The sequence below is a fragment of the Amblyomma americanum genome, chromosome 1, assembly GCF_052857255.1.
Source record: "Amblyomma americanum isolate KBUSLIRL-KWMA chromosome 1, ASM5285725v1, whole genome shotgun sequence".
In the NCBI taxonomy this organism is placed as follows: Eukaryota; Metazoa; Arthropoda; class Arachnida; order Ixodida; family Ixodidae; genus Amblyomma; species Amblyomma americanum.
The window spans coordinates 26,220,663-26,353,600 of NC_135497.1; the positions used below are offsets into that span (position 1 = coordinate 26,220,663).

General features: G+C 46.4%; 1 protein-coding gene and 1 pseudogene across 1 annotated transcript; both read left to right on the forward strand.

Moving 5' to 3' along the window:
- Nucleotides 1-54,769: 54,769 nt before the first annotated feature.
- LOC144131616 (uncharacterized) lies at nt 54,770-110,581 on the forward strand. The gene is made up of 7 exons (XM_077664459.1): nt 54,770-55,271; nt 56,555-56,764; nt 67,656-67,796; nt 85,196-85,360; nt 90,742-90,877; nt 94,386-94,489; nt 110,249-110,581. Exons 1-7 carry the CDS (start codon nt 54,813-54,815, stop codon nt 110,438-110,440), a joined length of 1,407 nt encoding a protein of 468 aa, XP_077520585.1. The 5' UTR covers nt 54,770-54,812; the 3' UTR covers nt 110,441-110,581.
- A 19,347-nt stretch (nt 110,582-129,928) lies between these two features.
- LOC144122975 (uncharacterized) overlaps nt 129,929-132,938 on the forward strand; it is a 6,982-nt pseudogene continuing 3,972 nt past the window's right edge.

Here is a 132,938-nt window from a genome sequence, read left to right on the forward strand (position 1 = left end):
AGGTAATCGTACTTAGTTTTGCAAGAAGCGTTGTCCTTTTTTTTAATAAAACGCAGAGTTTGCGATTTCCCCGAATTGCTTGTGTGGATCTCTACAGAACGTCAAATTAAATTTTGTGGGATCTGATTATTTTTTCGATAATTGTATGCAAACGTTTTTGTCGGAAGCAATGCGAAAATATTTTTCGGCTCCTATAATTTTGCAACAGCAAAATCGCGAACATGATGAATAAGTAAGGCATTCCAATTAGGGTAGTATTTAGGACGATAATGGGGCAACAAGGAGTAAGAACCTGGGGGTGCACTTTTTTTAGTATTAATGCGTTCTTTTTACAGTCGCACGACAAAATTTGTACTTCTATAAGAAGATGATTTTTAAGTAGATGTCGAAATCATCTACAATACGAAAAATTCGAATTCCGACATTTTGTGTGGTTAACCTGATCGCCGTCTCAACTTACCAGTCTCGAGTGACGCTGGTCCTGTTCGTGTTCTACAATCGTATTTATTTCGAACGCGCATGAAAACACCTTGAAGGAAAGTTTCTGATGCCAGGAATTACTTCAACTCAAGAGACAATCAACACACAGAGCGAACTTACGAAATAACTTATAATCTAAACGTATTCAAACGCAACGAGGCAACGCAGTTACCGGGCATAACTCTTTCTGCACGCGCGTAAAGTTTTTCTTCATCCCTCCATCCAAGTGATGAAAAATGTTCCCCAACAATAAACTCGCACGTGAAACAAGCTAAATATCGCGTGTACGGTACTATATATTGACGGTAGCCTGCCGCTGTCGCGTCGAAGGACGAGAATTTGCCAAAACGATTACCCCCGTCCATCTCATTCCTCGTGGCAGCACTTTCTTATATAATTCAGCGAGTCTAACTGGACGTTCTTGGAGAAACCGTCAAGGCTGCTCTTAGTTCCCGAGCTATTAGCATAAAATCGAGGTATGTAAGGTGGCTGGACCGGAATGAGCCTTCCATCGAACAGCCTAAGAATTATTGACATTTCAGAGCTTCTATTATCCGCGTGTTTGCTAATCCGTGATCTAACAATGTGAATACCCCGTCGCATTCTTTTGGCGGACAGCCAAAAAAAGCCCGATGTGCTGTATACATGATGAGAAACGGAACAGAAACAGAAGAGTTCAACAGCATTCGAGAGAATCGTTGCAGGGAACTAAACAAGCAAAAAGGAGAAAATGAGGAGAGAACATAGCTAACCTGAAGAAAGGACACTTTTTGTAGGAAGCAGTGAAAGCGGGACAATAATCCTGTCAACTGATTAAATCAGGATTTGTATTTCCTCCGGAAGAAAGAACACACAGAGAAATAAGGCCCGGGAATAAAATGTAGTCGGAGAAAATGCACGACATAGAACAGGGACAGCGGCTAATATTGTACGGCGTTCACGATGCGATTTAAGCGCCTTTTTTGCGCTGCGACGCTCATTTGAATTTAAAAGGAAGCTGAAGCACTTTTCGAAAAAAATTGAGTTCCCTGCGACATATTATAGTTTTAGCCCACTGAAAAAGAATATTTAATTCAAAAAGGGCGGAAATAAGCTCAAAGAGCTGCTTTTTAGAAGAAAACGCGCACCAGCGCCTCAGGACACCGAGCGAACGCCGCTGTTGCCCATGATTGGCCGGGACCGTCGTGACGTCATCCACGGGAATCTCCAGCCAGCATCGACGGCGTTCCTGCGTTGCGCGCTGCTTCAGCTGGCTTGAGAACTACGTTTAGAAAATTAAGGATAATTCAAACAGTGTTGAACAGTTTGGACTCTCAGCATACATATTCGAGCTATCAGCGGCTCCAGAAAACGCCGGAACCAACGACGCCGCGGAGTGCGCCGACTGCGAAAGTGAAGTCGCGACGTTTTCACGTGTAGGGAATTTCAACTGGTACGTATATTTTGCGTAGGTGCATGTGCAAGCGGCAATTAAAAAAAAAGAAATCGCGACGAAGCGCTGTTGTGTACTCTCTGCTGCATAAAAGCCGCACCATCAACTTCTTACAAATATAATCGAATTCAAATCGCCGGCATGCATACACGAGTCGCGTGATGTGAAGTATTTATTTATTTATTTATTTATTTATTTATTTATTTATTTATTTATTTATTTATTTATTTATAGTGAGGTGCCTACTTACACCCGAAGGTCTTTTAGAACTTCAAGAATGCCAAACTGGATTAGTTGGAGCGGGTTAACTGCTGGACTGTAGCGCGAATAGACGAGACGACGGAGGAAGCTTTCGTGTGTGCTATTCCTGTATGAGAGAGAGAGAGGGTTTATTGACTTGAAAGGCAGAGAGGTTGGCCTGAAAAATATCTGGCCTGCTACTCTGAACTGGGGAACGGGAAGAGGAGAAAAAAGAAGGTCACGATGGGGCGTGAGTATGATGGGAGGAGGCAGATGAAAAAACACATAAAAATAACAAATACAACCCCAGCAGCACAAGTAATTGGCCCAACATTGGAACTGTATTGGCAAAGTTGGCCCTACAAAGGACCAGGATGGGACCATCGCGTTGCAATATTGGGCCGATGACCTGTGCTGCTTGGGAAGGCACACTTTCTACCATCGCAAACGCGAGTCAAGGTCCGTGTCGCTTAAAAAGCGTGAGAGCGCTCGCGTTGCCTGTAAAGTTTTCAAACTATCTGACCAAGCGCCCAAGATCAAATCTTCCGAGATTCAATAGACTTCCATAGATGTCCATAGACTTCAAAACAGATGTAAGCATGAGTTTCACGAGTATATGCTGGACACACCACTAAAGCATGTTCTATAGTCTCTAGCACGCCACGTGTGGATACAGTGCGGGGAATCCGCTTGTCCTATTAAGTGCAAGTATTTGCGCGTGAAAGCGACGTTTCAACGTAATCTATGGATGATGCAGGCAATAGGGCGTGGTATTCCGCGAGGAACACAAAAGGTCATCACCGGATCCAGCCGTTTAAGGCGTACGTGTCGAGTGCCTGCTAGGGCCCAGCACCTAGACGTCGCACTCCTCATTGATTCCGAAAGGTGACAACTGGTGTCCGGTCTAGAGAACGGCACAGCTGTACGCAGGCCAGTGCTGAAGGCGCTCCTTGCTTCAGCATCAGCGGTCTCATTTCCGTCGAGTTCGCAGTGTCCAGGGATCCACTGAAACTTTATACGGTGGCTTTTTTCCTGAGCAAACGACAGGAGACTGATGATATCAAGAGCCAGAGCTTGGTAGGCGGTGTGGCGTAGGAACCATCCCAAAATTTGTAGCGCAGGTTTACAGTCAGTGAAAATGTACCACTCCTGAGGCGGTTCTCCGCAGACGTGGCGGATCGCTTCCCGAAGGCCCGCAAGCTCGGCAGCGGTTGAAGCAGACTTGCGTCCTAAAATAAGTCTGCGGGTCGTCTACTGAGCGGGGATTGCGAAAGCTGCGGTTGATGCCTTTGGTGACGCAGATCTATCCGTATATACGTGCACACAGTTTTGCTATTCTGACCAGATGTATGCAAGAGCAAGTTGCTTCAGTCTGCTAACCGGCATCACAGATTTCTGGATTATGCCAGGGACATGCAGGCATACCGAAGGCTGAGCCATCACCCATGGTGGCTGCAAGGGATGATGCGGCAGGGCATAGTCTGATGGCCATTCGGATCGATGGAAGCGCAGTGCACGCGCAAAACTGCTGCCCGGTCGCTCATCAAAAATCTCCGTCAGCGGGTGACAGCGGTGCCGTGTAAGCGCGCGTAAATATACACGAAATGGTTCGTGTGACAGATAGATAGATATTGGGCACGCACGAGATTCCTCAATCGTGCTTTTGTTCGAGGTACAACGTGGTAATCCGAGGCATATCTTGAGCGCCTGTGCTTGGACACTCATTATATGCCGGCAAGTACGAAATGCTCATGGTAGAGAGTACAGGAAGGCTGTAACGAATATAGCCTATACAGAGAGTAAAGTCTTAGCAAGGAGCGCTCCGTTGGGCCCCATTTAATGCCTGCTAAGAAGCGAAGAACATGGTAAAAAATAGCGAGTCTTTTTTTTAGCATATTTATATGCATCGACCATGACAGATCGCGGTCAATGATAATGCCCAAATATCTGTGGTGGGAGACGTATGGTCTTGCAACCCTTTGAAGTGTTACCGGGTAGCGACAGACAGACTTGCGCGTGAATGCGACCACAGCACATTTTTCAGTTGCTAAGTGCAAACCCTGACGTCGTAGGTACCTTGAAGTAGAGGACAGGGCACGTTGTAATTCCGCGCGCATTTGCGGTCGTGTCGAACCCGAAGCACAGATGCAGATATCATCAGCATAGGTACTGATGTAAATGTGAGTGGGAAATTCACTCATCAGTCCAATCAATGCCACGTTAATTGGGGTTGGGCTGAGAACTCGGCCCTGAGGAACTCTACGGTAAACCTGATGAAGGGTAGTCTCTCAATCAGGCGCAGACATGTAAACGGACCGGTCGTTGATACGTACGTATCAACCCACGAGTACGTCCGGCCGCCAACGCCTATGTCGTCAAGAGCATAAATGATGGCGTCATGAAGTACATTATCGTAGGCCCCTTTGATGTCCAAGAGGACAGCAGCGACGAGTCGGCGACTACGTTTTTCATGTTCCACTGTCGATATGAGGTCGATTACGCTGTCATTCGCAGAACGTCTCCGCCGGAACCCGGTCATCATGTCCGGATAGACAGCATTCTGCTCTAAAAACCATTCGAGCCGTGCCAGCACCGTTCGCTCCATAACCTTACCGACGCAGCTTTCTAGTACAACTGGCCGGTATGAGGTAAGCTCATAAGGAGGCTTTTTGATCTTAGGGCAGTCCTTAGTTGTGGTTTCATGGGCACCCAAGCAGTTGGCGCACTTTATAGTCTCCGTCGTGCAGGTGTCATGCTGGTGCATCCCGCCGCATCGACAGCAGGATACCTCATTTTTGCAAACAGCACTCACGTGACCTATCTTGTTGCACTTGTGACACTGAACAGGCCTTGGAGCATACAGGCGGACAGGATGCCTCACATAGCCCACCTTGACGTGGGATGGGAGAGCGTCAGTTTCAAAAACTAACTTGACACACTTGGAGTGGCCGAAACGATGAACATCAACTATCCGGGCAGTAGATTTAATCAGCGTCCAGATGCCCTTGTCACCTATCTCCGGGTCAACATCAGTGATAACTCCAGTGGTATTCCGCTTCACGTGAGCAACGTAGGAGCGGACCTCCATACCACCGAGGACACTAGTTTCTTTCAGCTTGTATACTGATGCCTGAGATTCAACATCTACTGTCAGGACATTATGTCATGCATTAATTGTGACTTCACAGACTTGTGGCGGAACCACCCGGTCGAAAAACTGTTTTAGCCGCTGTCTGTTAATGGTGTTCAGATTAGCCGTCTGCGTTGTAGTAACGAAGGCTACTGAGAAAACTCCTGGCTTGTCAACAGTCCTCATAGGCAACCCACCCGGTGTTGATGTCCGGCGCAACTTCATTTTCAGGCGCCGCGACTCAACAAGCACGAAGCTGCTACTGTCAGATTCCATCTCTGTCACCGTGGATTCACCAGACGAATCTGGAAGCTCCGCATCAGTGACGTTCGCGGCACTGGAGTTGCCAGCTGGTAGATCCGCAGCCTTCGACAGCGACGACGGGAGGACGCAGGGGGTGTACGCCTGCCATCAAGAAGGATGACGAGGGCACGGTTCGCGCACAAAAGAAAAAAATTGCAGTAAAGTGGAAGAGCTGCAAACAAGGGACGTTCTTCTTCTTCTTCGTCGTCGTCGTCGTCTTAAGGTACGGCAAAGGGACGTTTGGTACCACCACTTCTTCTTCTTCCTCAGTATGCCTTCCTATATGAGAACATGCACAAAGAACTGTGGTAATGAGATTATCGTGCCGACTGAAACACCTTTAGGGTTTGTCTGCGTTTTTCGGGATGTTTTCATTGCTTTCACATTTGCTTGGGATCCCGGGCAAAGTGTTGGCGGCCGCACCACAACTTGGAGGCTTTTATTAGCTGTTTCAGGAGTATTCTTTAAACCACCATCTGCCTCTGCCCCGCTGTCTGCTACAAGCTCTTCGCTTGGTGATGGTGGCGCTGATGCGGCACCTTCTTCCTCAGGAACTGTGTTTTCAAGCATCTCTGCAAAGACGTCAAAGAGCGTAAAATACTGAAAACCCAAATATCGGCTAATTACGAACAGATGCTCATGCATGAGAATGCATGAAAAAACAGACTAAAGCTTTTCTTTCTTCAGTATTGATAACCTCATTGTCTAAGACCACGTTCAAATATTACGAGCCTCAAAGAATTTACTATCCTAGGGCGTGCCCTATTGTAAACTCTGATCTTCTACATCGTCAAAGATGTAGTTGTTGCAACACTCTGTTCAAAAGAAGTCAGATTTATACGGGTTAACAGCACCGACATGAGTTTAACTTTAATAACGCAAATAGAAAGCTATTGCACCTATGTGGTGCGATTTAAAGCATTGGAACATGAACATTTTGACAGATATATGGTCAGAGGGTGAATCAGGGAGAAAACAAGGTAAAACGTAGACGCAAAAGGTCTGTGTGTACTGCACAGCTGACCCTCCGCGTTCTACAGTGCTGTTGGCATGTATTCCATACCAAAAAAAATGCCCACCACGGTGGCTCACTGGTTATGGCCTCGGATGCCAAATTAGAGGAAGGGGGATTTGACCAGGCCGCGGCAGCCGCATTTTAGTTCGCAGAAATGCAAAGGGTCCGAATGATGTCCGAAGTAAATACGGGTAGGCGAAATATATCCGGAGCCATTCGCTACTGCGTTTTGCATATAGCTCAGTTGGTTCGCTGAACGTACGTTAAACCACACAAGCAAGAAACCACTAAATGCACAAGCGTGCGTTAAAACACTTCATGACGCTTTCTTTTAGCGAAGTCTGGTCTCGAAGATGGCGAGGCGCTTCTGTTGTGCGGGAACATTGACGGAACGACTCCGGGCTTCAGTCGCGCTGGTTTAGTTGAAATTCTGAGTGCTCGAATTGTTCCCAAGCTTCAATAATAGCCATTGTCACGGAAATGGTTGTAGCACAACCCAGTTGATTTCGTAGGCACGGAATTTTTCCTTTTCACGGCACAGACCCACCCCGCTGAAAGTTTCCTATCCTTTGGGAACGTGTGGAACACCAAGCCGTCTAGGCCACTAGTATTCGCGCAACCGAACGCTGTGCAGAGCAAGGGCATGATGGGTAACTCGTCGCTGTACGCACTCAACGCAGAACGCCCGAGCCAGAGAAAGCAAACGGCACTGGCAGAAGATTGCGTTGATCCGGACGGCCGGCTGACTCTCTGAATGGCGTCACTTCCACCGGTTGACCCCTTTTGCCATCCCCCCACCCGGCGCTTGCGGAAGTGACGAGGCGTTGGCGGCGGGTTTTTAACAAGCGATTGCGTGTCTTGTTGCGGACAAAATCGAGAAAAATTTACAAACGCGATTTTGAGGGTCCCTTCTTCCCCACCACAGCATTTCATGAAATTTGAAAACCGTTTCAGTTTCCCTTTAAGCATCGGTGCGGCTTTGTTCCTGAGCCTAGCTCTTATAAAAATGGTCTTTAGACAGTCTATAGGCTTCTTATAGACTCTATTGCCTCCCTATAGATATTTCTTTCTGTCTATTCATTGTCTATAGACTGTCTATCGACAAGTCTTCTAAAGGTGTACGGCCAAAACTCTACAGATTGTGTATAGACTGTCTATAGGATTTGTATTGCCTTTAAACTTTCTATAGTGTTTATCCATAGAAAGTCTATACAATTTATAGACAGAAGTGTATGGACAGTCTATAGACTCTGAAAATGTTTTGTATGGGCTAGTTCTTCACACAGTAGTAATAAATGTGTGAAGAAGTGCGCGGTACACTGCGCCGTGCACTCTTTCCCTTCCCTTAGGAAGCAGCTACAGCATTTAAAGGGTGCCGCAGACTTCCACAATGGTCTTCGAGACTACAGACTGGATTATCGCGAGCGTATTGACAGCTCTCTTAAGGCATAAGCAGGATTTATAGCGCGGCAAAGAGGAAGCTGAATTTTTTCATTCCATTACCAGGTATTCTGCACTAGCGCTTCTCGTTCCCTTGGCTGCCACCAACGTGTCGCATAGTTTTGATCCTTCAAAAATAGCGCGTCGACAATATTCGTGACGTTAGAAAGAAAGAAAATGACTGAGCGACCTCAGAATCGAATGTCATTTATCGCTCTATGCTTAGAAGCACTGCCTGAGAGCTGTGCCGAATCGCTGGTAGCGTTCAGCACAGATTTTTGGCTGGAAGAATTTTTCAGGCACTGTTTTGTGACTATGCGTTGTTCTCAGTGCTATACCAAAGTCCCGTGATAAAAGCCTGCAGGAGCGGAAAACAATACGACACATGAATAGTGTGCATAGCACGTTATGATAGTTGTACCTTGCCAACACTCCTGTGTATTTGAGACTAACTAAAAGGTTCGAATTTAAGTTGAATGCAGCGCAGCAAGCCATCGAAAGCAAAAATTTGAGAGGAAATATCAAGAGAGAGGAAGGCAGCAGCGTGGGTTAGGGAACCAATCAGATTGAAGGATCTCCTAGCTCAGATGAAGGAGTGGAAGCGGACATAGACGTGACATGGGAGGCGGAGAACGATAAGCCACGTTCCGTTAAGGTTACGGAGTAATTTGAAAAAGAAACACCACAGGACAGGGAAGATTGTTGGGAAGATGAGATTAAGTAATTCACGGGGATAGAGTGGCTGCAGCCGGTGCAGGCTATAGCTAATTGGAGATCAAAGGGAGAGGTTTTTGTCGTGCCGTGGACGTAACTAGTATGGCAAAGTACATAAATAAAACTCGCAACGGGTAAGAGAATGCAACAATGGGTCCTTAATTAAATTCAGCCCTAACATTTGCGTGGCGCGAGAACTAGGTTGCATCCGCCATTACTTGACCTTATATTCGGGAGAGGAGTAGTACCGCCGGCGCTCCTTAAGCCAGTTTTTTTTTTAGCGTTTAGCTCCTTTTCTTGTTTGTATTATCTTTATGCCCGGTAAAGCGTTGCTGGTCCGGGCTGCCTCTCTCTTTCATTTATGTTTCTTTTCTTTTCTGAGAGGACCAATAAAATGGTAAAAAGGCTGTCACCGTCAATGTACAGCCGACATGCGCATCTGTTCCTTTCTACGGCATGCGGAGCGTGAGACGCGCACGGAGATAAGGTGTTTATGCCTACTGTACCAACCCCGTGCCGTACGTAATGCGTGGAACACCATCGTACGTGTCTTTACGTTTCCCGATTGCGAAACCATCTGCTGCAACGCTACGCGCCGCGCAACCCACATTCGAGCGCGTTCTCTGCTTTTAACGCGGAGGGTTCCGTTAGTACAAACGCGGATGCATTTCAGCGGACAAACCAGACGCACAAAGAAGGTGCAAAAAAGAAGAGATCGCGATATCCATTCCCGCCGAAAAGAAATAGCATAATGTTATGATTGAGGCGCGCCCTATCTGCAGGATGGTGAGGCAATGCGCGCACGGTCGGCAGATCCCAGTAAGGCTCGCAACGAAGATGAGTGCAGAAGGGCATGCACATATCGGGCACAGCAGCAATTAAGCTTCGAGCCACCTTTTCGAAAACCCGTCTGGAGCCAAAGTCCAACGACCACTCTGAATGCTCGTTTCCCATGCCATTCACACGTGCGCACAAGCTAGCGCAGACGTTGCCAAATGCTGCTTTGACGAGTGTCCGAAAAACGAAGAATGGCACCGACTGATGATAATTTCTGCTAAGTTGCCAGGCTTAGCTTTCTGTATGGTCTCTTGTGCATCGATATTATGTTTGTACAGTCTGCGTCATCCTTGAGTAGAGCGCTCGAGCGGTCCACTTTACTGCGTAAAAATCGACGTCACATCGCAGCTTGCAGCTTTTAAAGGCAATGCTCGCGCGGAAGTAGAGCAACACAGATCTGCGAGCAAGGTGGGCGCGCATTCCAGGGTTGCTGTCTAATTTCAGTTCTTATTGCGTGATGTATACTGCTCGAGTGCTCTACGCAAGGTTGACGCAGACAGTACAAGTGCCTGCAAGCGATAACGACAAACAAATTGAAACCTTACTGAAAGAGCAGAGCGTATGTGGAGAAATTCCCACAAGAACGGCCCTAAATAGAGGGAGTCAATTACGAGCTGAAAGATTATGTCTAATAATTTGGCTAGCCTCCTGAACTTACTGCGAAAAAAAAATCAACTTTTACAAAGGAAAACGCGAGATCTGCCTATAGTCACTTGTGAACTGGAAAGCGAGACCTGGCCAGTTGCAAGAGAGGCAGAATATAAAACGGGAAAATAGTGCTTGCAAAATAAGTCCCCGGCTCGCTCTGCTCGTCCGCCAAAGCTTGCCGTTCGCTTCTCTGCAGCTGCTTTTATTCGGCAGCGGAGGCGGTTTTTAGCTTTGAACTTTGTCTACAAGTCTCGTGTACACCCTATCTCGCCTTCAGGCCACCGTCACCACCATCCCGTCAGGACAAAGTCCTCTTCCACTCACCTTCAGCTAACCCTGTCCTGTTCCAGCTGCGACCACGCTACTCACGCGGACATTGCAATCTCACACCTGACTCTCTGCCTGCGCTTGCCTTCTCTTGGAGTGCCCTCTGTTTATACCCGCGGGTGACCATCGGTCATCTTCCTTTCGCATTACTATACGACCTGCCCATGCCCATTCCTTCTCCTTGACTTCCGCTTGGATACCACTAACTCGGCTTCGTTCCCTGACCCATTCTGCTCTCTTTCTGTCTCTTAACGTTGCACTCTACCACTTTCGATTACCGCATACCTCGCTGCGGTATACTCGATCCAATTTCAACACTTTACATTTGCCTCCACGTTTCTGCCTCGTAGTTGAGTACTGACAAGATTCAACTGTTATGCACTTTTCACTTGAGGGATACCGGTAACCCGCTATTCATCACCTGTGATGGGTGTCAAATGTGCTCAACCCAGTTCTTGTTCTAACTATTGCATATTAGGGTCCAGATCGCATTCACTGCTCGTCCTGGATAGACACCTTTCCTTACCACTGAATTCCAGTACTTATCTGCTCATCGTGAGCTGCTGCCCACTTCTCAATCTGTTGGTCGTCACTTTTGCATTTCTTCATGTTTCTGTTTCGTTCCACTGTTTTCCTCAATCAGGCAATGCAGCTCCTCTCCACGTGTAGGTGTCGCTAAATGCGCAGAAACGACGAGTGCACTAGCACAGATGATCGCCGCTCTGTTCGGAATAGCCGCCGCCCACCGCAACACCAGAACGTACGCAGCCGCTGCCAGCGGCGACACGCAACAGATTCTCCGCACCGGTTGGCCGCGGCACCCGCGCGCTTCGTTTACTGTCGCCGCCGAGCTTTCGCCGAAAAAGAGGCGACGGTCCAACGTTGCTGGCGACCCGGCGGAGTTCAGCGGCGCGGAGAGCGGGTCGCAGTTCTGCATGGCCGCACTTCTCGGACCCTGGTCGTCACAGCAACGCGTCTGGGGCTCCGCATGAAAACCCGGGCCGCGCCGCCAGGACCGCATGCGGCGACCGAGCCAGCCGCGCCCGAGCTGTTCGCGACCGAAGCTTCAGGTGAGTGGGCAGTCTTGCGCCGGTGCGACGGCGGGCGGTCGTGGAAATGTGTTTCGTGCTCCAGTCCTTCGTTTGCACGCGAAAGAGCGTGCGAATTGCAGCATTCACTTCCAATATCCTACGGGAAGACCCGAAGAGAGACCATTTATACTCTGTATTTGCACTCGAGAAAGCGGGATGCTTTGCATGCATTTCTGGGGCGAATTTTGATACCCCTTAATGTTCGGAAAGTGCCTGAGTCGAGCCTGAGTTTCCTGAGTCTTGGGCGTTCGGTAGTGACAATGTTTACTCCTGCTGAGGGCTCAAACTGGCCCAAAAGAACGAAGAGAACTACAGCCAACAATAGATGCCGCACGGGGAAGAACACACGCACACAGCCTCGTGTGAGTGTGTTCTTCCCTGTGTGGCGTCCATTGTTGGCTGTAGTTATCTTGGATCATGCACCAATTAGTTCAGAAACAAGTTCTTCTAAAGAGACAACTGGCGATCACTGTAACGCATAAAAGCAGGCAGCCGCACTCGGTCAGGGCGAGCAGCAAAGCGTCAGCTGCTGTCTTCTGCTGTCATTTAAACGCATAAGAAGGAACTTAAATAAGCGCGTGGCTCATTTGAAGAAGCTGTCAAGAAAAGCTGGCTTATAATAAACAAAAATGGTCCTTTGCTCACAGCGCCATCTTTTTAACGACAATAACGGATTCCGAATTCTTAACTCGGGCAGCGCTTCACCATCTGAAGTCGCGCTCGGCCTGATGCAACGCCTTGAAGGGAGGATTACGTCCGCTTATGACAGATGTATACATTAAACGCAGCTTCATGTCACCACGCGATAGCCCTGATGCTACTGACTCGTCTCACCAAGAGAAGTTTAAGATAAGTCCTGTTACGTGAAGTTCGCGCACGAGTAAAGACTGAGCTCCATGTACACGAAAAACAGAGCGACGCGACCAGGAGGCGCGGCGACGTCGCTCCGTCGCTTAGTGGGCAACCTCTATGCAAGCGAAGGCGGCAGGCGACGCGCACCTGCGACGTGCACAGCGGACTCCGTGCTTGAGCGCACGAGCTTGATAAACACGCCCATAACCTGTTATCTCTCTTAAAATTTGGTGACTGTGCCTCATAGCCAGGGCAAAAGAAATATTTCGTCTACGGCAGCGGTGTAGCGGCAGTGGAGAAAACCAACGGCGTGCTTGCGAAGACGAAGTCACATCACGGGTTCACGGGGGAGGTGTGCTTTCGTTCGGTGCCTGTGCACTCCGGCTCAGTAAAAACACTCCCATGAACTGCCACCGCAATCTGATTGTAAGTGAGCAAACTATAATTTACCAGTGAGAATGCGCGCCGCGAGTGTTTCTGCACAGTTTGAGCGCAGCGGCACGGTGGATCGAGCGCCGGTGCCAGCGGCTCGACACGCATCTCTCCCTGCAGTACGCCTGCTCCAAATGCTGTTAGCCCTTCGCAACCAAGAAGTAGATTGTTTTCATTATTTAAATCATGCGCGTCTGCCTCACAGCTACAGCAAAGCAAATATTTTCTCGACGTGGCGATGACCAAGACGACGCGCTTGTTGAGGCCACGGTGGTTGAGGTTATCTCGGATCTCGTAGGAGAAGCTGTGACAAACCAAGTACAAATCGGAAACGGCTGTGTGGGCCTCTGATTGGCCAATCGCGTGGGGGACTTCCGGGCGACAAGCGAAATTTTCTGTTGGTGCAAATCCGAGCGAAGAGACAAGCGACACGGCAAGAATGCTTCGCTTGCCGCCGTAGCCTTTGCGTTCGCGTGAGTTTTCGCGTACATGGAGTTCAGGCTTAGGAACGTTTAGTATACTAATTGAGGAGCGCAGAATATTTCTCAGAGTGATCTTAGCAAGGTGCAACATTAGCAGAGTGTCAGCACACGAACACGAAGCTAAGTGAGGTTTCCGAAAGACCGATAGGGGTTATAATCGTATGTGGTAGTTGATTTAACGTCCCGATGATCTATGAGAGCTGGACGTCGTAGTGGAGGGCTCCGGATTAATTATGATCGCCGGGGGTTCTTTAACATGCACTGACATTGCACAACACAAGGGCGTTTTTACATTTCGCCTCCACCGAAGTGCGGCCTCCGCGCCCGGGATTCCACCGCGTAACCTTGAGCTCAGCCGATGAATGCCGTAGCCATCAAGCTACCGCGGCGAGTAATTAATTAGAATAACTGAAGAAAAAATATGAACTACAACAGCAGCATGGCGCTTCTAGGAGACAACATTGGACAAAAAGCACTGGCCTGTTCACGTATCTATACGGGGCCATAATTTTCTTTAGAACATATGCTTTATACCGACTTCCATCGAGATGAAGCGAGCAACCAGATTAATGGGTGTGACATCGCTTGTATACACCAGTTAAAAGACAAAGCGCACGAAGTTTTGTTCCAACACCTTTCGTCCAGCTGTTCACTAAAACTGCAGTATAGAGCGTAGTAGTAGAAGTATCTGCCAGTGTGCAGGAACTACGCAGGCTAGACAAGCAAGCTTGAGTGGATGAAGCGCACAAAAGACACGGCACATAAGCAAAGACGGACACGACACAGGCGCTACTTGCAACTGTTTATTGGATACACGCACGGCTTATTTATAGCCAAGAGGTAGGGGTGATGGAAAAAAAACACAAGCAAAGGGTAAAAGATACTGGCGATGGTATGGATACTGCATTGTAGGGAACAAAAGTGACTCAAATCTTTCTAAACTTATCTAAAAATATACTCTCATTCTTATGTATGACTAGCGATGGGGTGCTGATGCAGGAACTCCCGCCTTTTTTAATCCGGTGGGCTTCTAGCAGTTCTCGGGCAGTCTTATCTTTACTTCTGCAAAGGATTTGAGTTCCCTGGAGCTTTGGTTGACAATTCTTCTTCTCTTCTTTGCCGCAGTCCTTGCAGTGATGCGGCAAATGTGACCCGGTACCAACTCTTAGTGATCGTTTGTGCTCGGTTAAACGTGCATTAATACATCGGCCTGTCTGGCCGATGTACACCTTTCCACAGGTCAGCGGGATGCTATAAACCACCCCCACAGCGCATTTCAGAAACGGGTTTACATGCTTAATTTCACATTCTGTTAATTTGGCATCATCATTTCCAATCTTTCGACACAGCGATTCAAGTTTTCTGGGTGCAGAAAAGACCACTGGTACTTTGTATTTTGCAGCAACACGCTTAAGATTATCAGCCACTTTGTGGGAGTATGGAATCACCACCGGTTTGATCTTTTTTCCGATACTTCACCATCTTCGCTCTTTCTTTCTCTTTCTTTTTTTACTTTTTTCAGTAATGCTTCCGTGACAAAACTAATCACCAGGGAAGGAAAGCCTGCCTGTCTAAGCTTTTGCATCTGTATATCAAAGCTTTCCTGTACTTTATGACAGCACGATTTTTTGAGAGATGTTTCTAGGCACATGATGGCAATGGCACGTTTCACAGTTTTGAGTGCGTCGAATCGTAGGGCAACAATTCTTTGCGGGCACGAGGTCGAATCGTAGGGCAACAATTCTTTGCGGGCACGAGGCCGCAAAGAAAGGCCAAAGCTTGAGTATGCTTCGGTTGTTTGGGACCCATTCACTAAACTTAACATATATAAATTAAAAAGGGTTCAAAGAAAAGCTGTTAGGTTTATCTATTCCAAATTTAAAATCACCGACTCCCCCACTGACCTCATGGCGGCTAACAATATTGAAACACTTGAAACGCGAAGAGGAAAATATCGCCTTGAGTTTCTTTATTCTTTACTTAACCATAAGTTTGCTTTGGATCCTTCACAGTACATATCCCCCTTAACCACACGTTATACCCGACATCATCACATTGACTCATTGACACCGTATTTTGCGAAAACTGACTGTTTTAAATATTCGTTTTTTCCGCGGACAATATCCGATTGGAACCATGTTATGACATCGTAATAGTTTGCAAAATTTGTCTCCTCATTTTTATGTATATTTCTTTTCATTGTGTTCTGTATCAGTTTTAAGAATATATGCCTGTCCTGCTTGGACCCTGAAAAGGGTCTGCAGTATGTACTAAATAAAAAATTGTTGCCCTACGATTCGACGCGCTTTAATACTGTGAAACGTGCCATTGCCATCATGTGCCTAGAAACACCTCTCAAAAAATCGTGCTGTCATAAAGTACAGGAAAGCTTTGATATACAGATACAAAAGCTTAGACAGGCAGGCTTTCCTTCCCTGGTGATTAGTTTTGTCACGGAAGCATTACTGAAAAAAGTAAAAAAAGAAAGAGAAAGAAAGAGCGAAGATGGTGAAGTATCGGAAAAAAGATCAAACCGGTGGTGATTCCATACTCCCACAAAGTGGCTGATAATCTTAAGCGTGTTGCTGCAAAATACAAAGTACCAGTGGTCTTTTCTGCACCCAGAAAACTTGAATCGCTGTGTCCAAAGATTGGAAATGATGATGCCAAATCAACAGAATGTGAAATTAAGCATGTAAACCCGTTTCTGAAATGCGCTGTGGGGGTGGTTTGTAGCATCCCGCTGACCTGTGGAAAGGTGTACATCGGCCAGACAGGCCGATGTATTAATGCACGTTTAACCGAGCACAAACGATCACTAAGAGTTGGTACCGGGTCACATTTGCCGCATCACTGCAAGGACTGCGGCAAAGAAGAGAAGAAGATTTGTCAACCAAAGCTCCAGGAAACTCAAATCCTTTGCAGAAGTAAAGATAAGACTGCCCGAGAACTGCTAGAAGCCCACCGGATTAAAAAAGGCGGGAGTTCCTGCATCAGCACCCCATCGCTAGTCATACATAAGAATGAGGGTATATTTTTAGATAAGTTTAGAAAGATTTGAGTCACTTTTGTTCCCTACAATGCAGTATCCATACCATCGCCAGTATCTTTTACCCTTTGCTTGTGTTTTTTTTTCCATCACCCCTACCTCTTGGCTATAAATAAGCCGTGCGTGTATCCAATAAACAGTTGCAAGTAGAGCCTGTGTCGTGTCCGTCTTTGCTTATGTGCCGTGTCTTTTGTGCGCTTCATCCACTCAAGCTATGAACCAACTTGCCCAAGAACGTGTTCTACTAAACAAGCAATCCATACATGTTATCTCTAATGGCGCGCGCACGAAAAAAAAAACGGCTGTAGCTCAAGTGCAAGGAAAACTGTTGTAGGTACGATGATAAATGAATGAACCAGCGAAACAATATCACGCCCCGTAGAGGAACAAACTACATCAGTGAATAGCTTCGTTTCACAGCTGATGAGGCGAACGTGTGGCCCGGGATTTGGAAACCGTCAAAGAAATTAAACGCGGCACGGCGCGCTAAGCACCCACTCATGTCCGGAAAACATCGATCACGGCAGTACATTCGAGCAACTTCGAACATGGCTCCATTAATGAGATGGTAGTCAAGGAACACTTTGGCACGGGTCTGATTACCAAGCACTCTAAAACTATTAGAACAGTACTCAAATTTTTTACAGACTGATTATTTTGAGCGCACAGTATGTGTTTCATTTATCGCATCGTGTTGAAAGATATTCGATTAGCAATTCTCATATTTTTAGTATTCGCACTTTCCTATATGCAACAGATGGAGCATGGCCAACGACGCCAGTTCAGAAATTGCCAAATGTGTACGCTCTGCTGCTTGAAACATTGTGCTTTGCTAATGGCTAAGACCTACTGTAAAGTCTAAGACGTATACACAGACCTTGCAGTTACCTGGGGCTATGGCATAACAATGGCGACTTGTGCATCGATGACACGTGATTTTCACGTGGCCGGATGTTGACAGACGCTGTGAATCCACCGGAGAGGGCTCTGTAAAACAGCTTTCACTGTAAAAATAATAAAAGAAAGGAATAACAGGTTCTCACAATTTTCAGACGTCTCACTTCACCGCGGAAATCAAGCGGGCAATGTTCACTTGGTGTTTCACGTATTTCTTTGTTATTTCTTACGATTTGCGCGCTGCTGCTTGCATTGTGCGCCTTGCATTTTCAGTTTCTTCGCTATTTAGTAATAACGCCTACAAAGGGAAGCTATTCAGCTTCCACGGAAAGTTCGTAGTTAAAGAAAAAGTTCCCCAGCATGGACTCTCTATTGACTCTCTTTCACATCCATTCTCTTCCCTCTCCCCGTGAAGCTGGCACGCGCTTCCAGCCTGTTGCTTTTTGCATTCACCATTGTTCTCTTGCCTTTGTTTTCAAACCAATTACGATAATTGCAATGAACGAGTGCTTTGAAAAGGGGTGAGAAGAGGGGGGGGGGGGGGGGGTGAGGGAGCTCCCTGCTTTCTGAACGTCGCTTAGGGAGCAAGAGGCAAAAGAGGGCGGCTGCGAAACCACGGGCACTTAGAAGAAAAGCGCCTCCGAGATTTCCACGCTTGCGTGCGAGGTGGGCGGTACGCAAAAAAACTGTTGTGTGAGCTCACGCACGTGCGCTGAAACAAAACACGCGAACAAGGGCTGAGGGAGGGCACAAGCACCTTGCGTTGTGCATGCTTTACGCTGTGCGTCGTCTCCGTTGCTCTGCACATAGATATATGTGACCAACTGCTCCAACAGCAGACCCAGCCTGCGATTCGTCCGGGTAATTAGCGCCGCGCTTGTATAAATGCGGAAACGCTTGTAAAGCGCGTGTTTTTTTTTTTTTCGACTCCTGCCCTGAATGCGCACTTTAGGTAAATTATTTCCCGCTGGAAAAGAAAGCGAAAGGAAATGACCAATGCGCGCAACACCGCAGCCGCTTCACGAGAGAGTAACAAGCAAAAGCACGCGTGATGCAAATGCAGACTTGTTGCAGGAAGCGATAGTGCCTCGGAGTTGATTGACGCTTCACTGCGTCAGGTGCCTAAAATTGGCACCAGACAATGTTTCCCTCAACCTCAAGAGGCGAATAAAGCAATCGATGGCAGCTACATTCTGAAACTAAATTATCTCTTGCAACTTGCAAAAAGTGCCACAGTCCATTTGGACAAGTACTGGCAATCCTGGGTTGTCAATGTTGACTTCCAGTGCAGAGGTTCTCCGAGGAGAAAAGCGAGTAGTTTGCATCTAGAAATACGGCACCGGCTACTCTCCAAAATGTCAAATGTGCGCGTAAATTTACTGGTTGATACTTCAATGTTCCGCGGGAAAGATGTGAGAATATTTTTTCCCAGGGAGAGGGAGAAAAACGAAAGCCTTGGTCAACAACAACTCCGTCTTTTTACGCTCACAGCAGTAAAAAGCGTCAAAGAAGGCCGCGCACAATAGAATCGTGACATTTTCAGTATGTTACCTACTTCAATAGGAAAACATCGATTCGTCTCCCCATTGCCGTCAGCTACCTTCGGGATTAATTTTTGAAGATCTCGCCAATGCAGTTGTTGAACACCTCTCTAGATTTGTATACTATCATACACATCACTGCCGCAAGGATCAAGCGGTCGGAAATTTATTGCAACCCTTGCCGACTGACTGCGTGTCTCCAAGTTGCTCAAGCCCGCCGTGGTGGCTTAGTAAATGGTTTTCGACTGCTGATCCCTTAGCCGCCAGTTCGAACCAGACTGCATCGGCCGAATGCGATAAAGGTGAAATGGAAGCGTGCTGGTGCAATAAATAAATAAATAAATAAATAAATAAATAAATAAATAAATAAATAAATAAATCAACCAACAAATCATAATGCGTCACAAGAGCATCGCAGACACATGAAAGGTCAGTAAACAAGCACCGTTAGCTCACCGTAAGTGTTTTAAATACCCCGCAGCTCGCACAATGTTAATACAAACTGCAAGTGCGCATCATGATACCATTGTGACAGTACTTGAAGTAGGGATGCGAGGAGGGAACTTGTGAAGCCTAGTGCCCATGCTCATTCATCCCACACTTGTCATACTCGCCTTGCACGCTTCAAGTCTAATCTGCCTTAAACCGAATCAGTGTGCAGCACAAAGCTTTACCGTCATCGCGCCTGATAAAGAAAAGGAAGAGATCATACAGACTTTACACGACAATGGCTTCCCCTCTCACCAGTCGTCAGCAGGAGCCTGGCAAACTGCCCTACTCTTCGTATAAAAAAGCATGAACGCAGCAGGGTCGCTACACCTACAGTAAGAAGAGGGCATTGACTCGCTGCAGTAAACGGTACTGCCCAAAGGTCAGCTGCAAAGCATTTTATGGGAACGAAGCGCCACTCTATGACTTTGGTTCAGTAACGCGCAATTCCGCTTCCGCTTTCGACACGCACTTGTTTACACCGTTCAAAGAAACATTCAAGGACCCAAGTTTTCATCGTCGCCTTTTCCACTTCCGGCACTTTCATTTTAAGGCCAGGGTGGCTGAACCGTAAACCTTTATCTTTTCTTCGGTTTCACGCAGGCCCTGAGGAGCACTAAACGTAAGCAGGCGGGAGATCGGTGGACATAGGTCAATGGCCTCGACGCCCCCCGTACGAAGAGGTCCTTTCTGCGAGTTCGATGCCCTTTCCCTGCGAGCTGCACTAAAAAAAATTGATTGGCGATTCTGTGAAAACCCTGGATGGAATTTTTCAAGCCTTGCGCGTTGTGCACAACTGCATGAACATGGCTGTCTGTATGAAGTTCATCTGAGCGCACTGCCCGTCCCAGCAAACGTAAAGGCTGCAGGCTTGCTCAGGAACAGACACTGTGGCATCTGCTTCGTTTGCTACACCAATAATAACCCGACGTGAACTAGAATAATTTTGTTTACAAAGTCCCTCGCATGGTGTCCAAATTAGGGCGCTTTGTTTCAAATACGCTGCGTGTTTGGGATGTCCTGTCTTAGCACGAAGACACACTATTACGGCAGAGCTAGCTTGAGTTCAGACAACCGGGTTCACCAATGTAGGAGGCAGCGGGCGAGTCTATTGTACGCATCTGCTTTAAAGGGGCTCTGAAACGCCTTCCGAGGAGAGCACACTTAATCACTGCACTGTGTCGCCGTGAAAACCAGAGCCAAATAATACTCTTCTACACGCATCAGAAGACCCACAAACACTCGTCAAAGCTGGCGATCCCTTCCAGGCCACTTTTTCATGCTCGCGCCCTCCTCTGTCCCCCGCATCTGCGTAGACAAGGTTAGAAGTGGCCATTGGATAGATTCTTTCAGACGTCAGGCAGCTACCGTGGCCGTGGCCAATAAGCCGCATAGCTCCGGAGGGTCGGGAAGCTCCGCTCCCAGGGGGGGGGGGGGGGGGGGGGGGGGGGGTGTCGGCGAAAGAGCGCCTACCTTCCAGCGTTCAAAAAGTGACGAGAGGAGAGGGAAATCGCGAAGACGCTGAAATTCAAATTTTAACTACAGATAACTCAGCTTCTACAAAGGGCATTTAAAAAATACTTGCTGGACACTATTCGTGAAGCGGCGTGCTTCAATATCCCAGGCATGCCGCAACTTTATTAGAGCCCCCTTCACAACCGCTTTAAGTCTTCGCTACTTTGCGCATTTCTGTGTTCTGTTGCCATCACACTTTGGCGAACTGGATTAGAAGAAGTGCTGAATAATTTTTTTTCGCGCACGACATTCACGCTACGATCGTTCTGTATATGCGGCCTCTACAGGAGTAAACTTTCGCATAGTGCGCTTATGCTGGTGTAGGATGATTTGTATGTAAATCCATAAAGAGTAGCCGCGCTCTTGAGGGTACCAAAATCTCGTGTAAAAGAAAGTCTTAAAAAAGTAATGAAGGTCGAATAATACAGTATAGCGTGCTCGAACACTGTGTTGTCGATGTATAATATTTTCTGCGCAGCTAAAAATTTTTGAGCGCCATACAGCAGTAATAAAAACCAAGCTCGGTTCTCCAAAAATGGGTACTGCAAACTGCCATTAGACCTGCCATTAGAACTTTGTATCTACGCCCCGAAGGTTTTCGACAACTGTGAAGCGACAGCCGTTTCGTTAAATGGGCGCATTGATTACAGGGCTGATACCCACGCAGTTACAATGATGAGGTGGGAAATACGCATGCTCGCATTTAGTGGTTAATGAACGTATGAGCCCCGTCCAGTAGTCCCCACTTCCACAACGGCCGTTTCTCAAGGCAGGACTGAAGAGCGACCGTGCATGCATGGCGTATCTATAGCCAGCCCAAGTATATGTTTAGCCTGTGTAGCACAAGTCTCAGTTCGCCATGTGCGCATGGTTCAGTGCGACACGCGTCTGTCACTAGCCATACATGTCGCTGTAACGCGAGACTGAATGCCATGAGAAAGTTATTCTATAGTGGTCAAATCCGCAAAGGTGAAAGTGGTCGCGGCCTAGGGGAATTTTCTGAGCAGCCATCATGGTGCGCATGATGCAGAAAATTAGAAAAAAAATATACCCAGAATTCAAAACGGGACGATTGCCTAAGTGGCAACATACGAGAGTTTGAGTGCAGTGGTGAGGCACTAGTGTGGACGTATACCCGACTACCGGATGCCTGCTGCGCACGCGCAGTGGCAGCTGAGTTGCCCGGCCTGGTGGGGCGCACAATTTCCACTGCGCGCGATCGCGAGGAGTCCCATCAAAACGTTGCGTTGTCCGGTAATCCTGTATACGCCTGCGCTGGTATGTATCCGGTGCTCTAAAACTCCCTATTGAGAGCCGTATTTCTTTAGGCACTGCCAAGTGCAATTCCAACTAGCCGCTTAGTGGTCAGCCGTGCACTGGAGCGTAACAAAGCGGGTTAAAATTCTTCGCATAATTGCTTTATAGTGTTCTGCAAAGAGACAGCGCGGTTCTGGTTATTATTTAATTACGCAATGCCCAACTTGCAGATCAAGTTCTGCGTAGCGGAAATCTCCTGCATGTTCTGTGACAAGTTAGCTACGCAAATTCTCTTCAGCTATAATATATTCCTCCACCGCAGTTGATATCGGTTCGTGCCCTAATATGATAGTGATGCATAGGTCAGAAATAACAGAATTGTCCTTGAGGCTGAAGAAATCATAGAGTTATCCAACTCTGTCTTTCGGACCTCCTCACCCTAACGGCATGTTCTGTTTCAAGTGTGTGTGTGTACGCTCATAGTTCGAAAACAGGACCTATTATCTTTCTTGCGGTATGAAAAGCGATCCTGTGAGAGTTAGGATGGCAATTATCATAGCATTCATACCAGCCGGGCTGGGCCTATATTTTAATCAAAAATGATATTCTCGCTTAAAATGTGACAACGAAGATTGCCAAGAAGCTGATGGTAATTAATTTTTATTTGTGGCCAAGGACTGACATTTCAAAAGGTTGTTTTCGTCTACTCAAGGTAGGGTCAGAGACCCCTTTGCCAAGCATTCCACCCTAGAGAAGCCGAGCACCAGTCCATGAGAAAGCATGTGCCCATTGTATCACCGGTTAGTACCGGGGTAACTGGGAATTGCACCCTGCCCCTCCCGCATGCGAGCTATTCCCAGGAACAGCTTTTAACGCAACAGCGCTAAAGGGCGCTGTGCGATCGTTTTTTTTTTCGCATGCGCACGCGTCCTTGCGACCATGCGACCATGCGCAGGGACGCGCAAGGGCGCGTTGCGGATGAGGTGCTGTACGATCAGGTTTGCAGCATGCGACCGAGCGGACGACTCCGGCGTTCTGATTGGCGCGCTCGTCAGTGCCGTCCGTGCGGCAGCACAGGCATCTGCCGTAGCAAAACACGAAGATATACCTTGCCGTACGAATATACACACATTAATATTGTGGCTCACCCGAGACATGTTTAGCTGTGAAATTTTTCGTAGCAGGTGAAACCCCGATCGGCAGTGATAGCCGTGGGTCTCGGCGCGGTCAATTCTGACGCCCGCGAAAGAAGTCATAACAAACTTTGCAACACCGGAGGTGAAGTTTTTAAAACAGGGTCGAAGGAAACGATTAACTTTTTGCGCTATTTCCATTTCAGAAAGTGAGAAAAGGCATCACACCGCGATCGTGACACAACTCGTTCGACCGCTAGTCGAATAGACTACGCTGAAGACCACCCATATATGCAACCGATCTAACTACGATCTAAGATTTTTGCCTCCTAATATTTGAGGAGTGCCCCATTGAAAGTTACGCTATACCCTAACATGCAACAACGATTTCAGAACGACGACGCGATTCGTATCGTGAATTCTCGGAGTCATGGATACAGGACTAGAACAAGCTATAGGTTAGCCGTAGTCATATTCGGTCGTTTGTAATTATAACAAAAAAATTCACATAACTGAGATCACGCACAGGTTAAATCATCATTTATTCAAACTAGCGCACTGCACTCTTTTTATATATATTTTAATAGCCTTTATTTTGTAGCTTTTTCATTAATCCATGCACAATTTAGTTATCATCTATAGACTTTGGTTGTCACTGTCAAGTAAACAGACCTCCTTGCTGTCTCCCCACTTAACTGTTATTGCAAAAGACACTTATCTATTAATTGATATGAGAAGTGTGTGCCTTAATTGAGCACGTATTTTTAATACATGCACAGTATCATATTCCATTCCATATTTTAACACACTGCTGTAGAATACGAACCCAAATACACGAGAAAATTATGACATTCCCAGTAATTTGAAATATGTAAAATCAGTCTTAACTGCAGCAGTTTTGCATTTCACAGAAGAGTGACTGTGCAGCAGTACTATGTACTTTCTTTCTGTAATGTTATTCAATTCGTTAGAAAAGCCAAAATTGAAATAGCACAGTGTGGTGACAATTAAAGGGGCCTAGCCATCTATCACTGCGCTGAAATGCAAAGCTTCGTTTTTTGAACGGTGACAGCGGGCGACTAGTTTTATTTTAGCAGTCATTCCTTAGCTCACAACAGATGAGAATTGCACAAGATAGAACGCAGCAGTGCAAACAAGCCAGGAGAGTTGTGCTAAGAGCCAGTCAATGATGACACATGCAGAAACAAGCTCGAATGTTGTCTATACAACTCCAAAAAATTCTTAAAGTGCCGATGTTAATAAAAACAAAGTTGTTTCTTAGTACGTAGTAAAAGGCTATACATGCATTTTACCTTCAGTGTAAACAAAACATGATGTGGGAGTTGGTAAACTGGCTTACATCTTGGTGGCTCCTGGATGAGGTTGGGAAAGAATACTTCAAATATTTAGAGAAACAGGATGCACTGACCATGCATAGTGGTGGTTATCTCAAGCAGAATTTGTAGAAATATATTTACAAGGTGAAAGCTGTGTTGTTGCAAAATGCAATGAAATATAAAATAACCATATAAGTGTGTGTACGGCATACATGCATATATCCTCTCATATAGCTTCACAGTAATGTTTAAGACTTGTTTCTGAGCAGAAAAAAAATGAGGGATCGTAACAGTGATCCTAGTTCCCAAAACAGCACATAAAAGTAAGCATTGTCTGCATCACTTGTCATGTATAAAATTTTGGAATGTGCTAGCTGTTGTTATTAGCAACATCTTCTGCAAAGTAAAGCTTACTTCATTGCCAGTTTGGTTTTCAAACTGCCAAAGTTCTCTTTAGGCATACCTTATGTTAAAATGATTTAGTTGTCAACCTAACTGCTTGAAGATCTTCACCTAGGTTATGCCTACTTTGCGGCTTCATACCGGGAGTGTATAAAAATTTAAACAGTCCTAGAAGGGCCGCATGTATTAGGCAAACAAATTTCTTTTTTTTGTGGCCTCCTTTTTCAAAATACTGCACCAAATTGATAATCATCCTCAGGGCCTTATACGAAAACTCGTGTTAATAATGTAAGGAAAAGAGCAACTCTATAAATAAATTAATATTGAGTACAAGTTTGTGCCTTTCCATGCTTTTCACTGCCGTCAATGTAAGAAAATCACATTCACACACAAAATTCACTGCAGCTGTAATCTGACTCTATTCATGACGACAGAACTGTACGTGAAATTTAGCTCTATTAGAGAGGAGAAGGAGGCACCATTTTATAAACAATGTAAATGCTGGCCCCATAACATACCTGGCTGGCCATTTCAGATGAAGATAAGAATAAAATGACACACGCACACAACAGTCACATGCGTAAACACACGAACCTAGCATTTTAATCACATCGCATAATGGAAGTCTCTTTGTTGCTTCGCTTGAAAAGAGGGTACGATGAAAGCACAAGGGAAATACTGACACATATCAGCTCGTAACGCAGACGGGTAGGGCTGGCAGTAAAAACTATTAATGCAGCCCTATTAACATTGCCAAATAGGCCATTCCCGAGCACAGAGACGGTTGTTCTGGAGTGTTGGAATGTTGATAGTGGGATGGCAGACCATATAGCAATCAATGAAGACTTGTTAAATGAAACAGTGAAAGGAACGAAGGTAGCAATGTGGGTTAGTTGGTTGTACGTTTGATGGGAATAACGCGCTACACACGGACAGAAACCGACAACTGAAACGACGGACACAGGACAAGCGCGCACTAACAACGAAAATTTATTCTGGTACGAGGGTACATAAACAGATTTCATGCACATGCTCAAAACAATCAATTCATTGCCACCGGCTGTGTCGCACGCTCCTTCGTTTCTTGATTAGTTCTAACTCCTCACTTGATAACAACACTGAGGGTGTGCTTGCGCACTCGTCTTCACCGGCCTCCCATATCTCAAAGGCGTCTTTTATTTTCTTTCTTGTCCCTTGCACGAGCTAACATTGTAGTCCGTTCAAAGTAAGGTGAACATTTGTGATTTGCACAATGGGGTGCTTGTCCTGTGTCTGTCGTTTCAGTTGCCGGTTTTTGTCCGTGTGTGGCGCGTTATTCCCATCAAGTGAAAGGAAGGTCATTAATGAATGTAAGAAAAAGGGAAGGGCCAAGTACGATACCTTCCGGGTCGCCCGAGATTCCAAAAAAATAAAGGCAGGATGAGCAAGAGTTAGCATGGGCCAACTGCTGTTAACTGGCTAGGATCACTTAAATCCCACTCAGAACAGTATGATGCCAAACATTATTTTATAAAGGATTTTATAGCATGCTTTCTCAAAGAGATTAAGGTGCAAGTGTATGTCACGAAGAACGAAAAGTTGGCTATAACAGATATGCTTTTCAAAAAGCGTACCGATTTGGAAGGAACAATTTAATGGGCCACAAGAATTTAGCAGTGTGAGAGTACTAAGCGTTTTTCACTAGGAACCCATGCTAGTCATGGAAATGGCGCAATCATTTGGTGCTTTCGACATTATCAGAACTAAAACAATTACCACATTCTGCTGTGCGCAGCCATGCCTCTTTAATATCCACCCTGTAATATGATGGCTTGAATTATGGACAGTTTTTTGGTGGATGAAACTTTATCAAAGCATGCATGCCTTAACATGTACACTTACTGTTTGGACAAATGACAGGGTTTAAATGCACAATTGAGACCCGAATATTTTCGTCGTGTACTATGGACCGCAATACGAACGTCTGGATTGTCGTAACCAGCTACTATAACGTAGTGCAAGGACTGACAGAAGTGTTTGGCGACAAATACAGACTGAATCATATGGCTATTGCACCGTGGAATTGCCCTTATACCACTTGCAGCATAGCCTTTTTGCTAAATATTGAACTTCCAGGCAGGCCGACTCTCTCCGCTTGCATTTTCTGCCTGACAAAGCACTTCTCTTTCTGGTGTCAAAATCACTGGCACTAAAAGGCTCGGCGACTCATTTCCTGGCGCACTTTGTTCACTGCATAAATAATTAATTAAGCCGCTCGCTGCCTGTATAACCTTTTTATTATAAACTAACAGATGTTTACTCGCAACACTAATTCAATGTTTTTTTTAAACAGAGCACACGGCAAGAAGAAAAAAACCACTCGAGTTAAAGCATGTCGGGCACGAGGATAATTTGACACAGGCGCAAAGCAGGGAATCTGCAAATACACTCCAAGCAGTAAGAAAATGGATTGAAATTAAATGTGATATCAACTTCGACAGGTCGATGGCTGCACCGGTACTGTAGGACTTTCAGAAACGGAAAAATCAAAATAAACCTTGTCAACGTGGTTTTGGCATTATACACAAATATGGCCCTGCCACGGCCAAACCACAAATGTGAAAAGATGTGTGTCCATAGAAACCTACATCTGAGCATTGTGGAAGGTGCAAACAAGCATCTACATTCAAGCAAACAAATTTAGAAATGCAGCAAATGCAAAGAAGGCGAAGGAATTCTTAGAACCAATCTACATTTATGACAAATGCATTTTCATAGGCCCACCATCGCCTTCATCCAGCAGGCAAATAATGTTCACTGCAGGCAGTCACACGTAAATAAACACAGTAGATGCAAGTGCATTGATGACATATGCTTCTAAAGGCTTCGAGAATGTCTCACACAAGCTGGTACAGCTTACTTAGGAAGCGCTACTTAACAACGGTTCGACACCAATAAAGTCAAGTGGTTGAGCACCTCGGCGACAGCAGTGTAGTGAAAGCAACAATAAATATGGGATCAGGTGCTTATTCAAAGAGTAAAGTTTCTACCCCGATTGTCATGGCTCACGGAGCACTTCGAGATCGCTGCATTTTACCAATATATCCATGACAACCATGATAATGAACTTAATTTCTACCCCGATTGTCATGGCTCACGGAGCACTTCGAGATCGCTGCATTTTACCAATATATCCATGGCAACCATGATAATGAACTTAATTTCTACCCCGATTGTCATGGCTCACGGAGCACTTCGAGATCGCTGCATTTTACCAATATATCCATGGCAACCATGATAATGAACTTAATTTCTACCCCGATTGTCATGGCTCACGGAGCACTTCGAGATCGCTGCATTTTACCAATATATCCATGGCAACCATGATAATGAACTTAATTTCTACCCCGATTGTCATGGCTCACGGAGCACTTCGAGATCGCTGCATTTTACCAATATATCCATGGCAACCATGATAATGAACTTAATTTCTACCCCGATTGTCATGGCTCACGGAGCACTTCGAGATCGCTGCATTTTACCAATATATCCATGGCAACCATGATAATGAACTTAATTTCTACCCCGATTGTCATGGCTCACGGAGCACTTCGAGATCGCTGCATTTTACCAATATATTCATGGCAACCATGATAATGAACTTAATTTCTACCCCGATTGTCATGGCTCACGGAGCACTTCGAGATCGCTGCATTTTACCAATATATCCATGGCAACCATGATAATGAACTTAATTTCTACCCCGATTGTCATGGCTCACGGAGCACTTCGAGATCGCTGCATTTTACCAATATATCCATGGCAACCATGATAATGAACTTAATTTCTACCCCGATTGTCATGGCTCACGGAGCACTTCGAGATCGCTGCATTTTGCCAATATATCCATGGCAACCATGATAATGAACTTAATTTCTACCCCGATTGTCATGGCTCACGGAGCACTTCGAGATCGCTGCATTTTACCAATATATCCATGGCAACCATGATAATGAACTTAATATTGCGAGAATTTGTCTAAAATGCAACTTCACTGCACGCTGCTATGGAAAAAATAAATTGTAATCACAGCAGTTTACTCAAAATGCTTTTCATTTTTAATCACGATTCACTGTTATGGAAAACTCTATGTACAGTTCTGATCCAGAACGAAAGTGTTCATATTAATAAGGCACCATTGTATATGAGTTACTTGCTTTGAGAAGCTTAAGCATCTGCTGTGGTCTTTTTTGGCATCAGATAAAATGAAATGCTCATGAAGAGGAGCTGCATTAGTGGGCCCATATTAGAGACTTCTGCATTGTGAAACACCGGCGAATGAGTTGCGACAATGGTTTTTGTTCGTACATAAGTGTTCCTGATCTGGTGATATGTTACAACCCAAATTTAACACTACTGCTTTGGCTGAGACCATGATCACATGCAGGGGAAGCTGGATTCATTCAATTTGTTACGCAAATATTTACTACAGATATGGGCCCGCGCAGCCAGCAGGAAATAAAAAAAGGCCCTCCATATGTGAAAGCTGCTAAGCACACCGATGTTTTCATACAGATTTCACAGTGCCGCCGGCATACCATCGTAATCCGGCCACTCATAGTCGCAAATTGCAATTTATGGAGCCCAATGCCGCAGAATGCTGGCGGCGCTTCTGTAGCCCCGGCAGAAAACAGCTCAACAGCCGTGCAGCAGAGGTCGTTTCGCATACGCAAAACACACATTTCAGAATGGTCTCGTTGCACTCACGGTGGTTGCCTAACACAGTACACACGAACTACGATCGATATCGGTGATGGCTACGCCGAAGCACAACGGCTTGTGCTCGAGATCACTGCAACCGCTGCAAAGAATGCGACTCCCTGCACAGCACGAAGTTCATTTCGTCACGTCGCACTCACGGCAGTTCTCAAACTCAGTACACACGCGTGCACCCGAACCAGGATCTACTATACAGCTCTAAATCCATTTCAGCACTCAGAAAACAAGGCTTGCGTAGTAGGCTTTTCAAACATAATTATACTTGCAGGCGATATCACTGACTGACGCAAAAGCACTTGTTTCGACTGCAATCACTTTTCCCACACTGATACTTATCACTGTGCTGCGAAGCTTGATGTATGCACAGGAGATTCACCCTGGGGAGCTGCTTCTCGCTGCTGTTCGTGAAGATCGTCGCGCGAATAAAGAACACTTGAAACTATCACAAACGGCTCCAGATAAACACATCGCGAAAACCGGCACTGTTACGTCTGGCGTACGCGCTCGGTCAACTTAGTGTATACGGCGACAAAACAACTTGGGGAAACTGCCGCTTGCCGCTGTTGCACACTGTGAAGCTCGAAGTCGCTGTCAACACTCGTAATAGTCACACGCGGCCAATATTATGTGTTTCTCGGCAGAGATACCACCTATTCATGGTAAAGCTTGCTCAGCTTTCCGTACTACCACCTACGAGGCCTGGTTTTTCACTCCGCTTCGCCGGCGGGCATCTTGCTGAGGAGGCGCGGCCTGGCGCCGGTGCGCTGTTACGTCACGGGACAGCAGCCAATAGCGTGATGCGACCATCCGCTCGTGCGGAAAAAAGTTGGAAGTTGAGCCAACTTGAGCGCACAGGCGGATGCGTTCATGCGCTCCATTTTTTGGCGCTTGCGCACTGTCGCAACGACACGTGCGCATGCGGGAAAAAAGTGATCGTACAGCGCCCTTAAGGCTCCCGTTCCGCATTAATTATCACAGCACAGTTGCCACATTCTTGTCTATGAACTCTTCGACACCGCAGTTCACACACATAATGTTACTCTAATTATATGTCATTAATTAGCATATCTCTAGTTCATTCCACTAATTTCAATTTTCAAATTATTAAGCTTCCAATTAACCTAACACCACGCACACACATCAACCCCCCCCCCCCCCCCCCCCCAACCTCCCCAAGCCGCCGCGGTGGCTCGGTTGTTATGGGGCTCGGCTGCTAGCCCGAAAGACGCGGGTTCGATCCCGTTTGCGGCGGTCGCATTTCGATGGCGACGAAATGCTAGAGGACCGTGTAATGTGCGATGTCAGTGCACGTTGTAGAACCCGAGACGGTCGAAATTATCCGGCGCCTTCTAATACGGCGTCCCTCATTGCCTGAGTCGCTTTGGAACGTTAAACCGCATGAAACCAAAGCCAAACATCACTCCCGCTTGTACCTCGCACAAGTCACCGGCCTGCATGGCCTAGGGAAACGTAAGCTCTATCTAGCCTAGCATGACTGCGCCCTTGGAAATGCGTATAATGACGTCTCATTCCCCCCTTTGCAAACTGGGCTACGTCTTGAAGTGAATACTTTTCAATGTTTTCTTTCAAGAAAACAGCCCTTTCGCTTTCGATAACCGCGGAGCCTGATCGGTCATCTGCATTGAGAACACAATTGAAATGTAAATAAAAATAAATTGAAATGCCCCAAAGATAAGTCTATTGCATTCGATGTACGCACACAGTTCTTGGAAGAACAAAACACGTTCACGCGATTTTTTTGGAGCATACGCACTCTCAAATTTTCCTCCCCGTACAACAGGTCACAGAGCACAATTCTGCCCCTCGTGCAACACAGGCCTACTTGTTCCTCGATACCAAGACAGTTCTTAATTAACAGAACACAGTCCGCTGATGTCACCACTGCATGACAAGCTCGCACGTTATAACGCGACTTGAACTGCGTAACCGTAGCGCAACCATTTTATGGAGTTAAGTCATTTGAGACATGTGCTGACCTTTAAATCACATTACAAGTCCTCTTTTGGATTATTTTCATTCCAGGCATACACGCGCGACGTCACGCGTGACGTGGGTTTTTCGACTCTAGAATGTCGCTGGGTCAACTCCGGGTTTTACGCTGAGGGAGCCTTAAAGCCTGTTTCGCGTGCAAGCGAAAACGATGGCGATTCTTGCCGCCGCGGCGCAAAAACCTCTTTCGAGTCGTCGCTGGGGCTCGAGCGGCCAGAGCGACGACGTTCCAACAAGCCGAAAATGTTGCGCCGCGACGCGCCGCTCAACACTCGATTCGCTCAGTGAACCAGCCTTAACGCTGTCGCGTTAAAAGTGGCGGTGCGTCCATAAACTTCCGCCTCTTAATTGCTTCACAGAGAAACGTAGTTTACGTGTTCAGTTTTATGGCGGATATGCAACTAAGGTTGTACTACACCACACAAAAGGTTGTATGAATCTGATTTTATAAAGAAGCATTCCTATTGCCTTTTCTCTTGTTGGCTCAGAGACTAGGTACTGTTCCCTAGAAGAAAATAATGGCTGGTTGTTTGCATCGCTACACACAAAATGTGCGAAAGTACAGTTTTTTGTCGGTGAACACCACCTTCACGTACTTGAAAGCACAACTGAGGTGTCCACAGACCCAGGGAACCAGTTATGCGCGTCTTCAACTTTTTCAACGCCCATGTATATTTACCCAATCTACGCTGGCGGCCTATGCTCCAGTGCTGCGTTTCTGCAGCAGTGTGGTCAACGCCAACACGTATTGCTTTAGTGCCGTGTCTCTGCCACAACGTTTTCCACACCAACGCAAGCAGGGCACATCTTTCTGTCATTACCGCCACATAGCTCAAAGCTCGAATATTAGTTTTATAGTTGCATTAATTGATGAAGAAGGCGATGTGCAACGCACAGCGCTAGCGTTGCGTTTGTATCAACAATGTACCCTGGCCAATCCCCCACCGTGGGTACGTGCCATTCAGCCAAAGGCCATCATCATCATTATCATCGAGTGTGCGTTGCGGTTTTACACAACACGAGGCGTGTTCTAGCGTGAAAGCACTATTCCGATGGGTAAACCCCCTGCAAGATCAAGATCTTGCAGGGGGTTTACTCCGGATCAGTAGTCGAGGTTAGGGCGCTCGACTACTGATCCGGAGTTCCCGGGTTCGAACCCGACCGCGACGGCTGCGTTTTGATGGAGGCGAAACGCAGAAGGCGCCCGTGTGCTGTGCGATGCCAGTGCGCGTTAAAGATCCCCAGGTGGTCGAAATTATTTCGGAGCCCTCCACTACGGCACCTCTTCTTCCTTTCTTCTTTCACTCCCTCCTTTATCTCTTCCCTTACGGCGCGGTTCAGGTGTCCAACGATATACGAGACAGATACTGCGCCATTTCCTTTCCCCAAAACCCAATTACAAATTATATAGGCGTGTTCGGCTGCGGCGAAAGCCAAGTGGTCTCGCGCAGTGGCCAGCGAAGCTGGTCTGTTCATCCCGCCGCGGATATTTATTTGAATCCTTTTTATTTATTTATTTCCCTTGTCACAAACCCACAAACGTCTCAAACGCACAAACATAGCAATACCTTGCTGGCGGTTTACACATCGTAATAGTGCTTTCACGCTGGAAGACATTCTGCTTTTAGCTGAGCAGTGTCGTATGTCGCCCTGCACGTCCCGTGCTTCGCTCTGTTTTAGCGTTTTCAGACATGGACCAACCAGTCCGAACAGGCAGCGTTGTTCATGTGAAAAGAGTAAATATTGTTTGCTTAGCTATAGAGTCAAATGGGGCTTAAAGGCTGCTTTAACCATTACATATTTCCTCTTGGAAGGAAATGCGACTGAAGCAATTCAGGAGAAGCAAAGTGAAAGCCGGAAGGAGACAAACTGTTTCCGCTAGTGCTTCTGCTGGCGACAGCTCGGCGGTGTACAAAAGCCGCGAGAGGCACCGACGGGATCGCCAGCGAGGATAAAGACGTCCAAAGGCACGTCGCCCACACGTCCTCACGGTGACGTTTGCCCTGGCTCCTCTTCGACATTTTGTGCCTTCTTCGACCCCATAAAGAGCTCGACCCAACCGCCTGCCACATGCAGCGGCAGCAATGGCCCAGAAAGAAAATGAGAGGAAGTAGGGAGAGAGTGGCTTTGCTGCATGCAGCGGTTCCCGGCCGGCAGGCTAGTTTCTCCGGCAGGAGTCAGCGAAAAGGTGCCCGCCAGCTATCACCAAGCCCCGTGCCTGAGCTGCACTGTATCTTTTTGTGAGTGTGCCTGTGTGCGTGGCTAAGCATCGTTGGTTTGCGCACTACCATAAACGGACACAAAGAGACAAAATAATGGCCTGCTTATGGTAGCTATTTCAAAAACTGTAACTTTGACGAACTTCAATGCAATAAGGCCTCGTTCTTTCGCATCTGACAAAACTGACGCACGTATTCAAATTGTTTAACAGTCAAAGAAACGTATAAACTGAGAAAGCGGCGAACAACGCGCCTTTATACACAACTTTTATTTTGTAAGAGGGCCCAAGAAATCACTCTCTCTATTTTCTTTTAATTTATGTTTGCACCTAAGCGTGAGTGAAAACCACTAGAATTCACACTTCATCGTTCACAAAGTACGCAAGCATGCTGGCTTGCCTTTTCTGATGGTAGACTTGGACTAATTTGAGAGAGAAAAGCGATCAAGTTTTCTGTTAATCAAAAGGCATGACAATGGCGCCTCCCCAGTTGCACTGGACTCTTTACTAGACCTCTTTTGTACTCGTCCATGCTTATATAGGTGAGTAATATCCATTTCACCGCCCCAATTTTTAAATATTTCGTAGCATTAGGTGCTGTGAACGCTTTTAACAGTTTCCTGGATGGTCTTGTTGGCACGGTAACTTTGTTTTAACCAAGTATTAAGCAAGTAAACAAACGTGACCTTTATGATCGGCGTCCAAAATAAAATCCCACAAGTTTCTTTTTCGTGACCACTGATCACGCTCAATATAAACACATTAGCCCACACACGCGTGCGCGCACGCATAGATCGATGTAACTTGCACGCACCCACAACCTTCAGCGTAAAGGAAAATTTCGGTCGCATTCGTTTCTACGAGGCACCGCTTTGACCGCGATTTTCATCAAACAGGCGCCACGTAGCGGCCGCGCCGCGATTTACTGAAGGGAGGGAAGACATGGTCAACATCGGGTCGTCTGATGCATACGGGCACTGCGCGCAAGCTTCTACAGATGTCGTCATATATGAGTAGAGCTAGAAATAGTGTTGTGCGCATATACGGTTTGCCGGCAGAACGTAACACGCGGTAACGAGATGCAGCTGCTAAATATCATTTCGAGAAGTATTTGATGCCAGCGACACAAATGGTTGGAAGCTTTCGGAATAGGAAGTCCAAACTTTTGAATGGATAAAAATAGCTAGGTGCTGCGTTTGTATAACTTCAATTCTGTTTGGTAAGAATTTTTCGCGCTGCTTGGCAAGTCATATTGAAAAAACAACATAAAGGGGAGGACGAGGCAGACACAAAGGAGCTCACCCTCGCCCTCCCCTTTATGATAATTTGTGACGGTGACGACAAAATTCTCTGAAGTTATTGCATTGACTTTCCCCGACAGTAAGCCAAGAGGTCATGACCGTATAAGGCCTCGCAATCTGTGAGTTAACATCGAGAAACTAAGGGCCCATACTTCTCCGCATTATAAATGACATCTGACACCCGAAAGGCTCCTTCACAAAGGATAGTATCGAAATACGTACAACACATAAACAGGGCAAAAAAGAGCGATATAAATAACTATATGTCAATAGCAATTTTATCAGTTCTCTCACACATAATGGAAAAGCACATGTCAGATGTTATGGTAAATTCTGTGAAAAACGTTTGTTGATCTCGAAGTCACAGTTTGGATTTTGGAAAGGTAAATGCACAGTAGCTCTCTTCGAAAACTTCGTTGATGTTGTAAACACTGTTATTGATAACAGTGAAATTGCCTTTGCACTATTCTTGGATATGCCTAAGGCTTTTGACACAGTATATCAGAGAATACTGATGGCGAAACTGAGAGCTATGGGGTATCTAGAAATATTTGCAGACTTGTTTCACGAGTTTCTCACAGATAGGCATCAAATTGTAAGGATTGTAAACGCAGCAAGCTACGGAATACCAGTTCAAACGTGAACTGCGGGCAATTTACTTTTCCGTTGAGATTGTTAAGTAACAATGATAAATGTAAATTTTTTTTACTATTTTTGACTTCTTATTGCATGTTTTTGTGATATTTGAGCGAATCCTCAATGTGATTTTTTTAAAATGTCCATAGTGCTTAAATGCAGCCATGTTGTATAGGATGTATGCTCGTACTATCTGTAACGCAGCTTCTCTTTTTTGTACCAGCTCTCTGCTGTTCTGCTGTAGGCTGCTCCTTTTGTTAAGGGGCCAGAAACCTCGTCAGGCAACCATGCCTTTAATCTCTGCCACCCGCAGGATGATGTGATTTTCCTAAAAATAAAAGCTGACTGACTGACTGACTGACTGACTGACTGACTGACTGACTGACTGACTGACTGACTGACTGACTGACTGACTGACTGACTGACTGACTGACTGACTGACTGACTGACTGCCTGACTGACTGACTGACTGACTGACTGACTGACTGACTGACTGACTGACTGACTGACTGACTGACTGACTGACTGACTGACTGACTGACTGACTGACTGACTGACTGACTGACACAAGGTTCAACTATTGCCCCACTTCTCTTCACCGTTTATACAAATGGCATAAGTTCCGTTACGCTGTCATCACATCTCTTTCAGTAGGCTGATGACACTGTGTTCTTGCAGGAAAGTCATACAAATGCACCTCAGAAAAAAATGCAGACTTTAGTGATATATTGGATAGCTAGCAACTATATTTTTATAAATCATAATAAATTCAAAATTATGTGTAGTAGATACCCACATACACCGAATAATTTTCACCGCAATCTTATCCTTCAAAACAAACGTAGAGACAACCGCTCATGCCTTCCACGTAAGTACACTTCAACGGCTAGTTTGGCTTTATCGGGTTTAACGTCCCAAAGTGAATCAGGCCTGCTCGGGCTATGAGGGACGCCGTAGTGAAGGGCTGCGGAAAATTTCGACCACCTGGGGTTCTTTAACATGAACTGACATCGCACAGTACACAGGGCTCTAGCAATTCGCCTCCGTGGAAATGTGACCGCCGCGGCCGGGATCGAAACAGCGTCTTTCGAGTCAGCAGCTGAACATCATAACCACTGGGCGACCGCGGCGGCTTCTTAAACGGTCAAGTATTTAGGTTTAGATATAGACGTATCTTTTAGTTGAAGACATGTTGTTTATATATGTAAAGGATCAGCAACCGTAGCAGCATATATGCATAAGCTGCGTGACTGTGCGAAGGTCCAGTCCCTTTATAAGGTGTACGAACCTTGAGGAAAAGAGCTTTCTTCGATATGGTACAACTGTATATAGAAATTGTTTGCTCAGTCGACAAACAAAAATTAGCAAATTTTTACACAGAATATGTAAAACTATAGTATATGAAGAAATCTATACGAAGCACAAGGACAGAAATAGAGTTTTTGTGAAGAGCTACAGTTGGATTTCCATTCTTCCCATACTGGCACAAATTCTGGAAAAGTTTCTACTGGCATGCGTGACCCCTATCGTCAACAAATTTTCAATCCTATCGGTTAGGCAGTACGGTTTCATTCAGGGGAGGGGCACAGTAAACCTTATAGAAGAATTCTCTGACCAACTCTATGAAACATTTGAATTGAATCATTTAACTGTGCGCTAATTTTTAGGAATTTCTAAGGCTTTTGACTAGGTCAACCACGAGCTGCTATTAACAAACTTCATTTACTCACCTTCACATGTCTTTTCCACACACCACTCAAAACTACTTATACGGACGGCATGAATAAGTCAGAATAGGCCGCCATGTAACGGTTAGTCAGAAAACGGTCATAACATCTGGAGTGCCGCAAGGCTAAAAACGCTCCCGTTACAATTTTAATTTGTTATGAATGACTTAGCCACCCCATATATAAAGGATTGATTTTTCAACATGCAGATGACACTGCCGCCGCTATAAGGCGTAAAGATTAGGAAACAGCAGTTCATCAGATACATCAAAATGTTTGTAGGCTAATACTATGGTGCTCGAGCAATAATATGGCACTAAGCAAAAAAAAAAACAACAACAAAAACGCTATATTTTAAAAATCTCCTAAAAACGGTGATAATCGAACAACCTGGGCATTTGAATAAGGCGCGAAATCACTGTAAGCCTCTTGATTACGTTGATTTAATCAAGTATCTTGGCATAATGCTTGATTGAAACTTGTCATGGAACTTCCATATGGCGCACATCTGCAAGAGACTGCAAAGAGTAGCTTGGGTTTTATATATAGTTGAAAGTACGCACTTCGTCTGTTCTCGTTCTGTGTATGTGTTCTCCGTATCAGCGCGATATCTCCACTATGAATGGTTTCATATAATTTAATAAGCCTGGCTCCAGTACTGTAATGCATTCACTTGCCTATAATGTACTGAGGTACGGAATCACAGTATTCGGCTTTTTGATTTTATGGCTTTATAGGGGTTTAACGTCCCAAAGAGACCCAGGCTTTGAGGGACGCGTATAGTGAAGGGCTCCGGGAATTTCGACCACCTGGGGTTCTTTAACGTGCACTGACATCGCACAGTACACGGGCCTCTAGAATTTTGCCTCTATCGAAATTCGACCACCGCGGCCGGGTTCGCAACCGAAACCGGTATCGAAACAATTCTTTCTCATTTTTCGGCAAGGCTGATATAGGAAATCATGCCACATTACCACTAGCACAGCCAGGCGTGCCTGATTGTACTAATTAACGGTCGCATGCACGACTTTCTGCGTTATGGACGTACTGCCACGTCCCAATAATTACCCGGAGAAGGGCCACTTCGTGAAACTTCGTAATAGCATGTTTTCAGTCACTTCAAAAATTCAGGCAGAGTCATCGCTTCCAGTCGCTAAATTAGGCACTGAACGCGCGCGCGCAAATTCTAATAGCGCGAAGCACCAACTCTGGCCACGTAGCCCAGTGTCGCTTTCGGTTTGCATTTTCGTTATTTCAAATTTGCTTTACACGGTGCATTGAAAAAAAAATTATTGTAATGAGGAGTAGGTATTGTAACATATAAAATGCGATCACCACCAAAGTAAAGGAAAACTGTTGAAGAGCTGTTTAAAACATTGAAAAACAGAGCTTACGAACTATTCCAGTTGAGAAAAAAAAAGCGGTGCTTTCGCATGTTTTTTATCTTCAGTTAGCGTTCATTTCGCATTACCATTTTTTTACCGTTGCTGGTAAAGCTACGATGGTGAGAAAATAAGAGCGATTCTGCTTTTGGTTGGCGAAACTTCTGCCTCTTTCATGTAAACCTCAACTTGGTCGAAACAATTGTGTAGTTGCATCGCCGTTTCTGTCTCGGCCTGGCAACAAACTCTCGTGCCGCCGCTTGAGGCCCTCGTTACTTGCTCTGCTTGCAGGTAGTTCTAGCTTTGCCTCACGCAAGCCCCCTCCCTCGTTTATTTATCAATGAAGCACTCCCTCGCTCTCCATCGTTTCCTACCCGTTCGTCCCTAGAGGCAGTCTGAGACACACCAAGGGCTCACGTATGCAAATGCATCACGTGATTGCGAAACTCCTCTAGGTCGCAGGAGCTCGCGATAGTAGCCCCGCGTTTTCAGCGCTTGCCCAACAACGGCGTTTGTTTCTTTGTGAGTTTGTGTGCGTTCGTGTCTGATGTCGCACACTGAATGAAGAAGCAGTCACTTTTGCACGGCGGAAGAAATGCCATTATTTCGCGGGTCGTCGCATGAAGAGCATTTTGGGCAAGATTTGTACGCACCTTGCCGCCAACGGCGCACAACACGAGCCCCCCCATTCTCCTATTTCGTAAACCCTATAATTAAATTTCTGTTTTGTAACAACTCCCTCCGGCAACTAAAGAAGCACTCTTTCACACTTGCCTAACAACGCGTAGCCTTCTTAGATCGTTTGTTTTTCAAAGTTCATTCCGTCGACTCTTAATTCCGCGCCTAGAGAGCGCAGAGTTTAGCACTTCATTCGTATATGTAAAGACTGCCCGCTAAAGTATGGGCTGCGGGATGGTTTCAATACAGACCGAGAAGGAAGACTCTATTTCGATGTTTCATTCGCAAGCGCAAAAAGCAACGTTTCTCGCATTTTTTTTTTCAGGAGGGCAATTCCTCCCACGCCTACAGGATGGCGGGGAAGTTTCAGCGCGGCGACTTTATAAAATAAATGAGATCGTCGCTGTCTCCGACACAACTGCGCCCCTAACGATTTCGTCGCCGGGACTAGGAAAGCTCCCTTTGCAGTTTTCAAACGATGGACCGAATAGGAAGTTCGGGAATTCCATCGTTTTATGGAAGTTGGTGAAAAATACCGGCTCCATTTCGTTTGTGCATTTCTTATTCTGACAAGAACATCGCTCTTTGAACGTTGACCACTTGAGAGGGAGGCATCACGCGAATCGACTTTATGACAATATCTATTACAAGTACTAAAGACTATGAGTGCTGACTAACGGTATGAGTACTAATCACTAACATGTTTTATGGATAATTCATCCATTTCCTCCTCACGCCCAGCTCGCTTTTGTCTGCTCTGGACCTTTATGTGCTCCAAGATAAAGCGACATCGATTGCCCAATACACAAACTGAGACGTAGAATTGACTTTAAATTACAAAACTTTTTACAGCATGCCACCAAGCCAGCATGCGTGTGACAACGAAGAGATGACATATTAGTGCTTGCGAAATGGTTCCATTCGAGTCGCAGGAGTTGTGAGGGCCGCCCTTCGACCAAGAAAGAAACTTAGTTATCTCAAAGGGAACCAACTCCATTATTAGGTTCTGCAAACGTCTCTGAGGCGAATGATTTGTTTCGTTTTTTGCTGTCGTAAGGTTCCGAATTTATCCGCGCGCCAAGCTCCGGAATTTTCATCATGCCATGTTTATCTCGGAATATGGTGTCTTCAAAGAAAGTATATTTTTAGTCATTTGCAATGTGTGCACGATATCTTTGTCACGGTTAAGTGAAGCACATACAGGCACTACACTGTATGATTCTCTCATCACTAAATGGGCCTTTTTGAAGGGCTCGTGATTTCCAAAAGTAATTACTCGATTGTTGCAAAAGATTTTGCCCTCAGAAATTTACTTCAATGCATCACATTTTTTCCAAATGTATAAATATGCTTAATGCGCTTGTTTTTGCCGCAGACACTTCTGTTTGATGAGGTCGTTTTCTTTCTGACTTGTGAGCAATATACCTAAACACTTAGGCATTTCTGATTTGCCGTAGTTAAAGACAGCACTACAGCAGGGAAAACAAAGTTGGCAAAATAAATAGAGACCCACTCAGATGTCCTTTCTCCTATGTGCACATGTCGACCTTAATTGGTTTATGTGGTTTCCTAACGTCTCGAAGTGACTCAGGTCATGATGGATGCCGTAGAGAAAAGCTCCGGATCATTTCGGCTACCTGGGGTTTTTTTACCTGTATCGACATCGCACTGTGCATGGACCTCTAGCAATTTGTCTCCATAGAAATGCAACCACCACGGCCGGGATCGAACCCACGTCTTTTGGGTCAGCAGCCGAGCACCATAAGCACTGAGCCACCGCGGCGGCCTATCGACCTCACTAGTGAACTTTCAGTTGTATGAAAACGACATACCGGATAGACAACGCAATGTCACTGACATATATCTTGCATTTGTCATTAGGCAAGCCACCTGCATTCAGTAAATTACAGACGCCTGAAAGCATCGAGGAAACTGGACGAGATACATGCTACGACCAACCACCACAATTATCACGGAGCTGCCTTGAAGTTTCAGTGCCCTGCCAGACTAGTTGCCCGAACTATCGAACTAAACACTTTTAAAACAGCGCAGATATCTGTAACACAGAATGGTTACTCTTCCATAACAGAGTGAACAATTAGTGGTGTTGTTGAGCCAAAATGTGGTTCTTTTTTGGAATCGCTCATATCCGCTTTGTTGCATCATGAGTGAGCGTCAACAACTGCTGAGTCTTGTAATCTACGTGGAGTGCAGATTCGCTTTCTCTGCAAAGTTCTACAATTCGGGTGCGATGTTGAGTTGGTTGTTTCGATAGCAAATCTTGCTAACAAGGCTAAATGGTGGGGGCATTGAGTGAAAGTTTACTTGGTTGTAGCTGCGACCATTACTGGCGAGGTCGCGACAGCGGTTTCTTCCATGTGCGCTGCAAGCTTTAGAAACAGGCTCCCCGAGTCTTTTGCAACTTGACCACGATGAGCCCTCTCAGTAACCGGCTTCCTTTCATCCGCGCGACGACACGAGCTCCGACATTCCAAACGGGGGGTAAAAGGGGACGGCCTCGAACGAACAGGACGCGCGAGAAACACTCCAGCAAATTACGTCATGCGTCAGATAATCGGCATGGCAGTGTTGAGATACAGGCGACAGAGTGAAGCGATGAATCTCATAGGAAGGAGCATCCAGATTACATCAAGATCACTAGGCCATTCACACATGGTCCGATCCCTGCCAAGAAGCAGCCGCACGTGTTGCTATATAACCTACTTTGAGGGTATATAAAGATATTTAAAACCTTTCTATCTCTTGACTCAACCGGCTCCATTGCATGGCCACGGCACAGCGCTACTGGCTACTGGAAGTACTGAACGAACGGATGATAGATGTCAAAGACGACAATTCACACGATTTAGCTAGAGAGGCTACCAGTTCGAACTCGGTGATCGCCGTGGGGTCTAAGGCACCGAAAAATGATGCTGCGCTGTTTACCCCGGCTCTGGTTCGAATCACGCTTGGTGCCACAAGTATGGTAAAAGTTGTTCTCCCCTTGCTACCGTTTCAACGGAAAAGTTCGGAATGTTTAGGAGTGTGAGGGGAAGACAATAATGTCTTGAATAAAAAATAGTTTCGGCTTCAAGCTTGGACAATATTCCCCTTAGTGCCGCGAATCGATGTTCGAGAGATTTCATGCTCAATGAGGCTTGCTTCATGACTTGGCTATGATGATTTCAACGCTTCCTACGGTTAGTTTGAAGGCTATATGAATAGTGCACCGAACTCGGATCCTGAGACGCCCTGGAGACAAGAATCAAGTTTTCGGACGCCGCAATGCGTCATTGAGAGTAGGTAGAACAAAACATCCTGCAGGCGATACTACAGCACTTGCCAGCGAGTTGTGAACGAATGGTACTGATGATAAGCTCCAGGTTTGCGTTGCTTTCATAAATATCGACAGAGAGTGCTTGGGAAGAGTTCTGTCCTTTATAACTGTGCATTGTAACTGCGCTATTGTATTAGTAACTTTTGTTCAATATCAGTACATCCGCAGTTTTCAAAGATTGTCGAAAAAATAATCAATAAGATGTTAACTGAACATTTAAGTAAAATGCTCTGCTCTCTAAGGACAAGTTTGGTTTTCAGAAGGGTAAACCAATTAAATCTGCCCTGCGCAAATTTTGCGCATTAAAGAGAGCTTAGAACATGATAGAGAAAGGCGGTTACTCACTATAAGAACTTTCTTAAACTTTTAACAAAGCTTTCGACTCAATTAAAGATAACATACTTTATTAAAAATTAGAACATTACAGAATAAAGGGCGTAGCACTTCAGTTATTACGCACACATTTCTTCAACCGTTCGCAGATTGTTAGACATAATGCTGCCTCAGATTCTAAATTCGTAAAGCGCGGTGTTCCTCAGGGTTCTGTTTTAGACCCCTTACTATTCTTTTATATATTAATGGCATCGCTGCGACCCCGGGAACTTCAAATATCTTACTCTACGTTGATGACACGTTGAGTGTTTTCTTATCATCATATAACTAACCATCTCTAGTGTTAGTTACAAATGAATGGCTTGATAGCCTGTCGAGATGGCACTGTGCTAACCAACTGAAGTGAAATGTTAATAAAACCAAATATATTGTAACGAATGTTCCACGACAGGCAATCGGGTACAGAAGAACTACTCCAGCCTACCGAGCGGGCGTAAGCAAGATGGCCAGCCACTTCTGCTTCCTCCACTTCTCAGCTGTGTGTCATTGCTCCCTTCTCTGCAGCATCGCCCCGATGCAGCTTCCGGCAGGCGGAAAAGCTGAAAGAAAAGGATCGCGAAGGGTAGAGACGGGTATCACAACACAGAAGTTGGCGGCATCCAGCCTACGGGCGGTCGTGGTAGGGCCTCATGCCAACGACGTGCACAACGTCTTTACGCGGTGGTCTGTGCGATGATCGGGATGGCGTTTCAGGGGAAACTTCGTAAATCACGTCGCAAATGTGGCGGAGAAGAACACGGTATGGACCGAAGTACTGGCGGAGTAACTTTTTAGACAGCCCGCCATGAAGAACTGGTGTCCAAACCCACACATGGTCGCCTGGCTCGTAGTTCACAAATCGCCGTCCTATGTTGTAGCGGTCAGTGTCTACGTTCTGTTGACGGTGTATTCGCTGTCTGGCCAGTTGACGTGCTTCATCAGCACGCTGAACAAAAGCGGCGACGTCGTTGTCAGGCTCACTGTCACACTGAGTGCCGACGGGCAACACGACATCCAGTGAACTAGTAACTGGATGACCGAAGACAAGCTAGAAGTGAGTCAGCCGCGTCGGCTCCTGCTCGGCCGTATTGTAAGCGAATGTTACGTGTGAAAGAATTTGGTCCCATGTTTTATGCTCCACATCCACATAAATGGAGAGCATGTTGGCCAAGGTTCTGTTGAGTCGTTCCACCAAGCCATTCGTCTGTTGGTATGCCGTCGTACGCCTATATGGTTGGTGTGTGTCTTATTCTGCACAGCCTGAGTTAAGCAGGCCGTGAAAGCATCTCCATGGTCGGTAATGATAGCCGAAGAGGCGCCATGACGCAGGACAATGTTGTGTACAAAAAACGCCGCTACTTCGACAGCAGTTTCGTTTGGAAGCGACGTTGTCTCAGCGTACCGCGTCAAATAATCCGTCGCAACAGCAGTCCAACTTTTTCCGGTGGGCGACTTCGGGAAAAGGCCAAGGAGGTCCATTCCCACCACTTGTTGGAAAGGCGTCTTAGGAAGAGCTATGGGGTGAAGAAGTCCGGCGGGTTTCAAGGGTGGATACTTAAGTTGCTAGCAGTCGCGGCGGCAAGTTTTAGCGTAGGTGTGCACTGATGGAAGTAATCGAGGCCAATAGTACCTCTGCCGAATCCTTGCTAAGGCATACCTTCACTCAGTCCTATAGGACTGACTCCCAGGTGGCCGGCAGATGTTTGGTTCGTCGTAGCAAGCACTCAAGATATCGGGTCACAACTGTGATAGAACGACAAGCAGAAACGTCTCTGTGGTGCTCTCAAAGCTGCGCTTGTAGAGGACACCACTTCGCAGAATGGACTGCAGCCCACGAAGTAGAACACGCGGAACACGACCATCGCAGCCTTCCAGGTACGCGATGAGTGACGGTAACTCCGGGTCTGCCCTTTGAAGCTGCGCCTTATCGGCTGCGCTAAAAGCACCGATGAAAGGGACATCGGGAAAGCCAGCTCCACGGGCGCCCACGATAAACAATCCGCATCTTGGTGCTTCCGCCCCGACTTGTACACGACCGTTACGTCGTACTCCTGCAAAGAGGAGTCTCCATATCGCCAACCGTCCATACGTGTCCTTAAGGCTAACCAGCCAGCATAACGAGTAGTGGTCACTGGCAACGCGTAAGGTTCTTCTGTAGAGGTATGGTCGAAACTCATTGATGGCCCAGAGTACCGCAAGACATTCCTACTCAGTCGTTGAGTAGTTGCATTCCGATCGCGAAAGTGTTCGGCTCGCGTAAGCGACGACTCGTTCGGCGCCATCCTGCCACTGTATCAGGACGGCCCCAAGAATGACGTTGCTGGCATCGGCGTGTATGTCGGTGGCAGCGGCTTCATCGAAATAGGTGAGTATCGGTGGATTTTGTATGCGGCGGCGGAGCTCCACGAAAGCATCTTCTTGGCCAAGCTCCTTCGAAACTGGTCGTGGGGCATAGCCCGGCGAGATTTTGTGGTGTAGGAAACACTACAGAGATTCCATACCTGTTCGCCACATGCTCTATATTGTGGGCGGCTTTGTGCATTCAAAGAGCGCTCGCAATAAATCTGTTTCCTGAGTTAATGATGGCGCGTAAAAAGGAATGTTATTCGCGGCTCATTAATCAAGCTGCTGCTAATACAAAGAAAATGTGGAATATCGTCACTAATGTTCCGCGGCAGGCAATCGGGGACAGAAGAACTACGCCAGCCTGAAGAGCGCGCGTAAGCAAGATGGCGAACCACGACTTCTTCCTCCACTTCTCAGCTGTGTGTCAATATGATCTTTTCAGCTGTCAGTAAACCAATAAAGTAAGAACGGTTTTCTGGCGGGCTAGTTGGTGCTTCTCGTTCATGATTCAACTGCGCTAAAGAAACAGGGACACAGACAAGAAAACACGTACACACACAGAGCGCTCTGTGTGTGTACGTGTTTTCTTGCCTTTGTCCCTGCTTCTTTTGCGCAGTTTAATCATGAACAATAAAGTAAATAACACACTCTCGTTTCAGTCTTGTTTCTTAGAGCGGCGTTTCAGTGCATAAATATTTTGGTGTTTTATTCCAAGAAAATCTTCGCTAGACACACAATGTAGACTACGTACCGAGCAAGACTTCCTGATACATCGGTATTCTAAACAAATTTTACCCCATTTGACCAGCACGCGTGACAAAGCTAACTATATTTTACTACTGTCCAATCACGTGTGCAGCACCGTTTGTTGCTGTGGAATTGGGTTCCAAAACAAGCATTGAAACGAATTATTTGTAACAAAAGAAAGAACCACGTTTCATTCACCAACTGTCGAGATATGATTCTGCTTCAGGATGATTTAGAGAAACCAAGTACTAAATATTACAGCCCTCTACAACCAGCGACTGTCATAATTTATATAACGACAATACAAAATGCACGTTGTAGCATTTTTAAAAACATTTATTAACACAGATCCGCATTACCCCTTCGGAAACAAACTTTTTAAAACGTCGAATAAGGACTCTCAATTAGTTCAATGGCTAAATCGTCATCTTCTGAACAGTTACCTTGATAAGGCTTATATAATGGATCAATCATCCTCCTTGTTCCCCTTCAGGGAAAAAGCTAAAGTGCACTTTGTGGAGCTTATGAGATTATTTAAACACTATCTTCGCTGTCTTATTGCATTTACTGTACCACAAATTGTTCTTTTATGTTATAGAAATGGTCGCTTTCATGTGTTGCAGCTCTTGGTTATTACTGTACGCTTATGTATCACATCCGTGATCTGCAACCGACTGTTTTTGCTGCTGCGTGCCTGCTGACTTGTATTGCACGGATACTGTATGACCTGAATGTGTGACCTGTATGTCCCATTTTTCCCCGGCTCCACGGCGAAACTGTATTTGCCGAAATTTCATTTAAACAATAGTGGCCCACTTTTCTAGCGCATAAAAAGAGGTCCTAGCAAATGAATAATGCCACAGGCCTTTTGTTGGGGAACCTTTGCCATCTAGTTTCTGCTGTAACTGCTGCATTGATATACGCTGAAAGCGACACAGTTTTGTATTTTGTTCAAACTGAATAGCCCCAGAAGTGACACAGAAGATTACAAACCGACCCCATTTCAGCATCTAGCGGCGCCACCTCGCGGCTGCGAAGGATTTCAAGGGCGTAGTCAATTAAGAATAACTAGGTAGAATTTTTTATGCATTAATTTTTGCTTTTCGTACCAAATATTATGAAAGCCTCGTTAGAGGGCAAAAGATGGAATTATGTTTGCACCACAGAAATTTTATTCAATTTTTTTAAATTTCAAACCTTTCATGTTTGTGGGATTATTGACCAATCTTCAGTTGGCTCAAGGTTATCGCGCGAATCCGCAATAATCCGTCAAAAGACTTATAATGATGCAGACGATGGCAAGCTAAAGGCTACACAGCGCCTTGCTGCCCTGTCATCACACGTGGCGTATTGATTAGAAGGGCACTTTCGCGGAAAAAAAAATAGTGAGAAAGATCTCAGGAACGCGATATGGTGGCGCAAGGAAAAAGTAGGAGAGGAGAGAGTCATTTTTTTTATTTAAGCCCCCAAGGAAAATTAAATTTGTCAAACTACGTCGGTGCATTTGCCTCTGATCCCAGGGTGCTGATAAGCGCACTTTCGACGTGGAAACTCAGCAGAACATGACACTATGTGGTTGCTTGGTTTTGAGTAGATGCAAATCAGAATGGGAGCTTTCTCACAAATTGCGAATATTTTAAAGCTGGGAAGGCACATCCCAATAACGTAAATCGATCGCGCTTGAATCAGTACTGCTGAATTCTTGGCCCGTCTGGCTACTACACGTAAACATAAACTGTAAATAGTTCATTATGCCTCAGATTTTTTTTTTTTTGTAACGACACTCCTCTAGCCTGCGGGCGCTGGAGAAGGTCAAAATATTACAATTATTTTTTTAATGTAACAATGTTTTATGTCTGGCTAGTTTGCGCATCGCATCAAAATGAAAACTGCTCTGGGATGGTGCAGCAGCAACTCTGCTGTTGTCTCTTGCCAGCGCTGTTTGCTATGACACTTTTCTAATGACTGCGACATGAGCTTTGAGCGCCGTAATGCAGTGTTAAGGCTATGTCTAAAAAATATGCCATCATGTCTTCTGTGCTTGCAGCCAGACTTGCCAAAATACTGCTGTTGATTATGGTCCAGTTCCTATGTGCGATAAACACTGTAATGATGTGCCTTCGACAGCTGCTGCTGTTGCTGACAGGAAGAATGAAAAGGAATGAGCACGGGTCCGCCCACTGGCTCAAGCTGAGCCACAATCGCTACCAGCATGGTTTATGACCTATTACGCTTCGCGACAGCTACATGCTCTAGTTTCCACTTATTCGTCGGTTAATCGATCTTAGCATTAGTACGAGCATTCCAAGAAGGTTAGCCGGTCCTCGGATTCCAACTCACCTTTGTGAACTGGGGTAAGTCACATGAAGAGCGCCACATGAAGTACTAGAAAACGGAGTGGCCTGATCTGGGTCAACCTGGACGACTCTATCCTGCTTCTTTTTTTACTTCTTTACCTACCGGTTCCTTTGATCTTGGCCACTTTGATCTCTGAGCAGGCCGGGCCAAATCCTCGTGGAGTTGGACGAACGAGACCGTGAGTCTAGTAAATATCTTATGCTGCACATAAGCTGTCGGCCTAAACCTGTTAGGTACGAGTACGTGAATAGAGTGAGAAAAAATAAGGACTGAAGAGGGAGGTTAACCAGGCATAATGTCTTGCTGGCTTCTCTGCACACGACTTGCACTCTGTTGTGTGCACGTTCTTTTCCTGTTGACTTCTGTCTGGTGAATATGCAGATACTCGCCCAACATGCCGCTCCTCATTTCAGCCTTGAGATGTTTACTGAAAGAAAAGAAATGCGGTCATAAAAAAAACCTGTGACAGACACGCGAGCCCATAAGCCTTAAACAAATTTGAATAATCTATTCTACTCAATATACCTGCTCAGAAAGCTCAGCTCCCTTCGTTCAAGTGGTGTTATTGCATATATTATGGCGCCTGTTAACGTAAACAGACCGGCTTTAGGGGCTGCTGTCGGCAGGTTTCTCTTACATGGTAAATAAAAACTTAGGGACAAAAAACTTTAGTTTACTGATCGCAGTCGCGGATATAAATCTTGTCTGATGTTGCAACGTTTCATGTCGCGTTTCCTTCTATCGTAAAAGTGTATAAAAGCAATAACAACGACATGCGCACTCGCCGAGGAACATGCCATAGTAATATTTCCAGGTTAGGTGACGTTCAGAGGCGGCTCTTGAGGTGACGTCCGAGGTAAGCTTCCGAGGTTCCGTCACCGCTATAGGTACTCTCACAAGCGAGTATTTAGCTTCATTCGACTGAAACAGCACAGATCGCCAGAAACTAAACACCGGCGTAGCTTGCCAGAATGCGTAGCCGCGAGGGGAATATAAGAACGATGCAACACCCGAAATGCTGGACGTCACGTCCACGTTCTCACCAAGCGACAGCAACAAAGAAGCGAGTTGAATGTAGTACATAGGAGTGACCTACTGGGCACGATCGGTCTTCATATCTTTGACTGGTAGGCCATGCTGATAAGCCCCCGCTACGACCCGCTCGCTGAAGTCCCCACTAAAGCGCATGCACTGATCTGAAAACAGCCTGCGCAGCATAGCTCGAAGGAAACTGTCGAGACCAACAGTCGTAGCAGAGGCTAGCCCGCTGTGTTGCTCGAGCAAAGACGATGCTGGGTCATGGGAAGTATGCTCACTTACTGCTTCTTAGTACGGGTCGCGATGTCGCTTGCAAATTTGCACGAAATGTTCGTTTTTCAGAAAAAAAGATCGCCAGACTTCTCTTTGACATCTTGCGTTACGCGTGCATTAGTGACTTTTTTTTTTAAAGCAGGCATTATATCTGTCTCGAAAATATGTTTACGCAAGTTTACCGCAGCCATGACGTGTGAAATTAAGGAATATTGCAGCTTCCTTCATAAGTTACCTCAACAAAGAAAATGTTACATTCTTAGACGGGTGTCATAAAGATAACAGTAAGCGGCCACTCCTGAAACATATTAGGTATTTAAGAGAGAAACTATGACATAACTGCACTTTTAACGAGCAAAATAAATTGGGTCGGATATCCCACACGCTTCATTATTACTTTAAAAATTCAGTCCACATTTCTTACTGTATACATTTGTATTTTACTTTGTTTTTTTGGCCACGCCCTCTCCGTCATTGCTATTTTAGTTTTCTGTCATTTTTCTTTTTTGCAACTGACCTGATCATTTTTTTCATGTGTATTTCTCTATAAACGCTCTCGGAAAAAAAAATTTGTGCAGAAGTAGCTTTTGGCTTTTCTCCAGCAGCTTTTATAAACTGCAGCATTTACCAACAGCTTCCTCCCTTCTACTCGTCGAAAAATAAAACTTTTTTTTGATAATCAATCTGATTAATTGTTAGTGCTCGTTCCAAGCTAGTGCCCCTCTGCAGTGCTCGGTGAGGGATCGCCGCAAGGACGCATCTGCTCCAGTGCACACCATCGTGTCAGCGGGCAGCCACGTCACTTGGCCTCGCGCCAAGTCCTGCAACTCAAAGCATGCCGCGCATGGGACAAGAAAAGCAAAACATTCGATAAGGAGCCGGGGCTCTAGGAAAGCAATTCCTTAACCGCTAGCCCCACAGATCTGTTTATAATGTGGGTTGATACCTCAGATTAAGGCGATCAGTACACAAACCCGCGGTCTTTTCTTCTCCAGGCAATGACGATCCAAATCAGTCTTGATGGTTGCGGAAAGCATCGCACCAATTGACACCGCAGGATCCGCCCACGCCCTCTTAGAAAACGCTGGCGATCGTCGGTATAGCTGAGAGGGGCCTGCCACCGGTCGCCGGATCCACGTGCGCGTCTGTTGAAGACGATGGCCCCTCCGTGCTACACGCGAGATGTATACCCGGTGTCACAACAGGCACCTTTGAGAATTCCTGAAAATGGGTTGTTTGAAACAGAAACGAAATCTTTTCGGCAACACAGTCTTTTCCACGCCGGAAGTCAGTTGCTTGAAAAAAAAAACATAATTAGATAATTAACAAAGCTTTACATTTGTAATTATCAATCTGGTGGTTAGTGCCAATGCCGAGTTGGTAGCCACGGTCAAGACCATGCCATATCACTTTTTGAAGAGAAGAAAAAGTCGTTGTCCGGTGATTTTTTCTCCGCACAAACCAAAGCTGAGCGCGTGAGGCGCGCAGGAAGTGGAGTCCACACTCTACGTCCGCTCGTGACGCGTCGCAGTGTCTGCGGCGCAAAATTGGAACCACCTGCACAACTGCAGCAAGCAGTGCATTTTCCTCTGCTTCGACGCTTGGTGCACGGAGAATAATAGTTATCGCGCACTACGCGGCAAAACTAAATGCATTCCGTGGTACACTAACGTTGGCAGCTCGAGTTCGGAACCGTGCAGTCACTGCGACACGTCACCAATGGACGTTGCGTTGGCCCTGGGCTTCCTGCGCACCTCATGAACTCTGTTACGGTTTGGTGTCGAGGAAAGTTTTTGGATTTCCTCAGGCTACAGAGATTTAAGGATCGTTTTTTTTTTTTGTTGCATAAACTTATATGACATCGCCTTGTCCGAGGTTACGAACTTACCGATGGCACCAACCACCTGACATTGCTAGCTTTAAAAAATGATTAAGAACCTTTTATTAATTGGCCAATTAATCAGTGTTATTTTTCAGCTGACTGAAACATAATTACTAGCCCTAAAAAAAGCGTTTGTCCAGTCGGTATCTTTCGCTGTCCCTTGTTTTTTTTCAACCAGAGAATAAAAAGCACGAACCACCCGCCTTTCTTCTTTAACCATGCTCATTTGAACTGACGTTCGCCGCGGCTGAGAGTGCGTTCCTGAAGAAGTTCTTTCTATTTCAACCACCCGATTTTACAAATTTTTTGAAAGTGTTCGCTGAAATACCCGGTACTGAACTATCCACATCGCCGCAGCCGAGTACCCGCATCTAAACTGTCCTCTCAGCGAGATAGCCAGACTGATTAATTAGGCTATGGTTCAACATGGACGAGAAATGAGGCATGAAACGGAAAGACGATCAAAGCCGCCAGCGAGCTTCTTTTCCTCTCATGTCCCGTCTCTGTCTCAGCTTAGTCTATTTTTTCTTCTGCTGTCTAATCAATTATATTTAAGTGATAAAACAAATACATTAGTAATCTCCCATTGATCAACACCACAAATTGTATAAAAAATATAAACATTCCCCTATGCTCCTTGGTTTCGGTGGCTGTTGCCTTCCTTCATATGCCCCATAGTCTAGTTATACATGCTAGACCAGCTAGCCCAGCAACACATACTTTAATGACATGGCCAGGAGTGTATAGCACATGAAACTGACAACATGTAAGGGCTTTCCAATAAAGCCTCGTCGACATTCACAAGCTTTCCTTTAAAAAATTGCTGCGCTACATTTAAAGCGACGAGAAGAGGTTAGTTTCTTATTAAAAATGAGCTTAAGCAAGGAACTAATATGTACACGTGCGTAAAAATGTTTTCGAAATACGACACTTGCAACATAGTTTAAATCGCTCGCCTGTCTAAGCATCCAGCCGCGAACTGAAAAGTGTGCTATGCACTTCCGCGGGCGACCTGCACAATACGCTCTTCAATGACTGACTGCGACTCTAGCCAGCGCGGAAAGTCACGTTTTTAATGATTTCAGCATTCCGAAAACTTTTGTGGGCACCTGTACCTGAAAGGTTTGGCTTGGTTTATGGGGGTTTAACGTCCTAAAGCGACTCGGGCTATGAGGAACGCCGTAGTGATGGGCTGCGGAAATTTCGGCTACCTGGGGTTCTTAAACGTACGCTGACATCGCACTGTACACGGACCTCTAGCACATCGCCTCTATCGAAATTCGACCGCCGCGGCTGGGACCGAACCCGCGTCTTTCGGGTCAGCAGTCGAGCGCCATAACCACTGAGCCACCGCGGCGGCGCGTAAAGGGTTTCCTTCACGTGCAGTTAATGAAAACGTTGCACGACTTTCAAAAACAACGCGCAAGGGTTGAGTGTATGAGGCGCCGTAAGCTGCCGTCTTCTATTTTTCGTGTTCCCATTCCTCTTTTTCATGCTCCTCCCTTCCAAGGCGCGGTACGTCGAACTGCACGTTTGTTTAGGCACAGTCCGTTAAAAACTCCGATCACGGCAGCGGGCATATTAAACCGTACGGTGGTCGTCACTGGGCGCCACGAGTTATGTGGTAATGCTGCGCGCCCCTAATAACAAAGGGCGATTTGAGAGTTTTGATGATGTGGCTGGTGGCTGTGAAAATGCCCATCCATTCCTTAAAACGTGGCAGAGCAGGACACTTAAAACTGTGAATGCTTGACACGGCAGGTCAACCGCTTTAGCATAAAAAAGAACGTAGTGGTGGTTATGCACCACACAAGCACGTTTCACAAGACCCAATTATCTAGGCACTGAAGTTGTGCATGCTTTCTGCGGCTTGTTTGTGAAATGTGAAATCCATGTTCGATAATCCTTCATACCTGCGAAGCTACATTGCAGCGGCAGCAGGTGCGCCATCTTAGGCCACGCTTCTCTTCTCTTTTTCCCCATGGAAGCAACACGACCTTCATTGTTCGTTTTCTTCTCTTTTTTGAAGAAGTTGCAGGTTCTGATTTTTGTTGTTACTTACTATAGGAAGCCGATCAGTGCAGGACTCGAAATAAAACGTCACAGAGTTATAGGACGGCACAACCTGAAAGAAAACGACCGCTCAAGTGAGTGGCAGGCGCTTACCTCACATGTTAACCCTTCAAGTTCTGGCACACATACTACATTGGAGGAGAGAACCCTCAGGCACAAAGAACTGCTTTGTTTGTAGCGCAGCCGGCGTGAAACTTTTCGACCTGTGCGAGTGCTCTTATATCTTTAGCTCGCTCAGGTTGTAACTGACTTCGCATTCAAAATAGAATATCTCAGTAATTCGAATTTTATTACACGGAGTTCAATACAATGAGGATTCACTTTTGAGGCCAGAGCGCCCTTTCTTAGCCTTTTTCTCTTTTCTTCTTGCGTTGTTCACTCAAATGAATCGTGTGCTAACACATTCTGCGCCGCACTGCGATCAGCCAGGTTACCCCCGGCGAAAAGGCACTACACAGAACCTCGCTTAACCGCCCGGGTCCTTTGCTACCGGACGAAACTGCAAGAAAAAATGCGTGCCTGCGAAGGGTGGCGAATAGTCTTGCGAAGAGCCCGAGCAGCCCTCGCCCTCGCAGTGTGCCCGGGACGACGCCAGCCAGCAGCGCGGTCGGCGGCGGCAGCGGCGCGCCACTCATGGGCAGCGCCTGCAGCACCCGCTGTCGCAAGAAGGCCGCCTCCGCTGGCGACGCTGAGGCCGTGCGCTGGCCGCACCTGAGCGAGCGGCTGGAGCAGCACCGGGGCGGCATCAACTGCCTGGCGCTGAGCGAGGACCACTCGCTCCTGGTGTCCGGCAGCGAGGACGGCCGCGTGCTGCTGTGGAGCAGCCAGTCGACGCCCGTCGAGCTGCTGGGCACGCTGAGCGGCCACGAGGGCTACGTGACCCACTGCACCGTGCACGGCAACTACGTGGTCACAGGTTCGGCCGACGGCACGGTGCGCAAGTGGTCCATCGTGGACGCCAAGTGCGTGCACGTCTTCCACGGCCACGGCGCCCGCGTCAACAGGGTTCTCTGCACGGGCGACCTGGTGATCAGCACGTCGCACGACAAGACGGCCCGTGCCTGGCGCTTCAACGCCGACCTGGACGTCCAGGTGCCTCCTCTCCCCGACCTTAGCTGACGGATGGGAGAGAATTCCCAACGCGTTCAGTCACTCGGTCGCAATGAGATGGGCATGCAGTGAAGCGGGCCTTTTCGGCAATAACAGAAGTGCGACTGCCACTTTCTGACCCAAGCACTGAAGATGAGTTGCGTTTCATGGTTGCACTATGGTAAAATAGAATTACATATAACAAAACGATGCGATGTGATCGCAGCTAGGCCGCTCTATACCTATTTTTTTAATCCAAAGAAAATATAAAAAATACCACTGTCTCAAATAGAAACGGCATTACGATCACGGGAAAGTGCGCACATAGCACAATGAAATCAGAATATAATATGAGGTTTTGTTTGCATAATAGCGTGCTGTCTCTTCGACCGCATTTCACCAGAGTCTTCGCGAGTCATTTGTAAGTATTATTTTAGAATCCTCTAAAAACGTAGTACATGAAAATGAACCACGAAATCGGCATTAGCGGCTGGGGGCTAGCTGTGTATGAACATGCCTGATACGGAGTTCAGGAGTAAAACCAGTCAAAAAACGGGACACAGCGAAGAGACGAGGCACACACACGACGACTGGTTGACTGGTTTTACTCCTGAACATGTACCAACTGACCCAGATTTGAACACTACTGATACGGAGGTTTAGTTCACTGAGTTTCTTTTTGCTGGCGAGGAGGGGTCGAGGAGCTCACGTGCAGGAACCACAAAACTAACTTCAGAAGTCCTGACGCAGTGTTCCGTTCGGAGAAAGCGGTAATGGAATATTTATCTCGTTACAGAACCTTTTTGCAGCCATCGTGTTCATTCGTTCCTGAAATAAAACCACAGTAAGGTTGCGAATTGCACAAACTTGCTTATATAATGACCCTTGTCTCAGCGCTGCTTGTTGTTCTAGCGCGTGCAATGAAATATTGATAGCATACTATGCCAATGCCACTAGTAGAGGGAAGACAGGATGATGGGGTTAATGAAAACAAAAAACAAAATGAACAAGGGTCGAAGGGGAGCGTTAATCTGCTAGCCAACATTTCGACACGGAAACTTAACTCTAGTTCTCTTGTCGAAACATGGGCTAACGGACTGAGGTCTCCCTGAACATTACAAGTAGTTTACTCTTTCTGCATGTTCGGGAATAATAGTGTGGAGTGTGCAAAAACGTTCAGTTTTCCCTAAAAATTACGCCGCATCCGGTGTGCGCTTTTCTTGTTGGGCATGCACATGAAGTTATCGTGATATAACGCCGCCGCCACCTGCAATTCGCTGACGCAGGAGATGGAAGAGCGACGGCTGCTGCGTCAAGTGGCCAGCAGCGGCCGCAGCAGCCGAGGCAGCAGCGCCACCAAAAAAAAATCTGACAGCCGAGCGAGCACCGCGGAGGAGGACTCCGAGGACGATGGTTCCACGTCCTCCGGATTCTCTGAGGAGGCCGACTCCAGGATTCGAACGGGCGAAGTCATCGATCGCATCACCGTTTTCCGGGTGCGTAACAGTGCCGCTCGCAGAATGCTGTTGTACTGACCGGCGATCTCGAATGCACTGGCTTCTGAATATCGTTGAGAAACGCGGCTCATACGTTATAATCTCTTTTCATGAAGGGCACAGGGTAAGGTAAAATTAGAACAAAATCGTTTTTTTTCTTTTGGAATTTTAGAAGTTCAATTCTTTCTACACATGTTCCATGATCGCACTTTCCTCAGAAAGCCATATTTACGGCTGAAAAACGCTTTTTCCGAAACCAAGTAGTGAGCGGCCACGCCCCCTTTCAGGATTAACGCCAATTTTTTCAACCAAAAAGTCCACCACCTGATTTCAAAACTTGTCTAAAATCAGCTACATATAAAAAATTGTCTGGCAACTATTGTACAGCTCCTCTTTTTTAGCCAAGACAATCCTGAGACGCTTTGCACGTTTTTTCCACGTTTCTGCAACCTTCATGCAGCTGCGTCCGAGTGCTATCCCTTTCGATCAGTATTGTAAATTGTGCCGGTGTTGGTTGCTGCTGATAAGTTGAGATGCCCAGGGCAAAGAAGGCCTTCGTCAGGCGTGAATTTCGCGGCAACCGCTACGCTCATCGTGAAAAAGCAAAAGGATGTCCACGACCGAATGAGATCCCGAACGCCGAACACGCCAGCTCCTCGACATCGAAGCTTTTAAGATTTTCTCTGTGCTTCCAGGAAGAGGATGTGCTACAGAGCAGCAGCCAATATGCCTTAATGGACATGGACGGCATTTGTGCCGCAATTACACAGATTTTTGTGTGCAGAGAGTGCGGTGGAAGTGTTGAGCTCATCGAAATTGTGACAAAACGGGTAGGTGTTGCAAGCGTTTACAGTTTGAACTGTGAAGTGTGTAGTGCCGCACAACGATTTGAGACGTCGAAGAAAACTACTTCTGGCCTCTATGAAGCCAACCTCAGGTTAGTGTATGCCTTGAGGTCCATTGGTAAGGGAATGGCTGCAGGAAATATACTCTGTGCTATGCTAAACCTTCCTAAGCCGCCGATAAAGTTCGCGAAATACAATCAAGAGCTTCTAGGTCACATCGAAGCAGCTGCTCAGGAGTCGATGAAAAGGGCAGCTGACGAAGCTGTGCAGCTGAATGAGGGGGATAAAGACATCGCAGTTGCTCTTGATGGAAGCTGGCAGAAGCGAGGCCATACTTCCAATAACGGCATAGTCTCTGCGACCAGTGTAGACTCTGGGAAAGTGCTGGATGTGGAGGTTTTGTCTAAACGTTGTCCAAAGTGCAGCATCAAGGGTACAAACAGTGACCCCCTTCATAGAGAGGTGTGCCAAAGCAACTACCAAGGCACCAGCGGTGGAATGGAAGTCGCAGGAGCACTGAAAATTTTCGGCAGGAGTGAGGAGCTTCACGGCGTTCGATACGTCAAATACCTTGGGGATGGTGACAGCAAGGCTTTTATGGCTGTAAAGGCACAAATGCCATATGGTGATTCCGTTGAAATATCCAAGGTTGAGTGCATAGGGCACGTGCAAAAAAGGATGGGCACAAGGTTACGAAGGCTAAAAAAAAGGAAACAAAGCAGGAAAACTCTCTGATGGAAAGAGCCTCTCGGGCCGAGGCCGACTGACTGATGCAGTAATAGACAAGCTCCAGACGTACTATGGTTTGGCCATCAGAAGAAATGTAGGAAACCGGGATGAAATGCGAAAGGCCGTTTGGGCAACCTTCTTCCACTTATCGGCCACAGACGATGACCCATGCCATGGACTTTGCCCAAAGGGACCTGATACGTGGTGTGCCTTCAACAGAAGTCAGTCAGAGGGCAAGCCATTTTTCCACAAGGAGAGTTTGCCTGCATCTGTCTTGGAGGCTATCAAACCCATTTATAGGGAGCTATCGAAGTCTGAGCTCCTAGAGAAGTGCCTCCATGGGCGAACTCAAAATGCAAATGAGTCATTCAACCATGTTGTTTGGGAACGCGCGCCAAAGAATGTGTTTGTTAGGCTTCGGACCCTACGGATGGCAACACTGGATGCTGTTCTTTCATTTAATGATGGTAGCATCGCACGGGCCAACGTTTTGAAGGCGTGTGGATTGAACCCAGGGAGCAACACCATTAAGTGGCTGAGGGAAGCTGACCATAAGCGCATGTAATTTGCGGACCGAGCAACACGACAGCTTACAAAAGAGGCCCGACAGTCAAAACGACAAGCCGAAAAGCGAAAAAATGACGGCGACAGTGACTACGAAGCAGTGGGCTATTAAACCAATTACTATGGAGGCGTTTCTGCGAATAAAAAATGGTTTTTCACATCTTTTTTCTCTTTACGCTCTATTATCTCAAAACAGTGTTTTTTCTTACAAAGGTACCATTATTTCCAATGCCTTTCAAGACAGACGACTGATTTTTTTTGCAATCATCTACATAAGTGTTGCCAACTACTGAACTAGAATTAAACAATTTCACTGAGCAGTTATTCTGTTATGAATTTTGAAATGCGCAAAGAAAGGCCAGATTTGTGTACTACCGGAAAAAAGTTTATTAAAAATCGAATTTTCAACACATTTCAAATATTCTAGTTCAGTAAAAAGAGCACAAAATTTGGCAAACAATGATATATGTAATATTAGGCTACTGTTATTAGTTAGTGAGAAACATGTACCTCAACATGGCCTAAAATGCATGGGAAGTATAGGGCTTACCCTGTGCCCTGATTTCAACAGCGCTACATATATGGACGAATGCACAGAAAGACATGACAGAACGGGCGCTGTTTTCTTTTTCAACGGATCAGGTTTCACAGAAGACACACAAAAGAAAGGGCCCACAGTAGAAGAAAGTTCGATTAATAAAACACGTTGCGGGGCTCGTTGGCGATGAATTTTTCTTATCTTGAAATTAAACAGCGCTACATATATATGGATGAATACACAGAAAGACATGACAGGAGGGGCGCTGTCCTGCCAACGTGTTTTATTAAGCAAATTTTTTCTACTGTGGATCCTTTCTTTTGTGTGTCTTCTGTCAAGCCTGATGCGTTGAAAAAAAAGAAACAGCGCCCGTTCTGTCTTGTCTTTCAGTGTTTTCGTCCATATATGTAGCCCTGTTTAATTTCAAGAAAAGAAAAATGCATCACCAACTAGATTGAAAACTAAACATTTTGACAAATTTACCTGTTTACCAACTAGCCCCGCAACGTGTTTTATTAAGTTATAATCTCTATATAGCTTCACAGTAGCAACAACTGGTGGCATAGGGGCGAGCGTTCCCGGAGAACACGCTGGTCTAGTCGGCTTAGAAAATGCCCGGAACACATCTTAAGAAGTTTGGAAGTATTCTTTGGGCAAATATTGCCCGCCCTGTGGTTGCTGCTGCTAAAATTTTGAAAAGGTTGCCTGCGGTGAAGTCATACCGCCTTGTGCTCTGTTCTGTCTCCATCCAGTGTCTTATGCTGTCAATTGTCGCTATCCTAATTCACCAACTGGCCTACATCTATACCCTCCTAGAAAAAGAGAGATAAAGAGAAAGAAGGAAGCCAAGGAATACCTTCCTAAGTTCATCATAAAAATTTGTAAGGTGACTTGTACCGGCAGTATTTTTTTACACATAAGTACACCCGAGTAGAATGTGCTGCGAATGACCAGGCTAATACATTTTGATGAGTCTTAAGTGCGGAGAAATCATGGCCTCTATCACCCCTCCCCCAACACAAGAGAATGCATTTATACCGCATGCCGCTCTCTAGACCAGGAAGGACCTTTCGAAGATGCTTTTGATAAAATTCCTCAAAGAATCTTTATTCCTATTGGTCCTAGTTCGTCAAACAAAAAATATAGCACCCTTGCTTTCACGGCATTACTTCATGAATTGTGCCATTATAAAGCCCCAATTTCGTGCAACCTTAATTATGTTAATTGTAATTTAAAAAATAGCTTTCTTTTGTGTGCCCAGCCAAACTGACATTGCCACTAATGAAGAGCTGACAGCTTGACCTTACGATCAAGAGGAAATAGACCTGTCTCACCTGCTTTCATCCTATTCCATCTAGATCTAAGCGAGGGAGTTATGTACGCTTGTTATATACAGATGCAAACTTGTAAAATTTGCATAATTGTAAAGGGATACCAATACACTCTTGTTTTTATCAACAGAACATTTCTTTCCCTTAAAGCCTGCCGCTACGTGAAGAAACTTTCGTGTAGCGCTTCCGGCTCAGAGTTGCATTTCCCGGCAATAGCTCCTTCGCGGGCCAGTGGCCCTGGCTGTGACACCTGCAGATGCAGCGATACGATTAAGCGCGTCCTTTGTGTGACCCCTCGGACTGATGTGGAAAGAAAGCTCCGTGTTGTGCCCTTGACCGGCTTGGCGTGTGTCCGCCGGCGAAGCACAAGATTCCTGGAAAAAAGCAGCGGCGCTAATCAGCCCTAAAAGCTTCTCGAGTGCCAGCTGCCCCGCGACAGGCTTCAATGAGCTACAGGATGCGACGGTGCCGCACGCTTCCTCTGTTTTGTGCTCATTGCATTCGGCCTTCTTTTCTTCTTTTTCGGCCTTTTCGTTTCTTCCACTCCATCTCATAAGAGCAAAGTGCAAAACCTGAACTACGGTCCTAAATGCACTGCACGACTCTACCTGAACCTCACCTGATTGACCTCCTTGCCCTTTCTTTCCTTTCCCCCTCTTTCTCTTCGTGCTCTTATTTGCCCCTACTTCCGGCATAACTAGCTTCCAGCAAGCGATCCTTACCTGGTGCTCTTGGGAGCTCAGGAAGGGTGTGACCGTGCCTTTAAATTTATTTGAGAGATTCCTGAATTTTCACCGACATTTTCTCCTTCGATTGATTCTTATGCCAGTTTACTAACCTATTCTCGGTAACAGCAAAAAATATGCGGACGGGCAAGCAATTACTAGTTTTAGGGAGGGCTGTTTTCTTCAGTGCAGTTATGGCTTCCCTGATACCAGAGTGTTGTTGACGGCAATGCAATTTCAAACAGGACATGCACAAACTTGATAACGTTAACACGTCTTTGTACCCTATTTGCTTACTGCTGTGAAGCACGTCACTTCAGACGTACATACCGCAGTCGCCGTCACCTTCAACCACAAAATGTGCAAGCTCTAAGCGTTCCGACTGAAGCTTGGCTTTCAACATTAATGAAGTCTGCGCAGTCTTTTAGAACCCAATCAACACACATTTATGTCCCTAAATGTGAGAGAACGTTAGGTTGCACAATGCTGTGGCGGAAGTCAAGCATTCGGATTCCCCAGACAGCATGGTTGTATTTTCTTCTATATTATATTCAATTAAATTGTAACAGAACTAATTTGGGGAAGGCGACATCTAAGGTTCTAATTTGACCTTCAACAAGGTATTTTTCTCCTCCCTCTCTCTCTATCTCTTTCTGACAATATCATCAACATCATTCTAAAAAATCCCATTTCTGTATGAACCCTTTGGTTGTTGACCTATTTAATTTTAATTATTTAGTGATTGTTGACTTATTTCCAATAGCGTCCCAATGAGCCCCTCCCGCACTTACCCGTCTCTGCTCGTAGAAAAATAGAAAAATTTTCTCCGCGTCAGCGCGCAACGCCAGCATGGTTCGACTGAGTCCTGCCCAATCGCGTTCATGGGCACCAACGAGAAAAAGACGTTATAGGACTCGCAAGTGCGGGTGAAGCTAGATCAAACTCAATCAGGTCATAAACTTTACTACGCTCAAAAGAAAATAACTGCATCACAAAACTTTTGAACAACACTGAAGTCACTTCTCACCATGGCCACGTGAAGTTTCCTCGCACAATAAACGCACTTTAGTCAAAGTTATTTTCCGCAGAGCAACCGCTTGAGCACCTGAAACCTTTCGATCATTTTCCCCGCAACAGTCTGCAGCTGGTTAGGCTCAATCCTACCCAACTGCGTTGAGGTGCAGTTCAAGTATTCCGACAGGGAATGACATCTGCTAGTTCAGACAGCACATCAATTCGCACTCATTCATCTACCCTTCCGTATAAACACCCTCACAGCAGTGCTGTATGCCTGCGGACAAGCCTCGAGAGTGAATTGGCTAAAAACAGTACTAGTCTGAACCAATCTATGAAAGGACACGCAGTTGATTTGTATAGGAAGCACTACAATTCTACGGGCAGCGCTAATCTCACGAAATTGAGCAATGCCAGCATAATTAACGGTCAAGGTTAATGCGCTAAATTAATTTTAAGAACTAGAATCGGCAGTAGATTCCCGACGGCAAGGTCCACAAAACAGAGCCTCTTGCCACAGATCTATCAGGGCTGGAAGTGGCAGCCTTGGAAGGCAACTCCGGTGCAGGACGATTTCCTGCACAAGCCGACCAGCGTGCACCCGCTCCACTCCTTCCCCCTCCAGTCAGTTGCGGCCAGTCGAGGGAAGCGCTTGTCCCCATCTCCTGATGCCGGCAGCCATCCTACTGTAGCCTGAATCATGCCCCCGCTGACTATCAACTACGGTGAACCTGGTCTGATCATAGTGCGTGGCTTCGAGCACGCGTTTTTCCACCTCTTTCTTACTGTACAGAAGCCAGGTGAACAAACTGCAGCAGGTGTACCACAATCGTGGTTTATCGCAAGGCCAACGGCAGTCTGAACGACAACCAACAGCCTGTGCACTTTTGTTCTTCCTCGCAAGACTTTGGTGGTTCAATTTTTAAGGGAATCCCCCAAGGCGGAGTAGCTGTGTAATAAGGAAGTATTTACTCGTCAGCATCCACCAAAGCCTTTGGCTTGAGCTAGCTGGTGGTAAGACAAGTAGCTGAAGAAATGGAACGGCGCGAGAAAAAGTATGGAAACACACAGCACACAGGACGAACGCCAAATGCAAAGTGAGTTTTTTTTTTTTTCGAACAAAGCCACTCATAGCCACAGAAGAGAACAGACTATAGGAAGCGTAGAAAGGAACATAGAGATTAAAACGCGAGTTTCAAAGCGCTCAAAAAAGCATTATCTTCGTCAGTTACTGACAGGGACGGCTTGCTCACGCAAGTGGGGCCCCTTTACACGATTAAATATGCTTCTATTATTTCTCTTTACTGACTATCTTTTGACGGACTACAGAATTCAGTTTTTTTTTTCAGACCAGGAGAGCATTTACAAATTTTGCGCTGTGTCGCAATGTGGCTACCATCACCTGTGTTTTATGCTGCCTCGCCCTATCATTATGTGGCACTGGCCTGTCTGCCCTATGTATTCTGCTATGCAATCTGTCTGCCATATGCACTATGTGTCTGCTGAGGCCTTGGATGCATAGGAGAAAAAAGGACAGCCCTATAATGATAGGGTCAGACAGCTTAAAACGCAGGTGAAGAATGGTTACGTTAGCCACATTGCGATACGGTTTAAAAGTTGTACCTTCTCTCCTGATTTTGAAAAAAAAAAACAGTGCATTCATTGGTCAGTCAGAAGATAGACTAGAAAGACGAATTATAGAAGCACATTTCATCAAGCAAAGGAGCCCACTTGCTTGAGCAATCCATCGAATAGATGAAGAGATTGCGTTTTTTAGCGTTTCGATGGCAGCGTTTAAATCTTTTTTCTCCTTTCTACGCTTCCTAACGCGTCTTATCGTTCTTTGAATTTGCACTGTTTTTATTTGCTGTTGTGTTTAGGGGCGAAATGGATTGATGTGGAGGAAATGCGATAGCACCCCTTGAGGGTTTTTGCCGTACATGTACGGTACCGGGTACCGGCGGTCCACAAGGGTACCAGGCGGTTGCCGCGGGGGCAGCATCTAGGGCCAAATCTTGAGGCAGGATGGCATGTTCTTCCGCACATTCGGAGGTAGGGGGGGGGGGGGGGGGCGTAAGCGCTGCTGATAAGTTCGTACGACTACGTCTGTCGAGGGACAGAGGAAGCCAGCAGCATACCGGGCGAGATCTTCCAGAAGTACTGCGAGTTGTTCCGCGCTTTCAATCGCGCTTTTAATCACACCAGGCACCTACAGAACGGGGTGTGTCGCTATTTCAGCGAATCGACTGGAAGCGTGATTGAGGATCAGGAGCATGAAGTGGTCCCCCTCGAAGCGACAACGATGCAGGCCGTGTGCGACCAGCACCGCTGCGCGTCGAGTGCGGAAGACGATAGTGCGGTGCCCAGCGGAGTCTCCAGCTTCGAATAGGTGTTCATGCTGACCAATGCGTTCTTTATCGCCAGGAGATGGCAATTTCATTTGGTGGAGCTTGACAACAAGCCTGTGGTCCTGGGCAGGACCATGGCGGCGCTCCAAAGTACGGAACACTCTTCGGATGGCCGGAGAGAAGAGGAGTGCAAGTTACCCCTGCATGGCGGGCACACATCTCATCGTCGGCGTTCACCCGCTGATGACATAGCAAGCGCGGACGTGGCTGTTTTCGCTCAGTCCTGTTGGGGTGGTGTGCCATCGAATAATGGCGCACGACACCTCAAAGAGAGCAGGAACTGTTTGTCTGTGGGCATAACCCTGCGCTCCTGTCCAGCTGTAAATCCCAACGAGAAGGGCTACGCGGCCGTGAAAAGTGGCGTCGCAGCCCACTCCAAAGGATTCCGGCACCGTCGCTTTCCGCTTGACCGCGCGCTGAGGTATCGGCTCGCTGCCTGAGCCTATGAGCCAGCCTTGGCTGTCTTTTGTCGTTGAAGGCAGCTGAGACGCAAGCCTCGGGGGTCAGAGACAGTTCTCAGGAGACGGGGCAACGCTCGTTCGGTGGCTTGCGCCGAATGCCACTTGAGGCCACGTATGCGTCGTGCTGGTGGTGTTGTCCTCAAAACAAATGGCACATGCGCACACTGCGGGGTTGGTCAAGAATCGAGAGGCATCGAAAGGCTTAGCATTTGAACATTTCCGCTACAAAAAGAAGAAAAGAAAAGACAGAAAAACAGAAGGTAGATGTAGTGCGCGCGGGAGAGCAAAACAGAAAGGGTGAGGTCAGGAATCAATAAAAACAGAAATGGTAATATTGAAAATTCAGCAAGGCAGTCATTGCGATTCTGATAAGAAGTTTTTAAAGGTGGTACAAACAGGTCTGTGGCTGTATCCACGTATGGTGGCGCCAAATGGTAGCAAGAGAGGACGGCTCAAACTGTAAGGGCAAGCATGCAAGGACTCCTCCAACAACCGTTTTCTTCAAAAAGAGAAGCGGCCGCAAAACAGCCAAAAATATTCTACAGATTCGGATTCACGCAAAGAAGAAAGCGTCAAACGAGACCTGTGCAGAGAAAATTTGAGCCTAGGGGCATGGCAGCGCAGCCTTGTCATAGATAGTTCAAGGTGCCGTGTTGGACAAAATTTGCCGTGCCAGGAATGTCCCGGATGTCAATAATCAGTAGGTGTGAAAAGGGACTTGTTTTTCTCGCTAATAACGTCCGTCTGCGAAACCTAGATGCTGTGATATACTCTATAGCCGGGAGGACAGGTAAACCGGGACTGCTGAGGGACGCCTATTCCAAGTCATGAGCAACAAATAAATTGGTCACACTGCTGCGACCTGGTGCCCGTGTGGATTGAACAAGGCTCAGATGTGGAAGAAGCAGTGAGTGGAATGTGATTTAGATGGGAGAGTCAACAGGGAAAGCGAGGGACGCACAAATGACAAAGAATCAGTAATGAGTGGCACTGCGGAAAGGTAGAGGTCTAGTTTACGTACGCAGGGCAAGCACTACCACCAGAAAATGCTTGGAAAATTGGAGTGTGATCCGAAAGACGCCGGGAAAAGATAATCTGGTGGCGGACAGAATATTCCCACACCTGGCTTTTCGTTGCACTGCGAGGCGTCAGGCGCCGAAATGCGGTTACTGATGGTGATAATGGCTATGCTCTTTACAACGTGTCGCCACTGCCTCTTAGCGCACGAAAACTAAAAATACAAAAGAAAAAACAAGAACAAGAAAATATTCAAATCGCTATTGGAGAATTTCGAAATTTCACACCCTCTAAAACAAATGTGTTCAACAATATTTTTTAGGATCTCTGCGCGAACAATACCAGCTCTTTTTTCTCACACGTAGTGTATAATTATTTTAATGTTCACTTAATTGCTCAAAATGGACTTTCTAGTGACGAGTTTAATGCTGGAGGTGTGAACATGAAAGTTGCAAGGAACCGCATATGAAACCGGAAATAGACACGTGAATAAACTTTTTTCGTGCGAGTAAGTTATGCGTGTCAGATTTCAGCCCTAACTTTTCCCTATCTGGCCGAATACAGGGGGCAAAAAAATTTTACAGAAACACCTAGTTACCTTATGCCTTGGCAATGCCCCAGCATTAGAATCTGTTGATGCCGTCACCGGAACTGATTTCACTTCCTGTCTAGTGACGTAAGTTTTTCCAGCGAATGGACCGACTTTACGATCGAGGACACGTTTTTTTCCCCGTGTGGTTATCGTTGCTGTCGCAATAAAACCGCCTACGATCGTTCGAAGTGTGCAAGCGTGCTTTCTCCCGACTAGCCATGATATAATGACCCTGTCTCCCTAACGCGTGTACCTGCAAGCATCTTTTCGATTTTCTGTGTCATTGAATTGCGCAACTCCTTCAGTCTGGGACGATACATTTTTGCATGCTAAAGCAAAACCATGAAATCTCAGCCACGGAATAGTGAAGTGCTGTGGATTAATTTCGGGCACCTGATTTTCTTGGACGTGCCCTGAAATGTTAGTACACAGGCGTTTTTGTATTTCGGCTCAATTTAAATGATTACCCCGCTACTGGGATCGAACTCACGGCCTTGGACTCATCAGCTACGCGCCACAGCCACAGTGCCAGCCTAGCGAGTAGTTCATATCTGCAGTCTCAGAATCTGGATATCGCCGATAAAAACAGAGATGGTTTCTTGAAGCTGGAGGCGCGCGGTCAAATCATTGTCGCATCGTAACCGGTGCAATCTGTGGTTCGTTTCAGGGCCACACGAAGAGCGTCTTTCCTGTGGTCTTCGTACCCGCGGACGGCCTTTCAGCCGCCGACGTCGAAGACATCGTGGTCACGGGCTCCCACGACTGTACCGCTCGGACCTGGGGCCTTTTCTCCGGCGAGTGCCTCAAGGTGCTTGCTTCTTTCTTCATTTTCCCTAGAAAACCGAACAGGAGTTTGCGCCGCCTACTGGTCGCGGTGCGGCATCAATCTGGTATCGCCCCCGAAAGCTTAACCACTAGCTTGGAAACAGGGCTGTGTTAGCTTGGCATTCCTTTAATGCCATAAACTAAGTGTCAGGCGCCGCGGTTCTGAAAACTGGGCTCAATGATGCATTAGTTCCACTTCCTTCAACGACCTGAGCTATCCATTCCGTCTTGAATGCCGACAGTTAGTGAGTAGAAGCTAACCGGACGAAAGCTAAAGTTGCTACCGGGTAACATAGATGGCTGTAATAGCAGGTCAACTTTTCTGCACTCAATCATTTCTACGCAATGCATGAAGGTGAAACACTTTTCTGTTGACTGCATCCAGCGGATGAAGCAGTGCTTGACCCCCGCGATTGGTGCCCCAAAAATAAGGACGCCTCCGTCTCGCTTTTTCCTCTCCAAAGAACGTTTCCCCATTTGCTTTCGTCCAGGTGTCTCTTCATGGTGATGTGTCATCAGTTGCTTCTTTTATAGAACAAACTGCATGGTCTTGCAGGCGCCTACAAGTTAGTTTACAGCGACTGCCATGTTTTAAGCCCTTTTCTTTGTGCGCTGATCCACACAGTTTTCACCATCTACTGCCTTCTACTGATGTCATAGTGCCCTAAGCTTTCAATGAGTCCAGAACCAAGGCAAAAATTCGGGCCCAACGTTCTTGGACATCGCCAACTAGCGTCATCTGTCGGCCGCCAGTAGAAAACACAATGAAATTCAATGAGAATTATTGCATTCGTAATTGAGAGAAAACTGTGCGTAGGCATATATCCTCCGCTGAAGTATTTTTCCATTGCTCAACCGAGGCCACCTATCGGTGCAACACGTTGCACACTTGGTGAGCGCCGATGCGCTCATCAAGGAAATGCCTGCTGATATCACGGCGACTACTGCTGCTCCCGCTAGAGAGCAGACGAAAGCATGCAGGCTCCGTTACCTTCTGTGTGCACGCAAGGCAATATTTTCCTCTCACGCCCCGTGCAAGTGCTTCCGCAAAAATTGTCTAAGCAAAGATTGATTTTTCAAACTAATAGGTGAGGTGCGTTTCCGAAGTGGACGCAAAGAACCATTGCAAATCGTCGGCCAGGTACTTCTGGTTCCAAGTTTGTCATACACACTCCCTTTTGCATAGCGGTTGCCGGGCATGCATGCATCGTTTATTCACTCATTTATCTGTGCTGCGATGCCTCTTATTGCACACCATCACCGTAAGATCTGCGCGTGAAGGGTGGGAACTCGTCCTGAGCGCATAAATTGACAATAACGAAAGGTAGGAGTGTTCTGTCGTGGTTATAATATGCCTGCGTGGGCTGGCTGTTCTCCGTATGCACGGCGTCGGTTGAACTAGTTTAACGCATTGGCCATTATATATTTGTTTTTTCGCCGCACTACGATGGCAGCCAATGGCTTAAACGTGCGCAGTTTAGCAGGCGATAGATGTATTTTCCTCACAGCATGTAAGAGCTGCAAGTGGGCTCGCAAGCTGTCCATACATGCCATTGTGCGCACAGCCCGTCTTAACACATCGCACGGCATACGCGTAGAAAGCCTCCTATCATTTGCATTATCTTGGTTGCATTTCGAGCGAAAACACACGACGAAGCATAGCAAAGTCGATGTCACGTTGGTCTTGCAATGATGCAATACAATAAGCGGTGTCGCAGTGCAAAGTAAATTAGTGTAAGGAGCGATATTAACACAGCGACTGCTGTAGAGCCAGTGAGCAGGGGGAGAAATTTGAAACCGGAAGTAGCGGTAGCAGACGATTTTCCCATGATTTTCTGCTCTAAATCAGAAAACGCACCTCACCCATTAGGTCAGCCATTGGTTCTAACAACCTGTTTGATGACAGCCAGCTTCTTAATGTCGCTCAGTCACGAACAGAAAGTGTTTTGCTCATGAGCGTGGTCTTGACTTGTCCGCTGCCACTCTTGAAGTGAAGCACTACAACCGAGCAGAGTTTTATAACTGAGCTTCGTCACTAATCCTCGAAATTGTGCATGAGTACGCTACAGATGTGGTAGTCGTTGCTAATGATCGAATACTCCAAAGAACAATTTTTTTTAATTTAAAGCCATAGTGTTTATCATACCTGGCATACCCTTTGCGAATGCATTGCGTTAGCGACTGGTGCCGTGACCACTGGCAACTTTCGCAGATGTGGGACGGCAGTAGTCTAAGTCGAGCACTCGAAGGAATACACGACGATTTTGTCCAGCGTGCAAGCCGGCTGAGACGCTCCGAACTGCACTCCCTCATTGTGGTGCGAGGCACTTAGACAAAGGCTGGCTTGGGAACTTAGTGCAACTTTCCGTGTAACCGCCTGGCCTGCGGCGCATGTCCGGGTGAAGCAACTCGTGTAACGCTCTGCAGGAGCTGAGAACACGATCAAAGACCGTGTCAGCACAAGACTGCAGTCCGTCGCCGTCTCGCTTTGCGTGCAGTACAGCACAGGACGGCTGCACAGAAGCATCGCAGCCTGCCTTCTTGGTTTCGTACCCCCGATATACACCCGCTGGTTAAGTCATACCGCGAAGCCTAAGCCGGGTGATTATTAATAACCTTTACAGAATTATATTTTAAACACGATGAGAAATACGTCTGTGTTCTATGTCCAGGTGGGTTATACAGCTAGGCAGACATCATGTACGCGACAGAACGAAATGATTAAATGATTAATTAACTTGAATTAACTAAGGAACTTTTTATTTTTGATTTCAACGGTCGATATCAAATTGCTAAATTCAGGGCCATCAACATCAAAAGTTATCTCCTGTTTAAAATCGCTTAATCGGTACTGTGGTTTCATATATCGGACGTAAAAATATGCTTTTCAAATACGCTTTTGAAAGCTCGTCGAGTGGGCTTTCTCGCATTGTATAGTTCTAAAATGGCGTCGCTGCCCGTGGCATTGCCGTCAAAATCATGTTAACTTCTTCCATATCATCAACCACGCAAACGGCGTCCGCATTTGATGCTTAAGAAATGCGAGGGATGCATTTTTATAAGTGTTGCTTGCGGAAAAGCCTACACAGCGAGCTTTCAAGCGGGTATTTTTGTATTTCGTTATTTCGAACCACATAGCCGATTACGAAAACTTAGATAGGGCCTCACGTTTGATGTTAACGGCTTTAAATTGATTCCTCAAATTCAGTTAATTATTCGTTTAATGGTTACGCATAATCCACCTGCACAGACCGCATGGACGTATTTCTCATAGTTTATGAAACAGAAATCTGTACAGGGTAAAGATCATCCGGTATAACGAGCTTTCGCTCTCTTGCTTTCATCGGAAAGTAGGTTCCGCAGTGGAGCCGAAACGTCTTTTTTTATTTTAGGGATTGGGCGGCGCTTGACACGTTTCCGCCATAATTATTCCCGTTACCAGGAGGATTTCTGCTGCACCCGTGATTTATTTTTTTAATTTTCAATAAAACTGCTAGTGATGTAGCAGGGAAGCAGGCGCATGTTCCAACATTTGGTAACAAAACTGTTCGCCCACCATTCTTCTGGATACCGGTGGTGGTGGTAGTGGTTTTCATTAAAATAATAGCAAAAAGGAAGGAAAAGATTTTGTCTAGCCCCGGCATCTGCCATCGATACTGAAGCACCTGAGCTGGGGCAGCGGAAATAAAGGATAGCAGGCAGAATGGAGAAATGAAGTGAAAGGGGTGAGGGGACAGGACTCTGGATACCGCTCGGTTTTGTTTTGTTTTTTAACTGGGGGAGGGGGTTTCCCTAGGATTCCGCTGAGTTACCTCGGCTTCCACTAGCCTTGTTTGCTTTCGGTGGAATTCTCTTGAGTTGGAAAGAAACTGCCCGCTAAGGAGCTTTTTGTGCTTCTTGCAAATATTACTTCTGAGCTCAGCCGAAAAACACTTCCAAATTGTCACGGTAGCCAATTTGGTTGAGTGGCATGCAAAGCCCTTCAAAGGCAGCACACAGTGTGTTTCACCTAAGACTTTCCGCAATTTTAAAAAATAGTATTTTCTTTTTCGGCAAAGCATTGCCAGTGGTGTAGTACATCAGAATACAGCTAAGAAGTGCTAACTGGCGCTGGTTAGCTAACTTGAATAGTTAACTTTTTAACTATTGCTGTTAGGCTCCTTAATTATTGAGAGGCGTCTAGCCCATCGTAATTATTATCTATATCAGTTGTTAGATTTATGTAAACCCGGTTACCCTCGGCGCTGTGGGCCAATAATTTTGGCTACTTCGACTCGTTATTTGCTCTGGAGAGGTTGCTTTGCCTCTAAGCTTCTTGAAAGCGCATGTACTTTGGCGCGATTCTTGGATATATAACTGTGCCTATTTAAGCTGGCAATTTATTCTGTAGCCGGGTTTTTCTCTACATAGATTGCGTTTCTGCCACCCAACGCTTTTCCCACTAACGCATTTCGTGAAGCTAGGAACGAATCGTTTGCTGGCGGACAGAGGTCAGCTACGGGATTTAAATAAAAGCTACGCATAACTTCCTTACACTTCTCCACTGGTGGCCTGTACCATTCGAATTCGCGATGTCAACATGCATAGTCACCTCTTGTCTCGTGGAAAAGAATATTTTCTGCACATAAATGCTTTGAAAATTTCCTGGCGCTTTCTAAATAGTGCCTACAGTAAACGAGGTGATTCCTAATGTGTGTGTGTTTTTATACTACGCGACTATTCGCCACTGCCTCAACTGGATAACTCCACTGGGGTTATGGGGGCAATTATGGAAGTCTAAATCAATGCAGTGAACGCGCGATGGCTAGCTTACTGCCGATTTTTATTTTCGCTTTTGTTTCCTCGAAATCCAAATACGTACGTAGAGCTATCTCTGTCAAACACTCATCCGGGCCCTATGTATAGGTGCGGCTAAAATATTTCGGAACACGGTTCGATGTTTGAAATTTTCTCACGCATTCTGTAGAGAAGCTATGAAGGTTTATTAAGTTCATTTGCGAGCGTACCAGCGACATATGCTAACTAATGTGTAAAGTACTTCCTAATTATCGCTAGGTAAGGCGTGAGAGGAGTTTGATGGCCTAAGCGTGCTCCGTATGACTACAAAAGAATCATACTTGGCTATAGTGTACTAAAAGTGCAAGAAAATAATTACTTTTCAAGCCCAGGGTAGCCCGCCGCAATAGCCAGTAAGAGGAGGAAAGGACCCCTCCTCCGGCGCGCCGCTGCTTTCCTCCTTGCCCTCCTCTCCTTCTTGCTTTCAACTGCCCGCCCACTTTGTCGATATTCTCCAGTGCTAGGCGGCTGAATAGGGGACATATAGTTCTGGCTAATCCTCAGCCCTGTCTTTCCCGCGTCTTACTCTGCCGTTTTTTTAACTGAAGATAGAATTCCGCGACATTATCGTAATTTGCAAACGACATGGGCTGAACATAGCTTACCTGCGCCTGGTTATGGCAAACCAAGTTCTGGGAAAGGCGGCGAAGACAACAGTGTAACCCCAGCTCACCGAGGGTGCTTCGTCGACTCGCGAGCCCGGGTAAACGGGCATTCCTCTGAACTTAACCAAGTGCTGTGAGCCTGCACTAAGGAAGAGTAGCCCGGCATTCTTCTCAGCGTCGAACTAGCGCCGCACCTTCCAGCACTGCCGCCTCTTCGCTATGCCGTACAGAGCGGCGTATCTCGGCATTTTGACAGGGCGAAAAGCACACCACAGTGCCCAGCACTTAGACACTGCACCGAAAATCCCGGATCGATCAACCAACGGGACATTACCTAGCACCGGTGGCCGGCCACTCCGCTTCCCACGCCGCTTGCCTTGTCACATACCACCCACGCATGCCCTTTTTCCATCGCTCCTTCTCACTCCCCAAAGATGTCTGTGCTCCTCTCCACTGCTCCTCCTCCACCGCTGACGGGACGGGTTATTTGCGTCGCGACAGCGAGACGGATTCGCTGCCGAAGCGGACCTATGGAACAGGCCATCGCTCGTAAGGTGGGGCACAGATCGGATACAGAAAAGCCGCCCTTAAAGATAATGCGGTTAAACTACCAACAGTACAATAAAAAAAAACTGGAGGCGACACTTAAGCTCCGCTTTAAGGGTATGACACGATAGCATTATAAGGTACATGCTCATATATGCGGAATTGGTCGTTCTCTTCTTTACGTTCATAGATCCCTGGGAGTCCTCAGACCCCTCCTGGCGCAGTGGTGCAGCAGTTAAGCGATGCGCCACTGCCCTGCGATGGCAGGTGCTGCCACCGGTGGGGCTTGTGCGACCCAGGTTGCGCTTCCCGAGCAACCAATCGTGACCAATCATTAATTTAACTGGGCAGCTTGCTCGCACTCCTGTTGGCAGGTTGTGATGACGCCACAAGACCACGTGGCCTAAATGGGCCACGTGGGCTCCTTCCACTCCGGCTGCGAAGTTTCACACGGTGGCTAACGCCTACGCCGGACAATTTTTTTCCACATGGGGGTACTAGCGCTCTCCCGTTCATATAAATAGCGAAATAGAAAAGGTAGAAAAGAGAAGAATAGATTCTGTATAATCTCAAATCTCGCTCATCGATTCCAGTTGGAAGACTGCAGTGACTGTTGCATTGGCGCCAAGAGCCAAGCGGGATGAAGGGATATCTAGGAAATACTATTCAAGTATATATGGACGCCTAAGAAAATACCGCAGCGCTTCCTATGTCGTCTAAAAATCTGGGAATAAAATTTTTCTGGCTTGATTACGCGACAATTTAGTTCACAGCATCAATATATCCAGTGGAAGCGCGTGTATTCCGCCCCACCCCCCTTTTTTGGTATATATAGACTTCCGCGGAAGTGCCGCAGTGCAGGCGTCACTGTCCTTTTTTTTGTATAGAACGCTGTGGCACCTATTGCTTTTGCTGGTACCGCTGTGCCAAACATCACCGATCACATTTGCTTTTAGAGTCATAACAAACATAAAGAAGACATAAAATCCCGGCAGCGTCCGCTTCAAGACTGGAATTTCCCGCGGGACCAATTTACCACTTCTCCCCTGCCATGAACAAGCCACGAATTCGTCTCTGACACGCACTCTCTCCGTTCGCAAGTCGTGGCCGCAGATTGCGCACAATGCCCGCTGCTCTGCGGGGCGCGGTATTTCACCAGCTTGGGGGCATTGTTAACCGTGGGCTGACGACCGGCGCAGTGGCCCGTTGTTCGCCCGGCTGAAGACCTCCACAAACCAGAGGCCCACAAATCAGCCACACCCTCGCCAACCCGCGGGCGCCGGCACCGAGTCAGACGCAGTAAGCTTGCGGGCGATCACACTGGACGACGCAGAACAGATCAGTTAAATTTAGCCCGAAACTTTCGGCTGCCCCTCACAGACTCGTTTAAACTGTGCTGTGCAGCGTTGCGAAGGAAGCTCGAGCTCGTGGCATCCTGGCACCAGTGTCAGAATAGGGAAAGTCGTTTGAGCGAAAGACAGGTGGGCGATAATTTGCAACAGTTATGCTATGGCAAATCACTGCACTCACTGAAACGACAGCCAAATGTGGCGAGCTGCTACTACCCAGCCTTACTCGTGCGAACCGCTTAGCGAAAGTTTCGTCTCTGATCATCTGTTGCTCGCTGCACGCTTCACACGGAGGCACGTAGAACGAGCGGGCAACGCCTGCTTTTTTTGACCGAATCGTCCGCACGTACGACCAGAATTAATCGTCGCCTAGCGCAGGCCCGTCGGCTGTAACGCGGAGCCCACCCGCCGGCTGTCGGCGGAGGAAACATGGCTGCGTTGCTCAACGCTGGGAGCAGTGGTGGCGGAAGGAAGGCGGTTGGACGCCTCCGGCGACTTCCTACGGAAAGCCGGTCCCGAATGTTTGACGCCGGCCGGCCGCTCATCCGCGCCCCTCGAGAGCTCGTTTATAGCGCGAGTATAGAGCGAAGCGGCGAGCAATCACTGCGTGGGCGTAAATTACACCAGAGAAAGCCGACGCTCACGGCTGAGCTGATGCAGGGAGGGTCGTCGCCCCTGTCAGGAAAGAAACAGACAGTGGGCGTGAACTCCGTCGGTGCCTCGAAAAACGACGCACAACGAATTGGACAATGGCGTCTGCCTTTTCGGATCTCAGAGTCAAGTAGTGTAATGCTGTCCTGTATATGCGTAGCCCCTTCGATTTCAGGTGATTCTATCAGATTATTGCACCCCGAACAATTTTTTTACAAATTGGCTTCAAGCCTATTTCTACCTTAAAATAAGCATTTTAGGCAACACAGTTTTCCAGTGGAGAAAGCTGAAGACATCGCGTGAAAATTTTCGGAGGGTTTTTTTTTTGTCCACTGATCGTTTCAAACTTCTTTTAATGCTTTTTATTTGTGATGCTCTTCAATTTGACAAATTTGAGCAGCAAGTTTTAGAAACGAAAAGCTGCTTTAAGATTTATCGGGTTTATCGTCCCAAAGCGACTGTGGCTACGAGGGACGCCGTAGAGAAGGGCTCCGGAAATTTCGACAACCCGGGGTTCTTTAACGTGCACTGACATCGCACGGTACACGAGCCTCTAGAGTTTTGGCTCCATCAAAATTGGACTGCCACTGCCGGGATCGCACCCACATTTTTTGGGGTCAGCAGCCGAGCGCCATAGCCACTGAGACACCTAGGCGGCGTTCAGAAAACGAGAAGCCAGAACATGGCCACTACTGATCCGGAGTTCCCGGGTTCGAACCCGACAGCGGCGGCTGCGTTTTTATGGAGGAAAAACGCTAAGGCGCCCGTGTGCTGTGCGATGTCAGTGCACGTTAAAGATCCCCAGGTGGGCGAAATAATTCCGGAGCCCTCCACTACGGCACCTCTTTCTTCCTTTCTTCTTTCACTCCCTCCCTTATCCCTTCCCATACGGCGCAGTTCAGGTGCCCAACGATATATGAGACAGATACTGTGCCATTTCCTTTCCCCAAAAACCTATTATTATTATTATTATTATTATTATTATTATTATTATTATTATTATTATTATTATTATTATCATCATTATTATTATTATTATTATTATTATTATTATTATTATTATTATTATTATTATTATTATTATTATTATTATTATTATTATTACAGTGGGCACTGGTTCTCGTCAATGCGGTTTAGACACTCGCGCAAACAACGTCCTGCTCAAAGGCTGCTCTTCTGGGTTTAAAACAATCGCTGTATACTGTTGAATGAATGTTGCAGACAAACAAGTTTTGCGCGGACGCAGAAGTGCTGCGCAGCAGATGATTACCTACGCGGCAAAAAAAAATGGTAATAAATGAAAAAAAAATGACCGATTTCCTTAAAATCTTGCAGTACAACCTGCCAGCTCTATATTGTTTAGAAAATAATGTGTAAATTTAGAGCATTTTATATTGCTGACTGAAACGAGCGCTTATAGTAAGTAGGCTTCAGCCTCAAAATACGACCCCACGAAGACCGAATTACGGAATGTTTTGCAGAATAACCCTATTTTTACCCGAAATTCACCTGGAAACAAAACGTTCAGTTTTTAACCCCCCCCCCCCCCCTCTTTCCCGAATTCAGGAAAAAATAAAGCTCGAAAGTGAGGGGTCTAATACGTACGCTGCTAACTTGGCCGCAGACGCAAGCGCATACATTGCGCATTTCACCTGTTAGCGCCGAGCTGTTATTGCTGGCTATTTCTGTGAAACTTATTTGCTGGGCACCACAATGCTCTGCCCATACCCAACAATTCTGGACAAAGGCATTTTTGGAGGAAAAGGGTTCATGAACGCAGTTCTTTTATACATTGTAAGATTCCATTGTAACAATCAACACTGAGCTAGTTCAAAATTTTCAACGTACGGCTTTTCAGCGTGTGACTTCAGAAATATTTTTAGGCGTATGGTTCGAAGAAACGATATCGTGGAACACGCATGTTAGCAAGCTGGCGATATAATAAATAGAACAGTTGGCTGTCTCTATAAGCTGAGAGAATTACTTCCAGTGAGGCTCAAAAAAGCAATATATTTTGCTCATTTCTACTCACGTCTTTCATATTGCATTTTAGTCTGGGGAGTTACAGCCATCAATAATTACAATAAACTGGAGCGACTACAAAAAAAAATGTGTTAGGAATTCTTGAGAACTTTTATGGAAACCTTAGCCAGCTATCTACTGATCACTTGTTTACGAAACATAATATGCTTAAAGCAACTAAATTATATGATTACAAACTGTCTCTCTGTATGCATAAACATAACCTTCCAAATAATACACACCCTCCCTTGCATGCTTAACGCTTACGTAGGGAACTAAAACCAGTGCCGCGTACACGAACAAATTATGACCGGTCAACTCTTGACTACCGCATACCATCACTGTGCAATAAACTGAAACACCACATTGACTTTACTGCCCCGCTTAACACATTTAGACACGAATTAAAAAATTTCAGATGAGGCAATGAATATTACTGCGATCCAAATTAATGGCACTCACAAATAAGAACTGACACCACTACTCGACCGACGGGCAACTGGTTGGTTTTTAATCGATTAACTCTTGTTTGCAACATAATGTGCTAGCGTGTATTGGCTTTTTGTTTTAATGTATTAAAAATCAAATATACTATATTGAAATATTACTTTATAACTCTTCAGGAAGTGTAAACACTGTATTTGCTATTTGTATAAGCTTCATGTTCATATTCATTTTTTACATCTGCTGTGTGTATAATTCTAAGGAAGTGCAAACACTGCATTTGCTTAGGTATAAGCTTCATGTTCACATTCATTTTGATTTTTCTGTGAAGTCCACTGCTTGATGCTGCCTGTAGGCCCCCGGGCCCAGTCAAGCTGTCTGTGACAGCTTTTTACCTGGGGGACCCCAACTTGTAGGTTGAAAATAAAGTGGATTTGGATTTGGATTTATAATATATGCCCGTATCTTCCGTCAGCAGGCTTGAATTTTTTTGCTATTAACGTTTTTCAAACCGACCAAAGCGTTCCCCATTGGTTTTCTATGAAAGTCATAGCTGCTCTATGCGAGCGATGAAAAAAAACTTTAAGAGAGATTTTGCTATACATCAGAAAAATGGACCAGTACATTCAATATTTCCATAACCGTACCTAACAATTTTCCAATATTCAACGTTTTTATCCAAGAATGTTGGACATGCCATAGTTTCCGTACTATGTTCCAAGACTGAAAACGGCGCGAAAAACGGGACAAGAAGAGAGAAGCAACACACACAGCACTAAAATTACAACTGAGTGTATTTCATGCGAAAGCGCAATAAATACAGGAAGTACACATAAAAACTAAAAGAACACCATGATATAAGATTGATACTATTGCAGATCAATATCTAAAAAGGCTACCTCTTTTCTCGATAAGCGAAGAGACGGCATGTTCAAGCACTTGTCACCTCTCGTGTGGATGGCGAAGCTCCGTACAGTTCTCGTTTTTGTTGGCTTGCGTGCGTGCGCAGCACATTGCTTTTGTTGAACTGGGGAGTGCACTTGCATGTTGTCACATGCTTGGCGAGTGTGATCCCTCTGCCTACTGTGACATCATTAGCGTGCTCTCTTAATCTGTCATTTAAGCAACGGCCAGTCTGGCCAACATAAGTGGCAGCGCATTACAGAGGGATTTCGTAGATCACCTTGCTTTGGCAGTCAACATATTGCGTCACGGGCTTAGTGCTCAAGGATTCTCGCTTTTTCTCTACCCCGTTTACTTTCCTTCACAACCTGCGCAATTTGTTGGGTGCCGGAAACACTACACGCACACCGCCTCATCCCGCAAGCAATCTTTTCAGCCGATGGCTGACGCCATGGACATATGGGATGGCCGCTGTCTTGACCGAACTTGGCTCAGGCTGTTTGGAGTCGGCTGGTCTATGCAGTTCATTCAAAAGAAGGTAGGCAATGCTGTTCATGATGGCCTTCGGATAACCAGCAGCGCTCAGTATTTGAGCTTGCGCCTCTACACTTTCTAAAATGCGGTGGTGGCAGGATCTGTTGAGGGCATTCCTTAAAGCGCTCAAATTTATTCCACTCTTCACCACTTTGGAGCGCGCCGAAGAATAGGGTAGAAAGCCCTTCTGCGAACGTGGAGCGTATTTCCAACAGAGGTGCCTGTCTTCCAAAATGAGCCTTGTATCGAGGAGCTGCAGTTGGTTCTCCTCAGGAACTTCTTTGGTGACTTCAAAGTCACCCAAGATGCTTGTAAACAGGGTATGAAGGTCCTCAACTTCCTTTGAGAAGCTGTCGCTTGAATGCCTGAAGATTATCAAGTAGTCGTCAACCAACCGAAAAACCCGCTCGACATTTCTGTCATGAAGGGCATCGTTCAATCTTCTGTCAGCTCGTGCAAGCAAAAGGTCACTTAGCAAGGGCGCAATACAGGATCCTATGCAGTTCCTCGATACAAGGCTCATTTTGGAAGACAGGCACCTCTGTTGGAAGTACGCTCCACGTTCGCAGAAGGGCTTTCTATCCTATTCTTCGGCGCATTCCAAATTGGTGAAGCGTGGAATAGATTTAAGTGCTTTAAGGAATGCCCTCAACAGGTCCTGCCACCACCGCATTTTAGAAAGTGTAGAGGCGCAAGCTCAAATACTGAGCGCTGCTGGTTATCCGAAGGCCATCATGAACAGCATTGTCCACCTTCTTTTGAATGAACTGCATAGACCAGCCGACTCCAAACAGCCTGAGCCAAGTTCGGTCAAGACAGCGGCCATCCCATATGTCCATGGCGTCAGCCATCGGCTGAAAAGATTGCTTGCGGGACGAGGCGGTGTGCGTGTAGTGTTTCCGGCACCCAACAAATTGCGCAGGTTGTGAAGGAAAGTAAACGGGGTAGAGAAAAAGCGAGAATCCTTGAGCACTAAGCACGTGACGCAATATGTTGACTGCCAAAGCAAGGTGATCTACGAAATCCCTCTGTAATGCGGTGCCACTTATGTTGGCCAGACTGGCCGTTGCTTAAATGACAGATTAAGAGAGCACGCTAATGATGTCAGAGTAGGCAGAGGGATCACACTCACCAAGCATGTGACAACATGCAAGTGCACTCCCCAGTTCAACAAAAGCAATGTGCTGCGCACGTACGCAAGCCAACAAAAACGAGAACTGTACGGAGCTTCGCCATCCACATGAGAGGTGACAAGTGCTTGAACATGCCGTCTCTTCGCTTATCGAGAAAAGAGCTAGCCTTTTTAGATATTGACCTGCAATAGCATCAATCTTATATCATGGTGTTCTTTTAGTTTTTTATGTGTACTTCCTGTATTTATTGCGCTATCGCATGAAATACACTCAGTTGTAAGTTCGGTGCTGTGTGTGTTGCTTCTCTCTTCTTGTCCCGTTTTTCGCGCCGTTTTCAGCCTTGAATCATGAACCAACTGGCCCAACAATCTTCCCTTTTGCCGTTCTATGTTGTTCTACGCTGCCATTGCGGAGCTTACAGCAGCGACTGCTTCTGTTGCCGTTAATACCGTGATGATCATTATTTTTCTTTCTCCATACCGATTCGCGTTACTATGAATCCAAATGTGAGTCGACTTTATTTTTTTCGTGCAACAATAATTCCTCGGTTTATTTACGTTTGCTATACTGTGGGATATAGGACATGAGAAACGGACGGGTGAAAAACTAGTCTCATACTCTACGCTTTTTGTGTACCTGGCGACGTTACTGAATCATAGCAAATAACTTAAGGGCTAAACCAACCTCCCCCCTCCCTTTTTTTTTCATTATCGGCTTCTGACCTTGAATGTCGTCATCATGATTGGTTTTTAATATTATTCACATTTTTACAGGTTCCGCATTTATTCCTTCCAGGACAAGGATTAACGATATTTCCCCAGGCGGTCTAATTACCTAGTTTGTGCACGGGGCTGTTTTCAAAGCCATTTTCTTTCTTTGCAACGGCAGAAGGAAAATCTCAAGACTCTTGTACCGAAACTGCGAACGCAGGCCCATTGTCAATGATGGCAACTGAACACCGGCGGGGACGGTTTGCTACCGCACCGTCTCTTCGCCGCTATTGTTCTGACTTTTCATGTTCGTGTATTGCCTGCACTCACATGCGTTGTCTCTTGCCTTATTCTTTCTCTGCAGACTAAAAAAATGCAAAATAGAGAGTAATGAAGGCAAGAACCTTTCGTAAAGCGGTATACTTCGTTTCGGCTGATTTTACACGGCGCATTTATTGGCCCAACGACAGAAGCAAATTGCCTGATAGCTTACACAATCCTCCTACAGATGTCTAAGGTAGGTGGCGAACTGAAAAGCGGGATTCGAGACTTTTTTTAAATCTTTTGTGCACTAGCTAAGTCATCTGTAAAAAAAAAACATACTTCGCTGTTGACAAAGGGGCTTTCGTTTCCTCAAATATCCGCTGTCCGCGTATCTCAAGAATAGGGCTGAAGTCCCTCTATCGATTTGTTTTTTGAATTTTTTCTCCGCGGTAATGGCGACCAATATTTAAGTCCTTTCTGAAATTCCCTCTATTTGCATGAGCTAACCGCATCCGAGAAAAATCCATCCGAAAAATCCCATCCGAGAAAAAAGGCTTCTGACTACCGTCGTCTTTCTTCATGTTTTTAGAGTCGCGTACACCGGACGCCCAAAGTTTTCCGGGTGCGCGAATCGTTGAGAAAACGCTGCTTCCGTGAAGCTTTGACGTATGAATCCCGAAAATGGCAAGCTGTCCGCGTGTTCACGCGCTCTCAGGTTACATATGACTGGGTCGAAATTCTTCACTTTCGTGACTGGCGTGCCCCGTGAGCTTTTGACGCCGGTTGTACGTTGCGAAATTCTTTTCACGGTCTCGCCAGAATGTTAGTGATCTCGATGATTCTTCTCCATGTCCTTACAGCGTTTATTTTGAAGACCTTCGGGCGTGTTTACGTCTATATAAGTGCACACCGCTCTCAGAGCTGTTGGGGTAGACGTGCGGCATATTTAAAATATCATACTCAGAAAAATCAGCTGCCCCATTTCGACGCCCGACCCACATATATATGCATGCAAACGCTCCCGCTTCGCGATCGGCTGAGTGTCTCTATGAGTGTCTCTCGTGCCAAGTGGCAGCAGGCCGTTTCCAGAATTCCAGATTCTGCACCATCGCATCGCTTTTCATCTGCCCGCCAACCCACGAGAACCCTTTTTCGATACTCGATGTAAACAGGGCTCTCGTGCCGGATGGTTTTTTTTTTCTGCCGTGCATGAATTTTCCGCACTATGAGCTTTATCTTTAGAATATCCTTGCCTCCTGCGCCCCACACGTAGGGCAGTGAGGACGGTGCGTGCACTTGGCAATCCTCCTTGACTGTGTCCTTTCCTCTTCACACTGACATCCTCTCTGAAAATGCCTTGCTTTCCAGTATAATTCTTGTCACCCTGCTACCCTGTTGGACGATCGAACAAGCTGCTTTAAATGGCAAAAGCAGCGTGAAGATGGGATAATTAAGCGAAGCAAGGGACAAAGAGGCTGCCGCGTTTCTGCCTTCAAGTCGTTCGTCTTAGCGCTGTTTCCTGCTCTTAATGCGTAATACTGCACCAACCTCTCTATTTGTTCACGGTGCGGCTGTGCAAAATCTTCGCGCGCAAGCCGAAAGCCACAGTTAAGTGCTAGCGAAATGCGAGACAAAGCGCAGCACTCTCTGCTGCCAAAAAGACGCAAATGGCCATCCCTCTGAGGGACCAAAAAAAGCGCGCAGCGAAGACAACCACGAAAAGCTTCCTTCTAATATGCTATGCGGCAATTACCTGAAGCCCGGAGAAAAAGGTAGGAATAATCAGTGATGGCATTCAGCTGTGAATTTTGCGGCTTCCAGGCGTTCCTCGATAAATCAAGGCTTTTATCCCGAAACAGCTGCCAGGCGCCGAAAGTTAAGCCTCATTAAAGGCTGTGCGAGACTGCACTTACTTTGTGGAGGCTACCCAAATCAACCTAGCGCGCAATTCGTTAGGCTTACCTCACTCAAACAAAAGAGATTTTCCTCGTCGGCACTGCGAACATTTTTTTTTGTTTAGAACTGTTGAAAGTTCTGTGAAAGCGAAATATTCTGTAAGATCAGAATTCAACTGCTTGACTTGAAACCCGAAGCAGGAGTTGCTCAAGCGGATTTCAAATCAATTGTCCTCGGCTAACCTCGACCGTAAGCCACTCAAATTCGTTACCGTTGCTCAACTGCGGCACTCCTTTAGCCTGCAACCATTGGTGCGCACGACTCAACACGCTTAGAAAATAATGCACGAGACTAGATTCCATGACGAGTGCGAAAAAATACTGTAAAACATTCATAAACAGCTTCATGCACTGAGCCTTATTCATTTGAAAATGGCGGACCGTTCTAACCTTCCGCTTTTGCGCCCGGGTGGAGGCATAGGACCAAAGCCCTTTCAATGCGGTATTTTTTACTTTCTACACTATCCTCCTATACAGTCTTTTTAACCTTTACAGATGTGTATTTTAAAAGCTGTGAGAGATACGGCGTAGTGGTCTGTTGACCTGTATTGAACAGCAAGGCGGACACTTTGTGCCTCATATGGATCATTGATTACTTTCATATAAATCAACAATTACGTTCGCTTATCATGCCGTCTGGGAACTGCGTTTACACGTAGAACTATCTAGACTGTCTAAAGAGTGAACTGTTGGCCTAATTGGTAGTTACACGTCATATTCATTTCATTTAGCGCAAAGGTCAGGACAAAAGAAAGAACAAAGCGCCTATGTTCGTATTCTTGTGTTCTTTTGTTGCCGTGTCCTTCGCGTTCAGTGAAATGAATATGATATCTAGACTGTCTCCTTTCAACGACTCTATCAGTGAGTAAAGGTAGCTCACGCATTATTAAGTCGGACTCAACCACAAGCTTGCGCGTTTCCTAGAAACACCCAGCTGATAAGAGCATAAGGACACACACTTGTCGCGATATTTTCAAAAATTATCAGCTTCGAAAGGGAGTCGCATACTTCTTCATGCTCTTCGTAGATGTACTACGTACCTCAAACCAGCAACTGGTTCCGTCCCGAGAGCGTGGCGTTCGTGCACTGGACACGTTAACGTAGCGCTAAGGGTTAAGCAACTTCCTTTTGCTTACTCATGCAATGCACAAACTTGAGCCCATGCTGCTCTGGAACCATATGCAACACGTCATCCTAAACGCTACACCCCAGTCACAAATGTCCTCTGGGAAGACAGCGTTGCACCCGCGATCCTGATGAATGCGCGAAAGTCGACAGCGCTAAAGGCACGAGAACAACGAAGGAACGCACATCACAACAGAAGCGCTAGAGACGTTCCTTCGCGTTGTTTATGCCTTTCGCCCAGTTCTCGCTCCTTGATCAGGATGGACGAAGCTGTCAACCGCAGTCGTGTCCCGACCCCACCGCAGATCCTGCGAGGCCATTCGGCGCCCATCAACGCCATGGTGGTGGACGCGGAGGGCACCTTTGTGTTCACGGGCGGCGGCGACGGCGTCATCCGAAGCTGGCACGTTCGTAGCGGCGAGTGCCAGCACGTTCTCACCGGACACCAGGGACCCATCGTCTGCTTGCTCGTGAGTGGGTTTAGTGCGATGCGCGTAGCTGCTAATTAGATGCCTCGGTGCCAGAGCGTTCTGACAGTCCTCAATTGAAGCCTTGCTGGGACCGCCGAGAATGCTGGTAGCACGAGGCTCCTGTCCATGCTTACGGCGGTCCAAGGAGTAGTCATATCTCGCACTTGATGAGCATACGGAACAAAGCACGGATGGTTTCCATGCAATTCAGGGCTCTTGTTACTCGCGGCGAACGAGTTTTTCGAGCGTATGCGGCGAGGTTTCAGTCGATCAATCACCATTCAAGGAGATTACACATCGACATCTACGGTGCGTATGGCAAGATCCGCACGAAATTTTAATTTTGCAAGGTCGCTCTACTTTTGTTTTTCTGGCCGCATTCTGTCGCGACGGCACTGCATTGATGGTGAAATAAATGATGCGCTCTCCCAGCCTTCATAGACACTCCCGAAGCGGCTCAAAGTGGTTCCCACAAAAGCTTACTCTTTCCCCATTAAGATCACCGAGTGCGTTGCGTGCGGCGCGTGTGGCTGCGCAGCTACAAACCACGTTCTTTGCTACTGTCCCCTTTACTTATCGGAAAAACAGTCGCTTTCCACAACGTGGGCACGCCTGCACAATCACTCAAGGCCTAGGGAATGATCCTTCGACATCGGGTTAGTTTACAGGGCTATGTAGGCACTCATGCTGTTCCCTGAGGCAAGTGGCTTGTCTGAAGGCAGAAGATGTCCAGACAGGCTGGATGTGATGGACGGCTGGGGTTCGTCGTTGTCAGGGCATGCCCGCATGCTGTTTATGCCACATGAGGGTCCGTACCCATCGCCACGCGGCTCATAGCACGTCCGGGTTTGTGCATGATCAAAATCGTGATCAGTGGCGCCTCTGACAGCAAGGAATTCTAGTGCTGTGGTAGATAGACACGAAAAGCTCGGATGGTTCGTGATACCAATATGAATTGTTTGGCTGTTCAAGGCCAACGTAGTCGGCGCACTGCGGGAGCCCAGAGTTTAGTACGGTGTAGTGCATGTTGTCGTTCGAAACCGCCCGTAGGCCATGTGACTCATCCGTTCTGAGTGGGTACATCACAGCTCTTGTACGGAAGGTTTCTTTACCGACTAAGTTTACCGCATATGGCAGCTTGACCTGTAAACCAGAAAATAAAACTGCGCCAACAGTGCTTCGTCACAAAAGACCTTTCAGAACAAGGTCCTTTCCGGCATCAGCAAACTCTTTCGTAAGACATCCCACCACCGTGGATATGGCGCCTGTGTCAAAGAAGTGCTCGCTTACGCTAAACTTTCATCACGATCGATCATCAGGCACTAATACAGAGGGGTAAGTGGGTCACGTCCATGGCGCTCCAATACTAAACTGCTCCACGGTCTGCCTGCACCTGTGTGAGCCGCTTTCGCGCGTCTTGCTTTGAGCAAGCCCGGTGCCTGCCTTTGATGGCGCACAATAAGCATAAAAGACTACCAGGGACAATCAATTACTAATGGATTACTAATCCATTACTGTGTGGGGTCTGTAGGGTGGTCTGAGAGAGGACCGCTTCGCTGGCTCGGACCACAGCTGTGGCCGCGAAGAACAACTATGACCAACGAATAGCCAGCAGGCAGAGCTGCTTATTGGGAAACTCCCCTAACCGACGGCCTTTCCGGTAGCACCGGCGGCAGGCAGGCGAGCAACGCAAATGGAGTGGCGTCACCTTGAGAGCTGCGGCTCCCAGCGTGGTCCGGTGGGCCACGAGACAGCCTCCTCCAGCGGGCGAGGGAAAAACGGATTCCCACAGTTAATTAAGCTGTCTTAGTGAGGCTTGATGATTTATTAAATTTATTTATTTTTAATTACTACAAGAAAAGGCACTAGCCATCTGTGTAGGTATAGAATTAATGATATTATGTTAAGCATAAGCGAGGAAGTCAAATATCGCGGTGTCTTCTTTACATCTGACTTTTAATAAAATAAGCATAACTACATTCGAAATAAAGCAGCATCTGTTTTGGGCGTTTTACAGCGGAACTTCAGTCGTTTGCCAACAAACTTAACAATGCGCCAGTATTTCAATCATGTGCGAACAGAACTTGAATATGGATGCGTTTGTTTGGGCCTACATACACCTGAGGTTATATTTAGGTTATAAAAAATTCAGACGAGGGCAGTCAGATATTTGTTCTAGAAAATTATCGCCGGGAACTCAGCATGACAGAAAGCAAACGGAAACTTAAATGGCAAGCACTAAAGGACCGTAGAACAAATGTCAGAATAAAATTCTTCCATAACATTTACTTTTCTAGAGTAGGCACAAACTGCGAAAAATATATTAAAACACCAACCTACACATCGAAGAAGCTGCAACAGTGCTCGAATTTGAGGGAATTTTCCTGCAAGGGTGACTTCTTTATTCTTTTTTGTTTGAACTGTCCGAAGCTTGAGCAGTTTTACACTTGGCATTGTATATACCACATCAAATGATTAATTTTTAATTAGCTTGTTCATATCCATATTTAACCACTACAACCCTTGTGTTGTAATGCCCTACCTGGCGATGCAGGTAACGAATAAACAAATAATAAATGAATAAAATACTTTCTTTCATTACCATGCAGTCGTTTTTAAAAAGCAAAGAAGTTGTCAAGTGCGAAAATTTCGCGCTAGGACGCCAACTATCACACGCCAAGAAACAGGTTAAAAAGGTTTACAGTCACTGACCAAGTAAAAAATGATGTCAGACGTTTCGAAACCCGTACGAATTCCTTGATCACAGCGAGGCGGACAAGAAAAGTAGGCGGCATTTTAAGAGCGAAGCTTGGGACGTAATGACTGGGTGTAGATTACTGTCATGCTTACTGCCGTGTGGTTCACGGTCCTGGTCGTCAATTGGATTGGACGTTATCCCAGCCAATCTGTTGTCCTGACTTAAGCGCGTGCTCAGCAAGAGCTCCTAATGCGATATCCACATTTCTGGAGTCACGCTGGTGCTCCTTGAGTAATAACGCGAACTTCCTCATCTCGCCCATATAGACCTTACTGCAGGCGCCACCAGGAATCCTGTAGACCACCCCAGGGAAGCTGATATCTTTACAGGCGGTCCTTGACATTAACAAGCATATTCCGTAGCTTGCAGCTGCACGTCATACTTCCAGAATAATCTGCACAGGTCTCTTTGTATTGCGACTTTGTATGTAACTTATTCGCTTATTCTGATCATGTTTTTTCATATATTGGCCTCTTTTTTTTCCTTATTGTCTACAGAAGGTCTAAATACGATCACAGACTCGGATACAATTTACTCAGTTATCTCAATAGGAGCTCTTTTACAGCTTAAATTAAGTGATCCTTACATTTGGAGCTCTGCCCGTACCAGTGTATTGATTCATGTGCAGTGCAGCTGCAGTTCAAATATGTTCTCAATCATCGACAGAATAGCTGCTCGCCTGAAGCTGAGCCCTTATTTTTCGAGCTCTTATGCAAGCGCTGCCCGCTTCCTTTTTTGTGCTTGTTTATTCTTAGGACCCCCGTTGTTTCATTTACGACTACTTGAAAATATTAAACCTGTTATTCTTTTCTCCCTGTCTCCCTTCACGGCTGCAGACTTGTCTGGTTCTTGGAGCTGCTACAGCGCACCTTAAGAAAGGGAAGAAAATAAAACTTTGTTGAGACCCTCGCGAGCAGTTGCCCTTTGTTGAAAGACACGGAAATTGGCTTATGATTAATGGGGGTGGATTTTCACGTTCCACAGCATCCCTTCGACCCGTGAAATAACCGCACAGGGTTATTTAATGTGCACGGAATTCTCAATGTATAGGCATTTTCGCACTAGGCCTCCTTCAAAATGTGGGCGCCTTTTGTTACCATGGGTGTAGCGCTCCACTGCATATGTATGAAATTCCCGAATTACGCTGATTCTGATTGTGCCATTTCCCTGTTTTATCTTCCTAGATCAATTTCGACATTCATTCACTATTAAACGCAGCGAATTCGTGCCCCTTCACTATGTGATATCATTGTAGGCAGCTCTCCGGGCATTTTTGATTATGCCTCGCCGCCCATTTGTAGGCGGGTGATTGTTGTTATTCGACTCGCTCTTTGCACAAGATAAGACTTATACGCTCGACGATCGACAAGAAGAGCTGCTCGGCCGCGGTGAGAGACTGGATCTGTATTCTTACTGGTGGCGTCGCAACATTTTCTCCAGACATAATGACTAGCAATGTAGGCGACGGTATGGCAGAGTTTTCAGATATTAAATGCAAAAAAGCAGCCTGCCTTATCAAAGTGAAGGGTCGCAAACGGCCTCAGCAGCCACCCTACCAGTACATGCATTCATCGCGCTCCCAAAGCGCTTGGCGTTACCTGGCCCTTGAGTGCAGCTCCACTCGCTGACGGTTGACGTCCATAGTCGGTGCATCGCGGCGGCGTAGCCCACAGACTCGTTTTACGCGATAGCGTAAGGAGCCCGCTCTGCTGAAAACCTAGCGTCGTCGCCCGCCGTCCTACTTGTCAGTGGGAAAAAATCCCAGAGGTTTCAAGTGGAGCTAACGAACTAGGGGAGGGTCCGAATGAAGCCAAAATTGGAGAGCAGGTTCATTTAAGGTATTTTAGAATATTGTAGTAATTCATTAAAGAAATTAGCCAGCATTAAAGTTCAAACCAAGGGGCACGCAACACATAAGCCACGAAAGGCTTATGTGTTGCGACATGGTATTTACCACAAGAGGTTATGTATGTACAGAAAGGGGCTATACACAGATTATTTACAAAACACGCAACTAGTGACTGCACTCCACTAGCCTGACCGAAAACAGCAAAGCTAAAAGGGCGGCAAAGATAGACACCGCATCAACAGCAGAAACTACACCGGTAGCAAGTCTCTTTCGTTATAAATGTACCTGAGTTGGAGCATCGTTCGACTGAAATGGCTTCTGGGTGAATTAAGAGGTTGAGCGTTGCGGTCCAGCATGCGCATTTTCCACTGCCTATGAAGTCCAATGAAAGAAAGCATGTCATGTGGTTCGTAATCAGGTTGAGTAGCCGCAACGTAACGAACACTGTAGGAAGGGTCTGGATGAAGCGTATAAGAGGGCCACCTAGTGAACGCGTTGCGGTGTGTATGACTTAGTAACCTGCGTTTGTGATGTGCACTGATGTTATGGTAATTTATAAAATAAAACCGAATATAAATATGCTAACTAGGCGTCAGAAATTGCCAGTGATTAAATGCGGTGTGTTATGGTGCTTCACTGTCCTGAAACAAATGGTGTCCATGAGTATGAGCAAAAATGAAAAAGAACAAGAGAAAAAGGAGGAGAAGGCGCTATCTCGTCTACCCTTAAGGAGGAAGTTAAGCGTCCTCCTAATTCTTTTTAATCTGCGCGCAGGCGCACAGCAAGATGCTCTACTCGGGAAGCTCGGACAACACGGCTCGCGCCTGGGTCATGGAGTTCGGCGAGTGCACCCGCGTCTACCGAGGCCACCAGCACACCGTCGACTGCCTCTGCTACCACGACCGAATGCGTAGGTACCCTTCCTCCTCTGAAGCCCCTCGCCAGACAGACTGTGGAGGTGTGTGACGCCTGTAAGTGCTTTCTCAATGCGAATAAACTTGCGTATAGATGCTTTCTGGTCAAGCAATAATGGAAAAGATACAACCTTCTGGTATTCAGAGTTGGTGATGAAGCATGGGGTGCATCTTTTATTAGTCACTCTCTCGGCAGTAAGCGGGAGGGGTCCCATTTCAGTGCACTGCGAGAGGCGATAAGTATACTATTACTATTTTCATGCAAACCGCCCCGGTGGCTCAGTGATTATGGAACTCAGCTGCTGACCCGAAAGACGCGGGTTCTATACCGGCCGCGGCTGTCGCATTTCGGCGGAGACGAAATGATAGAGGCCCGTGCGCTGTGCGATGTCAGTGCACGTTAAAGAGCCACAGGTGGTCGAAATTATTCCGGAGCCCTCCACTACAGCGTCCCTTATAGACTGAGTCGCTTTGGGACATTAAACCCGATAAAACCAAACAAAACATATTTTTATGCAACATCTGAAAGTCATTGACAGAAAGATGCTGGAGCTCGGTCACACTACCGCAGTGTGTTGCATATATTTAATAAATCAAATGGCATTATGTTGGTCATAGTGGTATGGCGGCCGGTGCTAGTGATATGAATTACTGTGTGGTTGCATCGCGCGTGAGCTACCACGACATCCGCTATTTAGGGCCAGTAATGATACGTGCAGGTATAAGTGTTGCAGCAATGGTCGTCTAATGTATATTTCTTACTTGCCTTCACCCCTACAGAAACATTGTATAACATCTCATTAAGTAGCTCCATGACATTTGGGTCCTTTTTCTATATCTATACTTTTCTTGAAAGCGATAAAATGCGTTCTCTGACCAAGCAAAAATTAAAAAAATGGTATTGACGTTTAAGAGCCCCCACGGGCTCGTTTTTTCAGTTTTATCGCTTTCATTATCACACTTGACCACACGAAATTTCGTGGAACTCTCGATTATTATATATTTCTTGCCGAAAGATTTGCTGTTTCGTCCGTTAAAAGAGTAACAAGGAGAATCAATACTTGCCACGCAAACTCACCACAGATGAGGCAAGAACTGAGACTCCCGCTCGATTTTAATTAATGCGCCACATGCCCTCTCCTTACGCCTTCACAATCGGTGGAGGTCATTCACGGCTTCGTGTGAAAGATTTGGTTTTTCATCAGTAAAATACATCCAGCAAACTTCGTTTTTTGCAATGCTTGGTATTGACAGAAGAGCAAAAAAAAAACCTTTTTTTTTCCATTTTAAGAAGCACGCCCACTCATATATTTTTTCTATACTTTAGCCCCATGAAGGTTTCGGTGTTTTTCTGGCTACACTGTAGGTTAACGGCGATTTTATTTTTTACAAAAATGTCCATGAATAGCGTTTTGTTCCCAGCTCCCATAATTCTTTGTCTCGGATAGACCTGGTGAAAGCGCCGCTTCTATAGGATGTCACTCCATATTCAACGCCTTTAGCTGTGTCTTCAAGACGGATTAATTGCTCTCAAATCTTTTGAAATATTCCATCTCTTTGATAACGCTGTGCGGGCCACCGTGCTGTTTCACTCATTGTAATATGCATATTTCTGCAAAGTGTGACGTCCAACTAACCAGAGTTATGCGAGTTTCGAAACTGTGCTTCTTTCTTTTCGTTATTCACTTTTATTTTGTCTACTCGGACCTGTGAACCATTGTTATGCAAGTTACTCCTCAAACATGGCACGACAAAATAGAAATAAGGGCAGGAATAAAACCTAAAGAAAGCTTCCCCCACGTGCTGCTTCATTTTACTGTTAAACCAGGCGCTGCATAATTAGGGACAGGAGTGGGGGGGGGGGGGGGGGAGGGGGGGGGGGCGTGACGTTTTGCTTCTGTTGCTTTGTTACACCTAATATTCCATACGCTCGCGGTCTCTCTAGCTCATAAATTCCGCGCAAAATGAAAACACCCAAGAAGCTGCAAAACATGCTCGCTCTAAGAGCCCTTTTATCAAGTGGCTGCCATATAATTAATTAGTGGAAAGAATGCGTTCTAAAATTTCTCATTTACTTTGCGTTCGGTTACGTTGACACAATTTGCGGTGGACTTTGCCCTTTCGAAGGCAATCGTTTCTAAACTCGGGATCTCCCGGCTCTTGAGCGGCTTCGGCGGGGCGTTGACGGACGGGAGATGAATGGCCGACAGATTGCATTGCAGCGGGTCTCGTGTTGCAAGAACGATGTCGAAGCTGATTGGCTCTTTGTTCACGGACCTGCGTTCGAGTGTGTTGCAGCTCTTGTGTAACGTGCCTGCAGCTTAAAATCTGCGGTCACTGGGAGCACTGCACGAGGAGGCAGGAGGCAGCAAAATTGGTCATACGACCCTTCGCGAAGTTGGGGGGGGGGGGGGGGGGGGGCAACATAGACAATGTTGACCAAAAAAAAACTTTTACCAAAGAGATTGTTACCTTGGGTGACACCAAGGAGGTCGTTAAGGACGGATTTCAAACCCAGTCTTATGTATACTCGGGACGGCGTTTCCTCACGACAGTTGTCGGGAACTGTTTCGGGGCGCTGTCGTGCGCTTTTCAGCCAAACTCTGGCAGCACATTAGGGTTGTCGCGTATTCCCGAAGTTTGGGCTAGTTTGTGCCGAGTCTCTAAAAAGCTCGCTTTGCCTCGACCGCAGCCGGTCGCCGGCCTTCGGGGTGGAAGTCGCACAGTCTCGCATAGCATCCAAGTGCTCGCACAGCCTTGTCCATTATAGGCTGTGTCAGCCGCCGTCGAGTGATAAAACAAAGGAAACCGTGCACGGACGAGGTCAGCTGGGAATCGAACCCTCGACCCTATGGGTTTCAACACATGCCCGGTACCGACTAAGCTATGAGCCAACGTTTTCTTTGCTTCATGAAAAACTAAATGCCGGTTTTGCATGCGAGGATGCACGTTGCAGACAACAAAACTTCTAAACGAAAAGTGGGGCGTCAAAGAGCGAACCTTTTGGGAGGTGAGCGTGCTCCGTGCACAAGTTACACGCCACCACATATGCTCGCGACAGACAGGCCGTAGTGTCTCTTCAAGGCAATCTATCATGCGGATATTAGAGAGACTGTCTGCCTAGTCAGCATAATGATGACATATGAAACTCGGGAAGTATCCTATCACGGCAGAAAGCGAATACTCTGAGGTGCAATGCCGATGTATTCTTCAGGGCCCCATGGAGAACGCCACAGAAGGACGCAACGTGACGCGAAACATCGTACTCGTCAATCGTTTCAGGCTGAATCACAAAGACGGCATTTCACAAACCATCACAATAACACCTCGTTCACACGCAGCAATGTTTTAGCTCGTAAGGTCGATGTCTCTTGAAAAATGATGTTTCTGCGGAAATATGAATGCACTCCCGCTGGACCCGCAGCCAGCAGAGAGAGGAACTGGACGCTCTAAGATTTTGCCCCGTAGTGTTTCTGAGCTGCGTGCCTTTTTTTCTTTGCGCAGTGTACACGGGCTCCGGGGACAAGGTTGCCCGAATGTTCGAGGCCAAATCAGGCACCTTGAAGCGGTCCTTTCGAGGGCACGAGCACGGCGTTGTCTGCATTGAGGTGGGTGCACGATTTCTGCTGTGCCCCGTTTAGCCGCGTGCATACCGCGCCAACCACGCTGGGGATGAGCAGTGCGGTCGCGACATTTCCTCCCCTGCAAGTTAGAGTCGGTTTTTATGGACCGACAGAACGTTGTTATCGTGGCAGCACATCTCAGAGAGGGAGATGGTTTCAGCTCAGTGCCACTCATAAATGCCTCGACCACACAACGGAGCAAACAACTTTTGCTATGAATATGCAAGCGGAGCATTTGTTACGCTCGCGGCGTGGAAAGGTGTTAAAAACCGGTCGCTTTGAGAAGATGCACTTTGAGAATATCTAAAAGAAGAAACCCTGCCTGCAAGAGCGTGGTTTCTTGCGTATGCTGAAATCTATACCTATACCCAGCAATTTTGAACACAATCACTTTTGAGCGGGAAATCCTTTATGAACGCAATTTTTTCATGTAATGTAAGATTTCACTGTAACAATTAATATATCCGCAGATTACCCGGCGGCAGCCCTGTATTTTTTTTGTTCGATTCACGTTTTTGCTATAGCCAAAAGCGCTCCCCATTGACTTTCTATGGCAGTTTTAACTGTTTGAGGCGATCGATGGAAACTCTTTAAAAGAAAGATTTTGCTACATGTCAGAAGAATGGAGCACTTGTCTTCAATATTTACATAACAGTGTCTTGCAATTTTTCAGTTTTCACAATTTTTGGCCAAGAAAGCTGGACATTTGTTCCAGGCAATGAGCTCTCAAATCAATGTTCTGGCCCCTTCGGGCTTAGAGTGACCTCCCCTTGCTCGCTCCTTCTGTTTTGCATATAATTTTCATTATACTCAAAAAATTTCATTATACCCTTCATAGACGCGTATACCATATACAAAACTGTATTGCTTCTGATCTCAAAGTCTTCTGCACTAGGTACCTACTTTACAATTGCATTCCCATTTTCCACAGTGTTTCTGTAGAAACAGTAATGCTGTTTGCAGCGTTGCACGACAATTCAGTTCACTTAGGCAGGACCTCAGTCCGCCAATTCTCGTCAGTTCATGGGTGTACTCCAAGCACTGCTTCTCTTCACCGTCGCATAATGTAGACAACAATACGCCTGCCTGATTACATTTGCAATACAGACCCTCCGTGGTCTAGTTTGAAAAAGCTAGTAGTATGGGGCTCATGTAACATATTAAGCTGCGAGCTTGCCACTGGACGGGTTCTGTTCCTTTCTTTGTCGCTTTTTTCTTTCTTCCTTGCTTTCTTTCTTTGCTTCTTTCTTTTGTTCCATTCTTTTGTATCGTTTTTTATTTCTTTTGCATCTTTCTTCTTTTCCTTATTTCATTCCTTCCCTTGTATCCTTTGTTTCTTTCTGTGTATATTTATTTCTTTCCTTCTTTCTTACTTTCTTGCCTCTCTTTCTCTCTTCGTTTCTTTCTTTCTTTCCTTCTTTCTTTCTTTCTTTCCTTATTTTCTCTCTCTCTCCCTTTCTTTCCTTTGTTTCTTAATTTGGTATCGTTCTTCTTCCTTTCCTTTCTTCTTTCTTTCTTTCCTTCCGTTCTCTCCTTCCGTCCTTTCTTTCCTTCCTTCTTTCTTTCTTTCCTTCTTTATTTCTTTCCTTCTTTCCTTCTTCATTTCCATCCTTTCTTTTCCTTCATTCCTTCTTTATGTTGTTCTTACTTTCTCTCTTGTGGTTTTCTTCCTTCTTTTTTCGTTCTTGCTTTCATTTCTTCTCTTTTTCTTTCGTTCCTTCTCCCTTTATTTTTTCTTGCTTGCTGTTATATTTTCACTCTTTTTTATTCCTCTCCCTTTAATACTCTTCCAACCCATGACCAAAAGCAGGCGCTGGAAAGCATACATTACAGTAGTAGACCACGTGGCAGCACCTACTCTGGCGCTGATGTGTTCCGACCATTAGCCTGTTGAGACATTCCACGACGCCAAGACACATTTCCTACATTGAGCAACACGTTACGCTGTTCCATTACAATTGGCACCTAATAAGAGCGTGTAAGTTTTGAGGCAATTTTTTGTCGCTACTGTTAGCGCCCAGAACTATGGTGCAAAAAATTCTGAATCGTTGAGTTATGGCATATATAACTCTGAAACTTTCTGCAAGGGCAACAACACAACAAAGTTGGGTTTACTGCTCGTTCAAAATACGAGGACTAGTAGCCCGGCTACAAGCCACAATACACTTCCACTCTTCGCTGTGGACACTGCCGTGGAGTATGAGTTTAGCACTCCATGGCTTCTGTAATAGTGATTTATTTCCGCGCCAACATATTCCATTTGGGCCGTTGATAGCCCTATTGAACTTATCATGCTTTTTTCTCACGTGCAGAAGCTGAACTGTTTGCTTCCAATGTTTACGCAGAGCTTTACGTTTCCGCCCGTGCTGCGGGACTTCTTAACGCGTGTGTTTGAGGAAGCATGCGCTAAGGTATTGGAGAATAGTCTACATTTTTTTTTGTTCACAAGATTCGGTTAAATTCCACGGCAGTAACGTTTTTGTGCATTGTTTTTCGGATAGCTGGAATCCTCATTTGCTCATCCCACTCGCGCACAAATACTGCAGCACGAAGCAGCAGCGCACTTGTGTTTACCCATTAATGAAAGTCCCTGTCGTAGCGCCTTGAGTTAATACGCACCTTCTGTACAGCAGGCTATTTAAAATATTACTTTTTGCGCAGTGCGCTATATCGAGAAAGAGCCTACGCTGAACGACGTCACTGAGTACCTCTTGCGTGTCATCCACCCGTCATCCACTGCTTGGCTGCACAGCTTTAGGTTATTATGCTTGCGCAAACATTAGTTTTTTGAAATGAGGATTGAAACGAGACGTTAGGCCTATTTTTTTTTTTGCTTCTCAGATTTAAAATACTGTCTACATAGCGGATCACTTCAAGAAACGTTCAACAAATAGCATTCAAAGGGACTTCAATGGGAGACTTCTGTGCAAACTTGAGGTGATAAACCAGTACGAGACCAGTATAAATCGGTACTCTGCGAGAACAAGAACCAGTATGCCAGAACAATCAGTGAGATTATCATTCTGGGCAGTCATGAAATGACTTCTGCCAGGTTAATTACGATTATCACCTAACGTCATTTCGTACAAAGTCATTCGCGCTTCTAGCTGGCAGATGAAAGTGACGTATGTAGATACGACGCAGCAATGTTTGGTTCCTCTCCTACACCCTTTTTTTTTCTCTACGGCTCCTGCCGTCACATTCTGGTGTCGATGCGTGGTTCGCCGTACAGTTAAACATAAAGGTCATGCTAGCCGTAAAATGCCGGCGGTTAGTTTATTTTAGGTATTAAAGGCAACAAAGACTAGTTTGCCGTTCGCCTCGTGTAAACGGAAACTACCTTCGTCAAGGAAAAGCTAGCTGGTTTCTTTCCGTCACCATTCGGTTCATATGTGCGCTGATCTGTGCACTATACCTTTGTAGTTATGTGCAGCAGCGTGCGACCGTAGCTGCGCCTACTCTACCAACTCATTGGCACCGAACAGGGAGCATCAGCTGGCACGGCCGAACGCTCAAAACTCTTCGCGCTTTAGATCTGTGATAGGTCAGTGCCTGGCTATCGTAGGCCAAGCGATCATGAGTTGTTGAAGTAGCGGCCGTGAGCCAGTCACGAGCTCTTCTCACGAGTGAGATGCTCCGAAAATTCGCCTCCTGATTCACAGGTACCGGCTGCAGCTCCAACTTCATGCTCTGTCGGGTAGGTGAGGGGAAAGGGGGGTAAGCAGTGTTAGAGGGGCATGCCGACACCATGTGGTACACGTCCGAGAACGCGCATCCACAATGTGGGCACTCCCCGTTAAAAGCCGGAATAAAATACTGCAGCATTGCCGGGCACAGTCCCTTGTTGGTATATAAGCGAAGGCATGTTTCCCCTCACCTACCCAAGAGAGCTGGGAGCCGGCTGCCCTGATCGGCTGCTCTACATTAGAGAGCCAAAGAGCCCTCCTCGCTAGGGCCCGAGCTGCCGCGGAAACCACAGGGGTCCCGCACTAGGGACCTATCCTAGAATTTTTAAGGGGCTGGCACTTAAGGCTATTTTCGACTCCCTCCTGTAAATAGCCGTAAATATATGTTTTTCAACACCACCACCAACTTCATGCCATGAAATTGCGAAACAAAGTATACAAAACGGAACAGGTCCAACGACATCTTTACAAAAATAAATATTGACGTCTGGCTCAATGTCAATGGGGCATCGGTGATTATGCGCGAAAAATAGGAAACAGGTTTCTTTTCTGAGGGTCACGGGATTCTGAGCCCGTCAACAGGGCTTTCAACTTCACCACCTTTGCGCCACACACCTGCTTGCGGTTGATTTCAATTTTCGAGAGCTTATGACTTAGCGCGGACAAGAAAAAAGGACGGTTGGTTGTTATAACGTGAGAATACTTCTGCACGTGTATACAGAGCAGAACGTGTACGCCAGAGAAGCGTGAGTGTCTACATGCTTTCAGTATCAGTGCGAAAAGCACTATTTCACAAGCAAAGCTGAAAAACCCGAGGTATGTGTGAAGCCTCAACCTTTGACGTTTGACGCAGCGCCAGCGGAGGAGGCCTTGCTTAGCTGCTCCATCAACGCCCAAAACCAGCACCCCACCCCCCACCCCCCTCTCGCGCATGCGGCTGCCTTTGAGGCGGTGTTGCCTCCAGTGCTTTCGCTTGTCCTACTCGGCGTGAGTACGTTAAAACCCTGCCATTTTTTCTGACGCTGCGCTAATCAGTGCAGACGGAGTAAACGGTGAACTGCACTAAGATGAACAGATACTTACGAATACGAATACGGTTTATTTTCATGTTTGTAAAAAACATGGGGAGATGGAAGAAAAAGCTGCTGAACAGCAACTTGACAGGCTCCCAGCCCCCTTGTTTACATAGGCAACAGCAGCTCATACAATATACATATAAAGATCAGCATACACACATAAAAAAACACGTTTTGATGGATATTTTATACATCACTAAAATTATTGAAAGACAATTTCTGTGAAATGTATAAGTACGAAACGCAGTGTAAGTATGAATGATTGAAAATACTTCAAAGATTTGAAAGAACAGCAGTTATAAAACCAAACAGAAGAATTAACAGGTACACAGAGCATACAGATCAAACCTGAGAAAAAAAAATTCCATAAAAGGTAGTGCATAGGTAGTACAATTGTAGCACTTGAGAAAGAAAAAAAGAAAAAAAAAGTAATGACCCTTTTCTCAACCCTATTTCTGGAACCCTAGCTACTGGAAGCTGATCCGGTCAGGCCCCGCGTTGTCAAAACTTGGCGCAAGTGTCCTCCTCCCTAAAGCGTCTTTCTCAACGCCTCTTGCACCCTCTCTTCCCGGCCGTGTCATTTATTTCGCGTGCTGCCGTGGCGCTCAAAGTAGCAAGCGCAGACAGATGTCACTCGAGTGTCTAATTAGGAGCGCATGCAGTGCTAATGATTGAGAAACGTTCTCGATGGTGCGCGTGGTGGGAAGGCCGCGGGGCCACGTCGGTCAGGCTGCTGTCAAGTGAAGCGCTAGCATCCGTAGCCTCTTGTTACAGGTTTCGTTTTTTTTTTTCAAATGCTGCTGGTCTCACGGAGAGTGGGAGGTATGACGAGATTCATTTACGTTTCCCGTTCGTGCAGGCAGCCTTTCATGCCAAATCGAAGTTTAAACAGTAAAAAGCCTTTCGCCACCGACGGCTTGTTAGTCACGGGCACTGGACACGGGAAATAGGCACAGCGTCATCTTTATCTTGCCTGCCGAAGAGTGAAGAGACCAACATTGCGCGATCGACCTCTCGACGCTCGCAATTAGTCGCTCTAACCTGAATTATACAACAGCGGCAATTTCCATACAGTGAGTACAGTAGAATGACAGTAGCATGCTCAAACGTATTAGGCAACAACGCCGCTCACTGCGACGACGAATGACAGACTTCCGTGAAAGCTGCTTATCTCGAGAAAAAAAGCGTTCGGGTGGAGGCAAGCTGTGATATGTTACAAGCAGTGGTTAGTGGGCGCGCAGACCCAACATTTGTAAAAAAAGAGAAGGATATAAGCGTTATATGGCTCTCGAAACACACGCGTGATCTGCGACCCCAGAAAAATACAGCCACGGGCACCACGATGGATGAAAGAAACTATCCGGAGTTGTTGGCAGCGCAAAAGTTTAACTGGGAAATAGGATAATTAATATAAAACAAGAGAAAACGTACTTCAAAAACAACTAACTGCAGCGCCCAAGAAAAAAAGATACTGTATTTATTCGAGCATAGGTAGTATTTTTTTAAGTATTTCCCACGAACACTGGTCGCACAATTGTGATCTAGAAGACACAGCTCGTGTACGTGATCTAGGCCACACGTTCTTAGATCACAGTTCATAATGGTGCAACAAAAGAACTATAGCGCAACCAAGACGAACACAAGAAAGGACCACAAAGGACATGGTGACCGTCTCCTAACTGTAATCTGAAACTAACTCACTCACTCACTCACTCACTCACTCACTCACTCACTCACTCACTCACTCACTCACTCACTCACTAACTCACTCACTACTAACGCATTAAAGACGACGCATTTTCACTTGGCGATGCAAGAACTGCTTCAGAGCCTGCTTACGCTGGACTCCCACACGGTTAATACAGTTTCAAGCACTTTCCCGAATCATTCCAGTGGAAACAAAGGAAACATGTTTCAAACCGAGAAAAGAAAAGTAGCAAGGTTTCGTTCCCAAGCGAATACATGCTATCTTTCTAGTACTACCCCTTGTTTTTGAAACCTACATTTCTTCACAAACCCGCTATATATTGCAGCAGTTGTACACAATGAAGGAAAGAAAAAAAAGCGTAATAAATCAGTGGCTGCTTCACCCATCTACCACCCCCGTACCTTATAACCTTGCTCGATTCTCTCTGCAGGGCGCAGCTGGTGTACGCTGTGCCAACGGAGCAATTTTTTATGTGCAGTGTTAGCAGAAAAGTTCGAAAACTGCCTCCGCTTCCCTTCGGCGTAAAGGATCAAAGCTCGGCGCATAACTCACAGCGTGTTTACAGCAACGCAATGCGCGTTCCAGCGCTTCTAAGGTCTAAGCCGGTGGAGCAACTCCGCGCTCTTAGGATCGACCGCATGATCGGGGACAGCATCTTGGCCTTCTTTTTTTTTTTCTCTCTCTCTCTCTCTCTCCTGCAGTCGTTCGCCGCACGGAGCCACACCGACTTGAGAGGTGATCTCAGCCCGTTGCTTACGCTCTTCGGCGTCCCGGAACTCGAAAAATGCAACCTTTGATCCTGGTCTGCTCCGCTGGCGTGAAACCGATGCTTATATTGACCAAACACCCGAATCGCAGCACGTTCCTAAGCGCGTCTTTTCCGCTGCTTGAATTTCGAAGCACCCACCACATCACAAGGAGGCTGTAACAGAAAACAACTAAACATTAAATGGCTAAAGCGTCCTTACTGTGTAAGATGAAAGTTTTCACCCAGCTCGAAGTTCCAAATCGATTCGCAAAAGTTTTGCGTAAAGAGACACAGATATGGGACGGCAAAAACAAGAGTTTTGGCACCACAGGTAACTTGCATCGATAAGCAGGGCATATGCATTTATAACGTATCAGCTTTCATACATCCACAATAGCCACACCCGACACGCACTGAGTGGCGTGGTCTGAAAGAAATTTTGTAACTATAATTACTCCTGTCTACAGTCACAAGGTAGTTTAAGCAAACCGCAAAACATGAACGCAAACCTTTATGCTGTAACAGAAGACGCAAGCAATGAACACGTCTTGTGCCACCGTAATTCGAATAGCCAGCTTTCGCTGAGGATTTTATTTTTGCTCTAATCTGTCCAGCGGGGTTTTGAGCAGAAGATAAACAAAACTTACGATGTCCAGCAGGGCTGTGAAATCTAAGCATGATTTCGCCTTTAAGATCTTCAAAGCCGAAAATCTCTCGGCTCGCACTCAGACGATAACACTTTGCCCTTGCGTACAATATGTTGTTTGTTTTGTACTCAACAAGCCCCCCTTTGCGTAATCAGCCCGCACTGGCAGTTTAAAAATAGTACCAGGAGCAGAAATTGCTCGACTGAGTTTCCCCAGTGGCAGAAAAGGTTCCGGAAAATTTATAGTAGAAGTTTTGAGCTTGCATGTAAACTTGGGAAAATGCCTTCTGCTTAAGCAGACAAGATTATTTCAATGCATGTCAATTTCATCCTCGCTAAACAGCCACGGAGTTCGTTTCTTCCATAGACGTACTTTCCGGGAGCGTGTCATGGAATTACAACACAATAATAGGAGAAGAGTTAACGCCACGACACGACTGGGATATGGCACACATTTTCCCCTCCAGGTCACGTCTCCACTCGGTTAAAGAGGCTGAATCTGTGGTATACGTTTAAAGGACACATAATAGTTTGTCTAGGAGATTAAGCCTGTAGTTCACTAATAACTTCGTGGGAACAAAAAAAAATCAAGACACCATTCGAGCCAAGTGTTAACAGCCTGCTGTGCATAAGCGCCCATCTGCGCATAAAAGAAGCTTGTCAGAAGATTAAAGAAGCGCTTCGAATGCCCAGCGACAGCAGCATGAGATAGGCCACAAATGTCCGCGCACTTTCGCTGTAAAAAGCCTTTTTTTAGCGGGGTGGAGGGATTGGGGGGGGGGGGGGGGGGGGGTATTTGAGCAATTTGTGACGACACCCAGCACTATGCTGCATGCTAGAACGTTTTCCCAGTATCGGCGAGGCATTTCAACTGCAGAGAAACTCTTAATAGCTTTGCACACGGCGCAAAAACAAAAAAAAAATATAGTTATGCAATTGCCTCAGCATCTCTGTAAGCAGTGGCGCCTCCAACGAATATCCGAGACAGCGTAAAGAGCGTACAGTTGCGCACATGTGTCCTTTCAAATGAGCAACTTAGAGCTGCACGCCTGCAGTCAGTCCGGCGGAAGCTTTTCCTTTTCTGGCCGTGCCTTGCTCAGTAAAAATGTGCCCTTTGCGCTAATGCACGCACCATGGGCTTTAGCGGCGAAATAATGCGGCTTCCATATGCGTGGCAGCCACTTTGCGCAACGCTAAATATACCACGCTATGTATATTCACTCCGCCAGCGTTTCGTTTCTAGCGGTTGGCGCTCGACTCTGGGCAGTGTTCCATGCCTATGCCGAGCCACTAACGCCGGGGCTCAAATGCAAGCTCCGGCAGGGCCTCGTAAAAAAAAAAAGATTGTTCAAATAGCTGACAACTTGCATTGCATTAACGGGTACTGTCGACGCCTTTGTTTCCGTTAAAGCCGAGGCTTCAGCTAAGAACCACGCGTCACACGTTTGCGTCTGTCGTGTCAAATGGCACGTTTAGTCAGGCTTAGATGTTCTGCGCTTCGCAAAGCATTGAGGTCTTAACAACGGTGCCACAAATAGCCACCGCAAGGACGTCGGATGAAAATTCGGCTTGGAACTTTTACCTCTCTGACAAACGAGAAGATTTAGCTCTGTATCCGCAGGTGGTTTTGTTATGCGCGGGAAGGGTTGTTAGAGCATCTAAATGGGGGCGTAAAGAAGGGCATTGAATAGAGTCAGAGTCAGACTGTTTACTGGTAAATGCTATGAAAAAATGGCTGATCTACAGGGCTGTACAGGAGGGCTTTCGGGGGAACAAAAATAAGTATTTATTTATTTATTTATTTATTTATTTATTTATTTATTTATTTATTTATTTATTTATTTATTTATTTATTCAAAACCTCAAGGCTTACAGGGAGCATTAGTAGCTGGGCTGAAGATTAGTACCTCGATAAAATGCAAACAAAGAGAAAACTACAGTTAAATTAGCGCAGTAACACCGGAACAACAATTTTTAACAGCAAGCAGTGAAATATAAAACAGCAGTAATAAATTGCAACTCGGTAAAAAAGTAGTTTTAGATGCAGGCATGAAGGTAGTTTATATTGCGCTTGCAAGTGCTCTGCGAAAACTATAGGCAATAGTGACTAGTGTGGCAGGTAGGTGGTTTCACTCGTGAAATCTTCTTGGTAAAAATGAATATGAATAAGTGATTTAGCGCTGCGATGGTACATAAACTCTGAAGCGACGATAAACACGGGGCAAAGATATGCGATGCTGGTGCAATGTACCGGGACTTGAGCGCGTGGTTATGGTAGTATATCTTGTGAAAGGGAGAAAGACGAGATAATTTTCTCCGGAAGAAAGAAGTGGAATATCAGGTGCAAGTTTCACACGTATCAGTGACCCCAGCAGTACGATGACAATTATTAAATATGAATCGGTCCGACCGATTTTGCACTATTATGCGAACGTATGCGCTAAAAGCGACACAAGAAGACAATACACGCACGACACACGTCTTCTTGTGTCGCTTTTAGCGCATACGTTCGCATAATGATCGACCAACGGTCTCCGGTATTAGCTTTCCCGATTTTGCACACCTACAATGATATTACTGAGAGTAACATGAACAGGGTCCCATATCGAGGAGCGTATTCGAGGTTAGGTCTGTCATAGGTGACGTAAGCATGTCTTTTTATTGACAGTGGAGCCAAGGAAAGGAAACATTTAAGGTAGCCAAGCACGTTGTCAGATTTTGACGTATTGTATTCGATGGGTCGTAGTAGGAATTGTAGGATTCTACGCATTTTGCTGATAAATGTGCAGGCGACAACCGTTGGTTAGACGTATATGGTATCACGGCATGCTTACCGCTGGAATCATATACCAAGCACTGAAGGAGGATGCATTTTTTTGGACTAATGAAACGTTTGTTTGTTTGCTTTTTGTAAATTGGGTTGATCCCTGCTGACACTCAAATACGCAAACTATCTCATGGGGCTCGGTAAAGTGTAAAGTGGTGCCCCAAGAATCAAGTCTGTGCAGGACCTCTTTCCTTTCGTTATAGGGCGAGTAGCATAGGAGTGCAGACGAAGTCCAAACTGCGTGGCCACATATTCGAGGACCCAAGTTTGGCGAGTAACCTGTGATGAAGAAAAACAAGTTTTGGAATGACGCGTCTGTGAAATGGTGGGCCATAAATTGCTTCACGTCTTTCTGAGACGTACTTAATAATATACGTAACGATACAACGGTTCTCGCGATATAATCGTCGTGAAGGCCACGGCAGTTTTTCACATGTGCGTTCAAGATTGAAACACCTTCTACAACTAACGGGCCTGCCAGGCAAAAAGCAGAAGCATAACGCTGTGCCTACATAAACAGTTTTTATGATTTTTCTAGCTTATAAATTGCACAAATGCAGAAATCAAACTAAAAGGCTGCTTTGTGTGTATGCTTTAAAGTACCGTGTACAAGCCCTGCCATTTGCGCAATAAAGCTCACAAATTACTCGCAAGAGAACGCCTCGACACTTGCAGGTGTCTTACAGATTCGCGCAGAACAACTAAAGCGGGTCCTAGCAGCTGCTACAATTCTTTCCGCACTGTGAAGACTTTTGATTTATTGCGACTGCAACAAGTTCAGCACAACTGCGCTCGACCCACCCAAGTCAGCTCCAAACCATGCGTGACATCTATTTCTGTTAAGCGCCCCTTCCTGGGTTTCGCGTCGGTGTAGCAGTGGTGGTAGCATTAGTAGTGGGCGTAACCGTTGGGTACGTTGCCATGGGAACCACCGGTATGGCGGTTACTGTTAAAGGAGCAGGGTGTCACGAGTAGAGGAATGCCCACCACCGGAACCTCTAACCATCCGGAGGGTGGTTACTGTGGAAGCAAGACAGTACGGCGTGAGCGGAAGATTGCGCAAACGGAGGGTGGTTGCCACTCCGAAGGTAGTTACCGTGGAACGACGAGGAGAGTTACCGTGGAAGGAAGAACGTAGGGCAAGAGCGAGGAATGTGCAACCAACCGTAGGTTGCTGCCACGGCGAGCACTCTTTGGGTGGTTAAGGGTATGACAACAGCGAGGGAATGTAGCACGGTACAACAGTGGGCGATGGGCTCGCTAATTTAATCGAAATCGGCGATGGCTATATTTTTCGGCAAGTGGCGGTATTCGGCGCTAAAGCTCGTAACTAGATGCTGAGTTCGTTGGTTGCGCAGGGACTTCCAGAGCGACGCACACTTGCTGGCTCAGCAGTAACGACAGGCTTGTTTCTGCAATGCCGCTAGGACGCACGAGGGTTGTCGCACTCCACCGTAACAAACAAGCTGAGCATGCGGTGATAGAGTGATGTGGCAGTCTGACCCGAGAAAAACTGGCCTGCCCGGCTCACTGTCGTCGGCTACGGTGCATGTGGCGGAGAATGTCACCATGAGATCGCGGAGGTCGATGATAGCGTCATTTTCGCGAAGAAAATCGAAGCCGAGGATCAGGTACTTGGAGCACTCAGCCAGCTTTGCGAAGCAACCAGCGAAGATGATACCGCGAATCTCTATCCTATAGCAGGCGCCGAGCGACCTCACCACATGGCCGCCAGCTGTCCGGATTTGTGTTCCGTGTCGGGGTGTCAGGATTTTTCTCAAGAGAGTAGCAAGACCACGACTCATAACGGAGAAATCGGGGCCGGCATCTATGACGACAGTCACATGGTGGTTAGAACTGATGTTTGGGCGAGTTGGTATGCCATTTCAAACAGGGACAGCGCGACTTTTGACAGGACAGCGCCTATCCTCGCATGTCTTTCTTTCGTCCCTCTCAAAATTCGCGATGTTCTTTTTTGAAATCACATGGTGGTTGTCAGAGACGACTGGTATTTCGGTGGAAACGATCTTTGTGAAATGTGCATCGTGGAAGGTGTCGGACCGGAGGGCTGCGGTGTTCGTCGAAATCAGGCGTCGAGCAGAGGCTGCTCTGGGCGTCGGAAGGTCGTCGGAGCATGGGTTTGAAGGTCTGGTTGCAGGGTCAAGTCGGCGAGCGGAGGATGTTGTTTGAAATGCAAACTGAAAGGCGGCCCTACCCCAGGGGTCGCCGTCCTCAGTTTTCCCGGCTCCGACTAAGAACTGCTGGGGGGACGGCTGGCGATCCGGGGAAGAGAACCGACGGGGCGACGGCGACCTCGACTGGCGCTGTAGCGAGGGCGCAAGGAGGACGGTTGTGGTCAGGTACTGACCAATGTCCCGGGGTCGCTCACAGCATGGCCGGGGTGCGTCTGGCGAAAACCCTCGCAGGCCCATCCCACAATGCGGTGGCCAGTGGCGCAGTATGTGGCCGGCTTCACCGCAACGGAAGCACAGGAGCCGGTTGTTCGACGTGCGCCACACGTGTGCTTTGCTGACTGGGGGTCGTGCGTCAGAAAGAGCAGGCAAATCGGGAATCGTTGATACGGTGCAGAAGCAGCAGGGCAGTAAAACGCAGCTCTGCGCCAGCACCGCCGGGTGCTATCGAATACGGGTGCTATCGCACCGCATGGCCATCAGTGCAGCAATATCAAATAAACGAGGTTTTATAGCTTTAATTTGGCATTTAAAATCGCATAAAAAGTCATCGTGCTGTGAAAGCCGCCGTTATCGGTGTGGCCCACCACGTGACCACATCTCAGCAAAATATCGCGTTTTTTTTTAAGTGCAGTGTGTTTTTCTTTCAACAGTGCTATTCATGTTTTATTATAGTTGACGCTCTCTCCAGTGCGCAATTCGATGAAACGCAACGCTCCCTTCGCATCGTTGACCATGCGCATTCAACTTATGTAACTAGATGACGCCACAGTGTTTTGAATTTCTTGGATAGAGCGGCGACCACGGTCTATTAAACTTTCGTCGACGAGGCGTACATCAGTGTGCTGTAATAGCTTTCGGTGTGGAAACTAAAGTGGACGCTATTCTATATTAAAAATACCTTATTACTGTCTGGCGGGTGATATTTATATTAGCTTTTGGTACAGCACTTTAGCGACGTGCAATCACCATCGCGCTCGCTGATCATGGTTGCCAGCACTGGGATACTAAAAAACTAGCGCATGCATGCACTGATTTGAAAATTTTTGGTACAAATTTTCTGCAGCGTTTTCAACAAAACCGTTGCGAAATCCAGCACTTAGACAGCAAGCTTTCCGCTGTACTGAAAAAATTGGGTCCTCAAAATTCATTGTTCGGTCCCTTTAAAAACGATAAAACAAGAAAGAGAGAGGGTTTATTGACGGGAAAGGCAGAAAGGTTGGCCTGAAAAAAAAAATCTGGCCTGCTACTCTGCACTGAGGAATGGGAAGAGGAGAAAAAAGAGGGTCACGATGGCGGATGATGGTGATGGGAGGAGGCAGATGAAATAATACACACAAAAAAACAAGGCACACGTTCTAACATCACAAACGCGAGGCAAGGCCTGTGTCGCTTAAAACGCGTGAGAGCACTCGCGTTGCCTGTACAGTTTTCGAACTATCTGGCCAAGCGCCGACGATCAAATCCTCCGAGAGGGGCCTGGTGTCCAAAGACTTCAAAGCAGATGCCAGCATGAGTCTTCCACGTGCATATGCTGGACACGCCACTAAAACATGTTCTATAGTCTCTAGCACGCCACATGTGGTACAGTCCGGGGTGACCGCTTGTCCAATTAGGTGCAAGTATTTGCGTGTGAAGGCGACGTTTAAACATAATCTATGGATTATGCATGCAATATGGCGTGGTATTCCGCGAGGAACAGAAAAAAGTCATCGCCGGATCTAGCCGTTTAAGGCGGATGTGTCGAGTGTCTGGCAGGGCCCAGTACGATAAAACAAAACTTTAGCAATGGCACTTTGCTTTTGATGGGTGTGCTATACCCGATCAGTGCACACAAAATAAAAACGAAACAGAAGCGCAGGCACCCGGAGTTCACAATGAACAAAAGTGGCCTTTATTCGTGGCATCGCGTGAAGGCTCTTTAAATCGCTTTTTCCCCCTTGCTGCGTCCATCGATGTCAGTCTCGCGGTACTTGACAATTCCATCTTCTCCTTACCATGCCTTTTGTCTACAATTAAATCTAATCGTTCCCGCTGCGGTGCAGTCTTTATGGCGAACCTCTGAACAGGTGTTTCGACTAGGGTCGTGCTCTTTTTTTCTTTTTCCGTCTTATTTTATAAGAGGCTTAGCCCTTGATACGCGCGAGTACACACAGCGCGTGTGTGCCAGTTTCTCCGCGTACCCGGCGTGCCCAGCGTGACAGTACGTCAATAGCGTTAATGGACTTGTCTAAGGAGCTCCCTTCCCACTTCTGCTTGGGCACACCACGCCCGCCTGCTTTGCACAGTAGTCACCCCGTACCATTTGTTACCGCACAGCCTTTTCTCACGTTTTTTTGCCCCTCTTTTTGCAAGCAGCGTGTTGCCTGCGTTGAAGTTATTTTCCTCTTTTACCAGGACACACCTCTGTATTCTCCACAGATCTACATCTAAGGGCAAAATAAAACCGCAAAATGTGGCCCTATAGTATCGCCGTGAATTATAGTTCCAATGAATATCGCAATAGGTCTAGGGGCGTTATTTCTCTTGTGCATTAAGAAATACAATGCGTGTACAGCCTATGACTGCGTAATTAAAGGTTGGAACTTGCCTAAGCAAAGCTTTAGGTCCCCTTGGCCATTTTTGGGCTGCTGGGAAATTAGTAGCGTACGCACACGTACACTTCGTACACTTTCCTTTCAAGATGATGGGGCTGAGAAACGCGTCTTTGCGGGCTAGGTTTTCACGCATAACTTTGCTCCTACTTACGACTCTCGTCCCCAGGCCTTATTACTCAATGGCGAAAATCTTCTTTCGCGTGGACTTCTCGAAAAGCATAGCCAGGAGCATGATGACAGCATTGCCGTGGTGGTCTGGCGCAGGTGGTGAAAAGCAAGCTGTTCACGGGATCGTACGACGGCAGCCTGTTCGTGTGGGACACGACAGGCGTGGTAGACGAGACGGTGTTTGGCGACCAAGCGCTGGAGGAAGACGAAGACGATGACCTGCCGGAGGACAGCGAGGAGGTGAAGATGGCCGTCAACTTCCTCGAACCTTTCATCCACGAGGGCTGACTGCGCCCGGAAAACAGCGCCTACTGTGGACGACGGGTCAAAGGTCCCATCGACACGACTGCTGACGCCTGGGGAGAAGCTTGAGTGGAGCTGCATCGGAGGGACCTGGTAGCCAAGTGCATACGAGGCCAAATAATGCACGAGGACGTGCTGTCCACGCCGCAAGCGCTTTCAAAGGAAGAGCGGCTCATGAAAACAAAGCACTCTCTCGCACGACTTGTTCGCAGTGTAGTGTGTAGCTACGAGCGCGAGACTACTGCATCAAGTATTGTGTGGTTCACTCGCTAGTACGTAAGCAGAGAGCACGCACATGGAGGCGTCACCTTCTCCTCCACTGCGAACAATATGCGAGAGAGAGAGAGCGTAAATAACCTGTTTTGGTACGCTTGGGCTATTTTACTGCTTTTCTAAAGACCTATATTCTTCAATAAACGTGCATGACAGCCTGATACCAGTGAAGGCATAGTATGGTTAGAGGTTCTAGAAGGAGCGGTGTGAAAACCGGCCGGGAAGACCGGCCCTATCTGCGTGAATGCCGCGCGGCGGCGCTGTTGTCAGGGGCGCTGTCAGCGCGCGCGGCTCGTCTGCTTGCGCGTGGAGGGACTAGAGACTGCAGTGGAGACGCGCTTTACCTAACGTTCGAAGTTCCAGCAACCAGCGCAGTTGTTAAAACATCGCGAAGCTTATGTTACGCGACTGCTGTCATGTGGTTTGCGAGAATGGGGTAACGCAACAGCATATTCGGGGACCTGTGCGAACTATAAGCAATTTCTGAGGTGGCCTAAAGCAAGCACGCATTTTATGCACGTTTTTTTAAGCCAGTGCGCTTTCGTGCAGCTCTTCTAGGACAGCATGCGTTTTGCAACATTATATAAGCATTTTTTTTTTCTCCTAGGGGAATGCGATAGTTATAAAGCAAGGATCATCCGGGAAGTTTATTCTGGCATATCTTTTTTGCGTTTCTACCTGGCAAAGCATCATTAAACCATCACACAGGTTGCGGTGAGAGATTTCAGAGTCTCTTAAAGCACATGTTCCCCGAAAATCCCCTGGCCCTGCTGTGGGGTGCCTCGTGCAGCTGACGTAAATGAAAAATAAGCTTGTCTAACTTCCTGTTCTTCGTTTTTCGACTGAATGTCACGTCGAAAATGAAAGAGGCCTGATGGAAATACGCTGCACTTAGGCTTTTTCTTCTTGCCGATCGAACAAAACAATCTTCTGGAAAAAAAAGTGGAATCTCGGTGCCGACATAGTCTGCAGTGTAGTTTGAAACTGCATTTTTGTTCTTGTATGTCTATATAGAGCAGCGTTCCGATGGACGCGGCAGGTTGTATATGAAGTGCTGGGCTGAATCGCCGCCAACCGTTTCCTCAACATCTATTGCCTCTGCACAATTCCTGCGAACATGATGATCTTGCTGGTTCTGTGCGCTTCTTCTTCGATGGAACACTTCTTCGAGTTGCTTGTCCGCCTCTTCCTGTCCATCAGCAATGTACCAGAAATAGTTCTTAAATGGGGTAGGCACTGCATCCTGTCTTAAAACTGGAACGTCGCATGGGATCACTAGCTGAGTGCCGTTCAATGTGCAGGAATTTTCGTCGGATATACCTGTTGACAGACAAGAAAAGCGAGAAAGATCAACGCTTGGAAGACTGCTGCCGTCAAACCATGGCCACAAAGTTGAGATATGTGCAGCACGACATTATAACTTCAGCTTTAGAGATCTTCAGAACGTTGTTTTTTTGTTGCACCAGTTTTCTCAAAGCATCAACATGCGTAAGAATGCTAAAAGTTCGTAACTTGCGTCAGACCGTCTTTCACAGACAAGTGAATTCTCCTGCAGCGAATTGTCGCCTCTGGGAATAGCGGCGCCCACCTCGAGAAGAAATTAGGGCAAGCCAGCGGACGGAAAATCGACACTTTTTCTGAGCACGATTTATAACCGGAATCGCACCCGGGAACAAAGCACCATCTCTGAACCTTTTTCTTAGACGTAGATGGCATTCTGCCAGCATGCAGCAAGCATAAAGAAACACGACACGCAGCAAACCGCACTGAAACACATAACGACGAACCACGCCAAACCACGCACAGAGTGCATTCGCTCCGTCGTGTCCTCCGGAATGCTGGCGGCGTCTCAGACTGCCGCGCCCTGGTTGGCCCTAGCGGCGCTCACGCGAACGGCGCCACTCATCTCTATGGGCAGCGCGCCGAGTTTTTCACACCTCCCTTTCTAGACACCCTAGTATGGTGTCATGTTGGTGCGAACTGTTCATTCCCCTCTACGAAACACAACAGCACACATAAAGAGGCAAGCGCCAACAACCCATCATTCTTAGCGGCCCGAGTTTCTCCTCCAAAATAGGCGAAAAAAAGGGCAAATTTCGATGCGTATTTCCGAGCGCTGAGAAATTCCCAACACTCATCCGCTACATGATGCTATTCGTACCTGCCGCAAAGGTTTCGTTTACTTTCGCCTTCCATTTTGCTCACACGGACATATTCATTCACTTTCCATTTCAGCTTCCTACAAAGGCCTAAAATAAATAATGATTTTTATTCGGCAAGGTAAGTTGCTGGGCGAGTTGGTGACGTCATTCCGCTTTGTTGCGTTCCTGCGCGTTTCCTTCTTGATTGTTCCGTTCGTCGCGCTGTAGTCATGGGACGATTATTATTATATTGCAGGGCGTTTTATAAACGTACAAATAAAATATAAAGGATTGCTGTTGCCACGTAAGTGGGCAAAGAAGGGCGTGTATATTAAAAGCGGAAAGTCAGCAGAGGAAAACTCGTGTTCACTTTCTACAGTGTACAGCCGTGTGACAGGTATAGCTGACTTATTTCTCTCTCCCTCTTTGCGCTTTCTTTATTCCTTCCCTCATTCCACGGTTTGGCGCGACAGTTACCACATCTGATTTTCATCAAGAAAAAATACAAAACAGAAGCACAAAAATACAAGAAGCACAACAGAGTGAACCAATAAATAGCATTACTAAAAAAATGCAATGAATATCAGAGCGCCTGAAATTCCCTTGTCAATGCGGTGGTGCCGTACTGACTTGCCACCATCGTTTACTTGTTACTTAAACAAATAAAATTACACACTTTAAGCCAGGAGGATCCAGTTAGGAGAAGGAGCTGACAGTCCTGCTCCTCATCCATTTCTTTATATAAGGTGTTTTAGTAGCACGTTCTAGCAACACAGTGTGAAAAAAACACGCCGCTTAGCTTAAGATCGAAAAAACGTGAACGCGGGCTTATCATCAAAAAATAAAGTAACCACTAACTTATTCTTAGATAAGGCCCCTGTACCGAACGCTACACTGAACGCTGGTTGGCTTCCATTGTTTCCTCAGCATAGGCCCTTTTGTTTTTGTTTTTTAGGCAGTGCACTTGTTGAAAGCGGCTAAGCCATTGTGACGTACCAGCGTTGACACCAATCTAACGAGCTCTGACAAATAAGGAAAGGATGTATTTTTGCGGAACTATGTTTGAAACGTGGTTAAGCCTGAGCAAATTTCAACAGGAGGCTTATTTTTACGGGCAGTCACAGCTTTCCACGGTTCTGTGAATTTTGGATAACCGGAATTTTTTTAAGTCTGTCATTTGCAGCGTGAATGCGCTGTTTTCAGTGTGCGTTCAAAACACGCGAACATTCTCTCCGGCAGGGGCTGATGCTACGAGACGACGGTTGTGCAATAGCGGTGGAATCCTAGGCGCACTCGTTACTTGCGATCGAGCAGGCAGCCGCCGCCATCCCAAACTTTTTCCGCAAATGTAGATTTGCAAGCTCTCGAAGACGGCTATCGAGAGAGTGGTCAAGCATTGGCCAATGCAAAACAAGGAAGGCATCGGGAATGGGTCGTGGGCTCATGCCTTCACCACGTGGTACGGCAACCTTGCCAGCTGCGGAATCAGGACGACCCACGACTTCGCCGACGAAGGGAAAGGAATCTGGGAAGGGATGATTAAAACGGCAAGGTTGAAGACAACCGAACCACTGCATACTCTTCTTTGTTCCAAGAAGATGTGATCAAAACACAGCCGCCGCGGTGGCTGAGTGGTTATGGCGCTCGGCTGCTGGCCCGAAAGACGCGAGCTCGATCCCGGCCACGGCGGTCGAATTTCGATGGAGGCGAAATTCTAGAGGCCCGTGTGCTGTGCGATGTCAGTGCACGTTAAAGAACCCCAGGTGGCCGAAATTTCCGGAGCTCTTCACTACGGCGTCTCTCATAGCCTGAGTCGCTTTGGGACGTTAAACCCCCATAAACCAACCAACCAAACCAACCTGACCAAAACACGCCGACTATATAAAAATTCTTTCACGGCACATACCATCAGTGAAATCGCGAATAGAGGCACTGATTGTGTTTCAAAATGTTAAATAATGACACTCTCGAAAGTCACGACTCGTACTGCTGAGCTTCGCTTAGTTCTCACATGCGCGACGAGCGCATTAGGTATTGCAGATTCGTCTGAGCATTTGTAAATGTACAGTTGTCGTTGTTATTGGTGTTGTTAAGAAACTACGAACCTTCAATCGACAGACTTCATAGAATTCGAAATGAGAACGAGAATCACGTTGCTGTGTTATGCTGACAACAGGCTGTGTAAAATCTTCGTTGGGACATTGGCAGTAAGACGCTCACCAGCGTACGGCGTGCCGCCGCTAGGCCTCCTCTCTCAGGTATCTCTCATTTCCTTTGCAGAGTTTATGAGGCTGCGCAAGCCATGAAGCCCGCAGGATTGACGGCTGCCTAGCTACTACGGCGTAGGGAATGAAGATTGCCTCGAAAAATCGAGCGGCATGCATCGCTTGCTCATGCATCTTTTAGCGCGAAAACATTCCGTGTCTCAGGAGATACAGGAAAGTATAATCTGATGTGATCAGCCTTCAAAATGCGTCGTGGGAAAAAAAATCAAAACTGAAGGACGTTCATGCGCGAGGCTCATGAACAGAAGAGATGAGGCAGCGCTGTTGTCTCGCAAGAAGCGCAGTTCTTATAGCTGGTGTTTACGTTTTACGTCGAATCAGGTTTGTTTGTTTTCGCGCGTTATGTCAACGCTAGCGATATACCCTCTTGGGCTCAGCTTCACTTGTCACTAAACCCCCCCTGGCGTCGCTGCGCACGTTGGAATTCTAAATGCGTTCCTCTCTTTGAACCTCCCTGTTTGAATCTGCTTGTTAAAAAAGAATGCATGAGAAATAATATGTCCTAACAATACAAATCAAAGAAGGGCTGCTGTCAATTTCTGAAAACAAAAAGCCAATTTCTAGAGCCCTGCAGGGTGAAGAGATCAGGTGCTCTTTTCCGCACCAAATCGAAACTGAGAGCTCGTGGTGCGAAGGAAGGCCAGTGCAAATGCAAAGTCTGTTGGTGATGTATTGCAATGCCGACGGCGCCAAATTCAAACTGCCTGCGGTATGGTACCACGTCATGCACTTTCTTTCTGTGCAAAAAGGAACAGTCATCGCCAACTACGTCGCTGTCCGTTTTGAGAGCGGCGAAGCAAAAGGAAGTGCACCCAGTGGTACAAAAAAGCTGGCAGTTGGAATTCGGCACCGTAGTCACCGCAACACGTGACCAGAGGATGTTGCATTTGTACTGGGCTTTATGCGCACCTCATGCGCTTAATTTCGGTTTGGGGCAAAAAAAAGTAGTGGATTTCCTTGCGCTGCAGGGCTTCTGAGGACTACGTTTTCTTCGTTTCAAGCCCTTTTTCACTAGCAAGTTTATAAGTTGATTAGAAAATTTTGATTAATGAAAAAGATCATTAGTATTGTTTTAAGTAGCTTACGTCCACCGCGACTGAGACTGCCTTCCTGAAGAATTTATTTTTGTATTTCAAACAGCCTATTTTCAGGAATTTTTCAAAGTGCTTCCTGAAACGCCAAGCATATAATGAACGATCACAGCAATGCGACGAACACGGTGATGGCCACAGTAATGATTTACTGGCAAGTTCTCAAGTAAGGTTCATACAACTCGATGTGTATAAAGTATCTCAGACCATAAAATAGCCAAAGTACGTTATCCTCGGCTCGAAGGCTTGAAAACTAATGGGTTCCCACAAGCAAATAATGCTGCACTTACTCGAATTCTCCACTTCTCGTTGAAGATATTGTGTTGCATTACTTGTTGGGAGATTGTAGCATAGCCATGGCGTGCTCGCAGTAACGCCAGACCAGGGAAGCAGCAGCGTAGACAGTAGAACCAAAATTCACAGGTGTAGGGAATATTTATAAGCAGCCTAGTGGCAGGAAGATAGGAAGGAGCACGTGTTAGTCGTGATAAACCGAAGCTCTGAAGGATCGCCAGATAAGGCGATAAACAGTGCGCGCACTTCGAAAACACACATGAAATTGCGACATGGATACATTCACCTTCAGAGGCAGCTCCGCCAGAAGCCCCGCTGAGAGGTGAACGGAGTTAGTTCATGATGTCGGTGCACTCAGATAAGATATACGTGACAGTAAACACTTAACAACTGAATGGAAGCTTTCCAACATTTTGTAGCGTCTCTGCTTGCCGGCAAGCCGACTGTGGCCTCCCAAAGTGTTTGGACAATCGTGCCGTCGGTCCAAGTCTTTCAGCTTTCGGAAACCTCCAGAGGAAACTTTTTCTTCTCATTTCTGCTTAACGAAAGTGCACGTTGTTTTGTCAGGGAAATTTCTTAACGCGAGGCAGAGGTGGACCTGGCCTAAAGAAATTACCCAGAAGAGCCACCGAAATATTTAATATACTCGACCATAAGCTCAAAAAACAAATTAAGTTCAACGACCAGCTTCAGGGTACTCTGCGCATTAAGTGCAGGCTTCCCGTTCAAGATGCAATAGTTTTTTTTTTCTTCTGTGTGTTGGCGTTTGTCTCCTTGTTTTCATTAAAGTGCTGCACGAGCAATCATCGTGCTGCAAAAGCGTTCATCATTCATTTTGTGCCGCTCAAGAGCTGAATAGAGCAAGGTGTCACGTTGACTCAAAATGCCAGCAAAGGAGCTTCGTACGCGCGCCGTAGAGTCTGCAGCCTAACGCCCAAGCGCTAAATGATGTTGGCCGTCACTATATAGACGTCTCAATATTTGTTGGCGTGGCTGTTTGTTTTTGTGTGTTGTTTCTTTTTGTTCGCGAAGGAGATGATGTCTGGATACGCACCACATTGTGAAAAAAAAAGTTCTGAACGAGCTTGAAAAAACAACACAGCTTGAGCACAGACATGCAGTACCACGTAGCACACCAAGTAATTTTAAACGTGATTGAGCATCGGAATAGCACTCGATCACCAACAGCTGGAAGCACATGTAAACCTAGAACATATAACATTTTTCGCACAAACATTGATTACACGAAGACAAATAAAGCACCACAAAACACTTCTAATACAATGCTACACACCTAGCGCAGTTTGCAGAGAAACGAATGTGTCACGAAGCCAGTCGTAAGAAACCCTTAGCATAATAAAACTGCTGAATTCCCAGTGTAATGTCATGCAATTTATGCGCCTATCTAGTCTGTACGCTGCTACCAACTGCTCGTAACGCATTATCCAGATGAAAGAAGGAAATTTGGCGATGAAAAAAGTTTTACATCGAAGGAAAAGTAATAAATGCTCAAAAACAAAATTGTAAACTGTGAGGTCGAACGTCACCTGGGCCAACAGGTACGCCGTACGGTATCGCTCCAGATTAACTTAGGCCACCTGGGATTCACTAATGTGCGGAGAAATTGCAAAGAGCACGTGCGTTTTTGTACCTCGCCTCCATCTAAACACGGCCGCCGTGGCGGGGATTGAACCCACGACCTGAGAATCAGCAGCCGAACGTCAAAACCACTGATCCACCATGGCAGCTAAACGCTCAAAAATAGCCAAAATAGCCACTGTCGGGCTAGAGTTGAAGCGTTATAAACCTGACGGATAAACAATGAAAGCAATTTCAACAAAAGATAGCTGAAGTTCACTTGGGAAAACTATATAGCACGAATATGAAAAACTTTGAGCCGCAATAACAAAAAAGACATGGATAAAAGTGTTGAGTGTCGTGAATACGGCCCAACGGAAACCGAATGCAAGCAAGGAGGCCGAAATGCAGGGGGAATCCGTCCATTTGCTGCTTGCTCTTATCGCCATCAAGGGTCCTTTGTGCCACGAGCCAACCATCCTACCCGACGCGTATAGGCGATGTCAAAGCCAGAGCTACGTACAAAGCACTCACTACAAGTAGGTCATAGTTCAAGGCCGTGACTCTTTCCTCTCAAACGTAAAGAATTTTCTTCCATTTATTTCGAGTCGTACCCTGTCAGCTGGCACAGGGCAAGGTGAATTTGTCGTCAGTGGAAGAGGCTTCTGTCCTGCAGCGGATCAAGTGGGCTGGCGACGGTGATGACGATGAAGTTCACCGAAGGTTCACAGAGCGTTCCCAGAAGACTCATTCAAAACATAGGTATGAGGGGCGACCAAAGAAACATCATGTAGCCTGAGCTAAAAAAAGCAATTTAAAAGGCCACAAACGGATAGATTCCCGATCATGGACTCATGTGTAATTGTCACAAATAGGATTGCCTTCGTTTAGCGTCGCCAACGATTTGCGCTCAGTGCAGATATTGACGAGTTTTACCATTTCGAACTATGCGTATCCCTAGTTCGAAGTTAATACGCCTTCCTTGCGATATAACTTAAAACTGAAATCGACACGTGTGAAGAATGGCCTCACATGTACAGAGACACGTGAAAAAATTTCCGGCGGTTTTACCGCTTCTGGTGAGAGGGAACATTAGTTTTCCTCCTTTTACCTACGAGCTCGCTGTGAATGCGAAAAACGGCTGTCTTATTATCAATGCTTAATAGCGAAGTGCTGAAAACCCGCAAATTTATGCGAAGTGTTTGATACAACTATCACAACCACATCCTGCCCCTCGGAGAGGGCGTAAACTGTGGGACAAGTTCTTGGGAAAAATACTGCTCTATTACACCTTCGCAGCTTTCACCGGCAGCTTCAGTAGCAAGAAGTCGCATTATGTCTGAGGCAAAAATTACTGGGAGAAACATCTCACATTTGGTGAGTCAGTTCCGATAACGTAGCAAAGATCAACGTGTTGGAATGCATGCAATGGTTGGAGCTTGAGACGGCTATAGTGTTGGGACGAGATGTCTTCGAAGTTTCGCCCGTTAAAGCCCGTAGCCATGCCTGCTGTACATTCGAAATAGTTCGTTTCGCGACTGACTAGCGACCATACATCGGTCAATCGTGACTGCAGCAAGATGATAGAAAAAGCCTTCAAATAAAGTTCTGACCTCACCTCCGAAAACGTTCACAACTCCGACCACATTGCGGTGCTGGTTTTTGGAACAAAGTACTCAAATGCAACATCTTTCTGCAGCCATGAGACCGTACTCGATAAAGGGCGTCGCGAGCAGTCATGGATACAGTGGCAGCAATACTGTCGATATGTGATCAAACACAGCCTCATTGGTTGCGTGAGCATTAAGCTCCATATACACCGGGTGGACACTGCAGCATTGCTTCTAGCTCATCTTAAACTCTTTACATCATTTTCGATTTTTGGCTGCTTGTTTTTTTTTTAGCGCATCACGCTGTCTGAGAAACAGAGCGGGCTACTCCCAGCCCAGCGTGACCAACAGCAGTTTGTTGTGCTGGTACAGTGGGTGGTTGTATAGCAAAACAAATTTCCACAATCAATGGCACAACATTTTCGTTGTGCGACGAGCGCACAATGTACCCAGCTGCACCGCGGCAGGAATAGGGGGATTTGTTTTATTTTCGGCAGATGCTTGTTCGAGGTCTGCTCCATTTCCATTATGCACTCTATATGTGTGTGTACGCACGCGCAACTGGTATTTCAAAATTACTCATTGCATAATGCTATATGTCGTAAACTTTAGCGTGCCCTATTCCAGCGCCGGGCTGCTTTCCTGTACGTAATAGGCCGAGACAAGTGGGGCAGCCTTGCTTTTTTTTTGTAAATATTGACTCTACGGCCAAAAGCATCGGCGACATTATTGGTTTTCTTTCCGTTCATTCGGGCACAGCTTTCTGAAAGGGCGATACATGGAAACACCAAAAGCTTGAAACACTTTAAAAACTTCAAATGCGTAGCGAAGAAGAAGAAGAGAAAAACTTCAGTTTTGAACCAGAACATTCGTCATTGTGTGAGGTCAACAACAACAACAACAACAACATTCGTCAAACGCAGAACTCTGTCCGAAAAGTGCGAGTTCATAGTGTTTGCGAATTCATCAGAAGGCGTACCAGAGACGTGATTCATAAACGTCTGTTACGTATAAGAGCGCCGTAAAATAAGCCGAGCCCGCGTTGAAGCTTCAGGGAGTACTACCCTTGCGGCAGATAACATTATGGTCCATGGTAGAGAGAGGGTAGGTAGATGGGTTTCTTGAAAACGTATAGTGCACAAGGGAGGGGGGAGCCTAAGTGCACTTAGCCAACGTTTTGACAAGGAGTCTTCTCTTCTTGAAACACAGCTTCGGCGACGGATAGTGACAAAGTGAGACCTGCACAAGGGATTACAATGATTCCGCTCTAACCACCCATTGCCGGTTGAACACAATCACTGACGCTTAATGCCCGCATTCGGCTCCGAGTCAGCAGTAGGTGGCTGGCGCCTCGGCGTTACAGGAGCAATCAGGCTAGTGAATTAGGACCTCATTTCCGCTGAATTCTTACGCCCTTCCACACCAGTCCTGTGGCCTTCCATTTGAAGGCCGCGAATAAACGGGCTAATTTGGAATTGTCGCGCTGCGGCAACTTTGCAACCTGAAACACTTTGATAATCGCCTCCGTTGACTTGGGCGTCGAATAACTAATACTCCTAGGAACGTGACATCTCCCGTTTACGATTCTCAATTTTTTTTTATTTCTCAAATTTCCTTGCAGAGGGCGTTTACTTCAGGGGTGGGCGGCTTCAGTGAGAGATGATACGTTGAATGGCGGTATTGAAATGCGCAGCATTGGATTAATGCACAACTTTTCCGGGGTGGAGTATTCCAGTCTTTGGCTGTTTGCACACACAAAAAAAAGGCGCAAAAGGACACAGGAAAGACTGAATCTTTGTCTAATTTTGCTCACAAGTTTATATTTTGTGATGCGCATTTTCTCTGATGAAATGACAACTTTTTCTCTACAGGATACCTCGGGTGCTGTAACGTGTTTGCGTTGTATATCGTTCTTGCATTCGGCACGAAACACCCGTTTTTCTTTTTTTATTATTATTATTCTCAGACACCTTTCTTCACAGTACTCTAGCAAAGCACTGCTGCGTGAAAACAACAAGTTTGTCTGACCGGTATAACGATGACCTAGGGTGCGCAGAAAACATGGCTTGATTTGTTTGCGTTTTAGTACATAAGTGGATTCTTATACAGCTTCACCAGAAGAAACATGATGGGTTATTTTTTTACCGCACTCTCTCCAATGCATTGGCTCTTCGTCACGTCTCGTGCTTGGGATTTTACAACTTTGCCTCAACGATCCCAATTCCTTAGAGAAGTAATGCAAGTGACATTCTCGTCCATCGTGGAAAAATTCAGTGCTCAAACAACGACACAGAAGGGTACACAGTACTTGGCTCACTGTACTAGAAATTAGTTGCAACATTCTCGTGTTTGCTTTGCACTTGAGTACTCTGTGTTGTTGTTGTTGTTGTTGTTGTTGTTGTTGCTGCTGCTGCTGCTGCTGTTGTTGTTGTTGTTGTTGTTGTTGTTGTTGTTGTTGTTGTTGTTGTTGTTGTTGTTGTTGTTGTTGTTGTTGTGGTTGTTGTTGTTGTTGTTGTTGTTGTTGTTGTTGTTGTTGTTGTTGTTGTTGTTGTTGTTGTTGTTGTTGTTGTTGTTGTTGTTGTTGTTGTTGTTGTTGTTGTTGTTGTTGTTGTTGTTGTTGTTGTTGTTGTTGTTGTTGTTCCTATGGTCTAGAGCGCAGCATATTCTGAATGACCCGTTCGTTGTGTAACCAGTTCGGCCCCTGTCACGTACTTTTCGAAAGACGCTTCTCAAATTTGTAATAACGCTTTCTTCCGTGAACTGTGTGCAGGTTTTTGTGACACCCCTCTGCCGTCCAAGACTAACCACCTGCCGTCGTCGTGCATGACTTTGTTCTCCTCTACGAGAGAAAACAATTTTCGGGCACTAAAGCTGATTACACAAAAAAGGAAGTAATATGCTCGCTATGGGCATTTGTTCGTCAGCGCTTTGCACATCTAGCACTGTAGTGCACTTCAATTTCGTTGCCGGATGCCATGGTAAGTCAAAGCAAAGATTTCTCGAGCTAGTTACCTCGATATTGTGTTTTGTTTTTCAGGACTCTAAATATTTTGCATTAAATGTATTCTTCCAGTAATGGCATGGAAAGAACCACGGCAAGGATAAGTGACTTATTCGCTACCTTTCTCCCTGTAGTAGCCCTCCCTACATCTCGCTGCCGCTGCCTCCTCTCCCCACACGCAAACGCCTCCTCTCCCCCACGTTCGCAGAAATTGATCGGTTTTCTTCAGCAAATTTTGCTGTCCTTACCTTGCAGCAAGAACATTTCGGGAAAAAGGATTTGACATCAACACCATCTGTTGTTTGCGACAGCCAGAATTACAAGATAAATATGGCGGCGTGAAAAGAAGCCGAATTCGAACGAGGCTTATGGAACGCTCGCTGACGCACTACGCAACAAGCAATTTTTATTTTTCAGTTAAGGCAAACCACAATGAATATGAATATGAACAACCCCCAGGCTACGCAGCCCTTCCATGCATGAGCCAACGTAACAGCGGTTCCAGTTCACGTCGCATGGAAAATGCAGTATACGAACGAATATGCGTTGCGGGTAACACATGTCGCTTTTCACTGTGCGGGGCGATACTCAGGGCCTCGTACACTGCAAAATAATACAATGCTCTACGCTGTCAGTTTACTGCTCTGGCGGCATGAATAAAAATAGCTTTTCGTTACGCATCCACAGTTTCCTTAGTAGTGTTCTGTATAAATTTAAAATAAAGGCGCGTACGCAGAAATTTTCGAAGAACAAGCTCTTTTGCTACACGTCGTTGTCATGCTGTGCCCCACAGCCATTCAAGTAACCCCTTAAAATTTAGTATTCGTAGTTAACAGGCGAGAGCATGCACCATAACTAGAGAAGCTTAGTAAAACGACTCTTGCCGTGTCATGCTGCTAGTTAAATACGTCCTGCTCCTAAAATCGAGTTATCATATATAAGAGGCAAGGAGAGGAAAAAGAGCCTGTCTCATTATGGTGCGTCTACTAGCGTATGCCTGCGTGTGAGCAAGGGGGGAGGGCTGAGCCACAGCGGGATCAGGGTTATAGTGCGAGGCATGGTGGCAGCTGAAGTTAAGACGGGGCAGAGGAACACGAAAAAATAATCCGAGTTCCGAGTGAGCGCGTTCCTGCATCATGCCTCGCACTACGTCCAACCAGTCGTGCCATCTATCAGCTTCTTCTACGTTATCTTTTAGCCATTTTGCTTTTGCGCCAGACGTGCTTGTGCACAACGTCTGTATACGCGAATACAACACGCAGTAATACTAGGCGGCATTTCACGTTTGACTGATTATTACGGATGCCGCAGCGCGTAATGCTCGTCATTTACCTAGAATGCATGCGGGTTTTCAGCGCACAGGTATCGTCTCACTGTTCTTCCTTCGAAACGAGGTCGGCAGTCTAATTCGCAATAAGAGTATTTTTTCAGCACTAGAGCAGTTCAGCTTTATAATAGCTCGCTTAGGACCCACTCAACGATACAGTATGGCCTACTCTAGAACTAAGGTGCGACACATAAAAGGACAATATAGGCTGTCCGCTAAGCGTAGGAAGATACAGGCTGGTAGCGCTAACTGTATAGGTGCTACAAATTCGGTTTTAAGCAGAACATTCAGGTTTATGCCTCATACACACATTTATATTGAAATAAAATTTTATAAATGGTCACAATCCACGCTCTCTTCTGCAACATAAGCTCGAGTTTTTCGGTTATAAACCATTTTTTGGGAAGAAAAGGTTGTGAAGATAAAAGGAAAAACACGCACGAGCATTTGGACAACGTGCCGGAGAGCATAACGACCACATTCGCTGCCTTTAACGGGCACTAGACATCAACGCAAAAAGGTGCGACAGGGATTTGGAAACCAGACCGCGCCATATGGTCCATTGCACATTAGGATTTTGTTCGAGGACACGTGCGCGTTATTGCCGAACATAAAACTGCAGGAAAAGTTATCTGAGATATACGCACTGAAATAAAAAAAGAACATATCTACTTTGTTGCGTCTCTATACACCATGGCAAATACCATAAAAATGCCCACGTTGTGCATCAGGTAGGTTGCCAGGACTTCTGTCCTTATATTTTGATCATTTGAGCAAACTCAGGAAGTGTAGAAGGCAAGTAAGAAGAGACTGTCTTGCATTTGAGCGGCTCTTTGAAAGGCGGATCAATGCGATGATAATCACGCGAGGAAGAGGAGGAAGAAGATCAAGACTTGGCCATTCCTCCCCCCCACGTGGGTATGTGCCACATTACTTGAGGAGAAGAAGAAGAAGAAGGAGGAGGAGGAGCGCCAATATTGCAAACGTGATGCCGGTCGTTAAAGGGGTCGTCCGGCACCATCTTCGGCCCTGGATATACCTGAATGGTGCGCAAAGCTAGGTGAAAAGAAAAGTAATAAAAATTCGCATTCAAATTGTGCCGCCAGCCAGCAGGCATCTGCTAGCGCTGAGGAAGAAAATTTCTCAAACGGTCCACCTCGACATAGATAGTAGGTGTGAAGAATGAAAATCGCGCTTTCAGCAAGGCATACTAGGCCGTTCCGATGGTCCGGCGTTGGTTGCACGGGAGATGACAGTACGGAAAGCTGGGCAAATTGGTTAGTACTACCCATGACAAAACACCGCCGCGTCGTCGTGTTTGTTCCGTCCTCGTGTATTTCCGCGCTGTTTTATCATCGATGACAGTACCCCGATGTGAGATCGGGGCCACAGACGATTGCAGCACACGTGACAAAATGCGCCCTTTGAGCAGCGCTTCAAATGCACTGCTAGTGCCAGCGCCATATACGTCGGCCCCACTGCCGATCACACTAACCTTTAAATGTTTTCCAGAGCTATGCAATGGCTTTGGGATTGCACGTCCTTTCCAGCCGAGTTTTTTAACCGGACTCCCAACTAGGTTCTGCTTATAGCTTCCAAATATAACGCTTCGGTTCGTTACAACGAGATTAGTGTGCCGTGGAAAATGATGTTTACTTTCATGGGAAGCGCAGGGATGGTTATTTAGTTAGATATCTGATGCCATTGCAATAAGTGGGAAACCAATCTCGAGGTGGCGCTTGAGCGCATAAATGTTCATTGAGCTTCAGAAGACAGAACCGATCCGAACACCGGCCTCGGGAATGCGGCTTGTTGCCCTTATTGCCCAACCGGCGGTTATAAAGGTACCAGGAGCGAGAAATGGGGTGCTTGAGCCATATGCACCGAACAAAACCTGGGATTCATCACAAAACCCAGTATCGATACCGCTTTGTTACGCGCATTTCGCTTGTCATGTTCCTTCCTTACTTTTCTAATAAATATGACACATATATACATTAAGTAAGATGCATACATTAGTAGCAGAGCAGCTGCATGTCACAGCAATACACTTGTGCTTTATCTCCACTGTCATTCCTATTCAGCGTTTTATCTCAGGTGAAATACAATGTTACACCAACCAAACCTAATTGTATTACAATCAAACCTAACTGTACAGAGCATAATTTCAAGCCTCTTTAATCGACTCTGAGCGCGCTCAGGGCATAAATGGCGAACTTAGCGAAGGGATTTTATCCAAGCTGCGTCTGGACAAATTAGTGTGAATGGCCACGCAAGTGACGGTAGTAGTGGCGCCACCTCTGCTGTAACGTGTCACCTTGTTTGCGACCCAGTGGTATGCAGTTTCGTGTTCTGCGTACTGCCGGAAAAGCGGTGAGACTTGAGTGACACTGATAACTTGCTTTTTCTGTTATCTTTCTCTTCTAGTCATTTTTTCTGCTCACTCGAATAGTCCATAAGCCTTTCCAACCCATTCCCCAAGGTACGCGTAGAAATGCGAGAATTCCCTCGAGACTAAAGCAAAATCCATAAAGCATTTCGCAGGCGCTCAGGAAGCGTATCGCGCATGAATTTTGTAAAAGCTCTAAATATATTCAAGCAAGAAATGTATGCGACATCGGGATCAAATATATTTCGCTCACCAGCATTGCGAGCGAAGCCAATTGTCGTCCGCTGCGCCGGAGCTTCGAAGCGCCGAATGCGCTTTCATCTACCGTCACTATCACTTTTATTATTATTATTATTATTATTATTATTATTATTATTATTATTATTATTATTATTATTATTATTATTATTATTATTATTACTATTATTATTATTATTATTATTATTATTATTATTATTATTATTATTATTATTATTATTATTATTATTATTATTATTATTATTATTATTATTATTATTATTATTATTATTATTATATCCATCGCATTAAGCGGAAGGCACAACTTCGTTTCAGTTCGTGCACCTTTTTGGAGCGCGAGGCCGCTAAGCGCATCTTTCTCCATCTCGGGTGCGGCGCTGCTTTTCTCCGTGGAATGAGTGAATTTCCCACAGCGCGAGTCATTTAGGAGTTCGCTCCTTCTCGAGGCAGCCATAAGCCTAGGCGCACTTATGTTCTGCGTAAAACTTGGTCGCTGAAGTTCGCACGCTGAATGCCCCGTAGCGGCGATCTTACGCGCTCAACTCTCCAACAGATCGAGCGGCGGCTCAACAACTCGAAGCACCACCTCGCGGCCGACCGGTCTTGTCGTCGAGTGAGGCAACATTCTCACAGCCGGCCTCCTCTACGGCACTGTGGCGACGGAGCCGAAAACCGCGGCAGCAACGGAGCGGCGCGGTGTTCTAATCGAAATAGGCGCCGGAGACCGGCAAACCAGTTAGGGCGGGTTCTCGCTTCTCCCACGTTTCTCCCGCGAGGAAAAAAAAAGGGGCGGTGGCGGAGTCCGAATGAGATGCCGAACGTGCAGTGAAAGTCGTCTGTCGTCTGCTTGCGCGTTGCTTTGCTTGACTATTATCGCAGAAAAAAACATGCGATCTCGCAAGCGGTGGCAAAAGTTAGAAGTCAGTTGAATAACTTTGCGCAATTCCACATTTTTACAGCGAAACACCACGCGTACAGCACCGAAACATATTTATACGAATATAGCAAGCTACTATTAAAGCGCTGCGCGCACTGCAGTCGCATTATTCTGGCCAATGTGAACGAAATCGAACATATGTAGGGGGCAAGGAACTCTGTTATCAATACAAGAATGGTTTGTCAGGGCTTGCTAGATTGTTCTTTATACTAACGTTTGAGAATTAGGCTAACAAAAGAGTTTGGAGAATATTTTACCAGTATCGGCTAATTGAAGCAATGAGGCCCTAAAAGCTAGCAACAAGTAAACGGCGTTTCAACGCAGCTTTCATCCCAGGAAGAAGCTAAAAGCCGTCAGCTCGGCGGGTTGGTGGCGGCCTTCGACAAAGCGCTCGTGTCGTCGTGTTTGTTGCGTCCTCGTGTTTTTACGCGCTGTTTTACCATGGATAGTAGTAACCAACTTGCTTAGCTTTCCGTACTTCTTCTTCCAATGTTATTCCTATGATACGCTTTTTTATTACTCCGTTGTTTTCATCTCGCGTTTCTTGATCCTCTTTACTGTTTTTTTGTTTTTATTTGAGTTTGTTTTTCTGCTCTTTATTTTACCTGCCCCGTCACCTCTATCCTCATTTTTGTCTCCTTCACCTGAATGGTTGTTCTTTTCATCAGCCGTCCCCTTCTCTTCGGTTTAAACCTGGTAACAGACTTTCCGTCCCCCACTTCGTTACCGTCCCGAACTCCCTCTGTTCGCCACAGTCCACGGGCCGTGTTTTTTTTTTAGGTTTTGGGTAAGTTAAGGTTCGTTCTTCGGGCTCCACAACAGGTGCCCCACCGTCAGAGGCGGTCTAACAGACGAGATCAGGCAACACTTGACTGAAGGAAGGCAAACTGAATCTTTATACAGGAATTCACATATTTACAACAGAATAAACGGCGAGTGATTACATGGAACTGGCCGGGGGAAAATCTTCCCTCCTTGGCATCACCGAAGATGCAAGGTATCTAAATCTAGCTCAGGACAGTTTCCCAGGCTCCGGGGCCCGGTTTTGAAACCTAGGAGCCTGTCCCACATTTGGCACCACATAATCACAACAAACACATGATTTGTATACAAACTGCATGGCATGTCTTCCAGGTCCCGCAAGGTTCAAACCCCTCTCCCTAAAATACTCAGCACGATAAGAACATCAAAATTGCTTTTAAAAAATGGCATTCCGGGAACGAGCCCTCGAAATTATTGACCTACTAGGTTTACGTGCCACGCCCCATACTTCCACAGTAATACTAAAACTCTCTCCCTTACGAACTAAAAAGAGAAACACACGAAAATACATCAAAGACGCTCTCACGTGTCGCCGGCTTCCTGAGAACCCGTGACCTGGTGGCTCCCAGCATTACGGCAATTATCGATCTCAACCGAGCCGCTACAGCCGCAAATAACAAACTACTCGTCTTCGTGCCTACTGTTGACAGGCGTCCCCCCAAAATCTGGAAAGCGGCGCCAGCCTGTCGTTGCTGCCTCTGAACGTGCGTCAGCGTCCCTTTTGCAAGTACGCCTACGTTTCGTTAACCCGGCCCACTTCTCGAGAGCCGTTGGTATGCCCCGTCCTCGGGCTTCGGCGCCGCGGCGTCTGCTCGCCGCGCCCGCACCTGACAGTACGCTACGCTTATTTGTTCTCAGCATCGCGCGAGCGTCCAGACCCGTCTCGCCCGGCGGTGAGGACCCCTCAGACCTAGGTGGGGACCTCTGTGGGGTTCCGGGAAAAACGTCCCCCCTCCTTCCCTCCAGCTCTGTCTCTGCCTTGGCCGATCAACGCTCGCCTGCCTCGCCCAGCACGGTTCTTGCCGACTCGGCGACGGGAATTAATCGCCGCTTCTCGGCACAGGGCCGTTAACAAAAAGACGGATGGTTCGAACAAAGCCGCGTGCATCCACAGATCACTGACAATCTGCCTTATGGCTCTTCTCTGAATTTTGAGCCTCATAATCATTGCTTCAACTTCGCAGGGAGCTGTTCCTGGTTTGGAGCGCCTGAGGCTTGTGAGCTTCGTAGCATGCAAGCTGAGTGCTGTTTGTGAACAAGCAGGCTTTCCCTTCTGGGCTAAATGTGAAAGCGGGCGTTGACACGACTTACCTTTCCCTTTCCTGAGGAGTAAACCTCAGTTGTTAGCCACCTCTCGTGTTGTACCATTCACTCGGCGTTTTTCGCGCCATTCTCCCAGTGCGATATCGCACCAGATGGGTCAGCTGTAAACAGTCGCGCGGTGTGCTTATTTTCCTTCATGTGACAATGCCAAGCCACCGAGATTGCGGTTCGCCATTTGTGCTGCTTGGTGGGTTCCTGCTGTTTTATCTCCTTCGGAAGCGCAGACAACAAAATGCAAGGCGTACTCGGCGGCCGAGAAGTGTGTGGATGCGCAGCATGTGCAGGCAACGGAACCTCGGCCACTCCGGGCTGCTCATCCCGTTGTTGCGACAATCGGACCCGCCATATTTCTTCGATTGAGTGAAGTTTCGGCGTTTGCAGTGAGTTAAAGTAATGTATGTTTCACTGTATCTCAGTTACATGAGGATACTTCCGGGAACTTTCGAGAAAATTTTAGCATTGGTTGGACCCTTAATCGAGCGGCAAGACACGAACTGGAGGCAGGCAATATCCGCAAGAACCCGCTTGGAAATCCCACTTCGGTACAGTTATCTTTCTTTGAAGCCGCGATTTCTTCAGTTCATATTGTTGTGGCCACAGAATGAGTGTGTTGTGTTTGCATATTCTGTCTCTTTTGCAGATTTCTTGCCAGCGGTGACAGTCAGCGCAGCCTGTCATTTGCATACATGATGGGGAGGTCCACCGTTTGCACCATAATATCAGAGACCTCGCAAGCAATCTGGGACGCACTGAAACACCAATATGTACGGTGTCCCTTAACGCCCGAAGAATGGCTCGATGTAGCTCAAGGGTTCATGCAACGGTGGAACGTTCCAAACTGCATTGGTAAGTTATACTGTAAAATATTGATCTTGGTATCATGCCGCTCACTTCAAACTGCTCCAATCCATGAAGCATATGGTAGCGTTCACATTTGTCATAACCTAAATACCTGCTAGTTGCAGATTCAAAACTGTTTAGTGAAATGCGGTTCTGCTATCATACATGTTGCAGTGCCATGGAAAAATGCCATTGAAAATTTCTGGGTGTTGAGGAGTGAATGTAAGCATGTGCGCACCTATTAAGATATGACCAATATATATAATGTGACGAGATATCGGCAATACAGTTGTTGTCAAGCATCCGAGAAGAAAGGGCTGTATATTGCTTTTTAGATACGGTGGGCAAAGAATAATTAATCTCCATTATTCTCTACTGGTAGCAATGACGGGGAGCACGTTACCGTGGAGGCCCCCAGTAATTCCGGGTCGGAAAACTTCAATTACAAGGGGACCTTCAGAAAGATTCTTCTAGCAATGTGCGATTCCGGACATAGATTTCTGTACATTGATGTTGGCCGGTGTGGAGGAGAGAGCGACGGTGGTGTATTTGGGAGGTCACAGCTATCCCACGCCCTTGAATCCGGGCTCCTGGGTGTTCCGAGCCTGCCGCGCTTCCGGGGGGTAGCATTGCACCAAACGTTATTCTTGGAGACGAGGCGTTCCCTTTGAAACCATATCTAATGCGGTCTTATGCAAAACGGTGTTTGAAAACAGACGACGAAAGAATTTTTAACTACCGGCTTTCACGAGGAAGACGTGTCATTGAAAATGCCTTTGGCATTCTTACAAGCCGATGGCGCATCTTGCGGAGGAGGTTTAAAGCTAGCGATGAAAATGTGAACAGATATGTCCTTGCGAGCATTGCATTGCACAATTTTCTAATCGGCCGAAAGGAGGACCAGCAGTAGTACTGTCCACCAACTCTAGTGGACGCGGAAACTTGGAACGGAAACGTAGTTGAAGGGGAATGGCGCAACGAAGGTAGCGATGTGCCAGCGTTTGCTGAGGCCACAAGGCTGGGTTCCAACAGATCCTTCCGTGATGCTGAACGTATCCGCCAAACTTTAAAAACTTATTTTATGGGAGCAGGGCAGGTAGACTGGCAACTGGACTATATACACAGAAATGCTCCCAAGTGAAACCGCTCTAAACATAAGCAGGAATAGAACTGTTTTGACTTATTTATGTGAGCGCCTGCTAATATGACATCACAGAGCTTTCTGTAGGTTGATTGTGCTCTTTATCGAGACATTAGAAATTCGTCACATCAGTTAATTCTGAATGATACTATCTGAGAAGTCACCGCCTGGTGTGAGGCCTGGCAGGTGCATATCATATCTGATAATTTCTAAAAAAATAGTTTTCGTGCAAATGTCACCGAATGAATACCGCGTTAAATTGCGTTATTGGTCTGAAAATGAGACTCTCTCAAAGGTTTCAAACTACAGGCATTTATTGGACCGAACACACTGATCATGCGAAATAGTGCATTAAAAATCTTCATTCCCCTTGTTTGCATGCCTCGGTAGTCTATTAGTAAACGGTATGATCAAATGGGAGAAAATTAAAGCCATGATCTTCATTTTGCGCTAGAATTGTAAAATAAGTTATTAGTTTTCTGCCGTGGTGCTGTCTTCTGGTAGCCTACTGTTGTATTTAAGTGTTCCATCCTGCTACATTTACTGCAGTCGACGCTGGGGCTCGTCATGCTGTTTTGAGAAGCTCTTTCTAATTTCCCCTCAGCCTTGTGTATCCTTGTTTATGGAAATAAAGCAAAGAAAATCACATAAATCTATCAGTGACGTTATTTTCCGCAGCTCTCATCGTTCGTTTATTAGCTCTATGCTGTTCTGCATTTTAGATTTCAATATTTTCTTGAACTTATTCTATTACCGACGGGATGCCTTGCATATTTTACTGCAAATTTGACATGTGTCCTTGTTTGTTGTACTGCTTTCGCGGAATCCGTTCTCGTGCGTCTGTGCGTTTGGCCGTATTCACATAGACATAACGCCATACAGAGTAGCTTTCGTCAAAGCGGCTCACGAGCGTGACACACGGCAAAGGCTCTCCTGGAAGAAATGGACCTCTTACCCTAAACGCCGGCCAAGCGTTGATGGCCGCACCACTTGGTTTGCCCTAAAGGGGACATTCAATATTCCGCAAGTGCGCTTTTACGCATAACAATGCTTCCCAATGGCTGATCATGTGTTTCGAGCTGAAACAAAGCAAGAAGGACTAGTTTTTTGTTTGATTCTTCCAAAATACGTTTCTAGCATTCTATCCACACCCTTAGCGCCTTTCCTGTAGCC

Excerpts from the sequence above, each read along its gene's own strand:
- LOC144131616 (XM_077664459.1), top strand. The coding sequence starts at position 54,813 with ATGGGCAGCGCCTGCAGCACCCGCTGTCGCAAGAAGGCCGCCTCCGCT. Across the intron at positions 90,878-94,385 it reads CTGCTACCACGACCGAATGC|TGTACACGGGCTCCGGGGAC; the intron begins GTAGGTACCCTT and ends TTCTTTGCGCAG. Across the intron at positions 94,490-110,248 it reads ACGGCGTTGTCTGCATTGAG|GTGGTGAAAAGCAAGCTGTT; the intron begins GTGGGTGCACGA and ends GGTCTGGCGCAG.